The following is a 144,179-nucleotide window of genomic DNA, read 5'->3' on the forward strand; positions in this document are numbered from 1 at the left end:
TTTTGAGCTACAGGCACCTTAACAGTGCCACCCTTATTTTCAGCTTCATGAATGCCTCCTTACCTGCTATATCCGTGCACAGATTACTTTCATCATTTCATGCACTCAGATCAACAGTGGCATGGCCAGGGGGGGGGGGGACGTCAGGGGAAAAGGGGCAGCTTTTCAGCCGGCCTAGACTTTTTTTATTAAATTGTTTTCATCTAATTGTGGGTAACTTGTGAACTTTGCTTATTTTTGGAATGGATTTAGAGTCTTCAATTGTGTCTCCTGCTTTATCACAATTTGTTGTGCCATATAAATAGTAAAAGCTAAATAAAATCTAATTGTGACGATTTGTGGGGATCAGCATCCACCCCTCTCCATGTACTCCACCACCACAAAGTTTTCGCCAACATCACATGCGCTTCAAATAAAGTAGCTTATACTCACTGCGCCACTAAGAAACTCTAAAAATATGCAGGTATGCAAAACGACCCTGCTGTGCATGTATCAGCAGGTCCTGCAGCTGGTCAAGGCTTTCTAGCTTAGAGCATTGACCATTTAAAACATGCTTTGAGGCACAGTCCAGACTTTTGTGACAGTGTTACATTAAGACCACATAGAGTGTATGGTCTCTTTGACTCATCTCCTTCACTATCTATGTTCTCACTTGCATTCATTTACTATCAATAACTACTCTCTAATTCATAACTCCAAACTTTTCTGTCTTTTCTGTCATTTCTGTCATTTCTGTTTTCTGTCTTTTACAGCTACCGTACCCCGTATGTTTCTTAAAATTCATTCATATTTGAGACAAATTGCTGTGCCAATTTTATTGGTGCACAAGTAGATCCGTGTTTTTTTTAATTTTCATTTCCTTTTAATGAAAGAATTAAGGTTTTCCACTGCACGGGGACCACAAGGGTGATACTAATTTTAATGCTATATTTTCAACACGAATACGTGCTCCCGGTTGGCTCTATAGCGATTTCACAGAAAAGGTATTTCTAGTGCAATGCAGCGTCGGACTCTAGCTGAGAGCGTAGCCTAAGTCATTCCGGACTCCAAAAGGGCTCTCCATACACAAATGAACAAACACAAAGGAGGGTAGTCTCCTCCGTGACCAGCTTGATTTCGATGGAGCGGAACCAAATTGGCTGCGGAGGAGACGGGTCATTTTTCCATGCAAATTTTTCAGTGTCAGCCGCCTGGTATTACCTAATTATAATAGGGGCGTATCAAAAAATGAATTCACACCCCTTTCAAATGTCGAGCCAAAGTGCAGGCCCTATGTATAGGGTACCGTATGGAGGAGGGGTCTGCAATTACCTTGGATAAAATACAGTTGTTTGTGTGGGTGTGTGTACATCTGTACAGGTACATGTATATATGGCTATGTGAATATAGGCCTGTGATTCATATGAAGAATGTGCATGGTCTTTATATAGTACAAGGACAAATTAGCTCACTGCCACAGGCTATATGCATACCAATGTGTTATACATCTACAAATGAGAAAGTTTTGGTGGTTTGCTTTTCATTGCACAATTGCAGTCATTTTAAATTATCGCAGTTTTTTAATTGCAACTTCCTACGCACAAAATGACGTTTAATTTAATCGCACCATTACGCGTCTGGTAAAGCCGTAAAATTGTGCCTATTTAGAGGATATCTCATCATTTGTATAATGTACACCATCACTATACTTGTCCATGTTATCAAAGATATGGCTATATGCAGCTGTCAATTTCCAGCCACCCCCCCCCCCCCTCATGGCCAGGGTACCAGGGGGGGGTGGCTGGGACTTCTCCAGGGCTAAATTTCAAAAATGTTAAAACTCCCAGCCAAGTCCCGGACCGACGGGAAACGACACATGGCCGGCCCTACAGGGACAAATTTTGTGTCAATGCCCGTCTGTTATAAACTGCCTGCCCGGCTATTTTTCCGGGTACTCTGCACTGCAGGCAGGGGCTGGAGTGGGTCAGGGACTGAGGGTTTCAATTGACAAGTGCATTATCAAGAGCCTTCATTTTCACGTGCATGGAATCTATAAGCTTAACTACTGAACATACGGGCCTATGCACCACCACCCCTACAATCATAATTACTCACTAGTCTAGTATCACAGGCATTCATATTCCATCATGAAATCTAACCGGCTTTCATAGTACATTGATATGCAAGTTACGACACATGGCTGGCACTACAGGGACAAGATTTGTGTCAATACCCATCTGTTATAAACTGCCCGGCTCTTTTCCAGGTACTCGGCAGGCAGGCTGGAGTGGGTCAGGGTTTCAATTGACAAGTGCATTATCAACAGCCTTGCATTTTCACGTGCATCAAAGATCTATAAGCTTAACTACTGAACATACATGCCTATGTACCCCCCCCCCCAGCACACACAATCATAATATTACTCACATCACTAGTATCACAGACATTCAAATTCCATCATGAAATCTATTCGGCTTTCATAGTACACTGATTTTCAAGTTCAAACGCCAGCTCTTCAACGGTGCTGAATTCGACCATCGTGCATGAGCAAATTAACATAAGGGCGCACATCACTGAAAAGGATGCCAGTCTTTCTCTATAAAAATGCTGTTTAAAATCATTATAACAATTGTTGATATCTGCCATCTGTGATACACTTGTAGGATTTTATATTACTAATCATGACCAATCCAAATCTAGCCAAAATTATGCACATTTCTGCTCATTTTAATGCTTACTTTTAGTTCTATGTTTTTTTCTTAGAATAAAAATTAATTAAGATTTGTTCCAAGTCTACCATGTTACAATACTGATAATTCAATAAAAAAAAAAACTTTTTAGACTGCAACAAGTCTGTCCTAAAACATTGTATTTATTTGGAAATTCAAAATCATATTTGCTACACAAAGTAAAATTATTTGAAGTTTGAAATATAAAGTGGATAAAATAATGTCCAATATGAAAAAAAAATCAATGTTTTAAGGTGTATGGCTCAAGGCTTGGATAGCAGTTATCCATGTTTGACCAATACATGCATGGATAGCCCTAGTGAAATGGACATTGGATAGCTCTTATCCATAGTGCTGAATGACCAGCATGGATAATTGCTATCCATTTTGCTTGTCAGATTACATATTGTGAATTCTTTCATATTGGACATTATTTTATCCACTTTATTTTTCAAACTTCAAATCTCATAAAAACCACACGACTAGCGACTATGTTTTTATGTTTCCCGCACAAAAACTTGCGTCTACATCTATTATTATATCCTTCATTAATAGATTCTTGTTCATTGATTGGTTAAAAGTGTGTCATGGGATCAAAAATAGACACACTATTCTGTGAGGATGTGGCAAAAAGTACTGTTTACGTCCGTAAATAGTACCTCCATAAAGCATAAGAATAACATTGAACGTCTACATTGACTATGAGAATATTTTGTCACTGCCGAGAAACGACAACACAAACATCACGAAATATTAAATCAAGCTGAAGTGGGCTGCTACTGCTAAAGAAGATTCATGATTTCAGCTGTTTAATTTGAATTTGTTACCAGTTCTAGCGCAGGAATATCGTACTGTTTTCAGACCAAAACAGAGTCAGATTCAGACCGATACTGACGTGGTAAGCTTAAAAACAAACACTGACAGGGCGAGTCTAGTCTTGGACCGCCTAGCCTTTATGGCATAGTGCCATGCGTACGGAGGCCTACCCCGATGCATGATGGCCTTCGCGTTTACATGGAGGCCTATTTTTACGTGTAAATCTTTTCACTAACCTTTGTACAAAAAAATCTATGAATGACGGCATAGTGGAATGTAGATACAATGTGATCAAATAGGGCCTACACTGATAACGAGTAAGCTTTAAAAACCACTACCAGTGCATAGGCCCTACACATATAGGCCTAATTCGTAGCATAGTGGTGGAGTTATCTTGTAATCTTTTAACCAAATCAAAAAAAAAAAAATCTATGAATGAAGGATATAAAACAAATATATACTGCCTTCATTCGAGGTTCTGGTTTAAAACTATGGTCCCTCGCTGAGATCAATAGTACTATTTTCCTTCGGGGCTGCGCACCTCAGGAAAATAGTACTATTGATCTCACCTCGGGCCCATAGTTTAAACCAGAACCTCTCATGGCAGTATTTGTATACTATACTTTTTGGAAACGTTGACCTTTGACCATTCTTTGTATAACGCCCTGCTATGACCTTGATATGTTCGCTTGATTGAGTACGTTATATCATCCATTTTATTGAGTTGTTTAGCACCTGGTCAGTAGATAACCCTACAGGGATACAGTAGTTTAACTATGTTGTGAGCATGGTGAAAGACTCATTATTGATTAGGCGCGGACATATTAAAGGCACAGATCCTTCGCGTGTATACCAGACAATTATATAATAGAATGTTGTAACTAAAATACTAACTGCATTCTGCATTATGTATTTATTTATTTATTTAGGCATATGCATATTTATTTATTTACTGACTTATTTATTTATTTATTTATTTGGTATATTAGTTAGTAATTAGTAATATTCCATGATTCGTCGGGTTATTATTGATTGATTGGTTGTTGATAACTTGGAAAATTGATTGATTGATCGATTGATAGTCATTTCACATTATATTCCTAGTTTACAGGCCCATATGGAACGCCTATTAATTTTGAATAGCATCGTACATTAGATAAGTAGGCCTATCAGTATTGATTTATTCTATTTAGCAATATCAATGATTACTATCAAACTTATCATAGCTAATTGTCAGTTAGCTCAGTGGTAACGCACTTGGTTTTACAACACGGAGGTCCCGGGTTCGATTCTCATCTCTGCCTATTTTTTTCAAGGCTGAGAAAAAAAAAGAAATTTCTGAACTGCAAACTTAATTGGCGCGATCTGAGCTGGTCCTTTTCTGGTGGCTGTGTCTGTTACAGGCACTCCCTGTGGAATCCAAACCAGGTTCACGCCCATTACACCTCCCTTATCTTAATTAAATTGTTACTCCAGTATCCATATTGCAATTCCTATGGCTAGAGCAGCAGCACCAGCAGCTGGGACGATCCATTTAAGGTTCTGCATTATAGATGGACATGTGGAATGGCTTGGTAAAGATGACGAGTCTCTGGTTTTGTCTGAGTCACTGCTAGTGTTGGCTGTAATTGATTTACCTGCAGGTGAATGTACAGCACGAACATTTATTTTAATATTTATTTAATATGTATTTATTATAAGTATTGCTTTTCGTGTGGGACCTCTTTTTGGACGCAATCGGGAGGGATTTGGACGTAAATGTGTTTTCATCCTGTTTTTTGTTTAAACTGACTGTGATATATTGTATGGGTATGACTCACTGAAAATAGGAACGACAGCTTAATGTCCCCTCCAAAGGACTTAACGGTTAATTTACCCCCATTTTACTCCATAATTTATCTTAAATATACATAGGGAGAGCAAATGTCGCCAATTAAATTCAGGCATTTTTTTCGAACCAATGTCCTAGCATGTTATCACCGTTAGGAATTGAAACCGGGACCTCACGCACCAGAAACGAGTTCTTTTAGACCTCGTATCCATAGGATGTTCCCATGTGGCGTGTGCCCTTGTTCCGTGTTTACTTTTTCCCATGTGACCTGCCACACAGACAACGAACCTTTGTTTTGCTTAGTGGCCGTATCCATAGGTTGTCTGTGTGGCAGGTCACATGGGAAAAAGTAAACACGGAACAAGGGCACACGCCACATGGGAACATCCTATGGATACGAGGCCTAACCCCTCCAAGTACATCTCACATTGTCATACAATTCTTGCTACACATTCTAATAGGATTACACGACTAGACTATACATAAATCCTGGGTTACCCCATCAGAAGTCAATTTGTACCGAAGTTCCTATGCGTATTGCATAACAATGGAGATGGATTACAATCCGAGCTGCATCTTCATTGTTTGGTTAAACATACATAATGAAAAAGAAAATCTGTCAAACTGGTTTCCGGTTGAGATACCCAAGATCAACATAATAGAGCAGGTGGGGGAATCAAGACTACTGAGCAATCAATTGTCTCAGGGAACAAACCAAAAGATCGATGATGTCCTATAAACGTAACTAGTTTTGGTTCTTGTCGGCTCAAGAATGGACTTTTTGTGAATTTCTAACTCAACAAAGGGCTGCTCTTTCATTCGGATTGGCATTTTAGGCAAGTGCGTCACTCGCACCACTGGCTTTGACCCTGCAACATCATTCATGACATTACGAGCCTCGTCGAGCATTGTGATTTGCAAGTCGGTCTTTGAATGTCATTTATTGTTAGATTTATATCGTTTCAGTTTAAATTCTGTTTTCATTGCCACCTATGCTTTCGGATGACATTTTTATTTTTAAGTGTTAGCTTCCAACCCAGCAAACACAAAACGTTTTCCACATCATTCGCAAAAGGTTATAAAAGGTTGTCAGAAAACATTTAAATGTCGGGTTATATAAAGGGTATATTAAGAGTATAAAACGTTTTCATAACATTAAAAAACATTTTTGATAATCTACTGCTCAGCAAACAAAAATGTTTTGCAGAAAACGTTTAGATATCAGGTTATATAAAGGGTATAAAACGTTTTAATAACATTCCAAAAACATTCTTGAAAACTTGATACAAAACAGTCTAAACAAAATGTTATTTTGGGGTTGAAAAAATATTTTGCGAAAAATGTTTGCCCAAAATATTTTCAATAACGTTTTAAAAACGTTTTCATGACCTTTATATAACCCGACATTAAATGTTATTAAAAGGTTTTGAAAAAAAAAACACATTTTAAGAACATTTCTGTGTTTGCTGGGTTCAAATATTTTAACCTAATGTTATTTAAGTATTGACACAATATTTGGCAAAAATGTTTGCAAAAATAGTTTACAATAACATTTTTGAAAACATTTAAAAATATTGTTGTAGTGTGTTTTCATATAAAACGTTTAAAAACGTTATCATGACCTTTATCCCTTCGTACATACTGTGTACAATTGTACACATGGACTTCTATTGCTCCCTGTATACCAGGGGAAGTTTATTTCTGCAAACAAGCACCATGTGCACAATTGTGCATTCATATGCTATCCTCCAGTGCAGAGCGCCCTCGCCTAACTGAATGTCACTTTTCATAATCTAAGAGGGCATCACACACTACAGCACGTTGCCAGAAGACATGTACAGAAGTTATTTTTAACTCTTTCGTCAATACTTCCATTCAGTTTATAATTTGCTCTGGATGCATTTTTTGGAAAAACCACTATGTAGGCCTATTATTACAGAGATAGTTAGGAGTAACTGGTCGTTGATGGGCCCGAAAATGGATCGTGTAGAGTGGAGTAACAAAATTAGTCTCAGAAATCAAGTTTATTAAGTGTGATGTCTTTTTCGGTCTCTCCAAAGACAAGAACTGTTTATTAGCATTTTATACCAAATTAATGAGAGTTAAGAGCCTACAGATATGGACGTATGAAGGCAACAGAAAAAAGAAACAAAGGGTTCAAGTTTGTTGCTTCACATATGTTACCAAGTTTTACTGCCAATAGTCATAATGTGTACAATTGTATGCCCTAATTTGCATAATTGATGAGGTATTTTTTTTTTCAGTTTTTCACAAATTACTATCCAAAATAGTTATAATAAGCATACAAAATATTTTTTGATCGAGCCATCTTCCTTCGTGTCCGAAGGGGATTATATAACCCGACATTTTAATGTTATTAAAACGTTTTTACCTAAACCAAAAGCCAAAATATAACTTATTTAAAACGTTTTTAAAACGTTGTTGTGTTTGCTGGGTAGGTGTGACCAAAATTGTATTCTAGCATTTCGTCACTCAATAGCAAGTTGAAGGAAGTGGACGTTCGTTTTCAGTTTCGAGAGTTGTGTTAATTCTGACTTCATGCTTATGTGTATGTGCTTATTTAGACAAAAGATGTATCTAAATTGTACAGCCCAGTCTTCGCGAGAAATATGGATCAATACAGCTCACCTGTCAACCGCTTGTTTCGAATCATGATATTCACACATGTGCATTGAAATATTTGTAGGTATTTTTGGTTGATCCAATTTCTGGGAATCGTTTTTGCTAACACAATCTGACGATGTAACCCTGCATAACGAGATTTTCCTACCTGGTATAAGTGCTCGGTCAGGCTTCCATACATCTTTCCTGGGTGCTTCCGTACTCTTCTTCTCTTCAAGGAACTTCTTCCAATCAGGTGGGTCACGTGGTAGCAAGATTTGCATATGATTCCAGAATCTGATTGGATAATCAATAGAAAAAGATGAACACTATGTTATCATCAACTGAAATCAATGTAAACAATACAACAATGCGCACACGTTTGGTTAAACTGGGTAAAATAGATTAGTTTAGTTAATAAGGGTCTGATTGAGTGTACTGAATGTACTCCTAGCATCACTTCCAATGAATTCTTCAAAGGGAAGACAGGGTTAGAGATTGAGCGTTTCTAGGGTTTGCACATGCAGTGCTGTGCGCATGTTTTTAGACAACGCGTTGCACGCAAATACGCAAACAACCACTCACTTAAAGTCGAAGTTTACTCAGTAGCGTAGCCAGGATTTTAGTGTGTGTATGTGTGTGTGTGTGGGGGGGGGGGGGGTAAAGACAAATGTTCGTCCCTATTTGTCATTTTTTTATCTCCTTTTTAGTCATGTTACTCTTTGCCATCCCATGGCTCCCCCACCCCCGGCTACGCCACTGAGTTTACCGTGCACATAGCAAAATAATTCGGAGATACGATACGTTGCCTTTATGAATGACATGCACACATGGCGGAGTCGGTACTCAGGCTAATACTTTTGGACATCTTTACAATCATCAAAACACCATTAATTATTCAGAAAGAAAACGTTTATTATTCTATTATCAATTCGGCTGATTGCTCTCAACATGGTCACCGCCAAGCAAGTAATTCCAGTGTTATGTTTGTTCATGTTACTACATAAGTACATCAGCGTATGTCTCGACCTCAAACCTACCGATAGTGAAATGTATCAGGTTCTCTGGAGATGCGGTTGTTGAAGCCGATGTACAAGTTGTCCCAGAACATTCCATGTAGGACAGTTTGTCTGTGAACTCCTATACGATTTTTCATCTACCGAAAAAAACGAAGAAGATGAAAAAAAATACAAACGTTACATTGAGAGAGCTTGCACTGTGTCGTAGTTTGTCTGCTGTATAGGGACAATGTCACTGCGTCGAACATTTATATGGGAGCTTGTCCGGCAAATAGGCTAAGAGGTACCACGCCTTAAAGGGCAGGTCTATAGCAAAAACAAGTTTATCTCTATTCGAAGATAATAATTATTACATTACAAGTTGACACTTGTTGCAATTTTTTTGTGCGTATTTCTCCTGAAAAAGGAGAAATTGTGTGGGTAAAGTTCAGCCTCGTACGTGTTCTTCCCCCGTTTGAAGCGTACGTGTTCTCCCCCGTTTGACTGATGACGTAGGTAAATGAAGCGGACACTTTATCGTGCTCTCATCATACAATCACAATCACTTTGACAAGTTTGACATTAGCAACAATGAGTTGTACTATCACTTACCATAACAATGCTGCATAACAATATGCACGCTTTTGTTCTCTTTCGGGAACAAAGCCCACACAGATCTTTGTTACTATGCGTTTGCTTTGTAATATTTCATCCAACTGAAACTATAGCATTGCAATATACACATGATACAGGGAAATCAGATGCATGAGTTTGTGGACTAACACGGTTTATATGCTAGTCTCATATGAAATTCCAAGCTCAAATTATGTATTTATTTTTAGGCCTAATATTTCTCATGATATTGATATACATATGAATTGTAATATCACAATTGTCTAATATATAAAAAAGAAGCGGCTGATTTTATACATATGTTTAAAAACCATGAAATTTGTAATACTTAATTTGGATTTTTTTGCTGTGAACAGCAACAGTATAGGTTCTGTCCATTGCGAGCGTTTATAGTCCCTTTTCTCACAGCGGGCACATCTCATTTCATGACGTCACCGGTTTTCTAGGCCAAATCTGTCTCGTTCGAAGGAACTCACCGCTTAAGTTGTTTTTTGGCGGAAAATTAATTTTAAACGTCTTATTTTCTCAAAAAGGAGTCATTTTCATTGTCCTCATAATATTAGCTTGCCAATGATATGATGTTGTTTTGGCTATAGACCTGCCCTTTAAGCTTCGTCTTAATGTAGCCAAGTTTCCGGGATGCGCGGAAATTTCCAGACAACGTGCAGGTAATAGAGTATATAATAATATAAAAAGATATAGGATATAATTACAAAAATGCTACTTTTATGAAAAAGTATCCAGAAAGTGTTCCTTATCAGCTTTGATACATACCTCCAAGTAGTTGTGTACTCTTGCAGGTCTTTCCGTTGGGTATATTGGCGTTGTACCTTCAAAATCCACCAAGAAATCATATCCACCCTCAATTGCATCGAAGTTATCATCTGTCTCTATCATCTGACAAAAGAAAATCAATGAAAAGGCTCTTTCAGTGATCCCAGCGAAACCAGTAAAAATTCAAATGCGTATCAGTGGCTTAGAAGTAAAGGATAAGTCAATACAATAGTCAGTAGGTATTTTCTATATGTACAAATTATTGGTTGATTATTATGAACCTCATTTTAATTGCATACAGCTACAAGTGTCCGTCGTGACAAACTACCCAGAACGTTTACCACAATGTAATCTTTTACCCCTATTATGCTGTGTTCGGTCTTCCCGCTTGAAGCGTATGTTAGCACACCAATCATCTTTATAAAATATTTGATGACTTACTTTTCAGATTTAGGTAATCGCTGATAGGGTTCAAGGCAGGAGCACACATAAATAAACCTACACCACTCACAAAAAGAAACTTGTCAGTTATATTCATCCTTGCTGTTCAATAACTTGATAATTTGTTCATTGGACTTTTCTTTCTCATTTGACACCCTGTTCGTGAACATTGAGCAAGAATTGACCAAGATATGCGCCTCCAAACTCTCAAACCCAAAATGAAAAGTTGTAATTTTAACGAATAAATTTTGCCTGTTATCACACTGTATGCTTTGTTGATTGGCCCCTGGTGCTTGTGTGCCATTGAAAATCGTTGAAAATGCAACTTTTGATTTTGGGGTTTGAGGCTTTGGAGGCGCATTTCTTTGTTAATTCTTGTTCGTTTTTTCACAAACAGGGTGTCAAATGAGAAAGCAAAGTCCAATTAACAAAATGTATATTTCAGAATAATCCAAAATTATCAAGTTATTGAACAGCAATGATGAATATAACTGACGAGTTTCTTTTTGTGCCTGGTGTATATAGCTAGATGACATGTTAACCTGTCTCGTTAATATACTCCATAAACATGTTATTTCCTTTGGCCATTCATAGCTCTTGAACTTTTCACTCACCGCTTTATAGCGTGCACTGATCATGCACTGATCTTTGGCGCAACGAGTAGAATGCAGAACGCAAGCACCAACTTTGCCGGGCGCATAGCGACATTAGAGACTTTGCGGAATGAAGTTACTGGAACTTTAACGGCAACTTCAAAAATATCGATTCCATTTCTTGCTCAAATTCACTTCAACGCGAACGTCAGATTGGTTTCAGTACCAACAGCGTCTTGTTGTTTAAACTAGGGGAAGTGTATCAATGGGTAATCAAAAGAAAGGTAAAAATAAAGCGACTGCAACAAATTTCTCCCTTTTGTTTGCTGAAGTGGTTTGTTGGTAACACTTATTACAATAGGCGCTTAGTTTGAATAAACATGGATTACATCTCTAGGCGATGACCAATGCAATGGGAATTAAGCCTATGTTATGAGCTATACGCTAATATTATACTTCTAAACATGTTTCAATTAAATATTCTTGTGATACCGTATTCACTCGATAGTTAGCACATGTGCCTACTATCGAGGGCTTTTGAAACGTGCAAAAACGAAAAAAAATGAACAGCGCCATCCACAAAAGTGACAATAGTGTAAAGGGTTTTGAGCAAATCATCGATACACATAGCTATATACGAACAATTAAACCTACAAATGTGTGTGTTAACTACATTAGCTCAGTTGGTAAAGCGACAGAATTTGAATCATCTTAAGAAGAGCGAACTGAGCAGGAGTTCGAGGCTCGTTATAAACTTTTCCGTTGTTTAATTTTTATTTTGGGGTTTGAGCTTTTCTTGATAAATCTAATCTTTTTTTGCTTTGTTTTTCATTTTGGTTCTTTATTGGTTCTTATTTGCTTTATTTTATTTTGTTTTTTCTTTTCTTTTTCTTCTTTCTTTCTTTTTTGTTCTATTCATACTGGGGTCATGGGCTATTTATTCAACAATGTAGTTGGGTATGCCCTCAATGTTAATGAGGTGGTCATGGTCCTCTTTGCCATTACACGCTACAGAAATTCCATATTTTTCAAAGGCTCTGATGATGGTTCCCTTCTATCAAATGACTGAGTTCCGCAGTCTATTTCAAAATACTGACTTCGTTTTACATCAAGAAGGACACAATAACTGCGACTTAAACGTGATATGGACATGCTTTTTAACCGCATTTTATAATTTTAACCTTATCCATTATACTTTTATGATTTTGTGCAATACGAAAAATAAAAAAACAAAGAGCGTGTTTATAGTGAGCCATATTATCGGTATTTAGCTGGACTGCCACGCAGTCTATATTTGTTTATGTTTTACTAACCATTGCAAATCTAGACTACGCGGTAGTTTAGTTAAATAACGGAATGATTGTCTCACTATAAACACGCTCATTGTGTAACATGTAAAATCCCGCTCCGATTCAATTGTGCCTGTTACACTGAGCGTGTTTATAGTGGTGTACGGTATTTATACGGTATCATTATACGCATATGGGATTAGGATGGAATGTGACTTATCCGTTATCTCGGCTGTTTATAGTGGCAACCAATAGCGCTATTCTGAATCCGAGGTGGATGAACTCAGCGTGTTCGAGGTCACCGCAATGCAATATGGGAGACACAAATATGGTGCCAGTTTCAAATAGTTTGCCGTCGAAACGATACCGGTCATTTTTTAAAACATCATTGCTACAGTGCCGTGCCATATTTGTAGGTGATGTGTTATTACAGTGACAAATTTGAGTTCGGAGAATTATATTGCCCTGCTCCACTTCCTTGAATAACGGTATCGTTAATCCCTGTCTGTTTATAGTGACCGTATACGGAATGAATATACTGCAATATCCATCGATATCGAAGGATATCAGTTCCGCATAATATGTGCTGCAAATAGCGCTATTGGTCTGTTTATAGTGGCGACCAATACCGTATAAGATGTACTTATACGCTAAATACCGGATAATCTGGCTCACTATAAACACGCTCATTGTGTGCTTTAATGAGCGTGTTTATAGTGGTGTACGGTATTTATACGGCATCCTTATACGCATATGGGATTAGGATGGAATGTGACTTATCCGTTATCTCGGCTGTTTATAGTGGCAACCAATAGCGCTATTCTGAATCCGAGGTGGTTGAACTCAGCGTGTTCGAGGTCACCGCAATGCAATGTGGGAGCCACTAATATGGTGCCAATTTCAAATAGTTTGCCGTCGAAACGATATCGGCCTATTTTTTAACATTATTGCTACAGTACCGTACCATATTTGTAGGTGATGTGTTATTACAGTGACAAATTTGAGCTCGGAGACTTATATAACCCTGCTCCACTTCCTTGAATAACGGTATCGTTAATCCCTGTCTGTTTATAGTGGCCGTATACGGAATTCATATACTGCAATATCCATCGATATCGAAGGATATCAGTTCCGTATAATATGTGCGGCAAATAGCGCTATTGGTCTGTTTATAGAGCGTGTTTATAGTGAGCCAGATTATGCGGTATTTAGCTGGACTGCCACGCAGTCTATATTTGTTTATGTTTTACTAACCATTGCAAATCTAGACTACATGGTAGTTTAGCTAAATAACGGAAAGATTATCTCACTATAAACACGCTCATTGTGACGACCAATACCGTATAAAGGCCGGTTTACACGATGCAATTTTCCATGCAATTGCCTGTTGCACAGACCTTGGAAAAAGATTGCACCGTGTATTTTGGATTTGCAAGGAATTAATCCCCCAAGCATCAGGCAAATTAATCCCCCAAGCAACAGGCAAAAAGGTAGAGACATGCTCTACTTTCAAGGTTGTTGCATGCAATCTAACCTCCTTCAGCCAATCAGCTGAATGAACACCAACTGGTCGCTGCATTCATTTGGGAAATGTAGGGACCAACTTGATTCACCAACATTGTAGGCTACATTGTAGGCCTATGCTGTTGCTGTCAAATAAAACATCATGGCCAATTCCAAAGCAACACCTATGGCACGGAAATTCCTTCTCCGCCTCTTCTTCAGGATAAGTTGTATAGATATACACAGGACGGCGATCTTTTGCTGTCTGGACAGCACAGGTGCCATTTTGATATGATTATGAAAATTTAACCACTAAATATGTTTTGAGTATATCCCCAAATCTATGACCACGCTCATGGAATTGCATGGCCACATATTGCTTCGTGTATTTCGATCAATTGCACAGCTTCATGGTCAGTGAGCACATAATCTCACCCACTAAGTAATGGGCCTTGCAATGGAAATTTCATCGTGTAAAGCCACCTTAAGATGTACTTATACGCTAAATACCGGATAATCTGTCTCACTATAAACACGCTCATTGAATCAGGGACCTTGTATATAGAGGCCCTGCATGAAATTATCGATTGGCTCCAGACAAAGGATTTGAACCGGTGTCCTTCACCGTAGTTATAGCGGAGTGCAGTCCATTCAATCAAATGTTGTCATCAACCTATTTGATCGTAGTGCAGGGTTATGTGTGTGAGACGAACTGTCACGGTAGATTGCAATCATGCTTTTGTTGAATGCATTTGAGTACTCCGCCATATTTACGGGATGATACGTCACATGCAAGGCCTCTATATGGAGGGACTGGAAACGGCTTCCACCCATTGTACCATGCGAGTTGCTGGTTTACAAATTATCCTCAGTTGAGCAAGCATGAATAATACGTTGATCAATAGACCTACGAATCCAAGCAGCACAGTTACAACACAGCGCGTGGCTTGTCTTGTACATTGCGAAATGAGCCTACATGTTTGCCTATAATGACAGACTCTAGAAATGCCAACATAAATCTTCAAAGAACATCATCTTAAGAATTATTTCAGTATCGAAATCAGTAGGAATACCAAGCGTATGGTGTACACATTCCAGAAAAAATATAATTTTGTTTGTTCTAGCATTCTGTATCTCCACAAAATTATCACATTTTGTCTTCAAAATCCAATGTAAATGATTTTCCATGCTACACAAAAATTGTGTTCGACAAAGGATAGACATTTTACCCAATTTTACATAACTTAAAAAAGATATTGGAATATTTTGATGGTTTTTTTAATATTTAGTAGGGCAGCATGAGTAAATAATAAAATTCAAACATAACACTCGCATACAATCGAAGGTCGAAAAGATAATCTGATAACAATAGCTTGACAATAGCTATCAATAATCTGTTTCCAGTCCCTGATTGAATGGCCAAAAATACGCCAACAATGACATAACAGCAAGCCAAAGATGAATTCTGATCTCCAAGTGGGTTGGAGAAGTAAGGACATTATAATGAAGGGAACCAGACATAGACCTACTGTACACATTTCGAGGAGCATAACAAACACCAATTGGTGTCGTATGACCTTTGACATGCATGCATTCTTTTGTCGAGAGTGACATGGTCTTTCAATTCGTGCCGAGTGTCCTTGTCAGACTTGACTATGCATCGGTGGTCATGAAAGGATTCAATTAACCTCTTCCCCAATAATCCCAAGCAATTGTCTGAACTTTTAGCACGACTATGCGTAACAATTCGCATGGGAAATGTTACGTGTAATCCGATTATCACTGTCAGCTGGATCACGCTTTTGAGTTCTGCACCACGATCGATATGATCGAAACACAAAGTCTATGGCATTCAACGCCATTTATTGTTCTATTGTGTCCCAGCAGCCATTGAGGTGTAGCATGGGTGTAGGAATGCATGAAATTGGATGTAGGGGTGAAATTTTACAGTTGATCCAATAATTCGCTAGCGAAGTGTTACGTGTAATCCGATTATCACTTTGTCTATTAGACACGAAATGAGCGTATTTATTTGCCTTCAAAAAGGTGCGTGATCCAGTTACCAAGGAGTTATGTAACCACTCCACTTTTAATCCATCTGATCTCTAATTGTTCCTTTTGGTAAAAATAAATAAATAAATAAATAAATAAATAAAAAGCCCACAAAAAAACCTTCAAGAATTGTCAAATGTAGGCCTATATTCGTAGTTAAAAAAAGATCTGTAAAACAACATGGCAGAGAAAAAAAATCTAAATAGTGAAATAAAATCTAAATAGTGAAATACTGAACAGATTACAGCACAAGGGGAAGGGACTTTAATTTTCAAGTTCCACGGATCAAGTCTTTTAGTTCTGGTTCTTTTTATTTTAATGCTATCAAAAACTGGAATAGCTTGCCGGAAGATATTAAATCTGTTTCACTGAAATACAAGTTTAAAAAAGATGTCAAAGCTCACCTTTTAAATCAAATGAATGTCTAGTTTGTTGTTTTTTGCTTCAATGCTTTGTTTTTGATTTTTGGTGTTTTTTACCAGTCTTAACTTTTATTATCTTTTTTCTGTAATATAAGGACCCCTTTGGAAATAAGTTTTTAAGCTTAACGGGTTATCCTTGGCATGGTGTTATGGATTCTGTATGTAAAATAATTTGTATGTTTATAATATGTATTTTATCTGTAAGTGCAATATAATGTTTGTTTGTAATGTGCATCCATTTTAACATGCTGAATAAAATCAAAATCAACTTCATCGAGTCTCGAAGTCCGGCGTTTTCCAAACTGAGCTAATGGGGTTCAGACATACATTTGCAGGTTGAATTGTTCGTATATAGGTATGTTTTTGAATAAATAACCCATGACCCCAGTATGAATAGAACAAAAAAGAAAGAAAGAAGAAAAAGAAAAGAAAAGAAGAAACAAAACAAAATAAAGCAAATAAGAAACAATAAGAAACAAAATGAAAAGCAAAGTTTAAATTTATCAAGAAAAGCTCAAACCCCAAAATAAAAATAAAGCAACGGAAAAGTTTATAACGAGCCTCGAACTCCTGCTCAGTTCGCTCTTCTTCAGATGATTCAAAGTCTGTCGCTTTACCAACTGAGCTAAGGTAGTTAACACACAAATTTGTAGGTTTAATCGTTCCTATATAGCTATGTGTATCGAAGAAAAAACCCTTTACACTTTTGTCACTTTTGTGGATGGCGCTGTTCATTTTTTTTTTCGTTTTTGCACGTTTTCAAAAGCCCTCGATAGTAGGCACATGTGCTAACTATCGAGTGAATACGGTATGTCATATGCCTATATTATTGTCCCGGATTATTATAATAAAAGCTAAATTATTATTCCAGTAAACGTTAGCTTTGTCAATTTTATATTTCCATCAGGACACAAGCCCATTTTATCTGTTTGCTCTCCCTACCCCCCCACCACCACCACCTCTCCATATTCTCCCCTCCCTCCATCTATTCATCTATCCTCATTTTCCCTCTCCCCAGTGGCGTTGACAGGAGTTTTATTTTAGGAGGGCAAGGACTCCTCTTTGCATTCTGATCGAATTAAATATATCTCCCCGAATGATCCTCATTTTGTTCTTTAAAAACTCCCAGAATTTTGAATTTCAACCAACATATTTCTGGATGCTCCTTTTCTGACATTCTTATTTTTTTGTAACAAATAGGCCTCCTCTTTTAATAATGAATAATTTGGTTGACATACAATACCCATAGGCCTATATGCCCCAATGTATAACTTATGTTTGATAAGTGTGTTTAAAGGGTGTCAGCGTGTAGCGTGGCACATGTTAGACCAGCTTTCTGCTGAATTGGGGGTACATAATGTAGGCCTAAATGAATAAAATAAATAATTAAATAAAAAACCTGAACAGTACAAGCATATTTGGTTATATAGAGGTGTAATTATAAGACACGCAACGTTGTAAAAAAATGTTCACAGTAGCTGCAATTCGCAGAAGTTCAGTACACTGCTGGGTCCCGTAAAATGACCTGATTTTACGGAACCCAGCAGTGTAGTGAACTTAATCCCCTTGGCGTTGAAGTCGAAGCCAAAACTTGGTTCCGCAAGCTGATTTGGTGTACGTCATGAGCACACACAAAAGCATATACCAAGTGTGACGTTTGGAACAAAAAATATTTTGATCTAATTCAATCAGTAATTTTCAGCAACATGTGGCATGTTTTTACCCAAACCAAATTAGATTTCCAATAATTGGTCTATTAACTAGATAATACATAACTGGTAATTATGTAGTCTATGAGGAAATATGCAAACTATTGTTCTTAATTATGACGTATTTTCATCATAATTTACGGCACACTATAGATTCTGGCGTTAACTTTAACTTCAAGCGGCTTTAATGGCAGAGTGGTTTTGAATACATAATCCTCTATAATCCTCTAGACGTTAAAGTTTGTGGTTTCAAACTTCGTTTCGCAAGGTCTCTATTATCCGTTTATAAGTTTGCCCTCCATGGGCGACATGTTAGCAAGGCGGAGTCGGTACTCAGTTGTTCTACCTCATTAAAAGCAGGTCACTCCCGCTTAAATTACGCAGCTGCTTTGTGATGGAACTTACCCTAATGACAAGATTGTAACTATGGAAACCACACCAATTGTAGTAGACCGAGATCCATTCTGGGTAGGCGAAGATCTCTTCATCGACTGTGCTGTTGATTTCATCAAGATACTTCTCAAAATTCCAACTAATTGAGGAAAACAAAATTAAAGACAACAAACACAAATATAAGCTTCAAGAGGAATCGACACACGTGGAAATATGTAACACTAAATTTCGCGGTTCTCGGGTTGGGCGTTTCTCGTGATAGGCCTATCAATGATTAAGACACAACTTAATGCTATGTTTTGTGAGCTTACTTTGGTACCCATAATCTGAAAACCCACCGTTCGCCTCTTTCAAGCCCTGCCCTGCTACCACATTGGAGGACCCCAAAATACCCCGAAATTCTAGTACCTAGTGTTAATTTGGATGTAGGCCCGTCAATTCAATCGGGAGAAATGTGAACGCAAACGGGTTATATTAACTGATGGTTTTTTTTGTTAATCATGTCTTTAAAATAGTATAGGCCTATTGGTCCGATGAGATGCACCTGTTAGTCACACTGTAATGCTTTTCGATGCGCGATGCGGCACTCTGCGCACACTCCTGTTGATACTCCGCGATAACACACCGCGAGCATGCGATATGGCACCGCACGATCGCGATATCGCACCGTGCGAACGCGATAGCGGGCGGACGGACGGACGGACACTCTGTGATTAGTATTATGATGCGGGGGCGTAGCAAGCGGGTGGACAGTGTGGACGATGTTTTATGGGCCCCTGAAGACGAAAATGAGAAAAGGCTGATAAACAGATGATGATTTAAGGAAGCCCCATCATGCACTTTTTTTTTTTTTTTTTTCTTCTTTAACCCGGGACACTCAATCAGTTGAAAACACAATTAATCATCCGTTCTTCCTTGAGGCACTGCGAAAGTGTTATCACTAGAGTTTCAACTGCCACTTTACTTTTCAAATCCCATTGAACTCTGTGCAAAAGATGTTGTTTTAGAATTGTGCGTGTGTCATTATTACTTGGTCGATTTCTCAACAAAAGTGATGTGTGTTCAAAGGATAATTCACACCTTCTGTAGATAACATAAAATGTGAAATCGACCAGCATCTTCACAGCGTTTTTTATGTAAATATAACTGTACAAATTCAAATTTAACCATGCACTTCTATGCAGCATAGCAAAACAGTGGTGCCATGTTACTCACACTGCTCCACTGCTGCATAGTAAACCCAGTGGTGTGGTGGGTAGTACTTAAACCATCCTCTGGCTGATAAAGGAGATGTTAAAAGGGCCAGGCACTGCTCGTTGCCCAAGTTATAGATTAACTTACCTTTCTTTGAAAACCTTGGTACCAGGTGGAGGTGGGGTGATGAAATATCTGTAAAAAAACAAAAACAAAAAAGCCTTATAATGACAACCAATTATTGGTGTAATGGGCTATTTTTGTAGATATACTGTTATGACATCTGCCATAACCTTGTGAAGTCTTCTACACAGGAAGTATGTTTTTCAAATGAATCCCATCATGTATATGGCTTCAAACCGTCCACAACTGGGGTGAGTATTTCACATGGAAGTTGTCTATTGTCTATTCTATTTGAAACACACACTCCTTCTGTGGAAGACAATCACTTACTCAGTGGGTGTGGATTTCAAATGGAATAACGAATTACATAATAGCAAACTTTATTTTTAAAACTAATTTGTGTTTGACATAACAATTGAGTTATGTTAGTACATTAATGCTGAGGCCCATCAAACACAAAAAAGGTTAATAGAAATTTTTTTTTGGTCGGCTAATACCGTAAAACAGCGTCTACAATCATATATAGTGTTTTTTTTTTTATAAAAGCTCAATTAAGCGTTAATATACCAATACAATAGATCGGTCTTAAAATAATACTTGTTTGTATATGCTTGGATCCGTAATTTATTTGCTCAAACTCCATAATGGCGACTGGATTAATGTAGCTTTCATCAGAAGCACACTATATGCTTATAGATGGGGTTTTATGGTATAAAGGGTGTAAAACGTTTCAATAATGTTTCAAAAACAGAATACAAAACCTTATAACAAAATGCTATTTAAAGGTTGCAAAACATTTTGTCAAAATGTTTGCCAAACAAAGTTTACAATAACATGTTGGCAAATTTGTTGAATGTTAGTGTGTTTTTTTTTTTTTTTTTTTTTTTTTAGTTTTTTTTTTTTTCTTCTAAACCCTTTTCATGACCTTCGTATAAACCAAAATTTAAATGTTAGCAAAACGATTTGAATAAAAACCAATAGGTTTTGCTTGTTTTGCATTACGCTTGTAATGTTTGTAGAACAATTTTGTGTTTGCTGGGTGATGCATGCTACCCTGTAAAAAAAACACTTAAAAATGTAATATTCTGAATTCATCATGAACGTATTTAGTAAACATAGTACTAAGCTATCATTGCATCACTACACAAGTGTCTCATCATCTTTACACCTAACCTGAGCAAGAATTGCTATTCATAAGCGCAACAGAAATCGTAACAATCAAATAAAGAGGGTTTAAGGGGGGGGATGGTCGGGGGGTCCAGGGGGGTAATTTTAAGAAGGATTTAAATTGGAAGGAGCGGAAGGGATTGAGGTAATTTGACGAGGTACGCGGCAAAAAAGAGAAGATGATATTTTTAATACTCAATACGTATCCTTAAGGTGCTACTAATTAAAACCCTTGGTAAATTTTTGACTATTTTTGCATTTATCTCAAAAACTTATAAAACACTGGTAACAAAAGCTCTGTATATTATAGAGGCAATGAATCCAATTACTACACTGGAATTCCAGTGACTCAAGACAAGTAGTTAGTGATTTATTGATCAAATATTGGTTTTCTCTCATTTTTGACTGTAACTCCACATCTGTTGTCTGTGCTGAAATAAAATTTGCAGTGCAGTAGTTGTAGTGCTTGCCCTATATCTTAAAAAGTGCCAAAATAGGCACACAATTGGGTGAAGTACCACCTTAACCGATTGCAATTTCAACAGTGCTCTACAATTATGATGTCTATGTATTATACATTGTTTTGAATAAACACACACACACACACAAAAAAAACAACTTACAAAAATTGCGCTGGGATTGGGAGGGGCTCTGTTAAAACAACATGATTTTACGGGATCAGAACTATCTCTTCTGACTTTTTTATCCTCTTCTATACATGCATGTGAGAAGGTTTTGATAATTTATATCATGTGCCTATATTCAATCCAATGTGGTCCCAAGCAGTGCATTATGATTCACCGTGTTTTACATTATCTGCTTACTAAATATGTTAACAGACCCTCTTTAATGAAATGTGGGTGTTTTACAGACAACATTGCTTTACGACACATTTGAGGTCTAAATTGATTTTGATGAGGCAAGCCTTACTCGTCTCCTTGTATGACTTTCTGTAAATCTAGCACTGCTCCTGGTTGCGGTGTCCATGTCCTGATTTCTGGTGAATATTTGGAGATCATTTGGTTCAAGGCTGCTGGGTCATTCTTCGTGTTTGTGGTCTTAATATACCTATGAAAGAGTAAAACAATAAATACAATAAAACGAAAAACACACACACAAAATTGTGTATGTTTGTATTTTAGCAGCAACTTTAACAAAATAGTTTTTTTGATGTTATTAAGCAATATCTACCCCAATATATATCCAGTGTTATGGCAACCTTTTCTAACATTTTAAATTATGAAAACTCATAAATTCTTCCCTAACCGCTCTGTCATGCAATTTCCTGATATACATGCTGGGTAACATTATTTTGAAAATCTTCATAAATACATGCTATACTTTACTTGTCTGATGGATGAGCCTCAACAAAATATCCTGCAAATGGGCAGTAGACTTTGGGTGCTACATCTCGAATCACTTGGGTCTTGTAGTATAGTAACTTGTTCCTCTCCCGTTTGATGAACTGTTTCTTCCATGTCTCTGTTACGGGAAAACATTAATAGCAACTTTACCATATAACCATGGCTGGGATATTCGATCCGTATCTGGTTGGAAATATCTGGTGCTAGTCATTATTCAATATAATTATGTTTTAAGGCCTAGTCCTTCTAGGTTTTGCATGATAAGTTGAATGGCACCAATGGGTTATTTAACTCAGCCCCTGCCAAACAAATCAACAGCGTTTTGTTGTGGTAATTTGTCCATAATCACTAGAAAATTATGGGTACCAATCATTTTGATACACCCTGTACTATCACACACCGATGGTGGTTACCTGACGGTGAATGAAAAATCGCATCCCGTCACACAATACTTGCTAGCTATCTCAAAATAAACAAGAAGAGTCCTTAAAAAGGACAAGCTCACGTGTAGGAAGAGAGGATAAAGCAATTGTGAATATGAAGTAGGAGATGAATGTTAGGAATAACTACTTATTTACTGTGCAATTGGTAAAAATCACCTAAAGTACAAAAAGATATGAAAGACTTACAGATACGACTGAGCTTAAATGTTTTATGAATTAGTTGGTGAACATTAATAATAATTTTCTTTGCATGATAGAATTGCGGCAAATTGTAAGACGGCAGTTGGTTTGGTTTGCAATTTAGCATATAATAATATGGCAACTACAAATATTTTTGAAAAACACGATAAATGAAAAAAATTTCAAATATAATTGCTTACATACTACTTCTAAATACATGCTTTTTGAAGATCTAATGTTTTTTCTGTTAGACATTTTGTTTGAATATTTTCTGCATGAAGATCACAAACCAGACGATCACAAATGGCTTGATTGGGTAAATCTCCAAAATCTGAACGTAAATAATTGGTCAAATGTTGCTGGATCCGTTGGAGCAGTCAAACTCAAGTTTGTATACCGTTGGCCCAACAAGGCTGAAGTGAGAGCTGCTACTTTCTTGTCATTTGCAACACTGTTAACTATAAGACATTGTTTGAAACGTTCCACATTAAGATTTCCAGTCTTCCACTGAACTATCAAATTGTACCATTTTTCCTATGTATCCAGCCATGATGTACTCAGTACATGAACAATACTATACAAGTCTTTAGGCCTTAAAACCTCTTGGTACCAAACAAAATTGGTTGTCAAGTGTAGGTTGTACAATAATACTGTGTTTTAATCTAACAACTACAGCCAGCTAGAAAGAGAGTGAGTTCTGCCTATAAGGTCATCCATTAAGTTCAATGAATTGGGCCAAGTTCACTAGCTAATGGATTTAACACACTTGTTTGTTACTAGTAAGTTACAAATATTACGCCGCCCGAGTGCAGCGCCCAGTTCCAGCAAAGACCTTTAACTGCTGCAGTATTGTGTTTCGACACCTGAAGTAGTTCGATTAAATCAGCTAAATTATACCCATGTTAATCATGTCAAACTCATAGAAATGATTCATTGCATACTTATTTAGTGTTTTCAATACATTATACATAATTTCAACAACATTTTAAAAGAAACCAGCCATTTTAAACTAACTAGAAAACTGAGCCAATCACTGGCTCCAATAGTTTTCATTTCTTGGAAGCACAATCAGCAACTCTGCACAACTAATTCTGCACACACAGTTAGACGTTCGCTTTTCGTATTTCTTTCCTTGTTGGAAAGGTATAACGTTGAGGAGATAGGAACATGTACAGAAGATACGGGACCTACTCTGCCATGTTTGGCTGAATAACGGTACATGAACACGGTCTTTTGTGCCTATGTAAATTAGTCATTGTGTAAAGCTGTGTTTATACCCACGGGTTACTCATCATCAGACTGAATCATTGTCGCTAACTACACAAGTTATAGTGTGCAATTTTAGAGAACGTTGACCGACAGAGGGTGTCAATATAGGCCTACGTGTCGCTTTTGAAAAACGGCGAATCATGCGCATGCTCAGCAGGCAAATACGACGGCGATTTAGTACACTGACCATGCGTGCGATTCAGGTTTCTCTAAAAGCGATTGAGTATAAATGCATCTTTAGAAATGACCGGCGACTGTGTGTTCTCAAGTGGGTTTTATCATTTTAATTAGTGACCTCGATCAAGTATTGAAATGCTGTCATTTTTTGTACTGGATCGTTCAAGCATCTCCAACAATTTTTTCAATGTAAGTGCCTCTGGCCCTAGTAGAAGCAAAGACGGATACTATTGCCAGAGTTCTAGGGCTACACACAGTACACATTTTTAAAAGAGCTAACGTATACATTTCTGTGCAAGAGACGGGGTCATATTTTAACCAGCCTCTTCCCTAAACTAGAGTGTTATGATTTTTAACTTTTCAAATGCTAGCCATATTTTAAGGTACTGTTCAGGAGGGTCGGGTCTAATTAAGTCAGCCCATCTTCACTGCGTGAGAAAAAGTTTAACATTTGAGCAGCTGGTATCATTTATTACCTGTGTACTTTCCTCCAGAGAAAGTCATGGGGAATCCCGAGGCACCGCCGGCAAAGTCACTCAGCATAATATCTACTCCGTGTGGTAATCGACCACCATTAGGATTGGTACAGTCAACTGTGTTTAGTATCAGATGACCTGTAGGTAGACACATATAAATGATGTTAACATTCGAAGTGGTTGTTTTAAATAATATTTTCTTGTTCATTTCAACCCATATCTATAATAAAGGTTATGTGGTCAAGAGTTTTCATGTAACATAATGTTGATGCACTAAGGTAATACCTGCACTAAACCTTGCAATATGTTACTTCTCAGATGGTTTATTTTAGGGGATGTGCAATAATTATTTCCGAATGCATTACGTTTGGGTTTTGGAAAGAACCTTCTGTTAAATCATGCATGACTCAATTACAAATCTCTACATCCCTTTCTTCTTGTCTATTGATATTTTGAATAGTGTTTATCTTTCCCTAATAGATAGCGCCCTGATCAATTCTTCCTGCATATCAATATGCTTCATTTACATTACATTACAGAGATCGGACACTAATCCCTACCATAACAAACCATGTAAACAATGATCACTTATATTACAGGTGATATAACTGGTCTATATTATATTTCAGGATTTGATTACTATCTGTTCAATTAGCTTAGATTCTTGAATTTTTAAGATATTTGAAAAAATATAAACTTGTGGCCAAAGTCATCAAAGAAAAGTGTTAGCACAGCCTTAGACCTAACGTGATTTATACTTTTCAAATTCCCAAGTTCAATCGAAATTTGTTCACTTCTTCTTGTCTATACGAGATCAAATTTTAACCCCCACAATGGATTTTATTACATGTCGGACTCTACTTGTTCTATTAGGATACTTTGATTCGCTTCATAACAAGATAAACATAACATTTTTCTGCATTTTATCATGCGTTTTTTTGTCATTTTGGAACGTCATTTTTTGCTACCAACCGCAACGTAATCGCCTTACGGTAATTCCACGTTTGACCAATTCACAATAGATTTCACCCTCTAGAGGGCATAATAACCGATTTTCGACTAATGTAGCTTCCCGTTGGCGTTCCCGTGTCACGTTTCACGTAAATTTCGCAATCTCTCTAGTATCATCAACTAGACGGGAAAGTCATCTTTTGGTCTACGCCCACTCGCTTCTTCACCACAAGGTTCGATGCCCGGCATGCATTAGATGGAGGCGACCTATTTGGCGTTAGCTTTGGACATTTAATTATTTTATTAATTTTCACCCAACTTACTCGGGTGAAAAGTCAATAAAATTATTAAATGGCTAAACGTTAAATAGGTCGCCTCCGCCAAAGGTGACCGGAAGTGACTCGAAGATAACGCGGGATACGAACGGTGTCTGACAATATTTGGTTGGTTTTGGCCGACTGACTCTATACCACTGTACCTTTGTAGTCCACCAATAGGCATGTGTCCATATCCGGATGTACACCATCCATCATTATCATAAAGCGTAAGTCTTCATTTATCTGTTAAAATAATAATAATAATAATAATAATAATAATAATAATAATAATAATAATAATAATAATAATAATAATAATAATAGTAATAATAATAGTAATAATAATAATAAGAATAATAATAATAATAATAATAATAATAATAATAATAATAATAATAATAACAATTGCAAAAGAATTAACACATTTCATATTGTAGTACCTTTTAAGTATAATGTAAAACATCCTTCCTTTAAAACTCCCTTGCTTCAATAATGGGTAATGATACTGTAACTTTGCATAGTGTTTACATTATGATCTTTGTTCAAATCAGGGGGGGCACTCAACACAAATGACCATGCGGGTTTGCTCCCCCGGATAGACCCCCCTTTTTGATTTCGCAGCTCCGAAAGACCCCCTATATTTGACCAAAATAGAGCTCCGAAAGACCCTTGAAAATTTCAGCTCTGAAAGGTTTTTGGGGCGATTCTCGTCCAGAAAGCTAAGAAAGACCCTTGATTTGGATTGTTCGCAGCTCCAAAAGTTCCCCTTTTCCTTGTTCGCAGCTTTAAAAGACCCCCTTTTACCGGTACGCCGTCAGCTCCCAAAGACCCAACACCTCAAAATTCCAGGGGAGCATACAAACAATCAATCAATCAATCAATCAATCAATCAATTTTATTTTCATCCATTCATTATACAACAATATAAATATGATACAATGAGATACAATAAGGATGTATTTTATGTACAATAATATAATGGAAAAAGCAACTATTTTTTTAATGAAAAACGTCAATGAGATGAATGAGGACACTGCTAAACGCAGAGCGTGAGGTGCAGTGCCCTCGGCCTAAAGTTACAACATACAACATTAAACCAAAAAATAAAATACGCTCGGTACAATTTTCACTCAAAATCGTGCACTGAGTGCCTATGGACGAGCAGTTATGGCCACAAGGCTGTCCATGCACTGGGCACACAATTTGGAGTGAAATGATACATAATTGAAAATATAAAACTGATGGTAAACTAAATAATGTACCAAAAAATTAGGGTGCCGACATAAAGCTGAGCTGATAGTAAAAAATGAGAGACCGTTTAAAAGTAGAAATGAAACATGAATGTAATTACGAATCACTTAGCAAATATTTTCCAAGGAGATGTTTTTTCATGTGTTGTTTAAAAACAGCTACCGAAGGTGCGCTTTTCAGGATTGATGGTAAATTATTCCAAAGTAATGCACCTTGGATTCTGATGGTGTTATATGCTAGGCACGTGTTGGTTTGCTCAATATGGATATCACCTGCATTACGAGTGTTGTAGTTATGCCCATCACTGTTGATAGTAAAATAATTTTGATCAAGTAGGTCGTTAGGAAGGAGACAATGATAAAATTGATACATAAACATTACAATTTGAAGAATGTACAAATCATGAATTTTTAATGTTTTAAGTGATGAAAAAAGTGGGTCAGAATGTGCTAACCAGAGTGAGTTAGTGCAGGTTCTGACGAGCTTCTTTTGCATCAGGAGAACAGAGTCACGGTGTGAATTATTATTATCAGCCCAGATAATTGCACAATAGTTTAAGTAAGGATAAACCAGCGAGTTGTATAAGGTTGGCAAGGACTCAATTGGAAGAAATTGCTTAACTTTTCTGATGATGCCATTATATTTAGAGATGATATTACAGACGTGAGTGGTGTGGGACTTCCAACTTAAATTATCATCAATTAGGATCCCTAAGAATTTAGTAGTATTAACTTGACCTAATTGTTTATTATCAATCTTAACTTTAATGTCAATGTTGGGATTCCGACTATATTTATTTTTAAATATCATGTAATTAGTTTTATTTACATTTAATGACAGCTTGTTTAATTTAAACCAGTTAGAAATTATTTCAAGATCTTTATTTAGCAGGGTTTCAAGGGTATTAGGATCTTTATTGGTACAAATTATATTAGTATCATCTGCGAATCATTTATGTAAAGGAGGAAAAGTAAGGGACCGAGGATCGAACCCTGTGGAACTCCACAATGGATGGTATTAGTGGAGGAATGTTTCCCATTGAAGACAACAAATTGTTGTCTATCCTTTAAATAGTTTTTGATCCACAAATTGGAAGTTCCTCTAATGCCACAGTGGTAAAGTTTTTGAAGGAGAATGGAATGGTCAAGGGTGTCAAAAGCCTTGCTTAAATCAAGGAAGGTACCTACTGTGCATAGTTTATTGTCAATTGCAGTGGTTATGGTGCCATACAGGTTATTAATAGCCATGTAGGTGGAATGATTTTTGCGAAAGCCAAATTGGTTCGGACTGAGAATTTTGTGATCAGTAATGAAGTCAAGGATCCGGTTATAAATGATCTTCTCGAGCAGTTTTGAGATAGATGGTAAAATAGAATCGGGATGATAATTGGTGAATTTATGTTTGTCACCAGATTTAAAAACCGGATTCACTTTGGCCGTTTTCAATTTTGATGGAACAATACCTGATGATAAGGAGCTATTAAAAATATGTATGATAACATCAAGAATTTCAGGGATAATCTGCTTAAGAATGTTTGAGCTGACGCCATCTACACCGCAACTGGTGCTCGCCTTAAAGGTCAGGTCTATTGCAAAAAGAAGTTTATCTCTATTTGAAGAGAATAATTATTACATTATAAGTTGACACTTGTTGCACTTTTTTTATGCGTATTTCTCCTGAAAAAGAGAAACTGTGGGTAAAGTTCAGCCTCGTACGTGTTCTTCCCTCGTTTGAAGCGTACGTGTTCTCCCCCCCGTTTGGCTGATGACGTAGGTATATGAAGCGGATACTATACCATGCTCTCGTCATACAATAACAATCACTTTGACAAGTTTGACATTAACAACAATGAGTTGTACTACTATCATTCACCATAACAATGCTGCATAACAATATGCACACTTTTGTTACTATGCGTTTGCTTTGTAATTTTACATCCAACTGAAACTATAATAACTGCAGGAGTTTGTGGACTTAACACGGTTTATATGCTAGTCTCAAATGAAATTCTCAGCTCAAATTATTTATTTTTAGGCCTAATATTTCTCATGATATTGATACATATGAATTGTAATATCACAATTTACTAATATATAAAAAAGAAGCGGCTGATTTTATCCATATGTTTAAAAACCATTAAATTTGTAATACTTTTTAGAGTTTTTTTCTGTGAACAACAACAGTATACGTTCTGTCCATTGAGAGCGTTTATAGTCCCTTTTCTCAAAGCGGGCACATCTCATTTCATGACGTCACCGTTTTTCTAGGCCAAATCTGTCTCGTTCGAAGGAACTCACCGCTTAAGTTGGTTCTTGCGGAATATCAATTTTAAACGTCTTATTTTCTCAAAAAAGGAGTCATTTTCATTGTCCTCATATTATTTGCTTGCCAATGATATGATGTTGTTTTCGCAATAGACCTGCCCTTTAAGGGAACGTGTGATGTCGAGAACTTCCTGGGTAGAGCAAGGTGAAAGAAAAAGGGAGTTTAGTGGTGAATTAGAAGTTTTAATTTGATCCAAAATGGATATATCAGGAGGCGGAATTTGACTTGCAAGAGATGGACCTATATTAGTAAAGAAATCATTAAAGTTTGCAGCAATTTTATCGGGATCTTTAATTACATTACCATCATCATCAGTAAAATATCCTGCATGTTTAGCGGTTTTATTCCTACCTAGAATATTATTGAGAGTTTGCCATGTCTTTTTCATGTTATTCTTATGAAGATTAAGCTGAAAACTAAAGTTATTTTTCTTGGATGCGCGTAGGAGGGAATTTAGTATATTGCGAAATTTTGTGTATTTAAGTTTATTTTCAGGATTTGGTTTAGCCAAGTATTGTTTATATAATTTATCTTTAGTGAAAATTGACTTAATTAGGCCAGGTGTTACCCAAGGTTTCTTAGGGGTCTGGTGCTTACTAACTTTAGATGTTTTTATCGGACAATGGGTATTCAGTAACTTTTTTAGTTTAGTATCAAAAATATTATAAGCTATTTCAGGGTTAGATTCGCTATGAACCTCATTCCAATTAGTTAAAGATATACCATTCTTAAGACCCTTGATATTATCAGGCTTCAATTGGCGCTTCTCAAATATTTGAGTGAAAGGATTCACATGGCTGCTGGGGTTTATATTTGATGTAATGGTAAAAATTGCAAAATGGTCAGCGATATCAACAACCAGGACCCCAGAATTGATCTTAACAGACATATCGTTGGTCAAAATATTGTCAAGAAGGGTTGCGCTATTTTCAGTAACCCGTGTAGGTCTATCAATCCAAGGAAAGAAATTATTAGAATAGATTAGATTGCCAAATTCAGACACTTTATTGTCAGAACCATGTTTAAGTAGATCAAGATTGTAATCACCTGCTACGTACGTAACATATCTTGCGCTCTTTATTGATAATATCAAGGACTCTAGCAACATCAGAAAAGAAGCTATCCAAATTAACTGTGTCTGGGCGATAAACGACCCCAATGATTGAATTAGGAGTTTGCGGGGTATTGATTTTAATGAAGACCGAATCGCAATTATCACACTTGATGGTAAGATCATCTCTAATCGTGAACTCAGTATTGTTATCAATAAAAAGAGAAGCTCCACCCCCTCTTTGACCAGTTCTATGACAATTAACAGAAGTGTAACCTTCCAAATCAATGAGATCTGCATCACAGTTAGATCTAAACCAGGTTTCAGTGAAGGCATAGATATTGAAATGATGATCAAATGTCGATAGATAATCAATTATATCATTGGCATGTTTGTTGAGACTACGGATGTTCATGTGAAACAGCGATAACTTACATAGATTTGGGTTATGAACCCGATTAAGAGATAAGCTGTTATAATAGTTACAGTTACATTGCATTATGTGATCAATATTACAATCATCATCAGTTTCATTGGAGTGGGTATTGAGGGTACTATCAAAACGGAATGGGTCAAATTTTAAAGAGGATACAAAATCAGACATAGTGCAAACAATTAGGGACACTTAATTAACAGTATAAAAAAGACAACAATGAGGAATGAGGATTTACTTAAATTACAACTCAAATGCAAATCAGTAAGATTTAGATAGTACAAAATCCGGAGAGGTTAGATAGAGCTCTCCAAAAATCACACACAATAATTAAAAATATAAATAAATGGGAGTATAGAGTAAAGCAAAAATAATAGTACTGAAAATCTCAGAAACAATGAGAACATGAAAATTGGGTGAAACAAATTGCCCAATATGTCAAAATGCAAAACCAAAATGACAAAGTAAGCCAAAAATGACATGACCAACCAAAGGTCAAGCATGGAATAGAAAAATTACAGTAAATAAGTTACATCGAACCAGTCGGACAAGGTCAGATGAGTGCTAAATGAGGTAAATCATAAGCACATAAACGAGTGATCGACAAACGGACCAGTCTGATGGGTCGATGAACCAGAAACATAATAAATTAACCAAGTATAACAAAATAAAGGTAATCACGCATAACAAAATGAACAAACTATTAATGATGTAAATCAGACACAGAAAAGCAGCATAATAAATATGATAGAGTAAAATATATAATATGTACTTCAAAAGCACTTAAAATATGGTAAGGGAATGGGAGAATGCAACATTGAACACCAATGGTTAAAAACGAATGCTGAAGACTCCGAGGAGCAGCTGTTAAGTGAGCATGTAGTAACAAGTTAACCAGTTTGGTGAACAATGTACAAATGTAGCAAAGTGATTCCACAGAGTGACAACGCTATGGTCATCTGTGCTTTTATTTAATTTGGAAACATGGGAAACAAAAACAACTTGGTAACATGGTGAAAATGCAGATAATAAAATACTGCTTAAACCCTGATATTGTTTGGCAATATCATGAAAATCATAGATAGTATACAGTAAATAAATTTTGCACAGAAATAAACAAACACATTAGAGCAGTTTCATGTGGCAAAAAAAGCATGGCATAGAAAAATGACAGTAAATAAGAGCGTTTTTATAGTGAGCCAGATTATCCGGTATTTAGAGTATAAGTACATCTTATACGGTATTGGTCGCCACTATAAACAGACCAATAGCGCTATTTGCCGCACATATTATACGGAACTGATATCCTTCGATATCGATGGATATTGCAGTATATTCATTCCGTATACGGCCACTATAAACAGACAGGGATTAACGATACCGTTATTCAAGGAAGTGGAGCAGGGTTGTATAACTCTCCCAGCTCAAATTTATCACTGTAATAACACATCACCTACAAATATGGTACAGTACTGTAGCAATAATGTTAAAGAATAGGCCGGTATCGTTGCGACGGCAAACTATTTGAAACTGTGAAAATATTTGTGCCGCCCACATTGCATTGCGGTGACCTCGAACACGCAGAGTTCAACCACATCGGATTTAGAATAGCGCTATTGGTTGCCACTATAAACAGCCGAGATAACGGATAAGTCACATTCCATCCTAATCCCATATACGTATAAGGATACCGTATAAATACCGCACACCACTATAAACACGCTCCCTGTTACATCGAACCAGTTGGACAAGGTCAGATGAGTGCTAAATGAGGTGAATCATGAGCACATAAACGAGTGATCGACAAACGGACCAGTCTGATGGGTCGATGAACTTAGATGAAACCAAACAAGTAAAGCATATAAAAAAAGCAAGCAACAAGGCAAAATGAAGAACAATATATATAGTGCAGTCAACTCTTATAGTAGACTAGATACATTATCAAGAAAAATGAATTGAGTAACCATGGGATGGACAACAAATTTATAAACAGAAAACCAAAATCATTGACCTATGTAGACCAGGTCAATTGAAGCTCAGTAGAAGGGACTTGAGCAAGGCAGAGCAAGAACGTACTGACCAAAAGGGCAAGGTAGGCAAGCATGATACGACAGAAAGCCCGGTAGGCCTACATGTAGACCATGTCTGTTAGGTCAATGAAAGTAAGTATATGAATGAAATGCTGGGCACACAAAAACCAAAAACATAATAAATTTATCAAGTATAACAAATTAAAGGTAATCATGCGTATCAAAATGAATAAACTATTAATGATGTAAACCAGATACAGAAAAGCAACATAATAAATATGATAGAGTAAAATATATAGTATGTACTTCAAAAGCACTTTCTTCCTCCGTACCTCCGTCAGAAAATTTATTTATTTTCTATATCTACCTCTTGGATATAAAAACATACACAAAATAATAAAAGTTTAGGAAACAGAAATGGTGAACATGTTGCAGGCGATCGAGCACGCTGCACTCGCTCGCTCGATTTATTACTGAATGCATCTTGCTGTTTTCTCTCATTTATATATCAAACATTAATGTATATTATTATTATCATATTATCTCAAAATTAAGGCGAACACTTTCGCGTTACAAGTTACAAGGATTTGATATTCTTTTTAAATACTAAACGTATTTCCATGTCCAGTTTGAGGATTTAATGCGCAGCTGAAAGAATTTATTCAAATACCAAGGGACATAGAAGGCAGTAATTTGGAAGAAGAGTCTGGCTGAAGATAAACATTGCGTGCTTTTTCCGACCTCCATCTGCCATGTCTAGAAATAAGCAGGGGCGGCACGTGAGCGTTGCAAGCCGCAGATGCACCTCCCGACCTAAGGCTGTGAAGCCCGTATGAAGTGATGTCGGGAACGAAAGGCTTAATGAAATCAAGTACCGTTTCGCGTGTGCGGGTGTAGCTTAATGGTAGCGAGGTCGGAATAAGGCCACGCTTGGAGTTTGTGAGACGCCGAATTAGTGGTAAATTGCAATCAATTGGGTCGCCTAACAAGGCGAAATAACGCTCAGCCACTGCAACTGGACAGGTTGCTTTGAAAGTGCGGGCAATGGTGACTTCCGCGCCCTGCCTATACTGATCATTTTTTGCCTTCTTGAGGTGAATAGTAAGACTGTCGCAAAGAAATCGCAAAAAACCTGCGTATGAGATAAATATGACAAAAAGAGTGCGTAATTCGGCCAAGGAAGCCGTCGGGTGCCCGTGAGCGACGAAATTTTTTGCCAATATGTCTGCTGAAATAGGTTGTTTTCTTACTGTGGGGGCCGCGGTGACCCTCTTGAACCCTTGAAGCGCCAAAACAACCATGGAATTGTCCGTTGGAGAAGACAACCCTGCCAGACTGTGGACGAATTTAACCGCCGCCATTGCGAAGTCTGCCGCCGACTTGGCGCCCAGTTGCGCCAGGTGGGATATGTAGAGAGAAAAATGAAAGGGATTGACCGGGAAAATGCGCACCCCAGTCTTTGATGACGCCCAATTCCTCCATTTCTTCCATGCCGCCAAGTATTGCTTTGTAGTGGATGCTGCCTTTGACCCCATAAGCAGAGATGGTAAGTTCGATGTGGCGAGTTTGGTCAAGTCTGGGTCTCGCAGAGACGCGATTAAACGATTCCATTCATCTGCAAAAACAAATAGCAAACAAAACAGCAACTGTGTCCATATAAACAAAACCTTACTATATAAGGCGAAAACGCCAAAAAACTTTTATTATGCGTTGAATTACTTCGGAAAAGCCGAAAAATCATATTGATAATAATCACTTAAACATCGTCTTCATAAAATCACAAAAAACGGGCATGGGTGGGCGGGTATTGAGTGCTGCAATGCTCAACCGAGAATGAACGAGAGACACGACGAGGCGAGCGAAGCGAGCCACGTAACTAATGATGTTACGTAATGGCTCAATGCCTGGGCTCAATGAGCGTACATTCGTTCGATAACGAAAATAAATTGCACTTTCTTCCTCCGTACCTCCGTCAGAAAATTTATTTATTTTCTATATCTACCTCTTGGATATAAAAACATACACAAAATAATAAAAGTTTAGGAAACAGAAATGGTGAACATGTTGCAGGCGGTCGAGCACGCTGCACTCGCTCGCTTGAGAAACGCCAAAGAAAGAAGCCACGGAAAAGGTGGTGTGATATGCGCTGAAAGTTGTCTAATATCGTTATTACGTAACTAAATAGTAGGCGATGTATTTAATCATTGGAACGAACAAAAAACAGTCATACAAACGGTCACCATTAACATGGTATACAAATAAATAGCACACTGTACTGCTGGATATTAAAAACCTTGAAACTTTTGCCACAAATGGGCATAGTACAAGTCATTGTACTACTAGGTATTAAAAACCTTCAAACATGCGCCGCAAATGGGCATAATACATTTATGTGTACGTAAAGTACATATCCATTTTTTTTTTTTTTCATAACAAATAATCTGTCGTACGCGGATATCCGCATTAAATTCACTGGACCATGGCCCGCACTTGCGTGGAATGATTAACGGCGCACAAGTTTTGATCGTACTACACGCAGAATGAACAGTATCCCATTTCTGAACAGCAAAACCCCCGTTTTTGGTTCCTGGCGGGGCGATTGAAATCGAATCTCAAAGCTAGGGACAGAAAATTTGTATTTTCACAGAAAACTGTCGCCTTTCCTAAAGAAGGTGGCGAAAAACGCACTTTCAGCCATTTCCAGTCGTGGATGTGCTCCTCGAGATGGGAACCATCGGGGCAAACGAATGGCCAAAAAATAAGCGGACGGCCATTTTGGAATTATCAGCGTTCCGGTCGCTTTACATGATTCCATGCGCTTAATTACCTGGGTAATCAAGGATGTTGGCGGGCAAAAATAATTATTCTCATGACGCCAATCCTGGCAAAATGCGTCTACCCCCGACACGCCTTTGCACCAAAACCTAGCATTAAAGACTTCAATCTTCTTATTATGGGGAGATGAAAATCTGTCCACTGTATGAGGACCCCATAGGCTCTCAATGATAGAAAACGTGTACCCGTCTATGGACCAGTCATCAAAGTCTTGAAATTTGCTGATCTTATCTGCTATTTTGTTCTCGCTTCTTGGCAACCACTCCGGAAAGAGTATGATATCATTTTCTCGGCATAATTGAAAAATATCAAGCGCCAATTTGTGCAAATCTGGTTTAACACTGCCGTATCTGATTATCCGCGGAACATTACTATTATCTGAAAACCATTTGATCTTTTGATGCGCAAATGCTGTATGAAAATCTGATCTGAGGATCCTAAGCACTGTAGCCAATTCGCGCCACGTGGAACTGGCTAGCCTCTCCGAGGAGGACCAAGTACCGTGAAAACGCAAATGCGGGTCCCCCTGCACAAAGCCACCATAACCGGTCTTGCTAGCATCAGAGTAAACCTGCATGGTAGGCGCTAATCCCATACGAATGGGAAAGCCATTGAGGGATGAAATGTTAACGTACCAAAAGCGCAGCTCATTGATAACCGAATCGGGTAACAAAAGACAATCCGACCATGAAAGCCGTGATTCAATGGTGCGATACATTGAGCGTGTCATGAGGCTGGTTACTGGACCGAGAGCCAAGGTCATAGCTATTATCTGACCCGCGCATGAAGCTAATGCACGGACTGGGACGCGCGAAGCAGAGTTTGAAAAGGAATTCAGGGTCTCTATTTGGTTCAACAACTTTGTTATTTTCTTTTCAGGAACGAAAAAACGTTCAGAAGTAGAATCGATTATAAGGAAGCAATCGTTATTTATGACAGTGGGGGGAATGGGAAAATTTAGGGGGGAACACAAAATTTTGTTTGGGTCTTTAGGGGGAACCTGAAATTTTAGTTGAACCAGGAGGGGGATTGTCATTAAATTGTAAATGGAGAAAATTGGGAAAACAAGGGGGAACACAAACATTTTGAGCGGACGCGAGGGGGGAACGCGAAATTGTTTGTCAATATTTTTTCCAAAACACCCATTCCCCCCCCTACCGTAAATAACGATCGGTCCCTAAGGCCCAGGTATTGAATGATCTGGGAAGGATCCCATACACATTTAGTCCTACTGGGAACAAGGCCACTGCGTGCAATAGTATCTCGCACAATGGCTAGATTTGAAATTGCCTTGTCAAAACTCGACGAAGCGATGAGGCCGTCGTCTATGTACATAAAAGCAAGAATGCCACGTGCTCGCCAATAGTAAACTAAGGGCCTGGTCAATTTTGTATACAAATAGCACGCACTACTGACCCCGAATGGGAGGACGGTGAACTCATAATACCTAGTGATGGAGTCTGTGTGGGTCCATGAAAATCCCAGATATTTCTGGTGAGGAGGGCAAATATCGACGTGATGATAGCCCGACTCTAGGTCGAATGAAAAATAAAATTGACCCTTATTCAAAACCTGCGCAATGTGAGGCAAGTCCTCGTACTTGAATTTGAACTGCTTGACATACTTGTTTGGATGACGTAGGTCCAAGACCAATCGCAATGTTTTCCCTTCCGCGACAGTTAGCGGATTACAGCAATATGGCCGAGTCGGGACCTCAATTACGCAATGCTTTAATAATAAATCTGCAATGGCGGACTCCACGAAATCGGGGTGGACCAAACTTGATCTATTGTTTTTCGCATAGAAAGGAGGTGGTTGAACCACAAACGGGATTTTATATCCAAATTCTATCACGTCCAAAACAAACTCGCTGGCTTTCAGCTCTAATTTCCAAAATGACAAACAAGGTTTCAATTTACCTTTTACTCCAGATGGCAAAATCTCGGCATCGCCGAACTCCCAGTTTCTACCGGCTGGTTCCTGGCTGGGCGACTCCGAGTCCTGGTATTGGCGGTTGCTGACGCTGCTGTCGGATGTTTCGGAGGGCGGGGCAGTTGATGCGTACGTGTCCTGTGATTCCACATTGAAAGCAAATGCGGTTGTCGACTCTGAAAGATGCACTGCTGTATGGTGCTGAGCTTGGCGCGGCGTACCCAAAGCGGCGAAAATTACCACGCTGATAAGGCACAGTCGGAACGGCATAAGGGCGTGGCCGAGACGAAATCCTTGATTTAAGCTTGGCTGATTCGGCTTTCCTAGTAGCTGCTGCTTTTTCAGCCTGAAAATAAATATTGGATAAACATAAGAACAATCCTTAATACTAGACTTTATAAACTTATAATTGATTCTATAACACGGTGATGAAGTGTTAGGAAAAGGTTAAAGATATTGGACGGCCTTGGCCATTGTACGAGTTATGCAACGGAATTGGGCATTATTGATCTCTTCCTAACTGCATGTGGGTGCAGTGACTCCGTTAATTGATAATAATACCGGCCATACTGCAGTTACTGTCCGTTTTCCTATACACAATACACAGTGCTCTCACCATTGAGCTGTGACCTCTACAAATCGTGCCACGTTAAAAGGATAGGCATTTGCCTAGTTAACGTCAATGTGTGAAAAATAACCGGCCAATATTAAAAGTACTCTCAAAAACTTCTAGCAAATATATTTCTCTAACATGACCTAAAATTACAGCTAGGTTAGATGTTCAGAAATATTCGTACTTTAGTAAAACAGTGAGTGAGGGCAAGGCATAGCTAGCCAAATCCCGTGTTAATTGAATGGAGATTTGACCGAAAATTTTGGTAAACGGACCGCTCACTTCTGAAGAATGCCACACGAAAACGGTACAAGCTACATTTAAAGTACTCTCTGTTCGATCATCATGATGAGTTTTTAAATAGTATGCCGAAATTTGGTACTGTAGGTAATTGACAAAGGGTCGTACTTCGCTGATGAGTAAGTGACAGTGAACATGAAAATCAGGGCCCATAACCCAAGTTAGTAGCTAGTTAGTGGAGGCCGTCACGGGACTGATTATTGATTATTGAAGTGCCTTATTAATAGATACGCACGATTTAGGGCAAGAAAAAAAAAACCGGGACACTTTTGGAGACATCATCATCATCATCATCATCATCATCATCATCATCATCATCATCATCATCATCGACATCATCATCATCATCACTTTCTACATTTTTTCTAAACAACATAGGGCCTACCGTTTTAATAAGATTTTTTTCTTGAAATGCATGTAACTATAATTATTGTTTAGAGCGTGATGAAATAAAACATCACGATTTTCATCACAAAACAAATATAATGCACAAGAAATCGTTTGTTTTAGAGCGTGATGATGAAATAAAACATCACGGTTTTCATCACGAAACAAAGTAATACATAAGAAATCGTTTGTTTTAAAGCGTGATGAAATAAAACATCACGATTTTCATCACAAAACAAAGTAATAGGCCTACAAAAGAAATACATTTTCGAGAGTGATTAAATAAAACATCACGATTTTCATCACGGAACAAAGTAATACATAAGACATCGTTTGTTTGATTGCAATCAACCGCGACAGTTCGTCTCACACACATAACAATGCACTGCGATCAAATAGGTTGATGACAACATTTGATTGAATGGACTGCACTGCGCCATGATTACGTGCACCGGTTCAAATCCTTTGTTTGGAGCCAATCAATAATTTCACGTACAGCCTCTATGCAAATTAGAGTTTACACACGCTGCAGCTGGGGTATTCGACCGAAGCTGGTTGCCGTTAGTGATCGAATGCATGAGCTTATTTGCTTTATTGAATCGATTTACTGGATTAATTTCCTGTTAACTGGGTTTAATGCCACAAAGGTCGAATCGGGCTTGCCATGGACCATAAGTGCATCATGCCTGTATGAAAACATAGATACTAAATGATGAAAATCATGGTTACTCGATAAAACTGAACATAGTACCTTTTTAAGCCGCTTTTCGTCCTCTGGCCCGTCACATAAATCATCCTTTACGTATTCTTTCACGGTTTGCCAGCCTTGGGGGGATCGGTCTGCGATCTGGATCAGTTTCTGGCGTTTTCTTATCTCGTCTTGGGCCTCCGTGAGAGAGAAAATCGCCGCAGTCGTTCATATTTGAAATTATGAATGGGAGCCTGCTGGTAGGTATTGAGTGCGGCAATGCTCAACCGAGAATGAACGAGAGACACGACCAGGCGAGCGAAGCGAGCCACGTAACAATGATGTTACGTAATGGCTCAATGCCTGGGCTCAATGAGCGTACATTCGTTCGATAACGAAAATAAATTGCACTTATAATGTGGTAAGGGAATGGGAGAATGCAACATTGAACACCAATGGTTAAAAACGAATGCTGAAGACTCCGAGGAGCAGCTGTTAAGTAAGCATATAGTAACAAGTTAACCAGTTTGGTGAACAATGTACAAATGTAGCAAAGTGATTCCACAGAGTGACAACGCTATGGTCACCTGTGCTTTTATTTAACTTAGAAACATGGGAAACAAAAACAACTTGCTAACATGTTGAAAATGCAGATAATAAGATATATACTGCTTAAACCCTGATGTTGTTTGGCAATAGCAAGAAAATCATAGATAGTATACAGTAAATAAATTTTGCACAGAAATATAAAAACACATTAGAGCAGTTTCATGTGGCAAAAAAGCATGGCATAGAAAAATGACAGTAAATAAGTTACATCGAACCAGTCGGACAAGGTCAGTTGGTTGAGTGCTCAATGAGGTGAATCATGAGCACACAAACGAGTGATCGACAAACGGACCAGTCAGATGGGTCGATGAACTTAGATGAAGCCAAACAAGTAAAGCATATAAAAAAAAAAAAAAAAAAACTAACAAGGCAAAATGAAGAACAATATATATAGTGCAGTTAACTATTACAGTCAACTAGATACATTATCAACAAAATGAATTGAGTAACCATGGGATGCACAACAAATTTATAAACAGAAAACCAAAATCATTGACCTATGCAGACTAGGTCAATTGAAGCTCAGGAGATGGGACATGAGCAAGGCAGAGCAAGAACGAACTGACCAAAAGGGCAAGCGCACAGTGTCGACTTCCTATACGATAAATATAAATTTAATACTCCGTTGGTGAGCGACGGGCCACTGGTATTTCACCGAACGCAAGAAAAGGAGTTCTATCTGATTGGCTAGCAATCGATCGCTTAGGTCGCTTAGTAGTCAACTACAAACTCAAAACTGAGCAATGTGTTCAATTCGATTGAAATCGATATTCTATTATTGCCGTAGATAAAGAGAGTGATAGTGTGTCAATAATGTACATTGTATTGCAGCTGGATTTTACATGCATTCTTTTATATAAATTTTTTCTCAAAGAGTTGAATATGATCAAAATTTTTACTCAGGATTTCAAATTTTTACCCGCAAATTGCAGTTAAACATATCCACAGCAAAATACCGGTCCTCACTAATTAGTGTATTTAATTTCCAGTTAGTGTATTTAAGATAAAACCTGACAACAAATAAAATTTTCTTGCAATAGAAATATCATATGGGATACTGATATGGTAGGCCGCAACCGCCACAACGTGGAGCTGCTACGCGTAGCTGACTTTTTGCTCCGTGGAGCCAAATTGACCAATCATGATCATGTTAGAGTTTTTCATTGCTCGGAGGTAAAACTGACTAATTAAGTACGACTTACTCATTACGTGAAGCGAATTTATTCATTAAGAATTTGCCAGACGAGCGTCACGTAGTTGCAAGATATCCTCGGTCACGAAAGTTATGATTCAAAAAGTAGTTTATGAAAAGTACGAACTGACTTATATGCACTCATAAGAAACTCATACAGTATTGTACATAACTATATTATATAGCTAGGCAGAGTGGTGGTAAACTATGCACACAGTTCTGCGATCTGCAGTGTATCGCCGGGAGCTAATTTGTATAACTTGCGCGGTGTCCCTGCGGAATTCGACCTTCAGCAAACTGCAAACCAGTTCGGATTTACTTTATATACTAGTAGTAGGCCATACATACTGTCCGTTTTCCTATACACAATACTCAGTGCGCTCACCATTGACGCGTGACCTCTACAAATAGTGTATGTTAGAAGTATAGGCCATTGCCTAGTTGACGTCACTGTGTAAAAAATAACCGGCCAATATTTAAAGTATTCTCTGAAATTCTAGAAAATATAGTTTTGTAACATGTCCTAAATTTTAGCTAATTTAGGTGTTTGGAAATATTGGTACTTTAGTGTTTTAGGAAGGATATGTAAACGACAGATAACACCAAAAAATATGAAGAAATTATTTCTAAACCGTGTTAAGTCATTAAGCTTCTCATTTTCAAGAACGCTGGTTAACAATAAGCAGACTATTGTCTCATTTCGTAAACAAAAGCCCACAGTATTGTTACCTTGCGTTCGCTTTATAATCGTTCACCCAACTGAAACTATAATACCAGCTCATTGCTCATTGCACAGGTAAAACAGACACAAGTGCAGTGTGTATTTAACCAGAGAAGATCTGATGTAACATAGTTGAGCTGTTTTCATTGAGTGTTATCTTGGTTTAATAGCTTTTAATAGGGTTTAAGTCCTTCAAAGGTCGTGGTGAGTTCTACTGTAGACATGACTGCATCATGATTATTTTAAAGTCAACAACATTCAACAATATGATCACCGTGATAGTATGAGAGTATCAGTACCGTGGGTGTCAGTGATCCTGGCCTGACACAGTAGACAAACAAACAAACAAACACGCCACACACATGACACATGCATGCAAGGTAACATTGACTATACACTAATCAAACAATGGTATTGATCCTGTACAACTGGTCGTGGTTCATTTACAATCGATTCATTTAAAATCCCCATAGTAAACATTAATTTTGGCAAGAGTTTTCTCTCTCTGACGAGGATGCATCCACTGGCTCCGCGTAATGAAAAGATCTAACATGATTGGTCAATTTAGCTCCGCGAAGCGAAAAGTAAGCTACGCGTAGCAGCTCCACGTTGTGGCGGTTACGGCCAGCCATATATTGATCATGCGAAAATCGTAAAACATAGAATAGAAACAGTGTGGCAGGCTCTCAAAATCTCAAATTGTATGCTTAGCCTGAGTCGCACGGCCTATCTCGAACAAAATCATTATGCGTAATTGTTGAAAAACGTGAGGATTCATCGTACTATCACGGCAATTTTTAACACGAAGATATAGGGATGATGACGGTGTGAAGCGTGATACGACAGAATGCCCGGTAGGCCTACAATTCCGGTGGGGTTCAAAAGAACTTGTGAACTATCTTCATACTCTCACAAAATAATCATTTGTTAAATTTGTCAGCCGATACCAGTGTGATGAAATAATGCAAATGTTAAATTTACCATGGATGGTACAACTAGTTTGTTTGTTGTTGTCTTGATTAACTTACTTCATGCCATAATCCAAATCTCAGCACATTGATATTGTTGAGTATCACGCCGCTGTCCTTCAGCTTGACAAAAACTGGCATGGCGGTGTCGCCAACATAGATAGGGATATTTGGATTTCTCTTGGTAAGCAACTCAAGGGTTGGATAACTGTGGATGTTTAAACGATCAAGAAAACTAAGCATGAGCAACCTGTTCATGTGGTGATTAGACGATAATGACTGTGCATCGGTTGTTTTGAGGGTATTGTGAAAAATCAAAACATTTTGCTTTGGAACCAAGGTATAGCCAGAGGGGCCCATATAAATAACTGATGCAAGTCAATATCCTTATTCATAATCGGTCATTTTCATCTTTTTAATTCCGTCTGCATCACATTTCCTTTCTTAAATTTGAAAATATAATACAATTTAAACTTTATAACTGAGTACTTCTGTATCGTTGTACTTTTTCAAGAACGTGCATTTGTGTCCTTGTAGTTCAAATTGAATGAAGCAACTCACGTATATCCATGCGGTTATTAATTGTTACGTGCCCCCCCAAAAAAAAAATCCACAATATTAATTAAAAGTTATATATTTTGTCATCATACATTACTTTTCACTTGTTCTGATATTTCTGTCTATTGGTTTGTACAGGATTAATTTAGGGATTCAATCATGTTTCACCGTTGTTCATTAACAACGATGCGGCCGCGTCGTCTGCGTGGTTTACTTCGCGAGGGCAGCTTTAGCTGCCCGAGTGAAGTAAACCACGCAGACGCGCCGGACATGATTGAATCCCTTTCATCAACGAAAAGAAGCTTCACGATTATTTTACGAGGAATGTCAGTGAATCGTTGCCACTCATTCTTACAAAAACTTCGATGATTTCTCTTTTGATATCAGCAATAAAACTACAGAATAAAACGGCAATGTTTAGCCACTACCTGAAAAATACTAAATTCAACTTGTAAGCTGGCATACGCACAAAGGTTCCAGGCATGATGAATTTTACGCGCTCTCGCGTAACGCGTAGTCTCGCTCGCGTTCGCGTATACGCTACAGTAAAAGTGTGGGTTCATCACGGTTTAACAACGGTTGGCTCCTGTATAAAGGTATAGGAAGAGTTGTTGAATTTATAAATTCAATGGAAAATGTTAATGAGTAAACGTCTCTGGTATATTAAGCGGTGGCGCTATTGCAGAAACATACCTAAGAAGATCTACATAATTATGCGTATGGTTCAGATTGGCTTGCGTTGAGGTAATGAGCTAATGAGATATATTTAGTTAAATGATGTAATATGTTATAATTAGTGGATACGTATTCTAGAAGAGTAACACATTACATAAATGATTTTGACAACAGTGTAGAGCCATAGCAGGTATACAGACAGAAAAAAATCTCCATCAACGAACTGTGGCATTTTGCTGTACTAACACGGTGTGTTATCTGACTGCCAAGTGGACCAGATAGTGATCTCCGACAGAGGAGCTTACGGTCAACTTAGACGACCATTTGCAAACCACTAGTATTGCAGCTAGGATAGTGAAAACATAGTATGCAAGACTATGGTAGACCAGGGGTTTCCCGTGGGTAGAGAGGATCTTGGACATTGCCGGACCTTGGTTCCAGAACTGAGGAGATCAAAGGAATCCACCGAAATTAACTTTACTTCCATCTCCTTCAATTTAAATTGTTCGGCTATTACCGATGGTCACAACTTTTTTTATAAGGGTATGCATTCACCACTGTATATCGAGTATAAACTCACAAATGACCATAAGGCCTATAAAGAAGAAAAATCCTCAAAACAGTACCTGCCGGGAATCGAAGCCGGTCCGCTAGATTAACGTGCTAGCATGCTAACCACTACACCACGGGTACTTGGCATAGCAGGACTGTTATTTTATGAGGATTAGATGATGGAGATGGCGCCGTAATATTGTTTTTTGTGGAAACAGTCGAAGGTCGTGGTGGTGCTGCGGTGACAATTTTAAATAGGTCGTTAGTGCAGAAAGGGTATGCATGCACCGCTGTATATCGAGTATAAACTCACAAATGACCATAAGGCCTATAAATATATAAAAACTCACCTCAGATGGTCTGAATGTAAGTGGCTAATGTAGATGAAATCAGCCTTCTCAAGCCTGTCTAACCAATCTGCAGGAGGTTCATGAAGGAGCCACCACCCTCTGGCAAAAGCTGGACCAGTCAACCAAGGATCTGTGAACATGATGGTACCATTGAAGTTGATCTCCATACACGCATGTGTTAAGTAGGTGAACTGCAAAAGGCAAATGAAGAGTATATGAAATTTATTTCCTATCGTACACCAAACATGTTTCTATTTAAACTTCTTGATTGAAAAGGCCTATTTGATCATGTATATAAGACATACGTAATATTTTGATATTTTAGATAATGTTTGTTAGGCAAAATTTATATTCAAATCATAATTGTTTGTAATTACATCAAATGTGAATTATGTACCATAATAGTTTAAAATCAGCAGGTCAATTTATATAGCACTATAATTTTTAACTGAAATGATGCCAGTAATAATTAATATTAAAGGGTATATCTATTGCAACTCCATTCGAAGATAATAATTATTACATTATAAGTTGACACTCGTTGAATTTTTTTTATTCGTATTTCTCCTGAAAAAAGACATTTTGTGTTGGCAAAAATGCTGAATCGTACCCTTTTCAGCGTTCAAAGCGAACTTGATTTAAAAAAAAAGCAGACTGATGACGTACATTCTGTGAACAGTAGTCTCCTCCGCCACCAGTTTAGTTACGCGTTACCAAACTGGCTGTGTAGGGCACTATAATTATGTTCATGAACATGTGCTCTCGGAGAGCTTTTTTGATGTTCATTGATGTATGTAATGCGCGACCTTCATCATGAGAAATTGGGAAGGGACAAGAAAAGGTTATGGGAATTGGTTATTTTCATAATAAATACAATATTGATATATCATGCTCAAATTCTGTTCGTGAAATATTTGTAGTAGGTTATCAAAAAGATGTATGCCCTTTATACACCCATATTTAATTCGTTTGGTGACCCGGGAGCATAATGAAATATTCTGATGCTATAAATTGGCCCAGATGTGCGCTTTTTAGTACATTATCCAAAATATCTTTAGATTGACTTCAGAAGCATAAAAAGTGGTCGATTCTGTTTTGTTCATTTTTTTTGTTCAGGGCACTTATTACGGAGGAGGGCAGGGCAAATGAACAGTTCAGCCATCAATCATGTTAATGAAGGAATTGTTACAATATATTAGCTAATTTCTTATTGAATATTCATGAAAGCAGATCATTAATATTGCACATGATTTCAATGATATTACCAACAATGCTTTTGATGCTAGAGTGGTTTGGCATCTGTAACCATTCATCATGCATCTTATTCTTGATTATGATATAAATGTATGCCTTGCTGCTGTAAATATGTTTTAGTTATTAAAAAAAATGCCCGGATACATTTAGGGGAGGGAACACTATATTTCAGCCTCATGTTATGGTGACATTATGTGTTTACCATCCAGCAACACAAAACGTTTTCGACATCATTCGCAAAAGGTTGTAAAAGTTTGTCAGAAAATCTTTTAATGTCGGGATATACAATGGGTGTATAAAGGGCATACATCTTTTTGATAACCTACTACAAATATCTGAACATAATGTAATAAAGATATTTGCAAGAAATATTTACAATAACATTTTGAAAACAGTTTAAACATATCGTTGCAGTGTGTTTTCAAACAAAAAAATTTAAAACGTTTTTAAATCTTTATATAGCCCGACGTTTAATGTTATTTAAACGTGTTTTCCAAAACCAAAAATATAACTTTAAACGTTTTTGTGTTTAATGGGCATTTGTTACTTTACACTATTATAGTGCAAATTCAATGTATTTGCGGGCTATAACGAAAATTCAAAGGGCGAATCTATATGGTTTATTGTACCCGGTATACACGGTATAGATAGAGTTGACCAATAAGTGTATACGACTACGAGGACACATATTTTGTTTCTTAGATGGTCAACGACGTATGTTTCAATGCTCGCTGCTCAATAGAAGCAACGTACAACTTTAAAAAAAAATGGCATTAACCTTGATTTTAGTAGCAGTTATTTCACCATTTAAATAACACGAAAGTTAGGAGTTATGCTTTTTTCAGTCAGAAAGTTCAACCGGGTACCAGCAACAAAGTAACTCGTTAGCTTGGTTAGTTGAGCGCCTTACTGCTAATATCTTTTAAAATATGTTTAGTTTAACTAATTTAAATTTATTACAAATAAGCTTGGGGGAATTTAGAGCTTGTTAACCCATTAACACACACACACACATATATATATATATATATATATATATATATATATATATATATAAAGCACCCACCTTAACTTCACCTTCTTGCAGAGGTTGAGGTACGCGTGAATTGTATTGCCAGGGTTGAGGTGGACGTAATTCAACTAGACTTAACTGTTGCTTATCGTCAATCTCAGCCACTATTATGATGAGAAATAAAGGCAAAATATTGCAAAACATAATACGTGTCAAAAGAAAAAAACAAGTGTTCATAAATACTTGTTGTGTGTTTGGGGGTGTGTTTGGGGTGGGGGCTTGGTAAAGTTGGATATCTTTTTTATCCCATTAATTGTTTTACACCCCCCCCCCCTTATGGTTAAAATGATTCGATGGCGCTTTTCATGTCCTAAAAAAACCGACACACATTGTAGAATGATGTGTATCTGAACAATGAATACACATTTTAAAAACGTACATGAGCAGGTCAAAGTGGAGAGCGTTGCATATTGTGACCACCGGTATATATTGCGTATGCATTCGTTGCCTCATGGCACGGAGGTCTGCATTCTAAAAGGTTCTGATGCCATGTTTTTGGTCAAACTCAGAAGGAAATCCCTCCAATCTTTGCATGGGATGAGCCCATGTTATACCATCTTTGTCTATCCCATGCTTGCCTATTGGTTCGCAAGTTAAAACTAGAGATAATTTGCGCTCACAGAGCGCAGACAATCGCAAGGCATGTAACCCTTTAATGGCCGTTTGACCTGACCTTTGACCTTAATGTTTCCCGGGTCACGAAGTTTGTTGTCACCGAAATTAAGCCCCCATACCCCTTACAGACAATGAAATTACGGTATAAGATTTGACCCCAGATAACCTTTGACCTGACCCTGCAAAGTGTTCCAACATATTCCCCCTGGTCATTAAGTTTGTTGTCACCGAGTTTGAGCCTCGTACCCCTTACAGATGTCCAAAAAATGAATTTCTAAAATTTGACCTTTGATCTGTCCCTACAAAATGTTCCCCTGGTCATGAGATTTGTTGTCACTGAGTTTGAGCCCCACATCCCTTACAGATGTCCAGAAAAGGAAATTGTAAGATTTGACCCAAGATAACCTTTGACCTGACCCCTGCAAAGTGTTCCAACATATTCCCCTGGTCATTAAGTTTGTTGTCACAGAGTTTGAGTCCCGTACCCATTATAGATGTACAGAAAATGCATTTCTTAAATTAGACCTCTGCATGACCTTTGACCTGACCCCTGTAAAATGTTTCCCTGGTCATGAGATTTGTTGTCACTGAGTTTGAGCCCCATACCCCTTACGGATGTTGAGATAATGCAATTGTAAGATTTTACCCCCTCAATGACCTTTGACCCCAATTCTTTGTACAACTTTTAGACACTGGCTAAAGGCGATGCAGGTATGCAAGTGACGACATTGTGTTATGTAATTTGTGGAAGAAGAAGCATTTTAGTGAAAATCACATTTTGGTCATAATGACCTTTGGATGACCTTTGACCCCGAGTTGGTCATGTAACATTTGTGCCCCCACCAAATGGTCCTTGTGACCAAATATGGTCACATTGGCTTAAAGCATATGGCTACGATGGCTCGTTAAAAGTTTGACAGAAGAAAGAAAGAAAGAAAGAACTAGACTTAGCTGTGGTCTAACCCACGAACACAGCCGTGTTATAACCCCTAATGACCTTTGACACCAAAATATATGAAAACGCTCATAGACATTGGCTAATGTCAATGCATGGGTGCACGTGGCACCACTTTGCTATGTTACTTGTGGCAGAAGGGGCATTTTGAAGATCTTTCGTCTCAGACCGGAAGTGACCCCGTAATGACATTTGACCCCAAATAAAAAAATACCACATATGAATTAGGTAACCACAATTCATGTGTGAACATACCGTTACTGTCCTATGTTTTTCTTATCAAATAAAATTTTTTGAAGGTTTTCGTTTTATACCGGAAGTGAACCCTTAATGACCTTTGACCTCAAACAAAAAAGTACCACATATACATAAGGTAAACATAATTCATGTGTGCACATACAGTCACTCTCCTATGTTTTTCTTAACTTATACAATTTTTTGAAGGAATTTGGTTTTATACCGGAAGTGATCCCTTAATGACCTTTGACATCAAATCTGTGTATGATTCATAGACACTGGGTAAATAGCAATGCATGTGTGCAAGTTGCGTCACCGTCCTATGTAATTTGTGGAAGAAGTAGCATTTTGAAGGTATTTCGTTTTATACCGGAAGTGACCCCTTAATGACCTTTGACCTCAAGCAAAAAAATACTACATATACATTAGGTTAACATAATTCATATGTGCACATACCGTCACTCTGCTATGTTTTTCTTAGCTAATAAATTTTTTGAAGGAATTTCGTTTTTTACCGGAAGTGACCCCTTAACGACATTTGACCTCAAATCTGTGTATGATTTATATACATTGGGTAATAACAATGCATGTCTGCAAGTGGCGTTACTGTCCTACGAAATTTGTGGGAGAAGTAGCATTTTGAGTTGAAATTACGTTTTTGACCTCTGTGACCCCTACTTGACCTTTGACCCCACGAATTCCATGTGACATGTAGGGGCATGGTCATCGATGATTGTGACCAAGTTAGGTCAAAATCGGTGTACGTATGTCAGTGCTAGAGCAAATGTAAAGGTCGACAAAAGAAAGAAAGAAAGACTAGACTTAGCTGTGGTCTTACCCACGAACACAGCCGTGTTATAACCCCTAATGACCTTTGACCCCAAAATATATGAAAACGCCCATAGACATTGGCTAATGTCAATGCATGGGTGCACGTGGCACCACTTTGCTATGTTACTTGTGGCAAAAGGGGCATTTTGAAGGTTTTTGTCTCAGACCGGAAGTGACCCCTTAATGACATTTGACCCCAAATAAAATAATACCACATATGAATTGGGTAACCATAATTCATGTGTGAACATACCGTTACTGTCCTATCTTTTTCTTATCAAATTAAAATTTTTGAAGGTTTTTCGGTTTATACCGGAAGTGACCCCTTAATGACCTTTGACCTCGAACAAAAAATACCACATATACATAATGTAAACATAATTCATGTGTGCACATACCGTCACTCTCCTATGTTTTTCTTAGCTTATAAAATTTTGTGAAGGAATTTGGTTTTATACCGGAAGTGACCCCTTAATGACCTTTGACCTCAAATCTGTGTATGATTCATAGACACTGGGTAATAGCAATGCATGTGTGCAAGTTGCGTCACCGTCCTATGTAATTTGTGGGAGAAGTAGCATTTTGAAGGTATTTTGTTTTATACCGGAAGTGACCCCTTAATGACCTTTGACCTCACACAAAAAAATACCACATATACATTAGGTTAACGTAATTCATATGTGCACATACCGTCACTCTGCTATGTTTTTCTTAGCTAATAAAAATTTGTGAAGGAATTTGGGGTAATAACGATGCATGTGTGCAAGTAGCGTTACTGTCCTGCGAAATTTGTGGGAGAAGTAGCATTTTGAGTTGAAATCATGTTTTTGACCTCTGTGACCCCTACATGACCTTTGACCCCACGAGTTTCATGTGACATGTAGGGGCATGGTCAGTGATTGGTCTGACCAAGTTAGGTCAAAATCGGTGTAAGCATGTTAGTGCTAGAGCAAATGTAATGGTCGACAGAAGAAGAAGAAGAAGAAGAAGAAGAAGATCCTGTAAGAAAAAAGACACAGCCGTGACTAACGTCACGGCTGTGTAAAGATCCTATAAGAAAAAAGACACAGCCGTGACTAACGTCACGGCTGTGTAAAAAAGAAAGAAAGAAAGAAAGAAAGAAAGAACTAGATATATTGCATCCCTGTAAGGCTGCGAAGTCCAGCCGTGACCTTGAAGTGACATCTGATGACCTTGAAAAGATTTAAAACACAATTGCATTTTCGTGAAAGATGTAGGGATTAAGTTTGATAACAATCTAGCTTATAAAACCTATATACCTTTGCTGACCTCTGATGACCTTGAAATGACCCCCATTTTTTTAAAATCATATCAATATTATATATTCTAACTTTAAATTAATTTGGACGAATTTTGGAATTTTACCCCTTTTGACCTTTAGTTGACCTCTGGTGACCTTGAAATGACCTCCATCATATTTTGAATCATATCGTGATCTCATATACTAATTTTTATTCGAATTGGACAAATTTTAGAATTATACCCCTTTTGACCCCCAAAGAGACCCCTCCCAATGTTCAAGCCAAATCTGATTATAACCCTATATGCACCCAATGTTACAGTCATTTTGGCATTATTCTGATGATCACAGCACTTAATATGCAGGAAAAAGTGAACTTTAAGGTGATTTTCAGTAATCAACCCTATTTTACCCCTTCATGACATTGAACTCAAAATCCGTGTTTACTCTATAAACACCAGCTAATGTCAGTGCATATGTGTCAATCTCATCTCTGTACTATGTAATCTGTAGGAAAAGAAGCATTTTGAAAGTATTTGGTTATGTGCAGAAAAAAAATCCCCTTAATGACCTTTGACCCCAAATCTGTGTTTACCCCATGGACCCCAACTATAGTGGATGCCGATGACCAAGTCTCATTACGCTGCCATGTAATCTGTAAAAGAAGAAGCATTTTTGGTAAAAATCGCATTTTTAGCCAAAATTACTCATGCGTGACATTTGACTTGATTTATACTTAACGTGTATGTAGGTGGGATGAAAAGCCGATGATCAATTAAAAAGTTTGACCTTTCGTATTGAAGATATGGATTTTTTTCCCAAAGCACCAAAAAAAATTAGGTCTTTTTGGGTAAAAAATCCATATCTTCAATATGAAAGGTCAAAATGTTCAATTGATCGTCGGCTTTTCCTCCCAGCTACATACACTTTAAGAATATATCATTAGATTTATAAAATTTACTTCGAGGACTGTTATATATCAAAATTTGAAAAATATCAAATTTGTAAAATTTGTCATAAAAAATTAAAATTATTTGATATCAGAAAGACATGCTTCGTATTCAGAATGCAATTCGATACGTCTGAGGTGCTCGCATTTTTAGCCAAAATTACTCATGCGTGACATTTGACCCCGAATGGGTCATGTCAATTGTAAAGGCTGGGGCAGGGGAGCTTTTACCCAAGATTGGATATACTCAGTCAAATAATTAGGGAGCTAGAGCCAATTATGTCAAATGTTGACAGAAAGAAGAAGAAGCAGAAACCGCTGAAAAACAGAAGTCCAGCCGCCGATCGACTGGAGTAAAGAAAGAAAGAAGAAGAACTAACCAAAAACAGAACACTCGCAAATTGGAAATTTGCGATTGTAAATATAGTAAACCAGGAACCTGTTGCTATTATGTGCACTGGAGCAAGATGGGAGCCAGCTGGCCAGCTCTCATGCTCGTCTTTCCATAAACTCTCATTATTTGCGCTTGGTTAAACACTCTAAATCGCGCTGCAGACTCCGTATTGTACGTACAATATTGTATGTACAGTACTTTTCGTGACGTCAAAAAGTATTACACGTGCAATAAATAGTATGTACCGGGGAAATATATATTTTGCTACAATCATTGGTTGCTTAATTGATACGGAGTTGCCAAATTTCTAAGAGTGGTAAATTTAGTGAGTGCACGGAATGATGAACATCTTTTAATGTATTCTTGTATTCAAATGTACTTGAATTATTATATAATCAATGGGCACCTTTTTAAAGTTAATAATATTAATAATATTAAAATTGTAATAATAATATAAATGGCACATTCAGTTCTTATTTATTTATTTATAGATTCATCTATTTAGGCCAATTTATTTATTTATTTATTCATTTATTCATTAATAGCTTGATTGATTGATTGATTGATTGATTGATTGATTGATTGATTGATTGATTGATTGATTGATTGATTGCTGATTGATTAATTCATTTAGAGATTCATTTATACTGATATTTAGTCAAGTATTATATTGATTTAGTCAGTTTAAAAGTATTATTTGTAGGCCTATGTATTTATTCTGGTTTTGATTTTATTGATACTGATATTTTTGTTATTTTTTTTTTGGCATAGCATTCGTTACATTATAACACGCTGTGTTATGAATTTGCAATACCTGTTTACATATTATGTTATGATTTGAAGGTTTTTCGGTTTATACCGGAAGTGACCCCTTAATGACCTTTGACCTCGAACAAAAAATACCACATATACATAATGTAAACATAATTCATGTGTGCACATACCGTCACTCTCCTATGTTTTTCTTAGCTTATAAAATTTTGTGAAGGAATTTGGTTTTATACCGGAAGTGACCCCTTAATGACCTTTGACCTCAAATCTGTGTATGATTCATAGACACTGGGTAATAGCAATGCATGTGTGCAAGTTGCGTCACCGTCCTATGTAATTTGTGGGAGAAGTAGCATTTTGAAGGTATTTTGTTTTATACCGGAAGTGACCCCTTAATGACCTTTGACCTCACACAAAAAATACCACATATACATTAGGTTAACGTAATTCATATGTGCACATACCGTCACTCTGCTATGTTTTTCTTAGCTAATAAAAATTTGTGAAGGAATTTGGGGTAATAACGATGCATGTGTGCAAGTAGCGTTACTGTCCTGCGAAATTTGTGGGAGAAGTAGCATTTTGAGTTGAAATCATGTTTTTGACCTCTGTGACCCCTACATGACCTTTGACCCCACGAGTTTCATGTGACATGTAGGGGCATGGTCAGTGATTGGTCTGACCAAGTTAGGTCAAAATCGGTGTAAGCATGTTAGTGCTAGAGCAAATGTAATGGTCGACAGAAGAAGAAGAAGAAGAAGAAGAAGAAGATACTGTAAGAAAAAAGACACAGCCGTGACTATAACGTCACGGCTGTGTAAAGATCCTGTAAGAAAAAAGACACAGCCGTGACTAACGTCACGGCTGTGTAAAGAAAGAAAGAAAGAAAGAAAGAAAGAAAGAACTAGATATATTGCATCCCTGTAAGGCTGCGAAGTCCAGCCGTGACCTTGAAGTGACATCTGATGACCTTGAAAAGATTTAAAACACAATTGCATTTTCGTGAAAGATGTAGGGATTAAGTTTGATAACAATCTAGCTTATAAAACCTATATACCTTTGCTGACCTCTGATGACCTTGAAATGACCCCCATTTTTTAAAAATCATATCAATATTATATATTCTAACTTTAAATTGGGAAAAAAAAATCCATATCTTCAATATGAAAGGTCAAAATGTTCAATTGATCGTCGGCTTTTCCTTCCAGCTACATACACTTTAAGAAGTAACCGTAGCGTTATAAGGGCACGGAAGGCAAGCCCCCCCCCCTCAGGGGCGTAGTAAGCAGGGGACAGGGTGGACGAGGGGCCCCAAGCAAAAGAGAAAATGGAATAAGCGCTGATTAAAAAGATACTAATAAGCAGGGCCGAATTTACCTGGGCCAGGCCAGAATGTGGATTTTGGAGGCCCCAAACTCACCGCGATGAAGGTATATGGGGCCTGCTATAAGATCGACAGTGGTGGCAGAAGCATTGCAAATTGTAACTTTATTGTACTAATTGTACTTTAGGACATTAATTTGCGCGTGAAATAATTTTCAATTTTTGACAATTAAAGTGAAGGTGAATGTTGCTATGTATGATATGCAGGAAGCGCGCAAAATTGTGCAATTTTACCATATTTTTGGTCCAAAACATGGTGTTGTCGGGCTAGCGCTAAAGGAACGCACACGGGGCAATTTTGGAGACCCTCTGACCCAATGTTAAATTCGGCCCTGCTAAAAGGGCCCGCTCTGTTTCTTGTCCACGGGCCGCAATAGCTCTTGCTACGCCCCTGAGCCCCCCCCCCCCCCCCATTGATCTGAAATTTTAGAAAATCCCATAGGAAAACTGCCGAAAACGGCTTGTGCCCCTCCCCCTCATCAGAACCGGATGCAACGCCTTCTATACTTTTTCATTAATTATAGGCGTATTAATAGTAATGCGTTGAGTTTTTAAAAAGTAATATCCGCCTTTTTTTCTTTTCTTTTTGAAATGACATACGGTACTTGTTACAAAAACAAATCAGCATGGACAAGATTTTTTTTCGTCAGAGGCAGATATTTGGTCTATTCAGTGTCATAAAGCTACAAAATAGACGATCTTTTAAAATCATTTTTAAATGGCCTTTTTTTTCAATCTTATTGTTTGTATTTGTAATGTTCACACAATCTGACAATGTCCCAACTTATACCTAATATGAATCGAGCCATTTAACATGTGCTTGTAGGACAACGTTAAGGGAAGGGGTATGAACGTTTGGACAGTATTTATTGTGGGACATTAGAGCACATCAGACATATCGAATTGCATTCTGAATACGAAGAATGTCATTATGAAATCAAATAATTTTGATTTTTTGAAATTTGCAATGTAATACACATTTTATGGCAAATCATTAAAAATTGATATTTTTTATATTTGACAGTACTCGAAGTGAACTTTATAAATCTGATGATTTATACTTAACGTGTATGTAGGTGGGATGAAAAGCCGATGATCAATTAAAAAGTTTGACCTTTCGTATTGAAGATATGGATTTTTTTTCCAAAGCACCAAAAAAAATTAGGTCTTTTTGGGAAAAAAATCCATATCTTCAATATGAAAGGTCAAAATGTTCAATTGATCGTCGGCTTTTCCTCCCAGCTACATACACTTTAAGAATATATCATTAGATTTATAAAATTTACTTCGAGGACTGTTATATATCAAAAATTTGAAAAATATCAAATTTGTATAATTTGTCATAAAAATTAAAATTATTTGATATCAGAAAGACATGCTTCGTATTCAGAATGCAATTCGATACGTCTGAGGTGCTCTCATGTTCCATAAAAAATACTGCCGAAACGCTCATTCCAGATCCCTTAAGCGTCCAAAATTGTAAGTGGGTTTTCTTTTATTTTACCTCATTGTTGAAAGAGTTTCAACTCTACGAATATATTTCTGAAATATGTATCTCTGATTGGTTGATGGTCCGGAGGATTACGACATCCTCAAAGCCTCTTGCTGTAATTCTCTAATCGATATCTAGTATAGGACCGATCTTTTGAAATCCATACAACCGTGTCAAATGAAATAGTCTCGAATCATAAAATGTGCACGATACAACGTTGATACGTCAGATTTCGGAATTTTATTAAAAAATTAATTGAACAGGTTAAATGCTGGCAAAAGTAGATAAAATTTATATTAATCATTGTCCTGGGCCAGGATAACATTTAGGACTCCTTCGAATTCTAAAACAATACTTCACCAAATGTCCTTGCTTTCATTTTCTCATTTAATTTGTTTTAATTTTAATTAATTTCTTTATCCACTGGCTCTGTGGTAAATCCGATATTGCCAAATATTTCTAGTCCATTACCCGTGTTAATCTATATATTTATTAAAATGCACCATCTATTAAATTCCTGTAATACAATGTATAGGCCTAGTGTATTTGGTAACAAATTTGTTTTTATTTTTTATTGGAATTTGGGTTCCATTACACGATTTCATATATTATATAAAATATGTTTGGGCATGGCGGAATTAGTATATGATTAAAAATAGACATACTCTTAGTTAAGGTTAATCTTAAATTCAAATTCCTCTGTTTTACTTACCTAGCTGTTCTTGGATAAAACTGTCAGGTGGGTTGACATATCTCATGGTTTTGGCATCTAGTTTCCATCCATGTTTAGTACATTTCATAACGCTAGTGCATGCAACAGGTAAAATGGTGGGGAAAAGAGCATTAATTAACGGTGGTTGGTCAGGTTTGTTTCATATTCTATATTACATTGAGACCTAACAAATGTAACATAAAGGCAGCCCGACTCTAAACTTTAGGTTGTAAAATAATAGTACCATATCATGTATGGTGATATTATTATACACATCTTGTTTGTGTCTTGTTTACATCATCCAAACAAAACATAAAAGGAAAAAGGGAAGGTTTTATTTCAAACTCTAATGGTGACCCGCAGGTCAAATTGCTAGAATTGTACCCCGATTAAACACACCTAAACAGACACAATGTAATTTGCAGGCAGCAGCTTAATGGGGTACTACACCCCTGTGGTAAATTTGTGACTATTTTTGCATTTTTCTCAAAAAATAACAACACACTGGTAACAAAAGTTATGTATATTATTGGGGCAAGGAATCCAATTACTACATTGAAATTTCAGTGACTCAAGACAAGCGGTTCAGTATATATGATAGGAAACGAGGTACATCCTAGCGGTACCTTATTTTTATCATAAATAACAAACCGCTTGTCTTGGGTCACTGAAATTCCAGTATAGTAATTGGATTCCTTGCCCCTATAATATACATAACTTTTTTTTTACCAATGTGTTATTAGTTTTTGAGAAAAATGCAAAAATAGTCACAAATTTATCGAGGGGTGTAGTACCCCCTTAATCAGCGCCAATATTGCAACATTGAAACAACATCCAACCCAACCCCATCCCCCAGTAGGCAATGAGGATAAAGTGCCTTGCCCAAGGACACAACACGTTGGTAAGAGCGGGGCTCGAACTCGCAACCTATGAATTATGAGTCGAGCGCCTTATCCACTCGGCCACACGTGCTCCCACGTACATAACTAACAATGGGTGAAATGTTACGGAGGCAATTGGGTTGGGTACTTATTAGTTACTCAAATCATGTGTGCAATTTTACTAAGCCTTGTTCACACAGTCGGACTTAAACCACTTAATACCGGACTTAAATTACGTCGGTAATAGTATCGGGTATAGGTGGCAGTGTGAATGAGCGTCGGATATAACTATATCCGACGTAATGTGGTTTAAATCCGACAATTTAAATCCGAAGATGACCAGGGTTAAGAGCTGTTAAGACCGATCGAAACGTTACGATCGGTAATAGTAATTACGTGTGAACACTGAACAGCGTTTTTGGGCTGTCGGATATAACTGTGACCTTTCACCTTTCTGCGTGATTCAGCGTGAAGAACACTTCCGGGTTAAATTAAATCACTCGCGCAACTGATTTGAAGCAGAGTATAAATAGTGTGACCAGTGAGAGATAAAACAAAATCATCATGGATGCAGGTGCGAATATCAAACGCAATAGAGCAATGAACTGGCAAGAGAAGGAGACATTAGCTCTGCTGATCATTTCCGGTTAGTTATGACCGGTAATAGCTCGGATATAAACACGTCGGACATATAGCTATTGCCGACTCGTCGTGTTCACACAGTCGGACTATTACCGGACTTAAATTACGTCGGTAATAGTATCGGATATAAGTGGCAGTGTGAATGAGCGTCGGATGTTTTAAATCCGACAATTTAAGGCTGAAGATGACCAGAGTTAAGAGCTGTTAAGACCGATCGAAACGTTACGTCCGGTAATAGTAATTACGTGTGGACACGCAGCACTATTGGGCTGTCGGATATAATTGTGAGTAGGCCTATATCACTCGCGGAAAATTTTAAGCAGAGTAATTTATGGCTGCAGCTGCAAATATTAATATAAACTAGCGGGATGCAGGCCTTGCCGTTTAGATTTTAAAGGCGAGTGGTTAATCACTCGCTAGCATGATTGTAGGCGAGTGGTCGAATTTTCACAAATATCACTTATTTAGGAAATAATCAAGTAGAGTTTCTTTCTTGACACGGTATTTATGTACATTTATGTTAACATTTTTCACTTTCTACGCTTGGAGGGAGTACAGCATCGATTAAATACTGAAATAGCTTGAAATGGCTGATTCAGTGGCTGATTTTGGGAGATTCGCAGCGAGTGATATTTAGTGTCTATGGCGAGTGGAAAATCGCTCACTAAAAATCGAGTTTGGGCGAGCGGCGGCGAGCGAGAGCGATCGCTCGCCTCAAACGACAAGGCCTGGGGATGCGATTATTTTTTTCGGACATCACCGTTAGATGAGTAAATGGGAGCGTTCACTATAACATGAAGAATTACTGAACAGGTAGAATCATTGAAAATGAACATTAAAATCTGTTCTTTCTTACATTTCCCTTTTAGCTTCTTTTTTATTTGCTGCTTGTGATTTCCCGTTTCCATAGAGGGGTCAATTGGAATAATAAGGAAACATTGGCTATACTCAAAATTTGGAGAGACACGGAAAGTATTTCTGGGATAAAAAAAGCTTTGGGAGGAGATAGCCACGCTATTACATGACAAGGCGGGGGTCCAGATACGGTAGGGGGAGCAGATACCTGTAGTGATAAAGGCACTGAAAACTCTCCATCGCACCCTCCATGATCGGGTGAAAAATTCAGGCGCAGGAGCAATTGACCATCCTTATTGGGATAACCTACACGAGTTTCGGGGGTAGCAAATGTTAACCCCAGAGGGTCCCAAATATATACGGAAAGAAAAATAGGGGTGTCATAAAATAGTTTTGATGACCAAAATGTAGGAGTCACAACACAGCATGACTACAGATAGTGTGTTTATTTTATTCAAAAAGACTGATGCCTGTTTTTTTTTTTTTTTTGTAAACGGTGGGGGGGGGTCATAAAATATTTGCTGCCGAAATAGGGGAGGTCGCAATTTTATTGAAGCCAACTTTTTGTAAATTTGGGACCCCCCAAGAAAAAAATAGCATGATGATGGGAGTCAGTGTAATTTTTTTTATTTTTGTCATTTTTTCAAAGATGTCCACCATAGTAGGGCCTACATGTATAAAATGCGATATAGAGCTAAGTCTACTGTAAAATGGGACTACTTTGTTAAACTAAAATAATAATAATAATAATAATAATAATAATAATAATGATAATAATAATAATAATAATAATAATAACAATAATAATAATAATAATAGAACCTACATAAATACAAAATTGGTCTTAATTTTGGAACTTTTGAATGTGCATTTTTCTTACATGACATACCTACCGCATTGTCTGTAATTTGTTCTAAAGAGGGCGTTTATTGAAAGTGAATTTTCAGTGAAAACATTTAAAATCGGGTTAAATTTTCTGATGATGCTCATGTAGAAAGAAGGGGTTTATGACCGGTAATAGGCTTTAACGGACATAACACGTCGGGCATACGCTGGCGAAGTTACGTCATTTATCGGATTAATTACCATAGCAATAGGTGAAAACAATTTTGAACATTTCGCGCTGTACTACAAGCAGGTTGCACTCATCACCTGTATGTCTGCAATCATAGATTGAATACAATACCGGTCTTTTCAAAGATACTAATCTTACAGGTGCAACTAATCAGCATGATTCACCTATTGCTATGGTAGTTAATCCGATTATTACGTAACTGAGCCAGCGTATAGCGCTATTGCCGACAAATGTGGACGCACTAAGGGATTAGCGGAAATATTTAATTCGATCATAAGCCTAGATAAAATATTACCGGTAATAAGTGCATGTGTGAACACAGCTTTACTTTAACACATAAAATATGGACCAGACAGGTCACAGATAGCACTCTTAACGTGGTTCTACTTTTCGGCGTAGTGGTAAAAGCCTATTCATAACCTCATTAATATATGCAGCAAGTGAAGTTAGAAACCACCGCAAACTTTAACGTCTAGAGGATTATAGAGGATTATGTATTCAAAACCACTCTGCCATTAAAGCCGCTTGAAGTTAAAGTTAACGCGAGAATCTATATTGTGCCGTAAATTATGATGAAAATACGTCATAATTAAGAACAATAGTTTGGATATTTCCTCATAGACTACATAATTACCACTTATGTATTGTCTAGTTAATAGACCAATTATTGGAAATCTAATTTGGTTTGGGTAAAAAACATGCCACATGTTGCTGAAAATTACTGATTGAATTAGATCAAAATAATTTTTTGCAGCTACTGTGAACATTTTTTTACAACATTGCGTATCTTATAATTACACCTCTATATAACCAAATATGCTTGTACTGTTCAGGTATTTTATTTAATTATTTGTTTTATTCATTTAGGCCTACATTATGTACCCCCAATTCAGCAGAAAGCTGGTCTAACATGTGCCACGCTGTACGCTGACACTCTTTAAACACACTCATCAAACATAAGTTATACATTGGGGCATATAGGCCTATGGATATTGTATATCAACCGAATTATTTATTATTAAAAGAGGATACCTATTGTTACAAAAAATAAGAATGTCAGAAAAGGAGCATCATGAGTCCAGAAATATGTTGGTTGAAATTAAAAATTCTGGGAGTTTTTAAAGAACAAAATGAGGATCATTCGGGGAGATATATTTAATTCGATCAGAATGCAAAGAGGAGTCCTTGCCCTCCTAAAAGAAAACTCCTGGCAACGCCACTGGGGAGTGGGAAAGTGAGGATAGATGAATAGATGGAGGGAGGGGAGGATATGGAGAGGTGGTGGTGGTGGTGGGGGTGGGGGGTTAGCTAGGGAGAGCAAACAGATAAAATGGGCCTGTGTCCTGATGGAAATATAAAATTGACAAAGCTAACGTTTACTGGAATAATAATTGAGCTTTTATTATAATAATCCGGGACAATAATATAGGCATATCACAAGAATATTTAATTGAAACATGTTTAGAAGTATAATATTAGCGTATAGCTCATAACATAGGCTTAATTCCCATTGCGTTGGTCATCGCCTAGAGATGTTATCCATGTTTATTCAGACTAAGCGCCTATTGTATTGTAGACTATGCCATAGTCTTTTTTTGATGTTAATCATGATGAAAGCATTCAGTTGAACTCGAAATTATACTGATATTAATTACATCAAAATACTAGTATAAAATTGTTATGAAAAAGTTTATATAATTATATTAGTGACAGTAAAAGTAAAGTGTACGTAGGCTTATATTATTGAATGCAACATATCATAATGTCATAATTGTTTTGGCACTTCAATACTGAACAATTCTGATTTTAGAATCTGCCAGTTTATTAATCGCGAAATTCCATGTTAAAAATAGACTATGGACTTTCAATTTTAAACGGGATTTTGAACGGGCAAAGTCCCTAACACTCACACTGTCAATCATACTTGTTTATCAATCAAATTTAACCGCAATCAAATACAAGACGCGTTCATGCACTTATTGACGCGTTCATGCAATTACACAACACAAAGGCGGGGTAGGCCACATACTTGTGTACCATGTAGTTATTAATGGTAATGACAGGAACCCGGAGGATTTAAACCATAATGAGATCGGGGCGACCAATCACAAGCCAGATCCATTTAAAGATGCATTACATCATGGCCAATTTTAGTAGGCCAGATTTCCGACTATCTCATCCATAGAAGCTCATAGACAGCCGTGTTAAGCATCTCTGACCGCAATCCAAAGTCAGTAGTCCACTTGGGAAACTAACAAACAGAGGGAGTAGGGTGACTGAAAAGAAGAGATGTGAAAATCTATCAATTGTGCACACATTAATTAAATCAGAGTTTTAAGCTTACATACAATATCCAGAGTATGCACAAAGGGCAAGTGGACTACGGGGTAGTCTAATTGTATTGAAGTGTTACCAACAAAGTACTTCAGCAAACAAAAGGGAGATATTTGTTGCAGTCGCTTTTACATACCCTTCTTTTGATCACCCATTGATACACTTCCCAAGGCTAGTTTAAACAACAAGACGATGTTGGTACAGAAACCAATCTGACGTTCGCGTTGAAGTGAATTTGAGCAAGAAATCCAATCGATATTTTTCAAGTTGCCGTTAAAGTTCCAGTAAAGTTTCATACTTCATTACGCAAAGTCTGTAATAACTTTTAAATACGCGGACGCAAATGCTGGTCATTGAAAAAGTATAATGACCGCGTCTCGTGACGTAGCTAAAAGTACGCTCTACAATGACTTCGTTACGTGACGTGTTACGCGTGCGAACAATTTACGCGGACGCTGGCCGCCGTATTTGGAGATCGCATGATTGCGTGCTACTGTGATTGGTCGCTAGAGCTATTTCCTTAATGGACTATTCGATTTTTTACAGGGAACACAACAGATAAAGTTAAAATTGTGCTCTATTTTCAAATTAAAAGAAGAAAATGTGACGTAAATTTTATTTAAAAAAGTGAAAAGTGACGGTTATAAATGAGGTTAATGACTTTGCATCCGTTATTTTTCGGGTATTGTGAAATATCTAAACATCGTGCTTTGGACCTCGAAATATCCCTCGGTTCTAAAGCACAATGTTTAGATATTTCACAATACCCTCAAAAGAACTAATGCGCAGTCATTAACCTCTAAACATATCCCGCCTATTAAGAGTTGATCAAACTATATAGTAAAATATCATTTGGCAAATATTTTATTCTGTGTACTTAAGTTTATTATATTAGAATGTTTTCCAGCAAGTTTTGAACAAAATATTTTTTGAATGTTATTAAAACCCTTTATAAACTTGACCCTCACATACCCTTTAACCCGAAATTTAACGTTTTCTGTAATATATTTGTATTTGCTCACCCGATACACACATATGTACACGTAATTTATTTAAATTAACCTTACATGTAGTTCGTGTTGAAACCCACTGTTGAAACATTACGTTATTATAAAATGTGAAGATGAACTAAGGTTTTCAGAATATGCCCAGCTTATATAAATATATTTCTTGCGTATTTATTTATATATTTAATTATTTATGTAATAATTAATTAATTAATTAATTAATTTATTTATTTATTTATTTATTTATTTATTTATTCATAATATTACTTTATTTATTACTTTATTTATTACTTTATTAATTTATTAATTTATTATTTAATTAATTAATTAATTTATTTATTTATTTATTTATTTATTTATTTATTTATTTATTGTGTCGATGTGTATGAGAAAGTGCGGGTCTAGGCCTATTAGAAACCTACACATTTATTTTCAATTTGTCATTTCGTTTTGTTTGTTGAATACAAACTATGAGAAGGACATTTGGAAACAAAAGAACTTTTGTAGAAGAAAATATTAATTAACCATTCTTGTAAATTCACTGTATCAAGCGGATGCTAATATTCTTGGCAAAAATGATGGTATTAAACAAAACTCAATTTACATTGTATCGATGAAACCAGTTGAAAATAAGAACGCAAGCCATAATTTTAATGTCATTGTTTAAGAAAAAAATGTTATGCATAAAACGTAATCGAGCATACCACACGGAACTAAATTTCGTGCAACAAAACACAGTGGACCATCATCACCTATAGACCCTATCCAATAACCGGAACGGTATAACAATTGAAATGGCAGGACAGATTGGTGGACAGATTTTCTTTGCTAAATTCGATAGGGTCTATGCCCTAAGTTGAGAATGGACCGTTCCACTCGATTTGTGAAATGATCGCGAATCCCTTTGGTGGATCCAAGTAACTGACTAAAATGAGGCAAAATTGAAAAGAAATGGGGTTTTAAACTGAACTTCGGAATTTGAAAAGTGTAAATCACGTTGGGTCTAAGGCTGTGCTAACACTTTTCTTTGATGACTTTGACCACAATGTTTTTTTTTTTTTCAAATATCTTAAAAATACAAGAATCTAAGCTAATTGAACAGACAGTAGGAACGACGAGCGTTATGACCGACACAAACGGGCTGTGTAGGAGGCTAGTTTGGATGTAAACGGCACTATGGTGTTCTACCGCACAATGTCGTAATACGTAACCCGTATGGCGTTTGCAGTGAACGCCTCTTCGCAATCTCTCTATTGTCTGAGAACAGCTAAGCTAGCTCACACAGGGGTAATGAGCAAGATATGAGCTGTCTTCTGACATCAAAATCTCAATGTGTACTAATTCTATGTTTAATTCCTGTATGATCTTATATAGTAATTTGATTGACAGCCATACTGTACTAATTAATAAATAACCATAAGTTGTTCTATATACCAACCAGTGTGTCTGCGTGTTTGGTGTTGCGTGAACTTGGTACCAGGTTGTTTTGGCCTAGCTCATTTTAGTAACCATAACACTTCAAATCTAATGTATTCCGCCATTGTATACTATTCAGAAATCGTAATGCAGGAATCACGTAAATCACTCGAATATACATAATTATTATTAATTTTCTCTACCACCGGCGTTTCGAAATTATTAACGTTAAAAATGCTCGAATACTCTCACAATTGTAGACTATACGTGTTTTTTAAACATATTAAAAAATTGCAATTATGTAAACTATAAATTTTAAATTGAACATTATTTCAACCATCAAAAATAAATATGCAAAAACACCATCTTATCTCTTCTTCACAAGTTCTACTAATTGAATTGTTTTAATTTAAAAAATATCGACATTACGGGAGACAACAACCTCTTAGTTGACATTTTGAAAGTGACAAATAATGCTCGAAATTGTTGTAATCGCACCCAGCATATCCCGTTCCCGATTTTTTTACACCAAGTACTTATTCATTTGGGCATATTGCCTAAACTTGAAGTCGTCGAAAATGGCATCATCAACATAACGCCTGTTGTTTTAGATACAATTAGTCTTAATTACAAATTTTCATGTTGCTGCAGTTTGTTGTGATATAATATTAGTGTTACCATAATTATTCAATTGGGTTGCTACTCTGTGTTAGGTAATGTGCAGTGTGCGTCTGTCAAAGAAGTATTTCTTGTTAAAAAAAACCAATAACATCTACCAAAAAATCTTTTCAAAACGTAAAAAAGGGGGCGAAGTTTAAAAAACAAATTCATGTGTCTTTTAACTTTTTTTGAACTTGATGTCTGATATTTGAGGTTGGCAATTTCGGGGATTTTAAAGTTCTTATAATCTCTGCACGTATTTTTAATGCTTCAGGTTTGAGAAGATTCCATCATGCTTCGTCACACGCGACAATATTCTCAGCAAAATTGAAAACAGACACAGAGATCAGCAGCTGCATTGAAGTGAAACCGTGTGCATCTATGAAAACGGAGAGTTTTATTTTTCTATTTTTCTTTTAATTTAGACGTTCATAATCTGCTTATTTTAATGATATATTAATTTTTATATACCTTCCAGGTTTTCTACAAAAGCGCAACAAACATTAGTTTACTTCTTTTCGAGCCTGTATGTATCTTTTCACAAATTAGATTTAGTATTAATACTACAAAAAAATCCACCCTCATTTATTCGGCCATGTAACTAAAAGCTATCAACTCACCAGCTTTCTGGCTCTTCTTCGATATCTTTAATAAATGTGCCTCCTTGATGTTTACACTTGTTGCGACATGCCTTGAGTTCTCCATCATCTGGGTTCTTGAATACCACATACTTCTCATTCTCTGATTTTGTGATGAAATTCACACCATCTTTAAGATTGGTGGTCTCTTCGTGAGAGAGGGTGAGTAGTTCGACATGATATTGTTCTACCATGATGAGATACGAAGTACCTGATCAAAACCAAGGTAAGGAAACAAGGAAAATTAACTGTAAAACCATTCAAAGTGAACGACGAGTGTTTGGACCGACAGAAATCTGATGTGAAGCCTGGAGGCCTAATCAGAATATACTAAGCATCCACGTGAAAGAAAGCGTGGATTTAAGGTGGCTCTGAAAAGCAGAATGAGTGTTACGAGTCGTACTGACTCAAGGCCAAAATCACCTTTTACCCAAATTCACGAATGTACATAAGCTAACAAAATCTAAGTCTTTAAGGGAAGGGGTATGAACGTTTGAGCAGTATTTATTGTGGGACATTAGAGCACATCAGACATATCGAATCGCATTCTGAATACGAAGAATGTCATTCTGATATCAAATAATTTTGATTTTTTGAAATTCGCAATTTAATACACATTTTATGGCAAATCATTAAAATTGATATTTTTGATATTTAACAGTTCTCGAAGTAAACTTTATAAATCTGATGATTTATATTTAAAGTGTATGTAGGTGGGATGAAAAGCCGACGATCAATTGAAAATTTTGACCTTTCGTATTGAAGATATGGATTTTTTTTCCCAAAACACCAACAAAAAATAGGTCTTTTTGGGAAAAAAATCCATATCTTCAATATGAAAAGTCAAAATTTTCAATTGATCGTCGGCTTTTCCTCCCAGCTACATACACTTTAAGAATATATCATTAAATTTATAAAATTTACTCCGAGGACTGTTATATCTCAAAAATGTGAAAAATATCAAATTTTATTAATTTGTCATAAAATTTGTATTATATCGTAAATTTCATAAAATGAAAATTATTTGATATCAGAAAGACATTCTTCGTATTCAGAATGCAATTCGATATGTCTGATGTGCTCTTATGTCCCACAAAAAATACTGTCGAAACGCTCAAAACGCTCATTCCAGATCCCTTAATTGAAAGTAAAGAATATGATTGGTACATATAACAGCAATGGCATACACAATATAATCACACAATCACAGATAAATTAATCAGTACTTTTAACCAATAGTCTTCTTGTTGGTGATCATAGAGTTCTTGCAATGTTCTGGACGGCTGATGTAGGCCTATATCCTTATTCACTTGTCCTACGAAAATCAGCGAAATCCATTGTACACTTGCATATATAAATATCCTTGCGAATACAATCCTCACGTGTTACCTTCTCCAAAACTTATTCCCTTGCGCTGTTTTCTCTAAACGCTTATCTTCTCGTTCTGCTTTCTCCAAACACTTATCTCAAACACTGCTTTCTCCAAATTGGTGCTTCTTTCACCAATCACTCTTTCTCCAGGAAACAGGATTCTTTCGACACTGCTCCACTGTATTGGACAGATGTGTTGTTTTATAAACCAGACTCCATCAATTCAATTTAATCCTTTGATGAGGAGGAACACTTTCGTGCACTCATAAGTCTCCTTCAGCACATTATTGGATATGTAAACTGGTTCAATGTACTTTTTTTTTGAAGCACGAGGACCAACACATACATGTAGAGTCTATAATCTCTCGTGACATTCTGAAAAGTGAAAACTCCAAGCATCATCTTTTATGCTCCCAAAAACCCATGATCTATTAATGGACTATTCTGTCATATTACAACACTTCCTGTGGGTGATTCCCAAATCTTATCCATTTCACAATCCAAGGGATTTCCCCAAGATGATGTAATAGTAGAGAACTTTCTGAAAAAGTGGGGTTTATCCACATTAGTACTAATTCTTATTGATATTGTTTACTGTAGCTAATGGGGTTTCCCCTAAAGCATGTCGGAATACACAAACTCTTGAATGATTACTTCCAAGGGTTTTCCCCTTATCTTACATTTCTCATGACATACTTTCAGCTGATAAACAAAGTTAAATAATTAAATTAAATTAATGAGGGCACATCACACAAGGATCCGCGCGGATCCACGATTAGGGTCTCAAAACATTCATTTTACTAGAAGTGGTGTTTTTATAAGAACGATCATCGCTTAGGGTTGTTTTTTATTATTCTTAATTAACCAATTTATGGCTATTAGTGGTAACATAATTATTCGGCACAAAACAGTGGTTTCCAAGCGATTTTCACAAGATTTAACAAGAAATGTCTTTAAAAAGACAACGCCATGGCTGAAGATCACGTTTCATAATTTTACATTGCCTTATTTCAAATGTTTAGTTTTAGTTTTGGTTTTGGTTTTGGTCACGTGGTTTCCTATTGTCCTGCCTAACCACTTGAATCATAAGATATCGAACTCATTGTTTCTTTCTTTTGTTAAAAACTGAACATTTGTGTCAGTCAGTTTCGGTTTTGGTTTCAGTTTCTTATAAGTGGTGTGAATCGTAAAATTGTTTGGTTTGAAGTTACCTACTCTAAGTATACAAAAGAAATGTTTAAATTTCGCAGTGCAATATTCACGAGGAGAGAAATCGAGCATGGTAATCTACATTGAAAGACGTGGTTTACAAAATCGAATAAGTCTAGGCTATTTCACCTGTGAAAAAATATAGACCATCGAAATATTTGCATTCGACATTACAAAAGGGGCCACTATTGTAATTGTATAGGTGCTATAAACAAAATCGATTCATGTCCTTAATCCCCTGTACCAGAATCGATGGAAGGCCATTATATGACCTCTAATAACCTAATGACTTTTACTGAAGCAATTTTTACTGCAAAAAGTAGAAGATAGAGGGGAGAAGAGATTGTGTGTGTTGTGTGTGGGGGTGGGGGTGTGTTTGGGGGTGGCGGGTGTTCTGGGGGTATTTGCCGGGAGAAAGAGAAACAGATGGGAGAGAGCATTGGAAATGAAAGAGAAGGGGGAGGAGAGCTCGAGATGAAGATATAGAATGTAGTGGAGGAGGAGGGGGAGAGTCACTTAGGGAAGAGGTGGTTATATAGGGAGGGGAGCCCACATGCACAACTAACCGGGTGGGAAATATCGCTACCACCAATGACATAATTATACTAGCCGTCGTTTTATCTTTTCTGTGTCGGTTTCGGTTTCAGTTTTCGGTCTCGGATCTCATTGTTATTTTGATTTGAAGTGTTAGCATGGTACGTGTGAACAAAACTTTTATTCTAGTCTTTTGTTGCCTACAGAAAAGTTGAACGAAGATAACTTCTGTTTCGGTTTCGGGAGTTATGTTAATGTCTGACATGAAAAACGTGAGATGAGAGGGTTGATGCTAATCTAGACAAAAGAATTGTCTAAATTTTACGGCCGTAAATTCGTGATAAAGTATGCGGCTTCAATTGACTTGCGTTGTACAAGTACAACTAGATTTATTCTTCCGGGGGGCTTGGAAAACAATGGTTTCCAAGCGATTTTCAAGCTAGATTTAACAAGAAATGTTTTTAAAAAGACAACGCCATGGATGAAGATCACGTTTCATAATTTTACATTGACATGTACTTGGAATGAGAGGATATGTTTGTGTGTAGCACATGCACAACTAACGGGTGGGAAATATCGCTACCACCAAATATGTGTCGGTTTCGGTTTCAGTTTTCGGTTTCGGATCTCATTGTTATTTTGAAGTGTTAGCATGGTACGCGTGAACAATCGTTTTGTTACTAATTATTTAAGAAAAATTGAGGTCTGTAACTTGTTGAATTGGAAGGGCTCCATAAAAAGAACTATAATATCAATTTTCTCAGAAAAGTAAAAAAATCAAGATAGACCAATATGTGATGCACCCGACGAATTGACTTATCCAACTTTTATTTTATTTTAAGAAGGAGTCTGGCATAAATAGTGGCAAATATAAATGAGTGTAGAGTGCAACACTATCGTATGTGCCACATACGATAGTGTAGCATTCATTGCTAAATTAGGATATGCGTAATATCGGCTCAAATATCCAATATTTTGTCATTTTATGTTTTTTAACAAGTGTTAATTTATTTTGGCACATCATATTTACAATAGCAAGACACCTTTTGCCGTAATGTTATCTCCCAAAATTTATTACTGAATCTAAAAATAAAAACACCTGATTTATCGTCTTTATTGCCAGTCATGGGATCTATGAACTTAGCCTGCATGATGACAACGCATACAGCCATCGGCGTCACAGCCTGCGATGTCTTAGAGACTGTTTTGCACTTACGATGTTGTAGCATTCCGTGATTTTGTTGTTTTGGCCCAATAAAGTAGCGTATGTGGCACATACGATGGTCTTGCAGCAAATGAAAAACAACATTCGCATGCAAGACTATCGTAAGTGGCACATACAATAGTCTTGCATGCATTAATTAAAATTGCTTTGCACTTACGATATTTTATTTTATTAATTAAAAAATAATTAAGCAAATTTGAAGCTTAAAACCTGGTTTAAAATGGGTGTTTTTATATGGCCTTCCATAATTCGTCAAAATCTCATTTTGGCCAAAAATGTCACTTACGATAGTGTAGCACTCTGCCGACGATATACTTAACATATTTATTTAAGTGGAGTCTTTAATTATATTTACGTATGCAATATTGCTTAAAACTACGCTAAAGTTGTAGTTCTCTATGTGAAATAGTTAATTTCCCGATATCGTATTTAAAGTGCATTTCATATTGGTCTATCTTGGGGGCTATCTCGAGTTTGCGAACGGTGACGTGATTTTAGACGCATCACATACTGGTCTATCTCGAGATCAGTATGTGATGCACTTTAAATACGATATCGGGAAGTTAACTATTTCACATACAGAACTACAACTGAAGTGTAGTTTAAAGCAATATTGCATATGTAAATATAATTCAAGATTCCACTTAAATAAATCTACTAAATATATGCTTTAATTTAAAACCAATTTCATGAAAATCCATAGTCTAATTAAAACATTTTATAACTAATTATTTAGGAAAAATTGAGGTCTGTAACTTGTTGAATTGGTAGAGCTCCATAAAAAGAACTATAATACCAATTGTCTCAGAAAAGTAAAAAAATCAAGATAGACCAATTATGTGATGCACCCGACGAATTGACTTATCCAACTTTTATTTTATTTTAAGAAGGAGTCTGGCATAAATAGTGGCGTACCGAAGGGTGGGGGGGGGCAGCTCTTCTGTGAGAGGTCGTGGGAGGGGATGGGGGAGAAAGAGGTGGAGGAGGGGACATGAGGAATGAGGTGGGGGGGGGGGGCTGGAGGAAGAGAGAAAGAGGAAGAAATGAAAATAAATAAATAAATAGAAATAAATAAATCAATAGAAAGGTAAGGAAAATGATAGGAATGAGAGGGGACAAAAAGTAAGAAGGATGGAGAAGGGAGAAGGGAAGGGAGAAAAGAAGAGGGAGTGATACTTTAGCAAGGAAATGAGAAGTACAGAGAAAGGAAAAGAAAGGAATGACAAATAAATATAGGTCTTATAATAAATATTATAGAAACTAAACACCCCCCCCCACATAGACCTAACACTAACAGTGCTATAGTAGGCAGCCATTCGATGATATCAATGCCTTTATGCGTTACGTAATTAAAACGCCCAGTCAGATGTATTTTACACCTGCCAAGCACAAGTCACCCAATTTCGAAAATTTCAAAATATTGATTGGCAACATTTTTCAATATGTCAGCGCTCAAATCGGACACAATAGAACAATAGACCATTCAGTGCGTTGATTCAGATGACCTTAAGAATGTTTGCTGCCTGAGGGTGGTCATAAACAGTTCATGACAATCCAAATGTCTATTCGCCTACAAATTGGTTACATAACTCCCTGGTAACTGGATCACGCACCTTTGGCATTGGTACTACATGCCATAGACTTTGTGTTGCCATCATTTCCATCGTAGTGCAGAACTCAAAAGCGTGATCCAGTTGACATAGTGATAATCGGATTACACGTAACTGATAATTTTGATATGACCATGCTGGTTTTAATGCTTAATTGTAATTACGTTTAATGACACGACTTTGAACATCCTGATAATCCAACCATTATAATTAGTCGACCTCAGATAACCTTTAACAATTTGGCGCAGAATTGTCGGATGATTTGACCTGACCTTCACATTTTCGCGCTTTATACATTCATCATGTCCATAACAATTTAACTCTTACAACTTCCTGTCAACTCTCTAATTCATAACTCTAAACTGTTGTCTGTTTGCTTTTTTTTTTTTGTCTTTTAGTACACAACAGTCAGTTTTTTTAATCAAGTGGCTAAAACTGAAACAAGAAGTTCACGGATTAGGTGTGGGTCTATAGTAATATGTTCTAACTTTACATATCTAATCTACTATGCACTGATCATACAATAAATTAGTGATTTGAGGCATACTGATACCAACGTCCTGACTCTGGACTCTGGATAACACGCCAGCAAGGAACTCGTTGAAATACAAGCTTTTACAATCAATACCACTCTCATATAGGCCTATTCAATTACCATGCAGATATAGCCTTGACCCAATAATTTGCTTATCTTAAAGATAAGCAAACATTACTGGGTGGACAGAGTAGATAACAGGAACAATTTTTTTGAGTCGGCAGTGTTCAAAAGTAGAATTCAATGTCATTTGCCAAATACTATAGATCCTAAAAACTTTAATTGTGAATGGATGTTCATCGTTGACAACAAAAAATGTATGTTTAATATATTAATTATTTCATTTATAGCAATTTTATTAGTTTTCATCCATAAATAATCACAGAATATTATCTGTTTACAAAATAAGTGTTTATGTTCAGATTCCAAATTAGTCATGTTATCCGTATAGCTATTAAGATGCCAAATCCAGACATTGCTCATATTGACTTTGTTATAGTCAAAAACAGATACTTTGTCTAGTAGTCCCTGGCAACCCAGTCTGCATATGGCAGAAATCGGCTGTGAAAGAGCCTACGTCCACGTAGATAACTTTCTTATAATAAAATGCGCTTTTGAGTATAATAAAGAAAGTCATCCATATGCAAAATGAAGGAAATACCTATTGCTAACTTGGTAAAATGCATACATGTAGCCCAATATCGTAGATCATAGCACCCAGTTTGGGTTTGTGGTTTTGAAATATTGCAATAAAACATTAGTTCTTTCAAATATGAAACGCTAAACCCCAAATCTAGAACAAACAATCATTATATTCATGATATTTGGAAAGATATAGCAAACTTTCCATGATAGAGTTAATCCGCCGATATCCTATTCTATTACCAACACAAAAGTGGTATATTTGAGTGGTGTGGAGGTATCATATTAACTACTGCGTTGCAGTGTTATTGCTTGGGTAAAAACCAATAAGTGGCATACCATTGACAAGCTTGGACTTTAAGCTTTGAGAAAAACATGATTAATATTTAATTTTGTAAATGTTATGCAAATTAGCTCATGAATAATTAATGAGCTCATAGCCAAATATGAAGAAACATGTTTAATTTTGATTTACATTTTTGAAGTGTATGAGTACATCAATGTGGCATTTTTATGCAGTTTTAAATACACTGCCGTGTTTCTACATATAAATAAAAGAAATCCGAATTACTTTGGACTATATTTTAAAAGTTTATGGACATTTTGGGGCTATTTTTAGGGCAAAATGTGGCCTAAAAATGGTTAAAATATGCAGGTTTCCAACATTTTAAACCATTTTATGATGTGTTAAGGGTAGTTATATTAGGAAAAAAAGCATTTTGTTGATAGAGAAGTGATAAATTATCAAAACTGTTCCAAAGATAAGACCTTATTTGTGTAAATATTTTTTTTACATGCATATTAAGCCATTTCGAAATTGATAGGGGGTAATAGAATAGGGTTAACAGCGCACGGAATTGCCGATCTTCATCACTGAATTACACTCAAACCGACCGACACACGCAATGTCAATCCTTGTTTAGGTTCAAATGTCTAGCCTATTCCTCGCTTAGAGTGTTTTTCTAATGTCTCTTCTTATTTAAGGGCAAATTTAGTAACGCGGATGCTTGCAACTTTTATACATGAGTGACACCCCCCCGATGTGAAGGCGATTAGCCTATTCGCTGTCGTAGTGCACGTTAGAATATGACCGTTGCCAGGTCAACTGGATCACGCTTTCCTTGTTACGAACCACTGATCGAAATGATCACAACACAAAGCCTATGGCATATCAAAATTCGGAACAGGTGCTTGAGCCCAGGCTTGGAGCAGTAACCAATGGTTACTAACCAGTCCGGTCCAACTGCCTGATCAGGAAGTACTGCCGAATCAGGCAGCATGTTGCCGAGTTAGGCAACACAAGCTTTGGTAACCCTTCCGAATTCGACAGACTAAGGACTAAATTGTTCATGGTGATTTTATAAAAGATCGGGGGAAATTTTACTTTGACACACATGAGCTACATGTAAGTTGACAATTTTTCACCGGGCGAAAAAAAATTCCAAATTCCACCGGGAGAAAAATAATTTAAATAACAAAACAATTTCTAACGGTTTTTAAAAAAATTGATTTAAATATGCAAATTAACTTTATTAAAATTGATGAAAAATTACTACTAATTGTACATTCATTGATAATTTTATATATTTTACCTACTTCTTTACTCTAAACCAAGAAATAACGGAAAATTAAAAGATGCTCTATTTGAAATAGAGCATTGCATTGTGGGATACCATACTGCCTGACTCGGCAACATACTGCCTGATTCGGCAGTACTTCCTGATCAGGCAGTCGGACCGGACTGCTAACGTGCACTACGACAGCGAATTCCTCTTATCTTAGGCTGCGTTCACATAGAAGTATACTATTCGGGTATACGGTGCACGTTTTACAGGTGCACGCGTATATAGTTCAATCGAGCTAGGCAATTTCATAGTACCGGGTCACATAAGGCTACGATCGCATAGAAGTATAATATTCGGGTATACGATGCACGTTTTGCAGGTGCACGCGTATAGATTAAATCGAGCAAGGTAATTTCATAGTACCGGGTCACATAAGAGCTATTCGAAAAGGCCGTATACCTGCGTATAGTATAGTATAGTATAGTGGGAACAGTTCGTTAACCCCCCTACATTTGTACATTCATTAAATGACCTTTGACGATTTGGGTACAAAAAACTTGATTATTGAGCTTATTGAACTATGCCATTGTGATCCATAGTGAGAGTCTATCCAATAGAGGCCCTGCATGAAATTATCGATTGGTTCCACACAAGGATTTGAGCCGGTGTCCTTCACCGTAGTTATGGCGGAGTGCAGTCCATTCAATCAAATGTTGTCATCAACCTATTTGATCGTAGTACAGGGTTATGTGTGTGAGACGAACTGTCACGGTAGATTGCAATCATGATTTTGTTGAATGCATTTGAGTAGTCCGCCATATATACGGGGTGATACGTCACATGCAAGGCCTCTATAAACGTGACTCGTAGATGTTGGAGTGATACTGAGATACTCCACCAAAATAACGTTGACAGCGTAAATAAAGCAGCAAATTGAAACAACAACAAAAACACCTTTTCACTTCATAATTCATTTTCTAAGGTCAATTGAAAAGCAATAAATTTCATTTCAGAAGAAAACTATAAATGTCTGATGGTATATTGTTTTCAAACCCTGATGTTACACTTAGGTGTGAAATTAAGGCTGCGTTCACATAGAAGTATACTATTCGGGTATACGGTGCACGTTTTACAGGTGCACGCGTATATAGTTCAATCGAGCAAGGCAATTTCATAGTACCGGGTCACATAAGGCTACGATCGCATAGAAGTATACTATTCGGGTATACGATGCACGTTTTGTAGGTGCACGCGTATAGATTAAATCGAGCAAGGTAATTTCATAGTACCGGGTCACATAAGAGCTATTCGAAAAGGCCGTATACCTGCGTATAGTATAGTATAGTATAGTGGGAATCGCGCGTGTTCGATTTTAGTGCAGCGTATACCGTCCAAATTTTAAAAACCTAAACCATATGTGGGCAAATTCATTTTTTAAATAGATGCACTATCTAATTCTGCACATTATGACACCTCATTTAATGCAATGTGACCTCAAGAAGTAAAGTTACAAGCATTTGATAAGACGAAGAAAATGGGTAAACTGACATACTCGCTATTCGCTATACGAAATACGCTCATTTGATCAGGCTGAGTTCACATAGTATACTCCTATATGAACTCAGCCTGATCGAATGAGCGTATTTCGTATAGCGAATACCGTATACTTCTATGTGAACTCAGCCTTAGGCTTCTAGTGTAATATTTTTGATTTTCACAGGCTTCAATTTGCCCCGGGAGCTTTTTCGCCAATCGAAAGACATTTCACAACTTTCTAAAGCACATCATATAAGCTATATATATGTCATAGTTTTGTGAGAATTTCCGTTTTGATTGCACCATTTTTCAGTTCAGACTATCAATGTTGTCAAAATTAACTCGCGAATGTACCCATGGATGAATGATTTTGCAAGCCACAATAGAAATGTTGATTATTTATGCTTGTTATATTAGAAATGAAGTACAAGTGGGACATTTTGGCAGTGAAAAAGGTGAAATCAAAACGGATATTCTGACAAAACTATAATATATAGACCCACACGATGTGCCTTACAGAGGTGGGGAATATTTTTCTTAAACGAACTATATTAGTTTGACACGCAAATAAATTAGTTCTGAAAAGGCTCGCGGGTGAGCCCTGTAAAAATCTTACACTGAAAAAAACATGAAAATATATTCGGTTGAGAGCCCCCGAATAAGAATATATTGATGTTCTTTGCGTTACGTAATAGTATGACTATTCCTGTGTGGGAGAGTGCGTGAGTAACCTCACTTCAGGTTCGGTTTCTATCACGGCAACACGTTCTATTCTGTTGCGCAGTTGTTTTTCCCGCTGATTTACACTACAAAGGTTTTCCATAGTTGACTGTTTTTATGGCGATATCATCTGTATATTTCATTAAATGTGCAGCATTTCTGTATTTTGCAAGTACGCAAGGTGTACATCCACAGAGCTAGCGCTATATTTATAGTGGTTTTTCCTGAACATTGCGATGAGTTTCTTGGTTCATCATTGTAGGCCTACCCAGAAGCGGCTGGAAGAAGACGCTCCGATTTCACGTGATTAAGTTAAGTAGTTCGATATCCCTGTATTTTAAATTGGGATCATAGTATCGTAATTATTTTAATAGCAGTAATTACTGGTGTATCTGTATTATTTAAACCGTTATTATGAGCTATTATGGCTCCACAGTAGTTGGAGATCAGTTGTTATGGAGCAACTACTTGCATTCCTATGGTTAATTTAGGTTTATTTTCGATCAGATTTCAAGGAGTAGGTATATATCATTAGTTACAAAAATCTCAAGAAAATACAGGTTAACAAACACGATGCATGATGATCTGTACGTTAATCGACATAACAGGCGATTTGTAGTAACAAGAAAGTCAAGATAAGGCGAGAAGGGATAAGAAGTCGGTAATATTCCGTAATAATATAGGTTTGCCCGGCGCTGTTCGGGAAAAATTGCATGTACTATTCGCATTCACCACTGAGATGCCAGGTAGGTCTCACATCAGCATCAATAATGCATTTAAGAGTTCTGATTTTCATTCATGATTGTTGGTTTTTATCTTCCATACCAACGCTCTGCAGGGTCTATTGTTCTATTGTTCCCGATTAGAGCGCTGACATATTGGAAAATGTTGCCAATCAATATTCATGAGAGTGTACATTCAACGTCCAGTTTGCGAAATTGGTATACAAGACGACAGATAGCTGTTTGTACACAATGAAGAATGAGATGGTGGAATTAACAGCGTGATCTTTATCACCGAGTATTGATTACGAAGCTAAAGAAGCAGAGACGGAACAATGTTCCGGGGACTGAGCAAGTTAAGTGAATGATTATAATTTACATAATCACTGATGTGTTTTTGCATCAATCATTTTAGTCACTCTTGTAGAGATCAATAATTTATTAAATACGTTTTAAACTGGATTGATCAAATTCTAAGTGGAACCGGGAAGTGGAATCCAATATTAAGAGGTGAGTTAACCAAACAAATGATTGTTTTAGGACTTGGAAAAATATCACAGTAGTAGATTTTAGAAGTGTAGGCGGTAGTTTTTTATACCCGATCTGTTAGATATTGTTTTTATTATTTTGTGCTAGAATGCGATGAGTTTCAGAATCTAATTCGTGTTTTGATGAGTCAAACAATTTTTCAATAAGGATCGCATACCTTAGACCATGTTCCTAGTTTTTATAATAAAATTCCAAGTTTTGTTTGTTTGTTTGTTTGTTTGTTTAAACCTGAGACCATAATACCTGAGACCATAATATCCGCCCATCCAATCCCTTTAGGTATTATGGTCTCAGGTTTAAACGGTCGCTCTGTGTGGAGACACCCTTGGGTCCTTTAAGTTGGATTCTAGATTTAGGTATAGATGTGTTCTCTTTTGATCATGATGGTCATCATATTCAAATAAAGTAAAAATTGTTAGCATCACCAATAAGCTTAATTCCTACATTGATAGTCCATCCGATAAAAATTGGTTGTTCAGGGACTTTGATTTGCCCCTAGTGGTATTCGATACCAAATGGACTTAAATATGTCCCGGTGATTATACTAGAGTTACAGGAATCCTGGTAATTCAGGAAATGCAATATTTCATTGGAAATTATGTTTCAGCCTCGTAGAAGGGCCAATGCTAAATTTGTAAAACAAAGAAATAGGCAGAGGTGTATTCCTCGGATTTGTTAACAGCCCGGTGTTAACAGGTAAGCCACATTAGCTGGCATACAATGTACATAATGTATTGACACGAATTTAATGATAAATATTGCTGTCTTGTTTCTGGTGAGTAGATCTGTAAAGTTGTTGTTTTTTTACTATGCTGTCAGAAAGCAAGTTTTTCAAAACAGTTTGGAAGGGTGTTTGGTCATTGTATAAAGGCGGAAGTGTAAATGCTCTCGAGCAGCAGGTTTACCCAAACAGTTTGGACGAGTATTTTGTCATGGCATAATGGCAATAGTAATGCTGTCAGACAGCAAGTTTTCCTTCCAGCCAGTTTGGTAGGGTGTTTGGTAATGGCCTAATGGCAAAAGTAATGTTCTTAGGCAGCAGGTTTATCCACATAGTTTGGATGAGTGTTTTGCCGGGGTGTTTTGTCATGGTCTAATGGCAATAGTAATGATGTCGGACGGCAGATTTTCCCAAACAGTTTGGATCAGTGTTTTGTCATGGTTTTCGGCAAAATTATTGCTGTCAGACATGTCAGACAGCCGATGTTGTTATCCAATCACTATTGGATACCGAGATGAGCTCAATCAGTTGATGAGTTTTTAGTAATCACATTATATCTATGCTCTCAGACAGCAGATCGATATCAGAAAACAGAAATAACAGGTAGGCCTATGTGAAGTATAAGCGGTTTATACTGATTGTATGACTTCTGATCCTCGTTTTTGGGTTGGTTTTCAGCATAATTGTCAAAGAAGACACACAGTGCAATTTTACTGTAACCAAAATTCTTATAAAATAAATTAACAGTTGGGCTCTATGACCGGTGGTCACTTGATATGAGTTTATATAGTGGTGCAGACTATTAAGCCATTATATTAGTAGCACAGTGTCATTTAGGACTGGTTGTCATTTTGTAAAATAGATTTACACATTTTTGAATGATATTGTGATATAGTCCTATGCAACAATATTGTGCCTGGTTGTCCTTGGATAGTGCAATTAAGTCCGATATTTTGGCTCTTTTCTTTTTCTTTGGTAAGATATTTAATAATGGTTTAAACTGACAGAAAAGATATATTTTAATATGGCATTATTTTAGTGGCTAAATGCTATAATAGACAGATATGAATGGTTGTTATTTAGTATCATAAGATGCTAGTGGCTTATACTTTCATTTAAAGCAGATTGCGGTCATTTGGTAAGATATTAGTGGCCCAGTGCAGATATCCTGGCCATGACTTCTCAGTTACTATGGTAAGATATTGATCATAATAAAGGTAGGCCCTAACGGTAAACAGGATTGGCTCTTTGGCTGGTCGTTATTCGATATAGCAAGATATTGTAGTGGCAGAAAAGACGGGTAATATCTTCATATGAATGGCTGCCATCTACTAATGGTTGTGGCTTAGGCCTAGTGCCATGTAAGGCAGATGGAGTCTCGATCATTTGTTATTCTTGTCTGAGATTATTATAGTGTCGTAGTCCAGATAATATTAAGGTTATGACTTCAATTCTATTATGCTAAGATATTGATATCAATAATGGTGTGTTCACAATCAAGACGAGCTCTATATGGCTAATCGTCATCCAGTATGGCAAGGTAAGTTAGAGACATAGATCCTGTCATGTAGTCATGTTAGTGGCATCTAGTCCGAGATAAGGCAGGAGGCCGGTAGTCATACAGTATGACGGGTTATTATGACAATGTGCTTTATAAGGCAGGTATTGTGACCCACTTGTCATATAAATTCATTCAAGATGATATAATGGATCAATGCTATATAAGTCGTGTAATATGATTGGTTGTCATACAGTAGTCTATGTCAATGTTTTAGTGCCTAAGGGAGTTACGTTTTGCGCACAATAGCGTCAGAGAAAGGACTTTTTTAAAGGATTAAGGAGCAAAGATTGATATTCATTCAAAATTTCAAGCAGGTTGGTATATGGTTCGTCAAAATGTTAAGATCGGGTCATTATCCAGGATTGTCATTAATTGATATCTTAGAAGTTGTCATACTTTGCAATTAGAGCTACAACTGTTCGTTAATAGTGTACATTGCTAATATGTCGTTTTATTATTTCTTTTCAAGAATCTATATTTAATAGAAGTTCCCTTATGCAAACTTTTGGTTTGTCAGTTCTGAGCTCTTAGCATGGCATATGGTCCACATAAGGCAGAAGACTGGTCTTCATTCAGTATATGTGGTATTATGGCAAAGTGTCATATAGATAAGACAAGTATTAAGGCGCAGTGTCATATAGTTTGTCAAGATAATGTTGGTCATAGTGTCATATCAGGTAGTATGATTGATCGAGCTGAATTTCTTATTTCTGACGGTTAGTAACAATAATTTCAGTCATGACAATTCCGATCTGAAGATTTTGAAATTTGATTTTATTATCTTCATCACTCGGAGGATTAGGAGTTCTCATCCCAATAATTCATGAGTTGGGTTGTGTTTTTCTGCATGGTAAGGATTGTAGACTCAAAGTCGCAAAATTTGCATTTACGACATTATTAAGTTTCTCACAGATTTGTGTATTTTTTTGCAGATATGTATGTGCGGAAGACTTGCAGATGTTACTGTGAAGCATGGCGATTCGAGGATTGCAATATGGACATTTCTTAATTTAATAATAGGCCCATTCCATTTTCACAAATATGATTTGGGTTAATCTAAGTATTAATCAATGAGACTAACCAGATTGGCATTTTGGCTCATATGTAAAGTTTAGTAAAGAGTGACGACTCTGATGTGGTTCCAACTGTTGGAATGCACGGTGGATTTGACTTCCACGATTATGGTATTTTTTGCCAGCAGCCCTGACTTTGGACTTCATAGCATGGCACAGTGTGTGCTTCTCGTTTGGCAGCAATAAACCGACACCAAAATGCTATTTTTGTTGTGTGTATGTTGTGTGATGTATGGATAGTCATAGGGTTTAGCAAAGAAATGAAAATATATTCGGTTGAGAGCCCCCGAATAAGAGTGCACACCAGTAAATACAAGTCTCCTACACCCTGGGAGAAAAAAAATCAGTGTTTCAAACGAGGAAACGTGCAATACGACTGAATTCAATCCATTAGAAAAGGCTTAAAACCCAACTATTAGGCCCTGATTCATATTTAATCCTCATTTAGGCCTGGGAAATAGATTGTCTGTGAAAAATGAGCAGGATCTGACTTTTTATTACAATTTGGCTAAACTTTCAATGTGTTACATTTCAGAAACACCAAGCTATTTGTAAGGTGGCGTACGCTGTATGGGCTATAGGGTGATCTAGTCGGCATTTTTCTGGAAAAAAATGCTGGACTCCGTATATAATTTCTACAATAGATGACTTCATCTGACCTTTGACTTGCAGAAAGGGTAAGTTTTGAAGAACTGAGTCGCTCTGGAGTCAAGAAAATGACGTTTTCCTGGACCCTGTTTGTACAGAAAGTCAATGGGAGCTATTTACTGGTGTGCACCCATAAGAATATATTGATGTTCTTTGCGTTACGTAATAGTATGACTATTCCTGTGTGGGAGAGTGCGTGAGTAACCTCACTTCAGGTTCGGTTTCTATCACGGCAACACGTTCTATTCTGTTGCGCAGTTGAATTTAAGTAGTGTGTGTCAAGTTGCTTCTTCTCAGAAGCATGATTGTTTAGAATCATTAGTAAATATTTTTATTAAAGCCAGTTTTAGTCTCGGGTGGGATTTTGCTCGATTAAGATTGTTTATAGCGGGAAGGAAGGAATCAACACCACGTTGGCATGGGATAGCCTAGGCAGGAGCCAAGTACTATGCCCTCAGATTTTTCTTGTTCAACAAAAATAAAAATAAGAAATAAAAAATTGTGTTCAAGTTTTTTTGAGGTTGCGCAGCCCCGTGGTTATCACATCGATTCCTGTGGTAGGCTGCCCTATTGTATTAGCGTAGGCATGATATCCTAGTTCTGTATAGCATGGCACAGTGTGTGCTTCTCGTTTGGCAGCAATAAACCGACACCAAAATGCTATTTTTGTTGTGTGTATGTTGTGTGATGTATGGATAGTCATAGGGTTTAGCAAAGAAACCACAATTTCATGCCTAATTTGAACACACACATTTTTTATAACAAAAAATATATCCAAGCACTATGTTTTTAACTGGCATTACTGAAGAAAAAAATATTGCTTTATATTTGACCAAGAAAATGAATTTCACAGCAAAAAGGTCTATCTCTGAATTGTGCTGATTTTAGCATGTATCGATCGACTTTTAGCGCGACTCGTATGCATAACAAAATAAGCTGGTCAGTACCGTACTGAGTGTAAGACCAAAGAGCCTTTATAAACATAGAGTGGCAATATATTACATAATGCATTGTTCCTTTGTGCCGATTTTATTTACCAAGACGCTTTTGTTCGGGACAAAGGGCTTAAGCCATTAAATTGGTAACTGTCCTGACAGCGTAATAACGCTATAATAGGCAGGCTACTGTCAATATGTGATCAAACAAAAGTCACGTTAAAGCGCGTACACGAGCGAGAGGTACCCTTTGTTCCCATACAACCCAAGGGTGTGATTGGGTAGTCAAAAGCAGAGAAGCCACACATTATCCGTCGATGTACATTTCGTTATCACCCACCTGACTTTAGACGCTTCATTTAAATAAATTGAATGTTCTTGCTGATCGATTACACATCAGAATGTATTAAGGCCAGGTCACGTGTCTATAGTACTGTATGATGGAAACTTGTATGTAACATGTTTAAGCATAGGCCTATAAACGTTTTTTGTTCACAAATTTCTTTCTAATTTCATTTTAAGAAGAGTGATAAAGTGTAGGCCTATGAAAGAATAAGGATATGCAGAGAAAGGAAAAGAAAGGAATGATATATTAATGTAATAATTATTATTATACACTGAAAAACAGTGTTTATAAATTCAACACTTTTCTAAACACAATTTTACCTTCATTAAAACATCATGGGTCAAAGTTCTGAGCATTGGTCGATGGTGGTGTTCAATTTCTAAATATCTGACATCCATATTTTAAACACAACTTTTCTTAACGTATTCTTGTCGTCACTTTCTAAACACTGTTTTTGTAGTGAGTGTAGAGTAACAGCAAAAGGCAGCCATTCGATGATGTCAATGCCTTTATGCGTTACGTAATTAAAACAAACACCCAGTCAGATGCATTACACCTGCCAAACATAAGTCACCCAATTTTGAAATCTAGTAATTCTGTGCCCATTGGTGCGCCCCATTATAGCACCCATGCTGGCGGACATTTCTGATTATTGGTAGGTCACAGTAAGGCTTTGCACCCCAGCCTCTCGACTTGTAGTACCGCAGATTAGTTTGCGAAGCTCCCCTGGTATCCCGGGGATTCTAATGGACACATGTACTGAGTATACATTCGACCGAAACGGTTACTTTTATTTATGAATATTACTTCGTTATGCTAATTGAATTTTAATTTGCATACATTTAACTGAACACCAGTAAGAGCACCGTACTATCTTGTTGAGAACGCTTTGTGTACAAATCAATAAGGCATGTAGTCGAGCAAAACTGCAACTTTGGAATTTGCATCTTTCTTGGGGAAAATTTAGGGAAAATAGTTATTAAGAAATTCCGTAAGAAAATCCAACCATTGCCTGTCGCCATTATTTGTATAGTACCTCATATGTCACGTCATTAGTTTAAAACGGTTCTTAACTATAGTGTTAAAACTCAAAATATATAACACAATGTACGTAAATTCCAATAAACAAAATACTTACCAATTTCGTCAAAAATTCAAAATGTATATCAAAAACGCTCAGTATTCCAAGCAAAATGTGTCTTGCAGGCAATTGAAAAATACGTTAATGCCAATCTAACCAGAGCCTCTAGTAAGCCATCGTTGATAGGTTACTATGGTAACGAACCAATATTATAGAGTGTATGAAATAAACCATCCGGAACGGTATAACAATTGAAATGGCAGTCTGGAGGACAGTTCTAAGATAACTTAAGATGACAGAGGGACAGGTCTCTAGATCGATTCCACAACCATTCATACCTATCACACGTCATTGTATTATCATGCGAATTTTCCTGTGGTACCTTATTGAGGATGACTCTATTATGAGTGACGTATACCCTCTATAAATTAAGAGTGGTAGTGTAAGCGGTGTCGACAGACACACATTAGTTGCCTTTCCAAATGATCGATTCGATGCTAATAGATTAAAGACCCATTCAGTGATCTCAGCGAAATCGTAAAAAAAATGCTTATAAATTGGATAATATAAAGGATAATTCAATATTTAAATTGTCATTTGGTATTTTTGAAATGAAAAAATTTGCAAAAAAAAAAAAAAACCTGAAGAAAACAGTAGTATTGACAAAGTTGAAGCCCCATTCAAATACATGTAGCTAATCTATATACTGTATTATATGTATGTAAAGGTAGTAAAAGCAAAATAACCATGACAACCTGTTGCCATAGTTAGCCCTTTTTGTTTTTTATAAATTATATAGTACGTACGTTGTAGTAAACGTGGTTATTGATCCGAGTCGAAGCGAGCTTTATTCGACGTTTTCAATAACAGACTATTAATTACTAGTATACTGTAATTTCGGTACTAAATATAAACTATGTATTTCTGATAATTACAGCACTTATATTTCAACTTTTATTTTCTAAAAAACAACAACAAAAAACACAAAAAAAACACAAAAACACCAAAACAAGTGCAATAGAATATATGAACAAATGTCTGAATGGGGTTGCATGAGACTTGAAGTATTATTGGATTAATTTGTAGTGTATGTTTATTACTCGTGCATGTATATCATTGTTTAAATATTGAGATATTTTGAGAACAAAAAATTAACAAAATTACCCACTATTTTTCAAACATTTCAAAAACCAGTAGACTAATGCTATTGTTTTTGTTTTGTGTTGACATCTTGTTTGTAATATTGGCTAATTCATTTAAATCCACACTCCCCCTGTGGAAGATTTGGATAATATTTGCTACAGGGGGAGTATGGATATCAAATGGAATGAACACATTAGGCAGCTCCATTTGAATTTCATATTCAACCTTAATCTTCCCCTGGGGGATTGTGTTAATTCCTTTTGAAATGTATACTCCCATGTGGAAGATATTCCCAAAATCTTCCACAGGGTTAGTGTGGATTTTCAATAGAATAGCACATTCGATTGTAATATTTTAACTGAACTAACATTTCTCATTGTGGTCCCTCTTTTTGAGCAAAATACAGAAGGTGTTTTGCTCATAGGATTAGGCAATAATATAAATTATAACGTAAATGGAAGCTCCAATAATAACTTTAATTAACACGCATGAAACACGTTTATACATAGTACAATACCCCCACTGTTCCACGATCATATTGTTATGAATTCGGCAGAGTGACGAATCGAGAATTTTGAGCAAATTCAGTTTGTGTATGCTTATGGTTATGTTTCAGGTTATCTTTTATTTTCACCAAAAATTAATGATTAATCTTAATCCCCGACGTAGATATTGAAATCTTGATTTGGACGAATCACGCCTAAGTGCAAATACACGAATCGTATTACATAACTGTACAAATCAGGGTGACCTTATATTTTTGTATAGCTGGAAACCCCGAATTTTCTATATTAAATGTCCTATACTAATATATTTGATACCAACGTATAGCTGTAGGTATCTTCTATCCAGTGATACCAAAATAAGTACACATATTACCCACATGATATCGCTATGGCTTATAATGTGAGCGCCCCCAGTGAAATTGAAAAATCCCAAAAAATCATACGCTAAATATAGGCTAGTAATTTTAGGGGCTGTGCAATAATTATGAGCCCTGGGGGAGGGTAAATTTGTTGAGGGTAAGAAATTTTTGGCGAGCCGAAAGGGGGGGGGGTGCATTTTTTGGCCAGCCGAGAGGGGGAGGCAAGCGACTTTTGGCACGCATTCATGGGGCGCCTTAAATAAAACGCTCTAAAAAGGCTTAGGAAAACAGTACGGAAAAGCTTTTATATGCAAATTGTCCTGCTCGCTGCGGTCGCCACATATATTTAGACCATTTAAGGTTTGCAAATTGGGATCTGGCATGTGTAAAAAAAAGGGGGGGTGGCAAGCGATTTTTGGAGGGCCGTTTGGAAATCCCCCCGGGGTGGCTCAAAATTATCGCACATCACCTTATTTCTGCTTTAATTAAAATCCTCAAGTTTTTGCTCAATATTACAGGGATGACTATTTATAACTTATATACCAATATTTTCAAGCGTCGTTTACTCAGAAAAGCAATTTTGCGTATTCGGCGCACTGCCGTGTTCACAACGATATCATTCACACACCCATATGCACTAATTTTATGTAAAATAATACAGCATGCATGTATCATGTTGATTAACATGATGTTGCCGATATACGCGGAATACATCAGTAATTATTACTTGCAGAAATTTGTACTTTAAAAGCATAAGGCCAAAATAACTCAAAATAATGAAAAATCTTAATATAACGTAACAGGAAAGAAAGATATTTTGAAATAAATTCTCTAAAATAACATAGAATTTCAGGATAGTCTAATAAAACCCCGAATTTTAGGAAATATTCTAAAATAACACAAACGTTCTTATATAAAAAAAAAAGGAGGGGTGCCAATTTTCAGAAAACAGAACACATAAAATATAAAAATAGTAACTTGTTTTTTAAAGGTTGTACATTGGTAGTAAATTATAATATCACGGTTTCTGTCTGTACAATGAGTATAGGGAGTAAAAGTATCATACTTTTTGTCAGTATAATGGGTTACTAAAGTATGATACCATGGTTTCTATCTGTACATTGGGACTAAACCATGATACAGGGTGTCCCAAAAACAGAACCCTCATTGCGCCCTCCTCTTCTCCTATTTCTGGAAAGTTAATCAAATATATGTTGGTATGTAACGAAACCTTTATTCGTCAGCTTTAATAACCGAAATAACAATTTCAATCGGCTCGATCATGACCTTGGAAGATATGCTCTATTTAAAAATGTGTCCGTTTTTCACTCTGTCCACGGAGGAGGTTTGGCTACTTCAGAGATTGAAAAGAATTATACGTACCATGCATGCATAAATATCAAGCATTCCTCAATGATAACTTTGTAAAATAACGAATCTTATTTAATGAATGGGCTTTTCCGGTGGGCCTATGGATTGTGTTTAAGTGTCATTAACTTGTCGGCAAAATTGATGTGGGGTGGGACTTCTCTTGCTATACTTGCAATAACAATATTAAACTTATTTTTTTCTCGGTTATGTATGCCTTTTTGTTTTATTATGTTTTTTACTTTGTTGTTTCTTGCTTTCTTTTTATTTGCATTATGTCATTTTCTCTTTTTGAGATATAGGTAGCCTGAAAAGGGCTGTTTGGTATGTCCTAGGTTCTGAAGTGAGTTTACTGTGCTGCTTTGCACTCTACATGGTTGCCTCCTTGACGAATACAGGTTTTAGTCCTGGTCCTCATTGCATCAAATGCATTGCGTATACCATATGTATACCCTCTTTGTGCGCCGTATACTTGCGAATGCAGCAGTAACATTAACACGGTTGCGAAGAAGTTGGAGGCTAGCTGATGATCCTCGCTCATAGTAAATGCGTTCCAAAGCCTAATGCTAATATATATCCATGTCATTAACCGTGTGTTTTGCTTTAATGTTTGATTTCGCCAAACCTCGTCCGTGGACATACACCCTGTATCATACTTTTACTACACATACACATTGCACTAACAGCAACTATGATACACATTGTACAGACGATAAATCATAATATCATACTTAAACCCACCTTATTAACAGACAGAAAGCACGATATCATGCTTAAGTCGCAAAGGCACTATGCCACCGAATCGATAGCATAACGGAAAAAGTATGAAAACACCTATGATTCAAACTCCAACTTTAAAACCATAAAATCTTATTATTATATGTCCGACATTTACACTCACGAGCTCTCACGACGGTGCACCTGCTTCTTTTGTTATTCATAGTCGCGCTAAAACTACATCGATACACGTTGAAATCAGCACAATTCACGCCTTTTTGCTATGAAATTAATTTTCTCGGTCAAATATAAAGCAATATTTTTTCCCTTCAGAAATGTCAGTTAAAAACATAGTGCTTGGATATACATTTAAAAGAATCCTGGTGTTAAAATTATAAAGATGTAACTCAAAGTTTTGCTCATTTCAACGCCAATTTTCGATCGTTTGTATCGCCTCATTAAATGACTGAATGAGCCTTGTACAACATTAGATTTCGGTTGACCACCGTTCTGAGAGTTAAATGTTATTAAAGTGTTTTTGACCAAAACCAAAACACGCTTCACATGCATCGTCCACGCCTGGGAAAGAATATAGGCATCAAAGTACGTGTTTTTACAAACTGCCCGCCTACTCCTGAGAGTAACCCTTATTACAAAATTAGCTTATACTTGCACTCCTCGGTCGGTGAGCGATTTGTTTAAAACCAATCATTGGCTAAAAACCAATCATGCTCAGCGATCCAGCTATGTGTTTTCTTTCAAAATAAACAACATAAATATGCTGTCATTATATTGTTTAAGGTCGAATCTTCCAATAGTCTGTAGAATAGTAAACTCAGGGACAAAGATATCACGTTCCTTCGCTGGTAAAATATGATATTTTCAACCAGGTGTATCTACGGAAATTACAGTGCAGTCTAATTATCAACGTTAGGCTAAGTCGAATAAAGCTCGATTGGACTCGGGTCATTGAACACATTAACATTACAACAATATACGAATTTAAGTGTAGTCTAGCATATGTTCCAACCATGGTAACATGTTGTCATGGTAAATGTGCTTTAAGTATCTTATATCGATTACAGAAAGAAAGGCATCAAAAATTAATATAAATTTGGTGAATAATTAGAAATAGTAAATTATCAGTTCCTTGACGACCGTTGTACACATGTTCTGAGCTGATATATATGTACACTGGAAGTGCGAAAGCTCGTTGATGATAAAGGTATAATCACGATGATTTAACCAAAGTCCTGACGATTATGCCAAATTGTTATTACACACATAACACACTACAGCGTTCACGCGATATAGATGTCAAAGAAAGGCTGATCACTCGCATCTGTAAGATTATTATCTCTGAAAAGAGCGGTATTGTATTCAATCTATGTTTGCTGACATACACATGTGATTAGTGCAATCTCATTTTAGTGCAGGGCGATGTACTCAAAAATTGTATTCCTCTATTGCTATGACAGCTAATCTGAATATTACGTCACTTCTACGGCGAATAATCGAGTCAACAAGACTTACAATTTTTGAGTGGGGATGTTTTCATGTCCAATTCTAACCGCATGATCATCCCTAATGATCTTCTAGTGGTAACCTGTTAAGCGTATGTTGTTGTATCACAGGTCATAGTTCAACTTGTTGCATTCAGGTTTGGGCGTGAACATTTCCCCATTCAAAAATTGAAATTCCAATTGATTAGATTATTTTTTTATCATTATATATATTAACAACTATTCAGAGCAATAACGGTGATCACAGAAGCGAGACTTGCCTTAGCAACTAATGAATGCTGATATCACCTTAGCAACCTTTCAACGATGGCTTAATTGTACGCCATATTAGCGTCTTCTAAAATTCATTTAGAATTAAGTATGCATGCATTTGATGCACAACAAGGAAACATTGTTCTTGGAATATTTCGAGTTTTTGAAGAAATTGGTAAGTATTTTGTTGGTTTTTAATGTAAAATATCATTAATTATGAGTATGAGCAGAGTGGACCAGTGGCGTGTCACGGGTCAGATGGGGGAGTAAAGTAAAGTCTTCACACCAGCGGCACAGCCAGGTTTTCGGAAATGTGTTTATTTATATAGCACACTACTGTGTCGCTTTGTGAACCTAGCAAATTATATTTAATTAAATGCTACATGTATAAACAATGCTACTTAACTTTATTCAACGTTGAAGTTTAATGGCTACAATTAAATTTCTGTCAGAAATGGTTGTTTAACATTTTAGGCAACACTACTAGCAAGTTGCATGTGTAAAAAGCACCACGTACCTTTTTAAATTACCGTTTAAACATTGTTTAAAATATTTGGTAAATAACGGGTCTCACAGAGGCGGTGAAATAATCATACCATTGTTTATTTATTATGCACATGAAATTCTAAATTAATATTTGAAGACGTTAAAAAGGCATTTCGTGGTCCACAGCCTCATCCGCCCACTTTCCTCAAAAAAAAGTTGTAATTTTTATACTACTGGAATCATCTGGCTACATAATGTGCATGTATAGAAAAAAATCTTGCAGATGAATTCGTTTAGCAAAACTATTGTCATTGAATTACGTTCTTGGGTACCAGAACGAAACATTGCCTTTGGAACAGTGTAATACACATACTCATGCATAACTCGCAAACGCAAAATCGGAATCAACTGAAGTTTTGGGAATAAGCGTTTTTCGTGGATATCTACTGAAAAATGTCATAAAAAGAGGATGCTAGGATCACGAAAATACTCTTTTAATATGGAATGCAATTAAGCCATCATTGATAGGTGGCTATAGTGCTAGTGGCATCTGCATAAGTTTTAATAGCAATTAAAATTCCTATGGTGTATTCTTCGCTTCTTTGGTCACCGTAAATTGTCCCAAATAATTGATTCTAGTAATTAATCGCTACACTTTTATGTGTGCATATTATGATATGCTGCAAAGAAACATTATGCTTGAAATATTTCAAACATTTAAAACATGACACTTAGACTTTTTGAAGAAAGCTATGAAGAAACGTATTTTGTTTCTTTGACTGTAACTGTAAAACACCGTTATGATCAAAGAGTGATAGAAACCGAATTATCTATCACCACATTTACTTTACGAATGTTTCCTTACGGTTGAACTTTCATGGTTAAACTACTCCATTACGTTCTAACTATAATTGATGTTATTTAAAATATCGTCTGCCGTATCACATGCTGACGTATTTGCAAAATACGCATGAATATATAGAGTAGAACATAACAAACTACATACCAAATGTCTCAAAACTGTTTTAAATGTCGTATATATCACTATGTGATACAGCCGACGATATATTTGTCTTATAATGGACCATATAAAACCCGTGAGGATAGTACCACACCTGATCGGGACATTTATACAATGCACATTAACTAATGTTCAACAACTCTTCCTATACGTCGTACCTTTGTACATTAGCCAACCGTTGTTAATCCGTGATGAATCCACACTATTCCAGTAGCGTATACGCGAACACAAGGTTACGCGTAAGCGTTACGCCTGAGCGCGTAAAATTCGGCATGCCTGGAACTTATGCGTAAATATTTTCTTAATATGTTAAAAGTAACAGCTAAAATTCTTTAGTATTATTTCTGATATCAAAATCCTCGCTCTTCTTGTAAGGTTGAGTGGCAATGGACAAACGGATATTCCGAATGAAAGAATCATGTGAATAAGACGATCTTTAGCTTGTTTTCGTTGTTGAAATGGATTCAACCATGTTCAACCGGACGATGATTGAATCCCTAACTTAACGCTACACGGTATGCTAACTGGCCTCTTAATTACAGTTTTACCAAGAAAATGTATTTTCAAACCTGATCATTTTATAGATTTGTTTTTGGTCTTATCTAGTTTAGTGGTGAATATTAAAAATGTATGTTTGATCCGCACACCTACCTTTAAATGTCAAAAAACTAGATGTATGGTCATTATGTGAAAAAGTAGCCTGAAATATACATTAATATATAAGATCAAGCACAGCATAATATAGACGATGAGATTAAAATAATAGTTCATTTTAATTTACAGGGTGTCCCTGGCAGAACTGTATCATCGTGAACTGTTTTTGGGTACCTTAACGCATACAACAAACGTATCAAAATCACTGGTGATGTTGAGGAACATATCAGCTATCACATACTTTTTTGAATTTTCACAGTTGACCGCTCCGTTTGTGATATAAAAGAATTTTACGAAAGTCCGTTATATTCAATGGCAACAGACGCACCATGCGCTGATGATGCGCGGTGGTTAATCTTAATGTGTTAATCTTAAAAGTTCTTCTCAAATCCCAAGTTAAAAGCCTAATACGGAATTCGGTTGGTCTTAACCCTGGAATTATGGAAACTTTTTTTTTTTTGGGGGGGGCAAGCAATTCATCTTGTTTATCACCAACAAATAGATAAAACTGCAAATGAATGAAACAGGTTGGTCATTTTGGTGATAAAGAGCATTTGTTCTTTTTTCTCACAGATATACTATAGTTGAAAGCTCTTTTAACAAAAGCAATAATGTATACATCAACATATCAAAAATGCACCAAAATATTGACATGCCTGTATATACGAGTGTGATTCAAATAATCATTCCTCCCCTTGATATCTCAGCTTCTGCAAGTAGTAGCCAATTTCATATTTTACATCATTATAACATAGGGTCTTATTTAGTTTGAGAGAAAAATTTAATCAGGATTAAGTGAAAATAATATACATATATTTGCAAAGAAGACATAAACAGACCAAATTGGAATGCCGATTAAATACCATGCTAGTCATTTCAGGTGGCTTAAATTGAACCTGGCATCAGGAAATATATTATGTAAGATGACAAAAAAATCTGTTACACTCCAACGAACACCAGATTATAGCAAATAAAAACTGTAATCGAATTGAATGCTTTTCCAAAAGACATTTATACAGAAATTGTCTTTTTTTTTTTTTTTTTGCAAATGGTTTTAATATATAAATTTCCACACATTTCTAGCTCACATTCTAATGTAATTCAATCAGGTACAATACAATGCGATCCTTGACATGTTTCTATAACAAGGTCTATTTGGTACACGGGAAGCCAAACTGGAGTCAGGGTGACTCTAAAAGCAGAGTCCAGCCACTCTGCGACTCTGTCTAAAATGTCTAAAATGACTCTATATTGGGAGTCATCTGACTCCCTTGAAGAGTCCGTGCATGATGACTCCCAATATGGAGTCATTTTAGATATAGAGTCGCGTAGTGGCTGGACTCTGCTTCTAGAGTAACCCAGACCCCATTTATAGAGTCATCCTGACTCCATTACAGGGTCACTCCGACAGTTCGGAAAAAGCATAAAATAATGATACACATAGAAATACATCAAGATAAAAATTCAAAGTATATACCTACCGGAATAGGAGACTTTACTTTGATTTTCACGCCATATAGGCGATCGTCAGACGACAGGTTTAAGAAATTTAGACTGAACCACCATCCCTTAGGAATGTGAGAATATATATTCCATGGTGTCAACAACCAATCTATTCCGAAATATGGAACTTTGAGTTTATATCATTGAATTTGAGCTTATTCCATGTTAACTTCTAACAAAAAGATATTTCCACTTTATTTAAAGGCAAACACGAATCAATCTGAAAAGATGAAACTCTACAAAGGATCTCTACAGTTACGGAAAATACTACTATATTTATTACTTACCATTGTCGTGTACGTTATATGTGTGGGCATTGGTTTGGACTTCTGGATAACGGATAAAGTAAAAATTTATCGGCATTCTCTCTCTAAAATCAGCCAAAAGTCTGTTGAGGTAAGATACTTACGTATTTGTTTACTTATGTTTTTATATAGGTATTTGTGTCTTCATGTATGTCTTTATTTTCATTAATTTATTTCTTAATTGCAGAGCTGACATTTAATATGGAATATTTCTTCACGAAGGGCCAATACGTATCTAAAAGGGGTCTGCATAAACAATATATCTATTGCGGTGATGGGAGATGGTGTCAAATATTTTTTGATAGAAAATGTGCCTTCATTTACGGTGGTCAAATTAATGTAGTGAATTAGCCTTAAATGATGGATTTAAGGAGAGTAAATTTGAGTTTTGTTGGGGCTGAAATTTCGAAACATTGTTTAATATGATATTATCAAATTGATTGAAGTTTGAGGAGATATTTACTGAACCCAAATACCAACAAGTGTTGATCAGAACTGAAGTACACTTAATTGTAATGTTCCAGTTTTGAATGTGGGAGGAGCTTTTAAAAAAATGGCTCTTCAAAGTGGTATGTAGGTGTTTTTGTGCTGTAAGTTTATAACATTTGACTCCAGTGGGGGACATTCAAACTTCGTACAACTACTTTTAAGAGTCATTTAAAAGACAAAAGTATATTACAAGTGCATTCAGCTGTGACAAATGGTAATCGCTGACAACGTTTAGTAAATATGACTTCAAACCCCAATAAAGTTGATAATAACAGAACAATGTTGCATAACTTCCGAAATTGTGCCCTCCCAACCCCACACCCCACAAAAAGCTCAAATGCAGCCTCCTTAAATCAGCCATTTTAGGTAAATGCACTATATTATAAGCACCATAATGTAAACTTTTTTAAACCCATTTTGTCAAACAATTATTTCTGTTTCTTTCTTTCTTTCTTTCTTTCTTTCTTTTTTTTCTTTTTTTTTTCTTTCAGCATTTCTGTACCTCTTTCTTTCTTTCTCTCCCTGTTTAATTATTTATTTATTTATTTATTTATTTATTTGTTTATTTATTTATTTATTTATTTATTTATTTAATTATTTGTTTATTTATTTATTTATTTATTTATTTATTTATTTTAAATTTTCAGGGTTCGTGGTTCAGGGTTAAATTCTACACTGCCATCAATTCAAACGAAACGGGTATCTTTAGAGGTGATAATGTTTCGGTAAGTTTATAATTAAGGCTGTCAGTACCGAACAATGCTAGTAAGACACACAAAATATTGGTATCCTTTTTAAATATAACAGTGCTGTCAAGTTGAATAAAAATAAGATATGGACATCTTTTCAAAGTTTGCATACAGCCATTGAAGTAGTTACCATGGTTACTGCAGAACATCGAATATGTCATGTAGGCATCCGAATCACTTTTCATACAAAGGTGCGCCATAACAATTACTACGCAGGCCATTTTCAGGTTATCTATATTGATTTATTTCTATTATTAGTAGTAGAAGTATTGCTGTTATTAGTATTGTTATTATTATTGCTTTGGTCAAAATCGTCTAGGTTTTCTTTAATTTGTAAAAAAGGCCTTTGATTGAGATGAAACTTGTACCGCCGTTCCACGATCTGACGATTCGTCTGTGTTTTTTCTTTGATTTGTAAAAGGCTTTTGATTCAGATAAAACTTGTACCGTTCCCCGATTTGACGACTCCGAGCATCCATCTTATGTAACCTGCAAGCGTACTAAGCCTATCAAAGGTTCCTGTGAAACTGCAAACAAAACCTTTCATGCTGAACCAACCCCGACTTGCAGTCATCAAAAAACTTATGACATCTGCCGAATAGTAGTGAGTTAATATAATTTTTCTAAATAACTAGGAATGAGTACAAAACTATAGAAACAATATAATGTATTTTAAAAGTTCATCAGTTTAAATTATCTAAAAAACATTGATAAATGATGATCTATGTATTTCATTGGATAAATACACACTTTGAACTTTGTTTGGAAGATTACTTTTCATAGCAACTATTTCACTTAGAAGCCGTTTTATTCTTGAATCTCCAATGATACTGTAAATCATGGTATTTTCGCGGTATTAACATTTTACGTACTGGAGAACCAGTGTTTCTGCGACATGGTATTTTCGCGAATTCGTACGGTCGTACGTTTCCTTGAAGTCCTATAGGAAAAAAAATCAGGTGCATGCAATTTAGTGTAGTCGCAAAATTCGCGAACTGTCCATGCATGCGAAAAGTTCGTGCTTTTCGGTACTATTTCGCAAATACACTTGCTAGCGGAGAAGTATGTATTCATCATGTTCACGGTAAGCATTATGTTCTGGTATGTCTTGAGCCTGATTCAGAAGTATTTGATTGGAGTTTTAACTTTGACTTATGTGTACTTTTTCCTTCAAAATAGAGCAAAGGGAACTCGCATAAGGTGAACTGTAGCAACAACATTTGCTCGAAGAACATATCAGTAGGAACAATCAATTATGGTACTGGAGCAATGCAGTGGAAGAACCAAGTGAACCTCGCTTCGTTGGAAGACGCTATCCGAAATATCATCAACAAAAAAGAACTAAAAGATCAATTTGGATTCTGTTTTCTTCAATGTACACTTAAAAACAAAACGAATGCATCACAGCTTCTATTGCTGCCGAAGAACTTCTCACATATTGTATGTAATGAAGGTACTAGTTGTAGAGACTTCATCAACGTTAACGTTATATGGTTGGACTCCACGTCTCACAGTCACTTCTATAGATCCATGCCTAAGTCTATTGAGGCGTTACGTCGAATCAAATCAAGTCAGGATGCATATGTGTTTAGTTATAACTTGATGCAGTCAATGCTTGGAGGCACATTCGTCAATACAGTAGCATTCACTTCAGGACAGATCTACTCTCGTAATCATCTGATTAAAAAGAGAGTCCCAATTGGTGATCTGTTTGATATGTTTAACCGTAGAGGTCATCATGTTACATGGATTGATGATCTTTGTTGGACATGGAGCATTAATAAATGTGCGTGTGGTATTCCAACATTTCTGGGAATGGCGACTAATAAACAGAAATCTTTCGTCAGTACGTGGAAAATGTTGCAAAAACTATTATTGGGAAAGGGAGTTGATCAAGTCGATATATCATTAGCTAACTGTGAAATTATGAACGCCAATAATATAACGGACCCGTTTAAAGACACACATCCTATATGTTATAATGGACACTACCAAACACATTATATACTTTCTTACTTAGAAATGTTGCAGCAACAACTGAATTTAGTGAGAAGACCATTCTTCAACTTCTTGGATCTAAATACTGGACATGAAGCCACTGGACGTCGTATTCAAACATTAGATGGAAGTTTCGCTAAGTTTGTAACATCTCTAAGTCGACAAAAGAACACGTTTACACTTATATTTGGGACCACGGTAATACATATGGATCATTTTTACGGGCGACAAAGGAATCCAAGATAGAAATGTCGCACACTGTACTGTTTGCGCTTGTTTCGAATGACTTAAAAGACAAGCTCGGCGTTGACAAAATGAAAGCATTAGACTTAAACCAGCACAGGATGGTCAATATTATGGATCTGCGGCATACATTATTAACATTGGTTCCTGGCATTGACAACAAAACTCTTGCTGTTGGTAAGAAGCTCGATACACATCCTAATGGTTTGTTCTTTCCCATTGATTCAAAGAGATCATGTAAATCCATGGGGATAACACCAATGCGTGGAAAATGCATTTGCGAAGAAGGACGTGTCAGTTATAAAGTCCGCAACGATACAAAAGTCTTAATAATGGCAGATTTTGCACTAGGGCAAATCAATAATAAAATCCAGGACCAATTTATGGCGACTCAAAGGAATAAGAAGGCTGGATTCGGGCACTGTCAGCGTCTTGTTGGAAAATGGATTTCTGAAGTACAGGAAACAGTTATGGAGGTAAGAAATTCCAACGCGCGATGGTGAACTATTCTATCCGACTCCATCCCATATCTCAGGGAATATGTGAAAATGATGGGGGTAAGTTTCGGAATAATTATATTTTTAAAAGTACATTCCCTGATACCTTTTAGGCGTTACATGACTCCACTATTATACCCGTTTTAGGCTATGCGATCCAATCTCCTGGTGTTTTTTTTTTTCGGAAAATTATATATGTAACGTAGTGAGCATAAGCATATTGAACCGCCTTTCATGAAAGTGCTATTCTTGTTTCTATTTGACAATTTTAACAATTCGGACAGTTTTGTGCATGAAACCAAAAACACGTACTGCTAGTTGAAAATGTATAACTCTAAAACGATATTTTTTAATGATATTTACACTGTATCACCATTTTCAGATTCCTCTAGGGCGTGTAAATTGTGCATTATATCATCTTTTTCCTAAACAGATATTTTATAGCCCGATAAAATTGTACATTTCAAGAAATATAGCAAAAATTGCACGTCTATTATAAAATCGCGATTTCTCTCGTTTTCATTAAAAATTTTAAATTTCAATAATATCTCAAGATATCAATCAATCAATAAATAATCGTTTGGGCTTTTATTCCTATGTGTTGTTTTGAAACGTTAAAATACCCGAAGTTAAAACTGTCTAAAGAAAAAACGTTTAACAATTAAACAATTATTATTTTAAATCAGGTTTAATGTCTTTAAACCGGGTTGTTTAATGTACCAAAGTTGCATGCAAACCTTTTTGCTACTTTAAAAAGGATGATCTGCAGATTTTAGAAAAAACACACACAAAAAACAAACACGTCAATTATCATATATGTGAGTATAGTACTTCTACTAAAAACGTCCAATCTTTAAAATCTAAAAAATCTGAGAAAGCTAAATATATGTAGAACTTAAATTGCAAAACAATATGACCAATAAACATGCCCTTCATACCTAAAAAAATTCATCTTTTCCGGTATAGATCATTCTGGGACACCCTGTATGTATATCAATATCATGAGAAATATTAGGCCTAAAAATAAATACATAATTTGAGCTTAGAATTTCATCTGAGACTAGCATATAAACCGTGCACAGCGTCATCATCCCTATATCTTCATGTCAAAATTGCCGTGATAGTACGGCAAATCCTCTCGTTTTTCAATAGCTACGCATGGCGATTTTGTTCGAGATAGGCCGAGCGACTCAGGCTAAGCATAGTACCACTATCATATGAGATACCATCAAGTTCTATTCTACACGTTATTACGATTTGCGCATGCTCTTGTATCCCATATGGTGTTGCCATTACAAGGAAATTCGATTTGTTTTCAGGTAAAACCCAGGTTTTTGTTTTTAATACACTAATTTGAAATTAAATACACTAATTAGCGGCCATTGCTGTTTGCTCTGGAACATTTTTACTGCATTTTTGGCTTAACGATTTTAAAATCATAAGTTAAAATTGTGATATATTTAATTTTGAGAATTACAATTATATAAAGGAACACATTTAACCCATTCACCTAAAATCCAGGTGCTTGTATTATAATATTCGATCACACGTGTATATCACAATGCATATGTAAACTTTCTTTATCTATGTCAATAATAGAATATTGATTTCACAAACGGAGTATGGAGCTGTATGAAAAAATATTTATAATATAGGGTGTTGACACTGTGCCGTGTTAAGTCCACCAACTCATGTATCTGATTTCCCTGTATATTGCAATGTTATAGTTTCAGTTGGGTGATATATTACAAAGCCATAACGCATATTAACATTACTGTGTGGGCTTTGTTCCGAAATGAGAACAATAGTTTGCATATTGTTATGTAGAATTGTTATGGTAAATAATAGTACAACTCATTGTTGCTAATGTCAAACTTGTCAAAGTGATTGTGATTGTATGAGGAGATCATGATCATAGTGTCCGCTTCATTTACCTACGTCATCAGCCAAACGGGGGAAGAACGCGTACGCTTCAAACGGGAGAAGATCACGTACGAGGCTGAACTTTACCCATACAATTTCTCCTTTTTCAGGAGAAATACGCATAAAAAATGCAACGAGTGTCAACTTGTAATATAATAATTATTCTCTTCGTATAGAGATCAACTTGTTTTTGCAATAGACCTGACCTTTAACGGATACACTAACATGATTGTGGGGAAATCACTGCTGCAATCACTGCTTATCTACACATTCATACACACACACCCACACCCCTACGCGCACACACACCAGTCCCACTCTATGGGCGGCCATGAGGGCCAAAAGGGTCTCAAAACCACACAAGGGTCTCAAAAAACACACAAAGGTCTCAGAAAGAAACACACAACAAGGTCTCAAAAGTATAATAAGGTCTCAAAAACACAGAAAGCTCTCAGAAACAAACACACAGTAATGTCTCAATAGCACAATACGGTCTCAAAAACAGAGAAAGGTCTCAGAAACAAACACACAACAACGTCTCAATAGTATAATTAGGTCTCAAAAACAGGAAAAGGTCTCAAATACAGAGAAAGGTCTCAAAAACATAGAAAGGTCTCAAAAACAGAGAAAAAGGTCTCAAAAACAGAAAGGTCTCAAAAACAGAGAAAGGTCTTAAAAACAGAGAAAGGTCTCAAAAACAGAGAAATGTATCAAAAATAGAGAAAGGTCTCAAAAACAGAGAAAGGTCTCAAATACAGAGAAAGGTCTCAAAAACAGAGAAAGGTCTCAAAAACAGAGAAAGGTCTCAAACACAGAGAAAGGTCTCAAAACAGAGAAAGGTCTCAAAAACAGAAAAGGTCTCAAAAACACGTTATGGACTCAAATAACACGTTATGGTCTCAAAAACACGTTATGGTCTCAAAAACACGTTATGGTCTCAAAAACACGTTATGGACTCAAAAACACGTTATGGTCTCAAAAACACGTTATGGTCTCAAAAACACGTTATGGTCTCAAAAACACGTCAAGGTCTCAAACCAGGTATTACAACCGACCGTTATATGTGCAGTACCGCATGCAGTACTGCACACATCCGCTTGCACATCCGCATGCGGAACTAAGCATGGGGAATTGCAATATTTTTGGTGTATTTCCGCATGGGAAACTTCAATATGTTTGGTGTATTTTCGCATGGGGAACTGCAATATGTTTGGTGCATTTCCGCATGGGGAACTGCAATATGTTTGGTGTATTTCCGAATTGGATGTATTAATCAAAATTATGTTGCATTTTTGTGAAAGTTTAAGTCAAATGTCTATGTGCTTTGACATGCAGTGAATAGGCCTTTGCGTCATATTAATAGGCATTTCATCATGCTAAATTAAATTACTATGTCGCACTGTCGACACGGGGAAGGGGGAGTCTAAGTTAGAGTCATGGGATCTGCTTGGAATGTGTCCCCGGAACAGTGACGTAGATTTCTTTTTGACATGGGAGGGATGGGTTTTGAAAGATTGTCTTGAAGTATAGTGAATCCAGCACCTTTTGGCGACAAAAGAGGTTTATGGTACAAATGTAAACGACGCGTGCAAAAAAATATGGCATAAGTTGAAGATAAACTGGTGACATATGGTACAAAAGTTCCCCCAAGTTGACCTGTGACAACGTGGTGTTGCCAGAGGTCGTGGATCTTGAGTAGTACTTCTTAGAAATGTTCTTGACGACAGAATTGAAAGCCCCAGCCAAGTTATGGCGCAGACCGCCTCCCTTGTTTAGTGAAGGTTATTCTTTCTTGCCGTTATTATTGCTTCTTTGAAGCCTCTCAAATAAATGTGAGTCCAGTTGATCAGTTTTATGTTTAATTCAATATTTATTAAACCTGGATGAATGACAACCTTCACAAATGAGGTTAATTAATAACTCTCAGAAGTAGGCCTACTTTACCTTTTCATTCGGGGGGCAAGGGTTCAAACCCCCTAGTTACGCCACTGGGAACTACATATACGCACAAGACGAGATGAACAGTGGGTAATAGTTTATATTTTTCATTGTAGTCTTGCCGAGGAGAATAATTAAATGAATGTCGCATGTAATAATTACTGTCGTATGTCCGAATGTAGATATGAATTTATTCAATTCAATATTAGGCCTACTATCGTTTTATTTTTCGTTTCATTTGTTGTAATTAAAAGAAATTATATCTTGGAAAGTCTTGTCCGAAAGGCCGGTTTAGTATAGAGGCCTATAATATTAGTATTGAATGAAATTAATTTTTATTAAAATAAATTTTACACGCCTCTTAATGATGACTATTATAATAATGATCACCGCATGCAGAAATGCAAGTTGGGATATGTAGTTCCTCATGCGGAAGTGCGTGACGGAATGTGCAGTTTCGCACGCGAAACTGCAAGCTGATGTGTGCAGTACTGCATGCGGTACTGCACATATAACGGTCGGTTGTAATAACCTGGTTTGAGACCTTGACGTATTTTTGAGACCATAACGTGTTTTTGAGACCAAAACGTGTTTTTGAGACCATAACGTGTTTTTGAGACCATAACGTGTTTTTGAGACCATAACGTGTTTTTGAGACCATAACGAGTTTTTGAGACCATAACGTGTTTTTGAGACCTTTTTCTGTTTTTGAGACCTTTCTCTGTTTTTGAGACCTTTCTCTGTGTTTGAGACCTTTCTCTGTTTTTGAGACCTTTCTCTGTATTTGAGACCTTTCTCTGTTTTTGAGACATTTCTCTGTTTTTGAGACATTTCTCTGTTTTTGAGACCTTTCTCTGTTTTTGAGACCTTTCTCTGTATTTTGAGACCTTTCTCTGTTTTTGAGACCTTTCTCTGTTTTTGAGACCTTTCTCTGTATTTGAGACCTTTCCCTGTTTTGAGACCTTATTATACTATTTAGACATTGTTGTGTGTTTGTTTCTGAGACCTTTCTTTGTTTTTGAGACCGTATTGTGCTATTGAGACATTACTGTGTGTTTGTTTCTGAGATCTTTCTGTGTTTTTGAGACCTTATTATACTTGTGAGACCTTGTGGTGTGTTTATTTCTGAGACCTTTGTGTGTTTTTGAGACCTAATTGTACTATTGAGACCCTTGTGTGATTTTGAGACCCTTTTGGCCCTCATGGCCGCCCATACCACTCGCTTACTGCACGTGCAGCACACGACATACCGTGAGACCACAAATGGCATACATTTTCATGCTTTGAACTCCCGGTTTGGACTTAAATGTAAAACCGTTTTTTTTTCTCTCTCTCTCTTATCTTTTAAGAACATTACACAAACGGAAATGAATATCCACGTAGCAGCCGGAACCAATGCTCCACAGTCAGAGGACGCGTTTAGTGTAGTCATCCACGTGTCTGCGGTGTCTCATAACCATGGTAACAGCTCAAACACAACTTTGATTGAACTTGTCGATTATAACAGAATAAGTACATACGCCGTGTATGACACATGTAGAGATATGGGTGTTGATGGTACTCTCTGCGTTTGCTCACTATCTGAGGAAACTGATGTAGAGGAGACACATGTTACCAAGTATTGGCATAAGATACCGCACACTGTATTCGGCCATCCATCAACAGTGGTTAGTTTAAATGATTGTTTGTTCATATATGAGCGCAGAACACATTTTGGGTTGGTTGTAGAGACATCATGTGACTGCCGTACTAAGAATTTTCAAGTATATGTTTCAATAGTTAATCATGTAAATGTGGTGTACTCAAACCTACTCCCTTTAGTGGCAAGTATTAAATCCGGAATGATGTCCTTTGTAGCTGCTTTTCAACAACATGATCCTACGCAGAGTTGGATTTTGGACTATGACGTACATTTTATGGAAATACCATAAACAGATGGTACGCTAAAAGGCCCTAAATTGATTGTTTCAAACGTTTTGAAAAAAAAAGTTTAAGACACATTCAGTGATCCCAGCGCAAGTGTTAAAAAAACCACTGAAATTGATTATAAATTGCTTAAAAGTGAAGGATAAGTCTTTAAAATTGTCATTTGGGATTTTTAAATACACGTAGTCAATTTATATACTGTCAGTATATAAATTACAGATTGATGTAAATGCCTTATTTTGTCTTAAATACTTTGCTTTCGGCTGAACCACTAGCAGGCTTAGGCATTGAAACATCTATCACATGAAGAATTATTCGCTATTAAATCAGTAAAATGATTACAAAGTTATACGTCAGTATGTAAAAACATGAAAACGTTGCACCCTAACATCCGTCAAACATCCGTCACTATGTCTTGCGTCAATATCGTGCACGCTAATCTGGTCGTTCGTGTTGATCTATGGGCATCCGTCACACATCCGTCAGTATGTCTTGCGCATAAAAGTCGGATCAAGGAAGGACTTCGAAGCATCCGTCAGTTCTTTACGCTTATTATTAAACGCTTTTTTCAAGATAAAACCAACTCGTCACGAGTGCCTACAACATACATGACATATTGTATTTGGGTATTTACTCCTGATCTTACTAGTTCTCACTCTCATTAAATAGATAGTCACACCAGCTGTAACTTCTTTTTACAAAACGCCAATGATTGTATTCAGTTTTTACCAATTTACACTGTATTATCTGTCAACTTGAAGCCGCCTCTAAAAGCCTCTAAAAATCTTTTGATAATCTTTCAATAACCTACTCATTAAAAAGGATCATATTTCCATTTTTTATTACTTAACAATCCCTTTTATATTGGAAAGTTTTGAAATAATGTCTCTAAATAATTGCCGAATCAACTCGAACCATTCAAAATTGATTAAAATGATATTTTACTCAAATAATGATCCATTGAATATCTGCTCTACGTAAACGTTTTTGGTTTATACCCAGTTATCAACATCCGTCAAGAAATAATGTAGGTTTCAATGAACAATACTGAATTACGAACGTTCAAATTGAAAAATCATGTTTTTACATAGTGACGGATGTGACAGATACGCCATACAATTTAGTTGTTTTTCCGAGTAAACGGCGTTTTACATAGTGACGGATCTTAGATACGTCACTATGTAAAACGTCGGGTAATGTCATATATCAACATCCGTCATTTGCATAATTAATTAAAGCAAACTTGAGCTTCAAATCTTGGTAATATTATTCTGTCGGTCGGACATCCGGGCTATCTCTAGTCTCGGGCCCAAACTGCATGTGGCTCACGGTTTGTTGTGAACAACAGAAACCGGCTGTGAAGGAGGCTACATAGCGATGTTGCTGGAGTGACCCTCAATTTCGGAAAAAACAACACTCGACCATTGAATTTAATTTTAAGTTTGTCAGTAGGGGCCTATATAAACGGTAAATCAAGTAAGTTTCTTCCACTCTGAAGACTTAGAAATGGTTGTTTGATTCCACTGACTATTTGCGATCGAAATTTACATAACACCAATGACAGAAATCATCAACAAAAATCGAATGTTTTCACTCGACCGTGAGTCGCATCATCAACCGGAAGTGACGTGGCACGGACCGACAGAATACTACTCACTATTTAAAATACATTGGCCAATTTTCATAAAAATGACAAAAATCAACATCTGTCACTATGTAATGCACCCGACGAATTGGGTCAAATATCAAAATAAACTGGTCCCAAAAAGTAACTTACCAGGTAAGAAATTCGTCTGTCAAGTTCAAACGACAAATCGTATTATACTGAATAGCATATGAGTGGAAGCGGTGTACATTTACGCGGAGTTTGACACCTCATTTGTCGCAAACAGATCAAAACTTTTGAAGTTATGCTCATTTGAACAAGCCTACTATCAAATTTGAAAGTTGCAGGTCCGCCCCAATGAATTCACACAATAAACAGACACATGAAAGGATGTTCAGAACTTTGATCATTCTTCATCCTCACAAGAAGCAATAGGAAAGTTAGTCATGCAAAGAAGAAGAGGAGAGCACTGATTGCACCTGTATACTGCCAACCATCTCAAGTGGTATGAGTGCAACTTTCATTTCAGTGGATAGGTTCGGTTAAATAAGCATAACTTCAAAAATACTCATCCGTTTGCAACAAATGAGGTGTAAAAATTCGCGTCAATTAACACTGCTTCCACTCATATCCCATTTAGTGTAACACAATTTGTCGTTTGAATTTGACAGACAAATTTCTTACCTGGTAAGTTTCTTTTTTGGAGCAGTTTACATTCCAAAATGCCTATTCTGTCACAAATAACATAGCAGAGTCAGTGATATCAGTTACATAACATTTATGCTTTGTTTTTATACCCAAAGTATATGGATGGGTTGTCTCAGATTGGGGCATTAAGGGACCACAAATGACACGTGATATTGACGGACCCTGCACTAGAATCGGTAACTGTTTTGGAGGTAAAACGTGGCGACACATAGCACGACTGCGTGCGTAGTCTATGACCACTGCATTTCTAATTGATTTTGAGTAGACGGAAAATGTGCAGTTTTCATGCTATTTGTCCAGATATGTATTGTAGTCAGAGGATGATTTAAGGAAGCCCCATCATGCACTGTAAAAGTGTTATCACTAAAGTTTCAACTGCCACTTTACTTTTCAAATCCAATTGAACTCTGTGCAAAAGATGTTGTTTTAGAATTGCCCGTGTGTCATTATTACTTGGTCGATTTCAGATCTAAAGTGATGTATGCATGAAGGATAATTCACACCTTCCGTAGATAACATAAAATGTGAAATCGACCAACCTTTGGAAGGTGTTTTTATTGTAAATATATCTGTCCAAAATCAAATTTAACCATGCACGTGTGTATGCAGTGGGCGGGCAGTGGTGTCATGTTCACTCACACAGCTGTGCTAACCGCAAGACTTGCTGGGAAGTGCTTAAATCATCCTCTGTGTTGTAGTCAAGCTGTGAAGGCATGGTTTTCATCGGGGTTGGGTACTTTGGTGGTGAAGTGCGTGCAATATTATGAGAGGGATTTGGAGCTAGTCGTGTATTTCATGCATTGTTGTATGTGACATGTTGTTTGTTTGTTGGTATGGGATGTTTATGAATAATAATTACGCGATTTGTTGTAAGCAATAAATCCACATGTCTCTTATGAAATCAATTAACATTTTCTCTTTTAATAATTCCAAATAGTTAAATGTCTTTTATATTATGTGTTCATTAAAGTGTACTTCAGCCATTTGGCTTCCACTAATTGTGTGTGATATGACTACTTGAAACCTAACGGCCTAGGGGTTTTTTGGTGATGGGAAGTGAAAGAAGGAAGGAATAAAGAAAGAAAACAAAGAAAGAAGTTGTTTGTGCTGGGTGGGATTCGAACCCGAGACCTCTCGCATGCCAAGCACTGGGTCGACGACAATTAGCCACGGGTTTTGGGCTTGATAATTTTTGATATTTAACAGTATCTGAAGAACATTCTAAATCTAATAATATGTACTGAAAATGCATGTAGCTGGGATGAAAATCTTCAATATAAAAGGTTAACATTTTCAATTGATCGTCGGCTTTTAATCCCAGCTATACATACTTTAAGTACACGTCACTAGGTTAAGAAATTTACTTCGAGGACTGTTAAATATCAAAAATATCAAATTTTAATAATTTGTTATAAAATATGTATTATATCGCGAATTTACAAAAATCAGAATTATTTGATATCAGAAGGACATTCCTCGAATTCAATTCGCAATGTCTGGTGTGCTCTCATGTCCCATAAAAATAATGTCGAAACGTTCACACCAGAGCCCTTAAGCTAATACAATGTGTCTTTTCGCCAGCCCATTCGGGGCTGGTACCTGTTTCAGGTTTGGGGTCAGTTTTCTCAAGAGATTATATTTTAGTGGTATTGGAATGATTTTTTTTTTTTACTTTTTGTGGTTAAATTTTTTTAAATATTTTAATTCGATTTGTTAGGAAAAGTAAGTATGTTTTGCCGTTTCAACGAATGAAAACGAGTGAGTATTACCAAAGTTATGTTTGAATTAATATGACTTTAAAAGTTTTAGGTATAGGCCTAAAATGTAACAATAATAGTTAATATACAGCATCATATGGTCAGCAGAAGAAAAGTATGTCATTTCAGTGTCTTTGACCCGGGGTCCTTGACCACTGAACAGCGTGATATCACAGATGTGGTGATATCATGTTGATAACAGATCTAAGAATCAAAATCTTCATCATATGGACCATATTGATGTCAAAGTAATTATCTATCCTATCCTGTGTCGTTTTATGGATAAAAATGACTCAAAATGCTATTGATGAAATAGTTGCTATCATGAACATCAGTTTTGCCTTTTCAACGGGAAAAATCCGATGCAAAATAAAGTTTTTAGGGCCTAGCTATAATATGGGCATAATTTATGCATGTAGGCCTATAGTATTGAACAATGTACCCATTTGACATGCACTTATAGATAAATAAATTGTCTTACTTTATTAATTTAATAACTTCTATGTTATAAATAAAATGACACATAACGTAAGTGAAGCTACTTTCTATCTTTTTTATTTGATTCATAAACTTACAGTCAAAACACACAAGAGTGAAGATTGCAGTGAGTAATCAGTCCTTTATAAATGTTCTTGCCACCATCTATCATATAGTAAACTATACATTGCGAATTAATATCAAATTATTTTAAAATAAAAAATGTACATGTAAGGTGAGTTTATATTATGTTATATGGCGAATTTAAGGAGTATTTCGTGATCCTAGCATCCTCTTTTTATGACATTTTTCAGTAGATATCCACAAAAAAAGCTTATTCTAAAAATTTCAGTTGATTCCGATTTTGCCTTTACGAGTTATGCATGGTTATGTGTACACAATGTGTTGCAATTTTGTTCTGGTATACCAGAACGAAATTCAAATGTCACGATTACTTTGCTAACGAATTAATCTGCAAGAAATATTTTGTACATAAACATTATGTAGCCAGAGGTTTCCAGTGATATAAAAATCTCAACTTTTTTTGAGAAAAGTTAGGGGATGATGCTGTGGATCACGAAATGCCCTTTTAACTAAAACCTGCAGTCAGTGCAGTGTAGTATTTGTGATGTGGTATATCGAAAGCAGACACTTTTGGGCAGGATCGTAAATGGAGAAATAGCCAAAAATCTACCCGGGGTGATTTTTTCACGATTTGGGTTTATGATGTTATTAATGTTTAAAATATTGTCTGATCGTTTCAGACCGGAATATAACTGGCATGTTGTATTTTTGAGACATTTTTCAAGGTAATTCCTATACTCTCAACATTGTCAATAATATTTTTAAAGGCAGCTTATCTATTATTAATATTAAAGGCCCATTCAGTGATTTGCTCATCCGGACGATCGTAAAAATCATCAAAATTTTGGTACCGTACCTTTGTTATTACATAGATGTGCTAAGTCTGCGAATGGTTCAGCCAAAAAGCCGTGTAGGCCTATTTAAGACAAAATAAGACATTTTACACGAATCTGTATTTTTAGATACTGACAGTATCTAAAATTAGCTAAATATTTGAATGGCGGGGCTTGAACTTCGTCAGTACTGCTGTTTTCTTCATTTTTGCCAAATTTGGCATTTCAAAATACCAAATGACAATTTGAATGACTTAGGCCTATCCTTCTCTTTTAAGCAATTTATAAACAATTTTAATTTTTTACTCTTGCACTGGGATCACTGAATGGGTCTTTAAGAAATGTGGCGTATCATGTCAAAAACAGACATAAAGAGCTATTTTGCTCCACAACGCCGTTTTCCCCAATAAAATCGGACATTCCTAAGCGAAGAAATTGAGTTCGTAAGTTATGGTATTAAAAAATTGGAAATTGAAATATCGTGGGTAAAAAGCTGAAAAGACAAATAAAACCAGAACAGAACAATTTAGAGAACAATAATGAATTAATAATAATGAACAATAATGAATTAAAGAGTTGACAGGAGATTAGGAGTTAATGTTTTCTGCAGTTTCAGTGTACATCTTCTCACCGTTGATGGTTTGGTGGACTGTCATGTAACATGGATGTAGTAAGCCGTGATCCTAAAAATGCCTTTCACATTGACCAAAACTAATTACAAGACCTCTTCTACATTGAGGCTGGCTTTCCCTTTTAAAGGGAATTTTTATTAAATGTGTTACTCTGTAAAAATGAGAATTTAACAAGTAATCAAACAAGCTAATTTATCATGGTATTAATAAAGGTCAAGGCTATTTTTGCTCATACTATCCACCAGATCTCAAATAATAAACGATAGAATACAAGGTAATCAATTTACTGTGCCAACTCGATAAGTCTATATTATGAATATTGTCAAGCTCTATTGTCATTGAAAACCATTAACGAATTGTCATTCGAAATCTACCTCTGCCTTAATGTATTTTGAATCATATGTCTGCTCATGCTTGAAATACAATTTGCACGACACAACTTTTAAGTTGAATAATTAACTTGAATAATTAAAATTGAATAATTAACTTGAATAATTAAAATTATTCAAGTGACCAAGTGATTCCGTTAATGACCAAGTCAATTTTAATAACGAAACTACCAAAAGGTGCCCACTTAAGGGCAACTCTGCAAAAGATACCAAATGATTGGGTCCACGGACACAAATGGTTCCCTACCATGGCTGATTTATATTTCTCTGTAGTCCACTTGTCCATTAGTGCATACTCTGGCTATTGCATTTTAATATATAACTCATATTTGCAATAATTTGTGTGATGAATGGATTTTTTATATTCAATTTGTTGCCCAAAAGGTCTAAAATCGCGCAAAGGAAAGGCGAGTTTTCACTCGTGTTTCAATGGGACGCTGTATTGGTGGTATGCGCCCATAATCACTAGTAAATATTAGAGTAAATAATTGTACCTCGTGCACTAAGTTATAAACTTGTCTATCTCTCTACTTCTAACTAACTCTCTGTTACTCGTTTGAAAATAAACTCCTCAACAAAAGTTTAGAAAGTTTTTTCAAGCATATATATCTCAGATTATTTGTGTTCATATCGTGTTGCATATTAATTGATAGCTACTTTATTCCCCTTAATAATGATACCACATTTGAAACAATTACCTTTTTCATGGCTGAGTATGCGTCTTGTGAATGCACTGGGGTCTTAAACTGAATGTGCCAAATTTAACATTATTCTGTGCTCAAGCAGTCTTTAACCTCAATAACGGGGTGCAAAAACCATACGCAGCCACAACAGCCAGACACCTCCTCCTCAAGCTGCACACCAGCCTTGTCACAAGGGTTACGGTTCGCTATCTCTAAGGTTCGCTATCTCTAAGGTTCGTTATCACTAATTACGAAAAAGGTTCGCTATACCTAAGGTTCGATATCACTAATTTTGAAAAAGGTTCGGTATTTCTAAGGTTCGATATCACTAATTTTAAATAAGGTTCGCTATCTCTAATTTTAAATAAGGTTCGCTATCTCTAATTTCAAATAAGGTTCGCTATAGTGGTCCTTATTTAAAATTAGAGATAGCGGACCTTATTTGAAATTAGAGATAGCGGACCTTATTTAAAATTAGAGATAGTGGACCTTATTTAAAATTAGAGATAGTGGACCTTATTTAAGATTAGTGATAATGAACCTTAGGTATAGCGAACCTTAATCGAAATTAGTGATAACGAACCTTAGAGATAGCGAACCTTAATTAATTAGGGATAGCGAACCTGAAACAAAATTAGTGATAGCGAACCTTAGGTATAGCGGACCTTTATTGGAATTAGTGATAACGAACCTTAGAGATAGCGAACCTTCAATAAATTAGTGATAGCGGACCTTATTCAAAATTAGTGATAGCGAACCTTATTTTAAATTAGTGATAGCGAACCTTATTTATAATTAGTGATATCGAACCTTAGAACTAGCGAACCTTATTCTAAATTAGTGATATCGAACCTTAGAAGTAGCGGACCTTTTTTAGGTATAGCGAACCCTTTTCTCTATTAGAGATAGCGGGATTCTGATCTCCATAGACTTTACACGTTAGTGATAGCGAACCTTAGAGATAGCGAACCTTAGAGATAGCGGACCTTAGAGATAGCGGGATGTCACCGTCACAAGTTGCTGTGGGATTGCATTCCGTTCTTCAACCATGATTCGCGGGTCATTCAGCGTGGTTGCATTGGCTACTCTGTCACGCACAGCACGACCAAGCTGGTCCCACAAGTGTTCAATTGGGTTGAGGTCTAGGCTGATGGCAGGCCATTCCATTCTCTCTACTCTCATTCCATAGGTAGTCGTTAACTACCCTGGCTCTGTGGGGGCAAGCGTTTTCATCTTGGAGGATTGCATTAGGATTGGATTTTGAAGACATGAGATTGCAGCTTGCTGCACAGAATAACAATCTATTTTTGGCACATTCTGTTTCAGACCGCACTACATTCCCTCATTTCAAATCTTTATTTTTGGTTTCTCTTTTGTTCAGAGACCAAAAATCAAGGGATTTAAAAATAGAACAGATCTGGTCTGCAATTATAACACTATTATGCTGGGAGGACACAGTATAGGGTATATGTCAGAAGTATACAATAGCTTATTGTGCTAACATAATTATTATCATGATTGATATCGGAAATCTATCCCGCGGACGACAGTTGATGCTCTCTGTCGAAGGTGGCATATTAGACTCACGAGTTCTAGGCCTAGAAATCATATACATGCGCGTATATTGAAGGATGGGGTGGGATGGGGGATTTTTTTGTTTGTATGAAACATAAACGATGCATGGAGATGATTTGATTATGAATTAGTTTATTATCCCCGGGAAGCACAACCCATACCTCTTTAAGGCTCCCCTACCTATATAACCACCTCTTCCCTAAGTGACCCTTCTCCCCCCTTCCTCCCCTACATTCGATATCTTCATCTCGAGCTCTCCTCCCCCTTCTCTTTCACATCCAATGCTCTCTCCCATCTGTTTCTCTCTCTGTATTGTATTTTTTTAAATATTTATTTTACTCTGAATATTGCATTATATTAGGTATATATTACGTTCTTATGATTTAATACATGTTTCCCTTATATGGGGTTTAAACTGCAATATCTTGGGTTTACATCCCTTATCTAGGGATAAGGCGCCTTATCTGTGGTTTAGACGGCCTTTCCTGGGTTTACGTTCCTTACCTGTGGCTAAGATGCCTTAACCCTAGCATATCGCAGTCTAAACCCAGATAAGGCATCTTAACCCCAGATAAGGGACGTAGACCCCCGATAAAGCAGTTCAAACCCCAAATAAGGCGCCTTTATCCCAAATGAGGAACATAAACCTAAGATATGGCATCTAAACCCCACATAAGGCGCCTTAACTCTAGATAAGGATCGTTAACCCCAGATAAGGGTCGTAAACCTCAGATAAGGCATCTAAACCAAAGATAAGGCGCCTTATCCTTGTGGTCGACTTATCCAAAAAAGAGTCTTTGTACACGATTTTAGGTCCTCTGGTTCAAAACTAAATTTTTCAAGAAGGCGCCGGCCACCATCTTGGATTTCTGGGTGAAAATGATGACGTAATGTCAAATTAATGTCAGAATCAGAATCCTTGTACTCGACATATCCGAAAAAGTGTCCTTGTGCATGATTATAGGTGCTCTGGTTCAAAACTTAAATTTTCAAAATGGTGGCGGCGGCCATTTTGGATTTTGGCCTTTAGCAAAAAATGCCGGGATTTTCACGAGGGTCATGTCGGCTATTTTTTTTTTTTTCTAAATGGTCCATAGAAGTCGAATCAATCGTCAAACCTTACTATCCAGAGAGTGGTCACCAATTTGAAGTTTTTGACCTAACTAACAGGTTTTAAATTAAATTTCTAACTACGAGGGTCGGTCAGCATGTGTCAAGACGCTGAAGTACGACCTCAGCTATGACCGTGCTATCATATCTGATATAGAGGGCCAAGAAGCATTTTGTGAACAGTCGTGTTACCGCCATGATATATAAAAACTTGCTCACGTCGGTAGCAAGGATCTATTGGTAGTGGGTGCGGCATGCGGTGGATGCAGTAATGAATTACACAGCCCCTTACGATGCTTACAGGTTCTTTACACAGCCGTGACGTGTCTTTTTTCTTACAGGTTCTTTCTTCTTCTTCTTCTTCTTCTTCTTCTTCTTCTTCTTCTTCTTCTTCTTCTTCTTCTTTCTTCTTCTTCTTCTTCTTCTTCTTCTTCTTCTTCTTCTTCTTCTTCTTCTTCTTCTTCTTCTTCTTCTTCTTCTTCTTCTTCTTCTTCTTCTTCTTCTTCTTCTTCTTCTTCTTCTTCTTCGACGACCACTACATTTGCTCTAGCACTTACATGCTCACACCGATTTTGACCTAACTTGGCCACAACCATCACGGAACTTGCCCCTACATGTCATATGAAACTCGTGGGGTCAAAGGTCACGCAGAGGTCATAGGGGTCAAAACGTGATTTCAACTCAAAATGCTTCTTCTCTCGCAGATTACGTAGGACAGTGACGCCACTTGCACACATGCATTGTTATTACCCAGTGTCTATGGGGTCCTCACAGATTTGGGGTCAAAGGTCATTAAGGGGTCACTTCCGGTAGAAAACGAAAAACCTTCAAAAAATTTTATTTGCTAACAAAAACATAGGACAGTACCGGTATGTTCACACATAAATTGTAGTTACCCTGTGCATATGTGGTATTTTTATTTAGGGTCAAAAGGTCATTAAGGGCCATTTCCGGTATAAAACGAAATACCTTTAAAATGCTTCTTCCCCCACAAATTACGTAGGACAGTGACACCACTTGCACACATGCATTGCTATTACCCAGTGTCTATGGGGTCCTCACCGATTTGGGGTCAAAGGTCATTAGGGGTCACAACACGGCTGTGTTCGTGGGTTAGACCACAGCTAAGTCTAGTTTATATTTATTTTTTCTTCAAAAAAGGTCCAATTTCAGCATGTTTACCGCAAAATGTGGATCTTTTGTGACTGTTTGTTCAAAAAGGGCTAATATTCAACGTTTTAACGTTTTTCTTTAGCTTTGCATAGAGGTGCTTGGGATACTGTTTTCGAATGTGCCGCAAATTGTTGTTTTTGTTTTTTTTTTCTTTCTTTTCTTTTCTGTTTTTTTTATTTTTTATTTATTTATTTATTTAAGTATTTTTCAAAGTATGGTCTTATTGGAAGATTGAATTGGATAAATGCCGTTACTGGATTTACCTTTGCTACAATTTAAAACTGCGGTAGCGGTTTGCGATGAAGTAAAAGAAGAAATGAATTGGAAGCGAATGACATGAAATTTAAGCAGCGCGACAAGGTTGCTAGCATGTAATTTTAAAACACCTCAACTTTATATGAATCCAACTATTGTGTTATGTAAAACATACTATGAGTTTTGAGTAAAGTGGGTAAAACGCACATTTATTATTTTTCTCTACCGCCGCCAGCATTTCGCGATTATTAACATTTAAAATGCTCCAAAATCAAATTACCGCTCCGACTTATTCGTGTTTTTTCAATAACTCTAAATCATATTCACAATAGTTTAACATGGCAATTATTTTGTGTGCATTTTGAATTACATTCGCACGATTTCGTTTATTTAGCAACGCAGTAATGATTTCAAAGAAGCAGGTATTGTGGCGTTAAAACACGCCATTATCTCAAAGTTGCACCACATTGGGCTTTTCCAGAAAATAAGTGCACACCTCCTATAGATGAGTAACTTTTCAATCAAATACATGTCTGGATATCCAAGTTTACTTTCTGAAAACGACTGCAATTCCAGTTGCCAATGTTAGTTGAAAAAAAGTGGGAAAATCCAATAAAATGAAGGAGAATCCCGGAAATGTCCAAAATGTCCAAAATGACCTCTCAAATTGAGGATTTCTGATTTCAGATAAGGCATCTTAACCCCAGATAAGGGACGTAGACCCCCGATAAAGCAGTTCAAACCACAAATAAGGCGCCTTTATCCCAAATGAGGAACATAAACCTAAGATATGGCATCTAAACCCCACATAAGGCGCCTTAACTCTAGATAAGGATCGTTAACCCCAGATAAGGGTCGTAAACCTCAGATAAGGCATCTAAACCAAAGATAAGGCGCCTTATCCTTGTGGTCGACTTATCCAAAAAAGAGTCTTTGTACACGATTTTAGGTCCTCTGGTTCAAAACTAAATTTTTCAAGAAGGCGCCGGCCACCATCTTGGATTTCTGGGTGAAAATGATGACGTAATGTCAAATTAATGTCAGAATCAGAATCCTTGTACTCGACATATCCGAAAAAGTGTCCTTGTGCATGATTATAGGTGCTCTGGTTCAAAACTTAAATTTTCAAAATGGTGGCGGCGGCCATTTTGGATTTTGGCCTTTAGCAAAAAATGCCGGGATTTTCACGAGGGTCATGTCGGCTATTTTTTTTCTAAATGGTCCATAGAAGTCGAATCAATCGTCAAACCTTACTAGCCAGAGAGTGGTCACCAATTTGAAGTTTTTGCCCTAACTAACAGGTTTTAAGTTAAATTTCTAACTACGAGGGTCGGTCAGCATGTGTCAAGACGCTGAAGTACGACCTCAGCTATGACCGTGCTATCATATCTGATATAGAGGGCCAAGAAGCATTTTGTGAACAGTCGTGTTACCGCCATGATATATAAAAACTTGCTCACGTCAGTAGCAAGGATCTATTGGTAGTGGGTGCGGCATGCGGTGGATGCAGTAATGATTTACACAGCCCCTTACCATGCTTACAGGTTCTTTACACAGCCGTGACGTGTCTTTTTTCTTACAGGTTCTTTCTTCTTCTTCTTCTTCTTCTTCTTCTTCTTCTTCTTCTTCTTCTTCTTCTTCTTCTTCTTCTTCTTCTTCTTCTTCTTCTTCTTCTTCTTCTTCTTCTTCTTCTTCTTCTTCTTCTTCTTCTTCTTCTTCTTCTTCTTCTTCTTCTTCGACCACTACATTTGCTCTAGCACTTACATGCTCACACCGATTTTGACCTAACTTGGCCACAACCATCACTGAACTTGCCCCTACATGTCATATGAAACTCGTGGGGTCAAAGGTCACGCAGGGGTCATAGGGGTCAAAAACGTGATTTCAACTCAAAATGCTTCTTCTCTCGCAGATTACGTAGGACAGTGACGCCACTTGCACACATGCATTGTTATTACCCAGTGTCTATGGGGTCCTCACAGATTTGGGGTCAAAGGTCATTAAGGGGTCACTTCGGTATAAAACGAAAAACCTTCAAAAATTTTTATTTGCTAACAAAAACATAGGACAGTACCGGTATGTTCACACATAAATTGTAGTTACCCTGTGCATATGTGGTATTTTTATTTAGGGTCAAAGGTCATTAAGGGGCCATTTCCGGTATAAAACGAAATACCTTTAAAATGCTTCTTTCTCCCACAAATTACGTAGGACAGTAACACCACTTGCACACATGCATTGTTATTACCCAGTGTCTATGGGGGTCCTCACCGATTTGGGGTCAAAGGTCATTAGGGGTCACAACACGGCTGTGTTCGTGGGTTAGACCACAGCTAAGTCTAGTTTATATTTATTTTTTCTTCAAAAAAGGTCCAATTTCAGCATGTTTACCGCAAAATGTGGATCTTTTGTGACTGTTTGTTCAAAAAGGGCTAATATTCAACGTTTTAACGTTTTTCTTTAGCTTTGCATAGAGGTGCTTGGGATACTGTTTTCGAATGTGCCGCAAATTGTTGTTTTTTTTTTTTTTCTTTTCTTTTCTGTTTTTTTTTTTTTTTTTTTTATTTATTTATTTAAGTTTTTTTCAAAGTATGGTCTTATTGGAAGATTGAATTGGATAAATGCCGTTACTGGATTTACCTTTGCTACAATTTAAAACTGCGGTAGCGGTTTGCGATGAAGTAAAAGAAGAAATGAATTGGAAGCGAATGACATGAAATTTAAGCAGCGCGACAAGGTTGCTAGCATGTAATTTTAAAACACCTCAACTTTATATGAATCCAACTATTGTGTTATGTAAAACATACTATGAGTTTTGAGTAAAGTGGGTAAAACACACATTTATTATTTTTCTCTACCGCCGCCAGCATTTCGCGATTATTAACATTTAAAATGCTCCAATGCTCAATTACCGCTCCGACTTATTCGTGTTTTTTCAATAACTCTAAATCATATTCACAATAGTTTAACATGGCAATTAATTTGTGTGCATTTTGAATTACATTCGCACGATTTCGTTTATTTAGCAACGCAGTAATGATTTCAAAGAAGCAGGTATTGTGGCGTTAAAACACGCCATTATCTCAAAGTTGCACCACATTGGGCTTTTCCAGAAAATAAGTGCACACCTCCTATAGATGAGTAACTTTTCAATCAAATACATGTCTGGATATCCAAGTTTACTTTCTGAAAACGACTGCAATTCCAGTTGCCAATGTTAGTTGAAAAAAGTGGGAAAATCCAATAAAATGAAGGAGAATCCCGGAAATGTCCAAAATGACCTCTCAAATTGAGGATTTCTGATTTTGAAAAATTTTCTGCTGGATTTTTTTTTTTTTTTTGACACTATAAAAGTCTGGATTTCCAACAATCACGGCTAGACAAAAACGACTGGAACAGCCCATTCAATCAATTGTAAAAATGTCAAATTTACCATACTCAAATTGTCTTTCTCCCTGTGTTTTTAACCACTAAATACGATTGCTTGCAACTTAAAGCTTATTTGTAACAGATGCGTTACACACATTTAAGGGGGTACTACACCCCTGGCCAATTTTGTGCCTATTTTTGCATTTTTCTCAAAAATTATAGCGCATTGGTGACAATTAAGATATGCATGTTGTAGGGGCAAGGACTACAACTATTGCTCTGAAAATTCAGCAACTCAAGGCAAGTAGTTATTGATTTATTGATCAAATACTGGTTTTCCCTCATTTTTGACTGCAACTCCACAACTGCTGTCTGTACCGAAATAAAATTTCCAGTGCAGTAGTTGCAGTCCTTGCCACTATAATATACATATCTTACTTGTCACCAATGCGCTATAATTTTTTAGAAAAATGCAAAAATAGGCTCAAAATTGGACAGGGTGTAGTACCCCCTTAAATTGGACATTATATTGATATATCAACATTCAGCAAAAAATTATAGGCAATATTAATGAAACGAAAAAACCTTATTACCTGTTAAATTATCCGAGAGAATTTGACAAAGCATCATGTTGACTGACACGTGTTTCTACACCTCCGGTTGGTTGCACATGATCCATATTGAACTTCTGTCTATTGAAATCAAATCATGCATGAAATCAAATCATGTATTTCAAATCGCGGTCGTTTCTGAACAATTTTTACGGCTATACAGTCAGGCGGGTGAACCCTGTGGCTGTTTTTTTCCTTTGCCTGCTGGTTTGTTTGATTTTTGGCGAATGTTAATTAAAAAAATACAATAATAGTCTAATTAGCCCTGATCTTTAGCCTAACCCTAACCTAAGCCTTAACCTAACCCACTATGCCTAAACATAACCTAACCCTACTCCTAACCACGACCTCGACTCCTAATCCTTACGCTGATCATAACCCTAATCCCCCGGCCTAATCCTAACATAAACTTCAACACTTTTTGGGCTAGTGATATAACTCTGCGAACAGACGGGGTATTTCTTAATTTAACACATTTAACGATTATGTGCTTTTTCTTAAGTGGCCAATTAGTTTTGGTTACCACTTCTATTGAAGAACCGAATCGGAACATGACTGAGTGAAACTTCTAAGCGCAACACCAAACAAAAGCATCAGATTTTCCAAATGTGTACGTAATTATTATTACAGGATACAAATCAGTCCCCATCAGTCCCAGAAATCTTAATGGCGCGCAAAGCGTGCAGGCCAAATTAAATTACTAGAACCTGGGAATATCAGTGCTATAAACTAAGTGTAGGCCTACAAACACACCCGGGCAAACACCCGCGCACTTATACGCAGTACAATAAGCACGCATGCCAGGATGGCCGCGGGATGACGCCACTGTATATCGCGGGATCATTCGTAAACGAAGTGGTACATAACTCCTTGGTAACTAGATCACGCGCCTTTTGGAGTACATGCCATAGACTTTGTGTTGTGATCATTGGTGCAGAACTCAAAAGCGTGATCCAGTTCAGGCGGCGGATGACATGATCGAGCCGGCAACTCGTGAAATCGCCCGGCCGTATGGCATTTTCCATATACTCGGTTAGTTTGTGGGGTTCATTGTCGAACCCCAACGGTTTTAGCTTGTATTTATATTATTTATCAACATAGGCCTATTTGTTTGTGATATTTCAAGCGTTTGAAAATTTCATAATAATCCCATTCAATTACACGGTTGATGATGAAAATTTACTGAATTTAGGGAATGCACGTCATACACCACCTGATCCAGTTGACATAGTGATAATCGGATTACACGTAACACTTCGCTAGCGAATTGACGACCGCTCATTGCCCCAGGATAATTCCATACTCGCCCGTATTAAAATGCGATCATTGAATACTATTAGGCCCTCTACTTTATTTTTTTTTAAAGAGAAATAGGTATTATTTACATGATTGAAACATTTTTTGATTTTGGAATTAATTTCGCAGTTCATTTTCCTTTGTCTCTGTCTATATAAATGTCAAAATGTTAAAATAGTGTTTGTAAACAAAACCCAGGCAGTGAAGTATCATGCCTTTCCCGGTAGCCTTTAAAACAAAGACGGCGTGTGGTTTAGTTTCAAGTTGTTTCTTTGTTTGTGCTTTAGACAGTGGTTCAATAATTATGTGGTTTTAATAAGCATGAATTTAGCAAACACCGCACATTATACTGTAGATATACGCAGTACAAATCAGTCCCAGAAATCTTGGAAATAGCGCGCAAAACGTGCAGGCCAAATAAAATTACTAGAAACCCGGGAATATGCTATATAATAAGTGTAAGCCTATGAACACACACGGGCAAACACCCGCGCACGTGTACGCAGTTCGATAGGCATTCAATTGCCGGGATGGCCACGGGATTCAGAGTCTATGGCGGGATGAAGCCACTGTATATCCCTGGCTGAGACCATAAGATCCCGGGAGCATTGACGACCGCTCATTGCCCCAGGATAATTCCATACTTGCCCGTAAATGCGATCATTGAATACTATTAGGCATTCTACTTTATTTTTTTTAAAGAGAATTAGGTATTATTTACATGATTGAAACATTTGTTTGATTTTGGAATTTAAAAAAAGATATATATTTGAATTTGTAGAGATGTCGAAAAAATCTTTGATTATGTGAACAGATTGTATATTTAGTACACGATTATTTCATTATTTTTTATTTTTATTTTCCGATCTTTCTCTCGTTTTGATTTCGCAGTTCTTTTGTTTGCAAACAAAATCTCGGGAGCGCAGTATGCCTTTCCCGGTAGCCTTTAAAACATATACGGCGTGTGCTTTAGTTTTGACGTTGTTTCTTTGTTTCCAAGAGGGGGGCACTTCAATATGAAATGGATATAGGTGTAGGGCTGGCACTTTCGCACTAAGGGGAGTCCGGTGAGAGCAAAATGTAAAAAATATGGGGTCATTGGGTGAGAACATGATCTTTTTTTGTGGAGCCATTACTTTAAAGTATTTATTTTGGAATAAAATTGTGAAGTATAAATCTGTAATGCTAGTTTAGGCCGAATTAAAAATATTTTACACACAATGACATTGTGAGTTACACAATGCTATCTTCTGAAGATAGTTGTACATCATGTCCAAAAAGTTAATGCCATTAAGATAGCAGTAGCTCATTATTTATTTACTTACAAATCGTAACGTACACACGGTATTTCAATTAGAATTTTTCTTGTTGTATTTTTCCATCATTCACAAAGCAATGAAGGTTAACTTTAAAAATCAAAAAAAAAAAAAAAAAAAAACTCGGACAGATCAGTTTTAATGCAGTTTTGGTCCCTAATTATGAAATATGTGTGTCATTTAACATTAGGGATGATATGAGTGACCACTCTCTAAATAAAACAAACTTGTCATCATCAATTCTCTTACTTTTCGAAAGTAAACAGTATTCTCCTAAATCGTGTATAATTATGATGCTCATACTACATTCGGTTTTTGTGTTATGAAACCAAAACTAAATTTGACACAATATCATGCAATTTAGAGCCCTATAATTACAAAATGTGTGTAGTTTAGCATATGGGGGTGTTTTCAGGGACCACTACTTAAATACGTCAATATCTTTATCTACAATTTTATTATGATTGTAAAGGATATCATCTACTCAAAAATATTTTGAAATATAAACCTCGTGCGGTCTTCCGGTTTTCAGTTATGAGACAAATTTTGTGCATTTGCCAGATAGTAGACTTGCTAAGGAGTGAAAATAGGGTGAACGCTGCATTTTTTAGAACAAAGGTCCCACTTGGTATGGATGTTCCTTGGGGCAAGAGGAAAAGATTTATCCAAAGAGACACTCTGTCTCTATGCATAAAACCCCCTAATTAGCATAAATTATGCTAATTAGTATCCAAGATATGGTATTCTCTATCTTTTGGACCATTTCTCCTACAAACATGTGTAAACATTTGAAATTGGCTTAATTTAGGGTAAGAAATTCATTTTTGGCATTGTTTTGGGAATCCGTGGCCATTTTGACCCTCAAATCCAAGATGGCCGCTGGCCGCCATCTTTAAAATTGGTGTTTTTACAACTTATGAACCGTTTGCCCTACAAACCTAAGTGACATATCAATTTGTACTAATTTTGGCTGGGAAACTCATTTCTGGCACTGTTTATGTGATAGGAGGTAATTTGAAAAGGGTATAAAGGTTTTAAATGTGAATTCCTTTGGTACCTGTCATTGGCTATATTGTAGAAGGATGAACATCAAACTTATGTTTTAAATAGGCCTATCTAGGTTTTTAGCACCATTGGAGACACACTTTATAATGTATGTTTGGTTTTTTTAATTACTTTTTCAGTTCACTCTATTGGTAGCAGCAAGCATTATTTGATTTAAAATGACCAGTATGGATACACATGATTGGAATTTGTTTTAATTTTCAGTCGGCCAGAGATGAATCAATTACGAGTCTAGCATCATCTGTAAAACAATGTGGGCGACCTATAAAAATAGAAGCTTCTTACACAGAACTGTTGAAAAATATCTCGGACATCTGTGATTTGCCCAGCTTTGTACTAGTACATGATATTCTAGGTTGTGGCAGTGGTGTGGTGCAAGAAGTGCAGTAGTAGATAGCGCCAAGGATAACTAAGCATGTCGTATGACATAAAAGTAGAAGCGCTGTCAACCAACAGAAGATGAATCGGGCAAGCTAGGAGAAAGGCTGAGAGGACTACATACCAAAATAGCCCAGTGGAAACAAGGTGAATGAGCTCCCTTCATTATATAGTACCCTAATCCGAGTAACAGAAAGGACATCAAAGGTCGAGAGCAGGACATTCATCATCGGATCCCTCCTGATGAAGATATGTGTTGTACACATCGAGAAATATCGTGGTAAATATCTCGATATATTTGTGTTGAATGTCAGTTTAAATCTACTCTTCTTGTATATCTACCAACCAAATGGCATAGACAGTGATATCAGGCGAATGAGCTCTGGCATGGTTTGTGAATCCCAAGGGACAACAACTGCAAATAAAGATTCTTCTGAAACAAAGTGCTTCTTTTGTTTGTAGTCATAGTACAGCTGATAGTAGTCTGGAGACAAAGAAGAACAGCGTCACTTTAGAAAAACTTCTTTTTTTGGCACAAGCAGTCAAGATTTTGTGAAGGGATATTCTGGATAAAAACAGATGTTTTCAGACTCTTTCTCAAATTCCTCAGAAGTAGACGTTGTTGTTCTAACATTGAAATCATTTGTATATTATGCTGTTAGATGGAACTTGCATCGATGTCGCTATACGTCCTGCTTCTTCGCAGAAGATTGTGTTATCGCTGGCACAAACCAATATGAACACCGATGTATGCAAAACAATTCAGCGAATCCCAGAGTGTGCCACGTCAACTGCGTCAACGACAGGCTCCATATATCTCTTATATATAGTGGCTATGAAGGTGCATATGAAAACGGGCAAGGAGAATCTTGTTGACATGCTGGCAGAAGTCTGCTTCGGGATGGAAAAGGCTTGACCCCACTCTTTCAAGGGTTAAGAGCGGCAGCAGCTGGCAAGTCAGGAGCAAGGCCAGAATCAGTAGTTTGCCTCAACTCAAAATATTGGGTTTAGGTTTTCTTCATCAGAATGGAAAGCTGTGCCTGATACTTGGTGCACATATCTAGTCCTGCAAATGTGAGATGCACTAATGAAGGACTGTGTTCTCCCACTGTTTATTCATAGATGTGGTCCACCCACTGCGCTCCAACCTGTCACCTAAAAGTGACCACAACATCTTTTAAGTGTGAATGGCCCCCAGCAAGACAAGGTACAAGGTACCAAGCAAGGCAAGTGTGTACACTGTACAGTAGCTGATCTGCTACCACAACGGGTGTCTGTCCTGGATTGAGGTACTCCATGGGGCGTTTGATGGTCCTCAATCATCATACATTGAAGCATATTGTAGTGGGACTGTTTGCTGACTCTGTCAGCAGTGGGGGCATAGGGCTTTAAAATGAATAAGGGAGATTCCAAGTGATCATCTACATAATTCAACCACTGATAGCCATCTTGGAGGACCTGCTGCAGTGATCTGGATGCAGGTATTGGATGTCATGCGATGGAACATGAACAATTTCAACCTTATACATCCACTGGGAGTGGTCACACAGTCTTTTGAGGTACTCCATGGTGCTTTTGGCACATGCTGATGCCAGTCCGATGCAAAACAGACCGAGAAGATGCCGTCCTCCGAGACGCAGTTGTTGATGAGGGATTATAATCAATGCTGTCACTTCCGCCATCGTGGACTCCTTTGCTGGCTTCAAGAACTACAACACCTCCCAATGATTAACGAGTTGCAATATCAATGCTCAGTCTCATTCTACCGGCATGCCAACAAGACTCTCAGTTATACCTGTCATCATAATGTACCTTTATTGCCATCATAAGAGATAATGAGGCATCTATTTCACGCAGATAATGTGGCACACTCTGGGGATTTGATGATATTTTGTAAACAAAGTGGAACATGGTGGTTTGAGCCAGTAATAATATCAACTAATAACACATGGTTATCTGAAGAAGCAGGATGTATATTGACATCGATGCAATGGCCATCTGCAGACTCTGAAAGGCTGCTTCTGAGGTATTTGGAAAAGAGCCTGAAAAAGTCTGCTTTTTATCCAGCATATCCCTTCACAGAATCTTAACTGCTTCTGCCAAAATTCTCATGTCAGGTAAGATGATATCCTTCCTGACCACTTGGCTGAGATCTTCATTAAACACCAGATCCCAACAACCAGATGACTTTTGTATTTCCTTGATGTCAGGGATCAAATTGACCATATCCTGTTGAAGAGGAAAACCAAGAGATAGAAGACGGTTATCATAGCCGTGGTCAAAGCATGCTCAATGGTCTTCCTTGAAACCTTGGGCTTTTCTAATTTTGGCAGTGTGGCTTTCACGAGCTATATCTGTCTTGCTACAAAGACTGCTAAAGGCATGCAATGTGGGGTTCTTAAATCATACCACAGCTCATTCACCATGTTTTCAATGGGCTGTTTCGGTGTGTACTCCTCTCAGCCTTTATCAGCCTTGCCTGTTCCACCTTCTGTTGGGTGACAGCGCTTCTGCAATAGCTCTACTACTGCACTACTCGCACCAGCACCACCGCCACCACCACAACCAGAGATACCATCTACTACCACAAAGCTTGGCAAATTGGCATACTCAATAAGATCTGAGATATTTTTCATCCGTTTTGTATAACAAGCTTCTATTCTTTTTAGGTTAGCCACATAATTTTACCGATGCGGGATCTGTAATTGGTTCATCTCTGACCAACTGACAAATAAAACACACATTTCAGTCATAATTATTTGTCCATCCATACTGGTCATTTCAAATCAAATAACGCTTGTTGCTATCAATAGAATTACCTGAAAATGATAGTAAAACTATGTAAAACATGCATTATAAAGTGTGTCCCCAATAGTGCTTAAAATTAAGGTTTACATTATTCATAAGTAAGTTTGATGTTCATCCTTTTACCATATAGCCAATGAAGGTACCTCCGAATTCACATTTAAAACCCCGGTACACTTTGCAAATTATCTCATATCACATAAACAGCGCCAGAAATGAGTTTCCCAGCCAAAATTAGTACAAATTGATATGTCACTTAAATTTGTAGCTCAAACGGTTCAAAAGTTGTAAAACACCAATTTTAAAGATGGCGGCCAGCGGCCATCTTGGATTTGAGGGTCAAAATGGCCACGGATTCCCAAAACAATCCCAAAAATGAATTTCTTACCCTAAATTAAGCCAAGTTAAACTATTTATATATTTTTTAGATAAAAAAAAAAAAAAGTTAGATAATACCATATTTTGGATACTAATTAGCATAATTTATGCAAATTAGGGGGTTTTATGCATAGAGACAGAGTGTCTCTTTGGATGAATCTTTTTCTCTTGCCCCAAGGAGCATCCATGCCAAGTGGGACCTTTGTTCTAAAAAATGCAGCGTTCAACCCCTTAGCAAGTCTACTAAGAGACAATCTTCGAAAAAAGTTCTTGGAACACTTTGTACACGTTGTCGTAATTCCGTGCAGAATTTGTGATAATTTACGTGTATTTTGTTAATGAACAAACATGCCACCTACAACAATGATTTACCATCCCCTCTCCCCATCAATCACTAGTGGAACACTTTGGAAAACTGATGAAGACATTGGAATTTCCCAACATTGCACGTAGGAGAGGAGGTGTCAGTTTTGGACACAAAAAGTGTTCCAAGACTTATTTCGGGGAGTGTAGCTCAAATAAAATCTAGTGCTGGATCCCCCTGTCTTCGTGGTAGAATTCTAGTAGATAGATGTGCAGGAAACACGGTTTGTCATGTTTGTGTTCTTTAAAAATGGATGCTGTTAATTGACAACGAAAAAAGCCCAAGTGTTCACTGTGACTATTACAGTATAGACAATGACTATCAGCTGTGCAAAACTGCCATGAATGTTAAAATATCTTTCTTAAAATGTTGACCAGTTCAAGTGATGGCGGCACATGTTACAGAACACGTGATAAAATAAGATGCAGTAATATTATTATTATTTTTCAAAATAATTTTCTGCTTTTCTGTACATACTTTTAAAACCAATAAGGCAAAATGAAAAAATAAACATGTTTCACGTCCCCTCCCGCTTCCTTTTTTGAGGTTTCTTCAATTTTATTTTTATTTTTTGAAATTCAGTTATAACTTTTCAAAAAATATGTCTAGGAAGTAGAGATGCTTTCTATAGCCTTGCTAATATACAATAAACACTTTTATTTTATAAGGTTTTTGTGATAGTTAGAGGGGGCCTATCTCTCAGAAAAACAAAGAGGCCTCCTCCTTTTTCCAGGCATTATTGTATACGCTAAAACAGCTCTAAATATGGGTATTTACACCGATTTTGCGAAAAAAAAAAAAATAAAAAGCCCCCTCTTCCTCCTTTTTTTCAAAAACCCGGACGTGAAACATGTTTTTTATTATTTTACTTTGCCTAATACTGGCAGGCTATCACCTTCAATAACTCTGATTAGTGTAGATTATTTTATCACACAAGTACACAACCCAGGGGGTACACAGATACAAAGGTTCAGGTGAGGTGTTAAATGTTTTAGTGACCCCTACTCCTGTGTCCCATAATATTATAAGTTTCATATACTCGTACAGAAGAGTTCCACCCGGAGTTCCACGTCAATATCTTTCATCCGAGTTGTTTAATCCAAGGCGCAAACGTCTCATAATCTTCAAAGTACACGCATTTCAGACGCCACCATACTTGCGACCCATGCTACTATACTACTATGTCTGCTGAACTAGCGCCTCAAACGAGTAGGTTGGTCATGACGCTACGAGTCTCGCCGATACGAGCTGAACATCCACACGCATCACACTCGACATAACACGGTGGCACACATCAGCTTGCTAAGTGTGGAATAATTAATTAATAGTAATAATTAATAGCATAGTTACGGTTGAGGTATTGATGACTGGGATAAATAGCTATGGTAGTTGAACCAGTTTTACATACCACACCATATCAGAAAATGAGGAAGATGTGTACCGATTTTCTAAAAATGAATCAATCTAACTTGATCTTCAACCACGAAAAAATGGAGTTAATCACGACTTTACGACCAAGGGAATAAACATGACAAAGGAATGCGTGTATTTGTACCAGAAATATCATGATGCTGAAGAATAAAGTGGTGTTTCTTTTATGTGTAATGTTTACTCTGATTATATGCGTGTGTATTACGCATATATCAACTTCTCCAAAAACAACACGCCGAAGTAGGTAGGTAGTACGAAATGTTTTTTAACATATCTTACAAAGTCTAGTTTATTTTAAGTCCCAGCCGCGTCCTCTACTCAATCTAGAACGCAGGACAATAAAATTTCCTAGTAGAATTGAGGGGGTAACTTGAGTCGAAAGGGTTCTTAAGGGCGGGAACATTAGGGGCTATGTAATAATTATGAGCCCCTGAAATTTCCAAACGGCCCGCCAAAATCGCCCCCCGTCTCTCGGCCTGCAAAAAATCGCATACCCCCCCACCCCCCCCCGTCCAAAAATCTTGCCTTCCCTCTTTACACATGCCAACTTTCTGGGATCCCAATTTGTAAACATTAAAAGTACTATTTTTTTTAGGATCATGCAGGTGGTGTCAGATGGGGGTCAGCCAAGTAGATCATACTTTATGTAATTGATGGCTAGTGAGACAATTTGCAAAGGCACATATTAAAACAATCACCTGACCCCCTTTCATATTAACAAAATGGGTAATTTTGACCTGAAAATTACATATTAAAACTACATTTTGTCAAATTTCAAGGCGATATAGATAAATATAGGGATCACTTTTCAACATTGAACAACTACCACATTAAAAAAGGTGTACTGTCGTTGTTTTATTCACGAACGTACAGCTTTGAACTAGCATTTAAGGTAACGTTTAATACCAATTCAATTTGACTATTTACATATTTGGCAAAACTTATGAAAATGGCAATTTCCCCTGATGTTTGACCCCTCATATCTTCTATGCGTCTCAAATTATATCTTACTTAACAACACCTGAAGTCATTGTGTCCATAAGCTATAAAAAAAAACTGCTGTCTAAATGTACTCTTTTTGGATTTTTAAGGGGGGTGTTGTTTTGATTAAGAACAGAGAGACCAGATTTCTCTCTTTTATTGTACTTGCCATAATACATGCTGTTTAAAAAATTTATTTGAAAAAAAAAACAGGTTCAACTAATATTTTTCATTCAAATAACAATACATGTCTACCGGAATCAACATCTAAACCCAGACATACGTTTCCATTATGTTGCTTCGGAGAAAAAATTGTAATTTATTGTTGACATATCATTTCATACGTTATTGTACAGTGATTGATGAAAAAAAGTTTAAAATATCGTCTTTAATCTCAAAACAAGCTTTGTTTATATTTTTGTTACTCCTGTAAAGCCCATTTGTAGGAAAAGGGCCTTCACACCAGACCAACAACTCCGATGACCGAAAGGCTGTTATCAGAAACCCGGATTCAACTCACTCCTATAATTACACAACCCAACCTGAAGAACCAACACCTGTCTTGGATGAAACAGATCAACTTATAGCAAACAAACAGAACAGTACTTTAGGAAAAAGCCAACGCATAGCAGTTAATCCTTGGATAAACCAAGTAACAAATAATATATCCAGTACTAGAAACGACATTTCTAACAAAAATTGCACGCCTATTATTAAAATCGTCTTTCTAAAAACTCATAAAACGGGCAGTACTACAATGGCCTCGATTTTTGAAAGATTCGGATATCGCCGAAATTTGATATTTGCTCTTCCACGACAAACGCATGTTTTTAAAAATAGTTTCTTCAATAAAAAATTCGCGATCCCTATACCTCAAGTGCTTGCTAAGTCTCATCCACACTTCGATATACTTGACAATCACGCCGTGTACTATCGGCCAGAGATGGAAAAAACAGTGCCTAATGCAACCTATATCACAATTCTGCGTGACCCAGTGTATCAGTTAGAATCTACCTTTGGGTATTATGAGATGGCCAAAGGCATGGGAAAAAGTAACTACCCTAACCCGTTTGACACGTTCATGCAAAACCCACATTTCTATTATAACACTACTGAGTACAACGCAAAATGGCGTAGCAGAAATTGTCAACTTCACGATTTGGGTTTTATCAATACGAAACTGTTCGACAATATAACTGCCATCCTTGAGAAAATTGAAATCCTTGATAAGGAATTTGATTTAGTTTTACTCACTGAATACTTCGATGAATCGTTGATATTGATGCGAAAACAACTATGTTGGAGTTTCGATGATATTATATACATATCCAACGGAATACGCAGTAAAAGTCATCGAAATACCATTTCTGACAAGTTGAAAAAGAAAATACGTCAGTGGAACGCCGGTGATGTTTTACTTTATAATCATTTTAACAAAACTTCAAAATCAAGGAATACGGACCAACTTTTCAAATCGACTTAGAAGAATTTAGACGTTTAGAAAAGGAAGCCTTCAATAGATGTGTAGACCCAAACACATTTGACAGACATGATGGACGAGTAGATACGTTTATACTTAATCCAAAGCATTCCGGATCTTACTGTCAGGATTTGTTACGCGCAGATGTGGCTTATACTTCATTACTAAAAAAGAAGATGGGAAAAAATAGAAGTCGTGCTGAAATCTTATTTATTTGTTTAATTATTTATTTATTTAGTTGTTTATTTATTTAGTTGTTTATTTATTTATTTACTTATTTATAATATCGAGTAAAGATAAAAACGTAAATCAGGATGAACAACACAGATCTACCTCCTTAAATATTGACTATACATCATAGTCTAAATTACATGTGGCGTATACATGTTATGTATGATGTATTATATTTATAATTACTTGATTTTGATTTGATGACCATCCCAGCAAAGACAAAACGTTTTCGACATCATTCACAAAAGGTTGTCAGAAAACGTTTAAATGTCGGGTTATATAAAGGGTACATTGATGGTATAAAACGTTTTCATAACATTAAATAACATTTGTTGGTAATTTACTGCACTGCAAACACAAATGTTTTACAGAAAACATTTAAATGTCTTGGTATAAAAACGTTTTAAAAACATTCCCAAAACATTTTTGAAAACTTGGTATAAATCATTCTAAACAGAATGTTATTTTGGGGTTGAAAAAATATTTTGCACAAAATGTTTGCCCAAAATATTTACAATAATGTTTTTAAAATGTTTTCACGACCTTTATATAACCCGACATTTAAATGTTATTAAAACGTTTTGTAAAAAAAATTAAGAACATTTCTGTGTTTGCTGGGTGCAAATATTTTAACATAATGTTATTTAAGTGTTGACAAAATATTTGGCCAAAAATGTTTGCAAAAATAGTTTACAATGACATTTCGAAAACATTTTAAAAATATTGTTGTAGTGTGTTTTCATACAAAACGTTTTAAAACGGTGTTATGACCTTTATACAACCCAAAATATAACTTATTTAAACGTTTTGAAAACGTTTTTGTGTTTGCTGGGATGTGATGTGCCCTCAGTAATTTAATTTGATAATTTAACTTTTTGAAGCATAAAAATGTCGGCTACGGTGTCATGCTCAGAACTCTTTGACAATTATATAGGACTAGATTTCGCGGTTCTCGGATTGTGCGGTTCTCGTAATAGGCCTATCTCTAATTGCCCAACACCCGTTACCCATATAGCTGCCCTGACCTATTAAACTACTATAGGCCTCGCCGTCTCTCAATGATCAAGATCCAACTTGACACAACTCTGTTTTGTAGCTGTAACGCTTACTTCGGTACCATAATCTGGAAACCCGTCGTTCGCCTCTTCCAAGCTCTGAGTGTCCTGCTACTACGTTGGAGGACCCCGAAAATACCCCGAAATTAGTATCTAGATTGGATGTATAGGCCGTTACTAAAGTAATGAAATCAATCGGGAGAAATGTCAACCCAATAAGGCCTAATATTACGGGTTATAGGCCTTACCTGATTATTTTATTAACATATTATTTTTATCATAATGTTAACCATTCTGGAGGACCTCGGGAATAGTCATGTTCTGCTGAAATAGGCCAATGCACGCGTTCCGTATTGTAATATGTGTTGAAAGTAGGCCTATTGGTCCGATCGAGGTGCACCTGTTAGTCATGCTTTCTGATGCACGCACTGCTCGGACGGACGGACACGCCATGATTAGTATTAAGATGTGTGTATTGATGAGAAAACCTTACTTGCCATGTTTTATTTTTTTTCCAAAAAAGCGTTTTTGATTTATGCATTTTTTGTCATCTCAAAATCCTATTGAATTACTACAGGGAAGGGCTTTTGGCACTTTGCCAATTTCTCAACTTATAGCCACATTTTTGAAAACAAAGATATTATTAAAATAGTTTTTTTCTCTCCTTTATAACAGTTGTATATAAAAGTTGGAAGTTTCATTTTGCTGCCAATATATCACAGGATAGTACAGATCAAGTTAATTTTCTAACTTAGTGTTACTGAAGTACGACGTATATATTTAAAAGGAATTTTTTTATGACTTTTTGATTTTTTTTCTAGAAACACTAAATTACCTAAATTCTAGGATTTGTTTAGCCAACAGGGAAGGGTGCTATGGTTACCAAACTTACAGTGATGGTAAATAAGAGTAATATCTAAATTCTCTCGTCAGCCTTTTCCAATTAAATGTTTCTATTTTCAGCTACAGCGTTTCTAACATTCCCTAAAATAAAAAATGGAAAAAATATTTTTTTTTAAAGTTAACACTTTATCTAAAAAAAAAACCGCCGAGAGAATTTATGTATTAAGCTTATTAACCATCCCTGAAAGGTTGGTAACCACAGCTCCTTCCTAAGTGGTAAAAAAACTGTCAAAATTTAGGGAATTTTCAAAAAATGAAGAAAAACATAAGATTTTGTATTTTGTCATAAGACTCTAAAAATAGGTGGGGAAATACTTTTCTTTGTTATGTTAGATATTTAAATGAATAGACCTGATTGATTTGACACAGGAGCTATTTTTCTGCAAGGATGTTGTATCCGAGGCAGCTACCTTAATAACAACTAGCGTCATTTAGTTATTTGGCCAAGAATGTACAGCTATTTGGTCATCTTGATTTAGGGTATTTTGTGTTATAGTTGTTAATATGCTAGCTGCTAGAGCTAACTAGATTACTGGTACCTTTTGTTATAATTGTTAATATCCTGTTTTTAAGGGATTGACTTTTCGGACCGGGGACGTATATAGTTGGCTCAGATTATTTGTCGTTTCTGGGCTATGAACAAAGCGGAAATTCGTAAAGAAATCATGTCGACTTAAAGCAAGCTAAGGGACCGTTCACAAACAACTGAAAATGTTTGACCCTCCTAAGGTGGGGCCCTGGAGAAAAATTTCCTGAAAATTGTGTTTATATGCTTCATGCAATGGGGCCACGGCTTAAGCTTTATTTTAAGCAATACTTTCGTTTTGATTATATTATTAGTATTAACTCAAGGAGTAAGGACCTCAAGACCTTTGGAAATATCAATACTTTGCTTAATTGATCAGTTGACTCATTTTGTATGAGGTCAATATTAAGAAATACACTGCAGGTTTTAAGTTCAATTTCTAACTTCAAAAATCCGCCTCGCATTAATCTTCTGTGAATGCTATGAAATAAATAATGTCTTCATATGAATGAATAAATGAATGATTGATTGAATGAATGAATGAATGAATGAATGAATGAATGAATGAATGAATGAATGAATGAATGAATGAATGAATGAATGAATGACCAAAAAGTTTTAGGTATTTCGAAGGGGGGGTCCGCCTTAAACCCCCCAAAACTATATTTCACTTTTAACATGGGCAAGTTTTGGTATGACAAAATGATGGCATTTAGTGCACACATATCTTTTAATTAATATAACATTAAAGATGATTAGCAACATGCAACCTCCGGGTAAGACTTCTCCGTAGTCCACTTGCCCATTTTGCATACTATGGCTATTACATTTAAGCATAAAACGCTGATTTGTATTAATTTGTGTGCGATAGATTTTCACATTTGATATGTTCAGTCACCATACTCCCTCTGTTTGTTAGCTTCCAAGTGGACTATTTACTGTAACATGCGGTGAAGATTCTTGTTAAAACACAGGACTCATTGGAGAGTTATGCCAATTTCTGGCCTAACTAAAATTGGTCATAATGTAATGCATCTTAAAATGTCTTGTGATTGGTCGCCCAGATCTCGCTATTGTTTTAAAATCCTCCTGGTACGACATGCGTTCATCATGATTAAATGATAATAATAACATATTTTTTTATCAAAATTCGACTATGGCATAGTCTGCATCTGGGTTGGTCTAGGAAATACTGGCATTTTTATCATAGAATTTTATATCTCTACATATAAAAGTCTGATCAAAAGCTGGGAAAATACAACTAAATCACCGAAATATTGCACATAAATTGAATTTCTTTGCACGTACACTACACACTTCAGTTTCTCATTGCGGAATTATTTTGTTCGCATTGACCCATGGGTAGATTAACCATTGGGTAGAGTGGTCACAGGCCCGGGTGTCAATGGTCTTAGAGGGCCAAAACTGATGCCTGTGTATGTGTGTGTGTGATTTTGACCAAATTAATCTCATATTTGACCATTTTAGCTTTTTACATAGTTCCAAACTAGTTCCAATTTTAACAATGTTTGACCATTCAAGCTTCAATATGGCCAATGTTTTGCATACAGTTCGCGCGTATTTGTACTATCATAATAGCCACGGATCCAAATTAAGCTGCTGTGGGTATGAACTTCCAAATAAATCCTCTATTTCACTTATCCCTGAAAAATCGGATGAGCACCCTGATTTGGGACAAATCTAAATTAAGTTTATATAAAATGAAAAGTTCATATCCTTTTCTGTATTATTGGTCATTGCATGAGGATTTGGTCACGCTTCCCGGCCTTGGTAAGTCGTGCCCATGGGTCACGTACGCATCAAAAGCGCATTTATTAATATAACCGAATTACACTGTTCACATGCACGAAAATATACTGCCCCAAAAATGTATCCTTACACTTGGAAGACATATTATCATTTTTATGCTAAACCATATTTGGGTAAATTTATTTGTTTAACCCTAACCGCCTAAGGGCTTTTTGGCGACGGAAGGGAAAGAAGGAAAGAATAAAGAGAGAAAAGAAGGAAAGAAGTTGTTTGCTCTGGGTGGATTCGAACCCGAGACCCCTCGCATGCCAATCACTCGGTCGGCGACACTTTGTCACGGGTCTTGGGCTTCACTTAGGGCGATTGCGTCATCACACCACGTGGGATGCATGCACGAACAGCGCATAATATTAAGTAGTATTTTGTAGTATTCAGGAAGGTTAGGGTTAATAGATGCTATCTACATCCTAAATTAGAAAGAATTAAAATTTAAATCTTAGTTGAGACTTTTAAGTCTTTAAGATTTATTTTACGCGGGGTTTGATTTAAATTTTCTTTGGGATCGGGAAAAAGAAAATCTATTTTTAAATCTTTCGAAAGACTTAAAAATTAAACCAATCACAACGCGATGGTGCGTGCATGTGATCAAATCGAAACGTTTTCCTGGACTGCTCAGACGCCATCTTTCTTTTGCGATTTTGTGTGGTGGCGAGCGAATGAATGAAGTGATATGGACGAACACGAACACGAGCAGAATGGCATCCCAGATGCTGTAATTACCAATGTCAGTGACTATAACTTCCATGAAAAAGCTTACATTGTTGTGCACGAAGGGCCATTGTGAGCATTATCTTCAATCGCCGAGGTAGTAGTCTGTGCGTCTGCTATATAAGCTTACCTATACACATAATATAATAATTTATAAATTTGTAAGCTTATTTCCATGAAGGATCACACTCGGACACAGTGACACTGGAATATCACTGGCACTGCAGACTATTGCTTGAACTTTATGAAAGAAGTAGTCCTGACTTGGTATTACTCCCATGAATAGACGTATTGCTTGATAAAAAGTCACACGGACTTGTATTTAATATCGATATTTAAATCCCCATAAAGATTTATATTATTTTGAAATAAATCATAGATATGCTTAAAAGTAAATCTTAAGGGACTTGAATATTAAATCCAATGGACTTGCATTTTTAAATCCCTGTGGGACTGAAATTTATAAAACTTTGTAAAGACTTATTTTAATCCTATATTGATTGGTCCCTAACTACATTCTCTGAAAGTTTTAAAAGTAAGTCTTTTGGATTTGAATTTAAATCCCTGTAATTTAGAGTGTAATCAGCCACATCATGACACTCCATTGAATCCAATGTGACTTCAAGAAGCAAATTTACAATCATTTAATAAGGCGAGGGTCCAGTTTTAAAAGTGACAAACTGCCCTATTCAAAACTCCACGGACTAGATATCTGGTTTGAGAGTGGTGAATGGCTAATTTATGCGTGCCTTTCATTTAAAACAAAAGGAACAAAAGAAAAATTAAACAAAAGTACTGACAAATAAAATTGAAAATTATGAAAAGTCAGAGAAGTAAACACTGAAATAAAAACTACTTTATATAACGCTTCATTGAAGAAACTGTGTTGTCTCTTTGTCGCGCTTGTTGGAATCATTTTGCGCCTTGTATAGGCCAGTTTGTTCTAGCCTTTGTCTATTCAATTACTTGTAAAGTATTTTATTGGTCACATTGGATTCAACGCGGTGTCAAAATGTGCAGGATTATCATTATTAAAAAAAAAATACCCCAATATTGTTCAGTTTTGAAATTGTGATTATTTTTCCAATTGTAAGGATACTTTTTGGCCCAGTATAATACCCGGTATTGTCGGGCAAATAAACTGCATGTATCAACAAGCTGAAGTACGACCTCAGCTACATTTGTTATGATCATGCTGTCATATCTGATATAGAGGGCCAAGCAATATGTTGTGAACAGTCGTGTTGCCACCCAGATGGTGAACGCCGTGCATTCTCTAATTCCGTACATTTCCGTTGTCAACTGTGTAATTGAATGGGATTATTTTGAAATTTTAAAACGCTTAAGGGGTACTACACCCCTCGATAAATTTGTGTATATTTTTGCATTTTTCTCAAAAACTAATCACACAGTGGTAACAAAAGTTATGTATATTATAGGGGCAAGAAATCCAACTACTACACTGAAATTTCAGTGACCCAAGACAAGCGGTTTGTTATTTATGATCAGAAATAAGGTACCGCTAGGATGTACCTCGTTTCCTATCATATATACTGAACCGCTTGTCTTGAGTCACTGAAATTTCAGTGTAGTAATTGGATTCCTTGCCCCAATAATATACATAACTTTTGTTACCAGTGTGTAATTATTTTTTGTGAAAAATGCAAAAACAGTCACAAATTTACCACATGGGTGTAGTACCCCCTTAAAATATCACAAACAAGTAGGTCTATGTTTATAAGTAATATTAATACAAGCACAAGCTAAACCGACAAAACTTACCGAGTGTATGGAAAATGCCATACGGCTGAGCGGTTTTGCCGGCTCTCTCCGACCATCATGCCAGTCGCCGCCTGTTACCACCATGATATGTACAAACTTGCTCACGTCGGTAGCAAGGATCTATTAGGGGAGTGGTGGGTGCGGTGGACGCAGTAATGATTTTTTTCTTCAAAAAAGAACAAATTTCAACATGTTTACCGCAGAAAGTGGATCTTTTGTAATTATTTGTTCAAAAAGTGCTACTATTTAACCTTTTAAATTTTGAAGACCGTGAGTCCACCTGGCCCCTCAACATGTATACACTCAAGTTGCGTATAGTTTCTTAGAGTTTGGTAATATTTCATGCATGTTTCACAACATTTCATGATGTTTTCACCCTGGAACATGTCTTAAACATTATAAAACCCTAAGAAACTATACGTAACTTTAGGGACCGTTCACAAACACTTGTAAGGGGGGGGGGTGCTGATGCAAAAAAAATTCTTTCGCGAAAATTGTTCGCCCCCCTTAACAGACTTCAAAAATTTCAGCCCCCCCCCATCTTTTTTTTTTTTTTTTGACATGAAAATTATGGATCAACCCCATATAAAAGCATATAAACTTAATTTTTCCAGGAAAATCTGTGGTCATTTTTTTCAGCCCCCCTAGGAGGGTCAAAAAGTCCAGCCTCCCCCCCTCTATTTACACCAGCCCCTCCCTAACAAGTGTTTGTGAACAGTCTCTCTGTGTAAATATGTTGAGGGGCCAAGTGGACTTAACGGTCTTCTTGCGCTCGGGTCTTCAGTAAAACTGAGTTAGCGGTTTGGGAATGGGAAGCGAATGATATTGAATATTTAAGCAACGCGACAAGCTTACAAGCATGTAATATTAAAACACTTCAACTCTATTTGACTCCAACTATTTTGTTATACAAAACATACCATGAATTTTGAGTAAAGTGGGTAAAACACGCATTTATTAATTTTCTTTATCGCCAGCGTTTCGCGACAAAGAGACAACACAGTTTCTTCAATGAAGCGTTATATAAAGTAGTTTTTATTTCAGTTTTTACTTCTCTGACTTTTCATACTTTTCATTTTATTTGTCAGCTAACATTTAAACATGTTAAAATGCACCAATGCTCAATTACCGTATAGACTTATATACGTGTTTTTTAAAGAACTCTTAATTATATTAACAATATTTTAACATGACAAGGACAATTTATTTATGTGCATTTTGAATCATCGTTCGCAGGATTTCGCTTAATATTAACAACACAGTAATGATTTCAAAGACGCAAGTATTGTGGGAGTTAAAACGCACCCTTATTTCAAACTTACACCTAGACCACAATTAAATTGTCTATCTCAATGTGTTTTTAACCACTAAATACGATTGATTGTTTTCAAGTTAATGCGTATTTAAACGGTTGCGTTACAAACATTTAAATTTGACATTATATCGCTATATCAACCATCAAAAAATATAGGCAATAATGCGACGAAAAAACCTTTTTACCTGTTAAATTATCCGAGAGAATTTGACAAAGCATCATGTTGACTGACACGTGTTTCAACACCTCTGGTTGGTTGCACATTATCCATATTGAACTTCTGTCTATTGAAATCAAATCATGCATGAAATCAAATCATGTATTTCAAATCGCGGTCGTTTCTGAACAAATTGTTACGGCTATACTAGTCAGGCGGGTGAAATCCTGTGGCAGTTTATTCCTTTGTTTGCTCTCTCGAGAATATCAAAAATGCTTAGTGCAATAAAAAAAAAAACTTTACTGTTAAAAATAAGTTATTGCCTTGTTGTTTTTGTGTTTCTTGTTGTTTGTTTGTTTGTTTGTTTTGTAATCTCAACATGGGTTGAATTAAGTATAGTAAGCAATACTTCGAGATTGGTAACCTGATTGACAGCCTCATCCCCCCACTTAACCCATCAAAATGCAGATCAAGTGAAAGCACATTGTTATTAGACGTTCCAAATCGATATATTTCTGAAGAAATCATTGAAAAACTGTTGAATTAGTCTTAAGTGTGTTATACCATATTTAAGACTTCGACAGTTTGATATCTTCAGAATCACACCGATTTGGAACTTGTCATCTAATGTAGGTACCAAGATGTCTAGATTTACGTGCCGTAATTAAGATATCGATAGTTTAATAAACCAGTTTTTTCTCATGCAAGATTGTGCCAAAATGTTCCCCCGAAAACGAGCTTTTAAAATTGAAATAGTACTATCTTGGTTCTGATAAATGGTGACAAAATTTCTTTGATCGGTTTGTAGCACAATACAATAAGGAAAAAGCAATCGCTCCGCGTGGTTTTGTACGGAGCACACATTTGAAACAAAAAATACCGTGGAACGCGTTTTTGCTCTCGTTTACATGGTGCGTAAAAGGATATAAACGAAGGATTTTCAAACGGATTCTAAAAACAATTTAAAGCTGTATCCAACGTACCAGCATTTCTCTCATTGTGATATTTAATTGCTGAGAAAACTAGATTTTAGAGAACACATTTATTTTATTCAATCAGTCCGTATGTGAAACAACTTTCAATAATGGTCCTTTATAACAAGCAGTGGTGGTTCTACAATCAAAGAAATAAATAGTTGGCAACTTTGACAATATGTTGGAACTCTTCATTGCTGCTCTGCGAGTTCAGTGAAATTAGTTTAACTATGTTTGATGAGAAGTACAAACCTCCCCCCCCCCCCCCCCCCTTCCCCCTCAACCAATGTTGGGGGGGATGGAGAGCCCACTGTCAAAATTGCTTTCATCAACATTGGGGAGAGTGGTAGCGATTTACAGAGTGTGCCAACATTAACTTCTTTGATTGTAGAATCTTTTTTCTTTGGGTGGGTGGGGATGGGGATTACCGTGAATTGTATGGTGCCAAACATCATAATACTACGGTGAAAATAGTAAATGTTTTATTTATTTATTTTTTTTTTTGTATTAGAGGAATAAAATTTCTGATTGGAGTGCATTTGCCCATCCCATGCCCACTCCCCCGTGGCGCCGCCACTGTTAGCAAGGGGACAAAATGGGTTTGCTTTCTACCTATCTAAATCTAATTTATTATAAAGCACCTTCAGTGTGATGTCATTTTCCTTTTACACATAGGCTTATAGAACTAACCACTATTAAAGGTTTGGATTTTGTTCATTCATTTGAAAAACTATAGTTGCTTGCAAGCTCCAAGACCTTTTTTTGGGGACCAGTACCAATAGCCAGTGGCGTAGCGACGGGCGTGGGCACGTACCCTGGGCGCCACCCTTATGTTAACCACCAAGCGATGAAAGCCAAAATTTCCGCACGCTTCGCGCGCATTAAGCGCAAAATCATTGGAAAGACCGTTTTTAGACCGATATTCAACTTTATTATAACCAAATTTAACTAAATATAACTAAATTAATTAGTGGTATGGCCTATTTGTCTAAATTATCGCGCGCTCTCCGCGCGCTATTGTTTCAAGGTTTCAAGAATGGTGGGGGCGTATAAGGCGTAGCAAAACGCCGTTTAATCCCATCGAAGAGGTTGCCAGAAAACTTTTGAATGTCGGGCTATATAAAGGATATGTAAAGGATATAAAACGTTTTCATAACATTCAAAAACATTTGTTGACGACCTACTGTAGATATTTTAACAAAATGTTATTTAAGTGTTGACAAAGATATTTGGCATGGCAGAAAAACATTAAAAAACAAATATTGTTGTAGTGTGTTTTCATACAAAACCTTTCACAACGTTTCCATGACCTTTATATAATCCGACATTTAATGTTATTAACATGTTTTTATCTAAACCCAAAATATAACAAGTTGCAAACGTTTTAAAAATTTTTTGTCACGTTTGCTGGGATGTTTAAAACACATAGTACTAATTGGCAAGAAAGAATAGCGACATAAAAAACCCTACACATGTTAAGGGCTCGATCACCCGCCTTGGCACAGAGTTTTTGTGGAACCTGAGAGAACATCAGGCACAACAAATTTTGAATACAAGGATTGTCCTTCTGATAGCTGTTTTTTTGCAATTCGTAATATAATACAAATTTTATGGCAAATTAATTATTACAAATTAAAATGTGTTGACATTTAACAGCACTATTTGACCGTTTGTACTGAAGATACAATTTGTAGGACTTTCATGAAACTTTACTTATATCTTTAAGAAATAATGTATCTGTAATTAGAGTCATTTGCCATTTCTTGGGGAAGTTTGAAATATTTCCTGGGATTAAAAAAAAGTGCGCTCTTCACATTTTTGCTGTAATTTTACAGGATCTGTGGCAAATTATTCGATCAAACATGGGGAACCAAAATGGCAATCGCGTCTTCACATACTTTTTATTTGCCGTCGAGTATTTGATTCAACAAGTATTCAATATTTTAATCTACTTCCAGTTTTGTTTATAAACATCTCAAAAAAAGTAACTAAACCCCCTTAAATAATGGCCATTATTCAAAAAGGGGCTATTGTATTACAAATCTGTGAAATGCGTTGCAAGCAGAATTTATTTCTGCGCATTTTGACACCTCATTTGATACGATAGCCCAGAAAACAATAAAACACCGGTCAATTTAATGTAGTGAGGTCCAGATTTGAGAGTTGCACTTACATACAACATTTTACAGTACAAAAACACTCAGATATCATTACACAGATTTCCTTCCATTACACTGAATACAAAATCAATACAATTTACTGCAACTTTCAAATCTTAGGTTACATTGATTGCTACAATGTGCAGAAATAAATTCTGCTTCCAACGCATTTTTCAGATTTGTAATACAATTACCCGTTTTTGAATAATGGTCATTATTTAAGGGGTGGGGGGTATATTTACTTTTTTTGA

At 36.7% G+C, this 144,179-nt stretch overlaps 3 protein-coding genes across 3 annotated transcripts; 1 reads left to right on the top strand and 2 right to left on the bottom strand.

Annotated features, from left to right (window-relative positions):
* Positions 1-2,883: 2,883 nt before the first annotated feature.
* On the bottom strand, positions 2,884-86,292 carry LOC140163179 (cytidine monophosphate-N-acetylneuraminic acid hydroxylase-like). The gene is made up of 16 exons (XM_072186564.1): positions 85,990-86,292; positions 67,332-67,560; positions 57,842-57,933; positions 48,236-48,345; positions 45,916-46,106; positions 43,841-43,988; positions 26,607-26,688; positions 25,178-25,315; positions 22,615-22,750; positions 22,199-22,336; positions 20,126-20,173; positions 18,797-18,923; positions 10,383-10,505; positions 9,018-9,133; positions 8,147-8,274; positions 2,884-5,161 (listed from the first exon to the last, which is right to left on the bottom strand). Exons 2-16 carry the CDS (start codon positions 67,541-67,543, stop codon positions 4,992-4,994), a joined length of 1,959 nt encoding a protein of 652 aa, XP_072042665.1. The 5' UTR covers positions 67,544-67,560; positions 85,990-86,292; the 3' UTR covers positions 2,884-4,991.
* LOC140163291 (uncharacterized) lies at positions 34,166-40,930 on the bottom strand. The gene is made up of 4 exons (XM_072186689.1): positions 40,925-40,930; positions 40,289-40,488; positions 37,995-38,648; positions 34,166-35,206 (listed from the first exon to the last, which is right to left on the bottom strand). The coding sequence occupies exons 1-4, from the start codon at positions 40,928-40,930 to the stop codon at positions 34,198-34,200; spliced, it is 1,869 nt and encodes a 622-aa protein (XP_072042790.1). The 3' UTR covers positions 34,166-34,197.
* A 5,620-nt stretch (positions 86,293-91,912) lies between the features above and the next one.
* LOC140163180 (uncharacterized) lies at positions 91,913-106,976 on the top strand. Its single transcript, XM_072186565.1, has 6 exons — positions 91,913-91,975; positions 95,669-95,860; positions 96,906-96,983; positions 97,429-97,611; positions 98,187-99,724; positions 104,956-106,976. The coding sequence occupies exons 1-5, from the start codon at positions 91,913-91,915 to the stop codon at positions 99,249-99,251; spliced, it is 1,581 nt and encodes a 526-aa protein (XP_072042666.1). The 3' UTR covers positions 99,252-99,724; positions 104,956-106,976.
* Positions 106,977-144,179: the final 37,203 nt, after the last annotated feature.

Source organism: Amphiura filiformis, chromosome 10 (assembly GCF_039555335.1).
Source record: "Amphiura filiformis chromosome 10, Afil_fr2py, whole genome shotgun sequence".
Classification (NCBI taxonomy): domain Eukaryota; kingdom Metazoa; phylum Echinodermata; class Ophiuroidea; order Amphilepidida; family Amphiuridae; genus Amphiura; species Amphiura filiformis.

Excerpts from the sequence above, each read along its gene's own strand:
- LOC140163180 (XM_072186565.1), top strand. The coding sequence starts at position 91,913 with ATGCATTTGATGCACAACAAGGAAACATTGTTCTTGGAATATTTCGAG. Across the intron at positions 95,861-96,905 it reads TCAGCCAAAAGTCTGTTGAG|GGTTCGTGGTTCAGGGTTAA; the intron begins GTAAGATACTTA and ends TTAAATTTTCAG. Across the intron at positions 96,984-97,428 it reads TTAGAGGTGATAATGTTTCG|GCTTTTGATTCAGATAAAAC; the intron begins GTAAGTTTATAA and ends GATTTGTAAAAG.
- LOC140163291 (XM_072186689.1), bottom strand. Across the intron at positions 38,649-40,288 it reads GTATCTATGTTTTCATACAG|GCTGAAAAAGCAGCAGCTAC; the intron begins GCATGATGCACT and ends ATTTATTTTCAG. Across the intron at positions 35,207-37,994 it reads GACCTACGTCATCCAAACAA|TAAGGTTTTGTTTATATGGA; the intron begins GTATGTCAAGCA and ends CGCCTTATATAG.
- LOC140163179 (XM_072186564.1), bottom strand. The coding sequence starts at position 67,543 with ATGGTAGAACAATATCATGTCGAACTACTCACCCTCTCTCACGAAGAG. Across the intron at positions 48,346-57,841 it reads TTTTATCCAAGAACAGCTAG|TGGCTGAGATTGACGATAAG; the intron begins GTAAGTAAAACA and ends TCATCATAATAG. Across the intron at positions 10,506-18,796 it reads GTTACAATCTTGTCATTAGG|ATGATAGAGACAGATGATAA; the intron begins GTAAGTTCCATC and ends TTCTTTTGTCAG.